This window comes from Cimex lectularius, unplaced genomic scaffold (assembly GCF_000648675.2).
Source record: "Cimex lectularius strain Harlan isolate CLEC.00 unplaced genomic scaffold, Clec_2.1 scaffold19, whole genome shotgun sequence".
Lineage (NCBI taxonomy): Eukaryota > Metazoa > Arthropoda > Insecta > Hemiptera > Cimicidae > Cimex > Cimex lectularius.
The window spans coordinates 1,129,651-1,237,423 of record NW_019392664.1 but is presented as its reverse complement, the minus strand read 5'-3'; the positions used below and the strand labels follow the sequence as shown (position 1 = coordinate 1,237,423).

The window sequence follows — 107,773 nt, the reverse complement described above, 5'->3', positions numbered from 1 at the left end:
TGTCGGGTTCGAATGTAGGGCCGGTGGATTCGAACCCAGGACCTTTACCTTCCAGTGATGAGCGCCGTGCCAACGCGGCCACCGACGCCCCGAAAAAAAACTTCAAATTTATAAAATTTTGAACTAAACAAGTCTTGATTAAGTGAATTAGCAGATCCTAACTAAATAAATAAAAACTTAATAACAACAGTTTTCTTTTTCTTTTTGAATCAATAAAGTATAAAATTATTCGATCACAATGTCCAACTCGTTCTTCAAATTGTAAATAAGTAAATAACTGGATGTAATTAATTTTCGTTGATTTTTAACTCTTAACTTTTAAAATAAACATCGCGTTTGAGAATTAACAGGTCCTGAATAATTTTGCTGATTCTTTTAAATGTACAGACCTTGAAATGATTCCGACAGATTTTAATTTTAGTTATAATTTTAGTTGATTTTTTAATACATTAAACACGATATTTGTTAAATCCAATATTTAGTGGTCTATTGACCAAATTACTTCTTTCAATTAATTAATCTTTTTTATGTAAAGTTGTAGTTGAAAAATGGCAAAAAGGAGGAAAAATTCGAAAGGTTGTAGGTTGAGATAGGGAGTTGGTGTCCGAGTGGATCGAACTATGGAAGTCACGATAGCTCAAGTGGTAGAGCAGAGGCGAATTGAGCCGAAGGTCGTGGGTTCGAATCCCACTCGGGGCACTAGCGTTTTCATTTCGACCAAAACCTTACATAAAAAGGCTGTAGTTGTTGTTAATTTGTTGCTAGAGCTTTATTTCACTGGTTTTGTACTTATGGATACTCCACAGTAAGAAAACCAGTCAAATAAAACAAACAACAAATTAGACTTAAAAAAAAAGAGTTTATGAATCAAATAAGTCTCTAATTAATCGATTATAACGAATGTGTAACTGTTGTCGAAATATTTAGTGTATATTTATTTAAAAATTTCATAGCTAGAGAGGGGAAATCAATAAATAAATTATATTACAGTGCTATAATAAAGTTAAAAAAAGAAAAGAAAGAAAAAACCTTCATAAGATCAGACAGCCAAGTAGCCATAAAAGCACTAGCATATAGGTCACATCGAAAATTATTCACTAACTGTAACTGCACCCAAAATCTCCAAAAAATACCAAATACAACAAACCATCTTGAGCGCCAGGGCACAAAGGAGTTCTGAGTAACAAAAAGGAGGTACAAACTGTCCAGAGGTAGATCTTATAATTAGGATAACAAGATCAAACATAGACTCCTCTATCACAGAATGCGTTCAGAAATAACAAAAAAAGAACTGGACGAACTCCAGAGGTGCCAGACACAGTAAACCTATGATTGAAGAACCCTAACCAAACTGGTAAATACATTGCTACAGTTGTACAGTGTAAATCTCGGGGACTAAATGGGAAATAAACCGGTCATTGATATCTGAGAAAGCACCTGCAAGATATGGGTATATTCAATAACATTTATGAGTTATGCAATGAGGGGGAAGACAGCACCACCCACATCATCTGCCAATATTTAATGGAGACTTAACCTAAGAATCGAAGGAAAAACGAAACTAAGGAACTAGGAAAAGTACAGTAAGCCTGGCTGCTTGGGAATACAAAGCCCCGCTTACTAACATTCCATGATCATCGGCATTGTCATCCTTAATAAATACGAATGTGTAAAAAAATAAGCGACAACTTTAGGTTGGCCGTTTCCGTAAAAAAACTAAGCTACAAATTTAAGTTGATCGTTTCCGGTCATTTTGGTCTGGCTATCCTTCTTGTTTTGGCCTGTCAGAAGAATTGCGGCTCCGCCATTTTTATTTATCGGTTTGTGCTTCCAACTAAACCACGACCGCCTCTGAAGTTGGGAAAATGCCGATTAAATGCCTGAGAAACAAACCCTGTGGCGATAGGCTGGCCAAAATGATCCAAATTTCATGTTCATCACCTTGCAGATAACATCGTGAAATTTCACAAATCCGAATGTGTCAGAACTCAGAAGTTTGATTTACATCGGTCATTTTTACAATATGTTTTTTATGGTTTGAGGCAAAAATTTGTTTGCAGATTTATGGTTTTGTATAATTGAGAAATGTTCTATTGAACTTTGATTGGACGTTTATTGGCTATGAAAATGAAACTTTATTTATTGGGAGATTGTCGATGTTTTTGCATGAAAATTAAATAAATAAAAATAGGTAGAATTTAAAAAATAGTCAATTTAAACAATATTTTATGTAAATTTTGCAAATGTTCGTCAGAAAGTTTAGCTTAGTTTTGAAAATTACTGCTATAATTATAGAGATAGTTTTGATGGAAAATTCTTTATACGTTTTGCGTCCTATAGACAAATAATGATACTTGTAATTGGTTTTGTAACATAGTTGGGAAACGATATTCACTCGATGCTGGTACTCGTATATAACTAGGCTCTCCCGCATGTCAGCAGTCATACCAAAATGAATCCGTGGATGTGTGTCGCGATTTTCTTCGCCGCGAGTACCGCCGCCCGATCGACTAAAGGTCTCACAGGACCACTTCCGGTTTAATAGACAAAGTGGAAAACTAATCTTCAGTTTTCTTTCCTAGATTTGAAACTAGATCCAGAGAGTGAGACGAAGCTTGCCAAACAGCTTGAAGAGATCGAAAAGGAATTGGAGCTAGTCGAAAAGCTGGAGAACGAGATTGACGGTAACTCTTCCAGGGAGGCCAGGGGCCTTCTTAAGAAGCTAAGCTTCATGGCTGGTAAGTACTGATTTTAATAAGAAAACTTTTATGTTTTATTATGAGATTTCCTCTTCAGTACTGCAGTCACTGTAGTTTGATCGTTTTCGATCAATTTGGATTGTTCTTTTTCTCTGGTTTGGTTTATCAAGCACTTGGCATTGCCTAACTTCAGAGGTGCTTTTGGTTTATTTGGAATCAGAAACCAACAACTGAAGATGGCGAGAAATCAAAATGCGTCTGATAGGCCATAACATGGGAGGATAAGCAGACCAAAATGATCGGAAACGACCAACCTAAAGTTGTAGCTTATTTTTAAGGATGATAATGCTGATGATCATGGAAAGTTGGTTAGAGGGGTTTGTACATCAGACTCTCTCTCACTCGCTCTCTCTCTCACTCGCTCACTCTCTCTCTCTTTCTCTCACTCTCACTCGCGCTCTCTCTCTCTCACTCACTCTCTCTCTTTCTCTCAGTCTCTCTCGCTCTCTCTCACTCACTCTCTCTCTCTCAATCTCTATCTCACTCTCTCACTCTTTATCTCACTTTCTCACTCTCTATCTCACTCTCTCTCTCTCTCCCACTCTCTCTCACTCTCTCACTCACCCTCTCTTACTCTCTCTCGCTCTCTCTCTCACTCTCACTCTCTTACTCTCTCTCCCTCTCTCTCTCTCCCTCTCTCTCTCTCTCTCTCCCTATCTCTCTCCCTCTCTCTCGCTCTCTCTCTCTCTCACTCTGTCTCTCACTTTCTCTCTCTCTCTCTCTCTCTTACTCTTAATCTCTCTCACTCTCTCTCACTCACTCTCCCTCCCACTCTCTAGCTCTCTCTCTCTCACTCTGTCTCTCACTCTGTCTCTCACTTTCTCTCTCTCTCTCTCTCACTCTCTCTCTCTCTCTCTCTCACTCTCGCTCTCGCTCTCTCTCTCTCTCTCTCCCTATCTCTCTCCCTCTCTCTCGCTCTCTCTCTCTCTCACTCTGTCTCTCACTTTCTCTCTCTCTCTCTCACTCTCCCTCGCTTCTCTCGCTCTTTCTCTCACTCTCTTCTCTCTCTCTCTCTTACTCTTAATCTCTCTCACTCTCTCTCACTCACTCTCCCTCCCACTCTCTAGCTCTCTCTCTCTCACTCTGTCTCTCACTTTCTCTCGCTCTCACTCTCACTCTCTCTCTCTCTCTCGCTCTCGCTCTCGCTCTCTCTCTCTCTCACTTTCTCTGTCACTCACTCTCTCTTGCTCTCTATCTCCCTCACTCACTCTCGCATTCTCTCTCTCTCTCTCTCTCTCTCTCTCTCATCTCCCTCTTTTTTTCAAATTAATTAAGCACATATATTAAAGAAAATTAAACTTTTTAGTTAATAAAATTGTTAACCATTATTACTTTTTTATGTTATCTCTATATAAGCAAAGCATTTCATCAACTCATTTTGTTTGTTTAAATAAACTAGTTTTCTAAATAATTATTATATAATTAATTCAATGAATTAAATATTTTATGTGATAAAACTTTAACTGTAAACTATTCTAAAAGTATAAAATATTATATTATTTTAACACATTTAACGGTATAAACAAGTAAAATTAAAATAAATGTATGTTTTGAAAAAATATTTTCTGATAACATGATAAAATTATTAGGATAACATGAAAACATAAAACTCAAATAGTGTATTTATTGTTATTATTAATTTATCTTAAATACAATTGAAAATTGGATTACTTTATAATGTTTGTGATGAATCATCAAAAGTAAAAAAAAAAAAAAATAGTAATAATAAAATAAATAAATAATAAAATTTAAATTCTATCAGGGGAATGGGGTTTTTATATAGAAAATATATAATTAATAGTTTTAACTCAGTTTACACCTTTATTTGAATAACTAAGTAAACACACACAGTAAAATCATTGGGCTTAAACTTAGACTGCGCAAGTCCTTTCTATTTATTACACAAGACATCACAATTAGGGCCATCTATATATAAACAATACTATTATATTACAAATAATAAATTGTGTCGAATCTTTATTTAACAAATTCGTAATTGATTTATTACCTTGGTTGAGAATTACTAAATTACAGTGTTGAGTACTACACAAATTGCAACAATACTATTTCAAAAATGTAATTTATAAATTGTAAAATTAATTAATTATAAAATGTACTAATTTCTGCGAGGGATGAAAGTTGGTGGTATCATAGAATCATCTGGCACTCTTGCTGCAAGCAACAGTTTGAGGATATTTGGAAAAGTGATGAACACCGCCCTTAGTGTCTCTTATGGTCCAATTGAGAACTTAGAGGTAGTACCACCTATCCACGATCAATCAGTGGTACGTGTTGTTACTCTAATTAATAATTCGATATCTTTATTTTTACATAATGTGTATGTCTAGGTTGAAGAAAATATAAAAGCAAAACCGATCAGTTTTTACGCCGTTGAATCATCGTCTCCATCCTCATCGCCAACAAGGCAGGGTTTTATTAAAAACCATAACAACCTTGTTAACAGGGTGAACACCAAGTTTCTGAAAAACGGAGCTAGTTTAAGATCAATTTGATATCCCATTTAAATATTTTTCCTGTACATATTTTTTTTCTAAAGGTTAACTTTAAATTTTTATTTATAAAGTATATTTTTGTTAAGCATAACTGTGATTTTGATATCAAAATTATTTAATTAAAAAAAGGTTAATTGTAACAATTATTTGAAGAAGTATCAGATGTAGAATTTTGATCACTGGTAATTAAAACTATTAGGTGATAATTGTTATACGCGTGTAAAGATTTCTATGGGAAACTACTTCCTGTTGGAGACTTTCCCTTCTATTTACATAACTCTACAAATCTGGCCTATTAAGCTACCAGCATTTCATGGATCTAATTAAATTTCACATTACTTTGATCTGTTTTTTCTTTCTTTTTTTATATTAATTAGTTTATAAATAAGTTTTGTTTTATGCCACTTATTTTCTATTAACTTGTTTCTTTATAATTTTTTATAATTATTATATCTTATGTAAATATTTGTCCCACTTGTGTTTTATTGTGTTATAAACTGATGTCACTTCAATAAATTTTTTTTAATAAATATGCATTGCATGGTATGTTTATACCAACCAATTACCTAAACATCTTAACAATTAGTTATAGAGAATTTAACAAACGATAAATTAGAGAAAATCTCATCCTTAAAAAGGCAAAATTCTGAATTGTAAGAAGTTTATTATAAGTATGTAATTATATTTCACTTACTGGATTTGTAGTAGAGCCCTTCTTTTGGTTTTGGCAGTCCATCCCAGATGCCAGGGCAGTCATCTCATGCTACATCTACATTAGAAGGTAGGTTATTTGTACTAAAAGTACAAAGTAACACAACAATACGAACAACATAGGTGCATATGTGGAACATGGAAGTTTCTGAGATATCTGACAATACTGATAAAACGATTTTAGAAGAGCAGCAGGATGCAAGGGCCAACCTAAGGGAGAGATATCTCAGATGCTTAATCGGATTGTCAGGTAACATATTATTTTGATTTAATTCCAAACATCAAAAATCTTAATTCTGTCAATTTTGTAGGTTCAGAATGCACAATGAAGACAGTTGAGGGTTCTGAAGTTCGTGGAGTTTTCCAAGGGATGGATATTAATGGACAGGAGATCTTTGTAAAGAACTTATCGACTCCGTTAGGGGAGCTTAAAAGTGCTCTGGTCAGAACTGTGGACCTGTTGAACATTTCTGTGTCAAACTTTAAAAACGAAATATCAAATTGTACTTAATTTTATGATCTAATTTTTGTTTTATATCTTGTTTCTCTTTTTTGTTTGTCACAATAGTTCTTTATTTGTTGTAGTCATACAAGAGAGTTTTACAGCCAACTAACTACAGGTTTTGTAGATGAATATGTTGGCCCAAGCGCCCTAAGTGACTATATCACAGTTCCTTTAATTGTATTATAAATTATTATATTTTTGTATTATATGTGTAAATGATGAATGTTATTTTTATTGACCTTTGTAATCTAAACTGGAAACAGAAGCTTATTTTTATGATTGCCTTCACTTTTGATTTGTTAACCTGTTTAAATTACAGAAAATAATAATCATTAGAGTTTCTTTCAATTTTTATGTAAGGTCTTGGTTGAGATAAAAAAGTCAGTGTCACGAGCTAGCCTAAGGACGTGGGTTCGAATCCCGCTCAAGACACTGAATTATTTATCTCAACCAAGACCTTACACAAAAAGAATAATTAATTGAAAGAAGTAACTTGGTCAGTTGTCCACTAAAACGTAAAATGAATCATTAGAGTTATTAATTTAATCTTTGGTCAATACTCAATTGAAGAACCAAAAATGGGGACTTAAAATTACAAATGTTGGCAATATTTTCTTCTAGTGGTAATTTATGTTAGATTGTTTGTGTGCCAGAGGAGACCTATAAAGTGCCAAGAAAAGTTGAATGATGCCACTTATAGATTCAGGGGTACCTTTCTGTGCTGTACCAAATTTCTGAAAACGTAGATCTGTCAGACAATGGGTTAAGAATAAGTCCTCGGTACAATAGGATTACAATATAGGACAGAAGCCTGTGAAGTAGTTTTTATAGGACTATTGAAGAAGCTAACGGTGGAACTATTTAAGACTGGAGGCATATGTATGAATGACTTGGAACAGCAGAAACAAGACTGTGTTGATATTGCCAAGAAAATGAAGGAACAGCAGACTACACCCTCTCTTCATGCGAAAATCGAAACAAGCTGACATTCCTCCTCCGGGAGAGAAAAAGCCATGGCCTGAAAGATACACACAGGAGCTCTTAAAAAAGCTTAGGGATCTGATAAAAAGCTAGATAATAATGGTGATTGTAAATAGACCAATATTGGTCGCTGTGTGTAAGGTTGAAAAGAGGCCGATTCTTTTTAACTTTTTACTTAAATCTGTATAATATTTTGAAGATCTTTGTCAAAGAACTTTTACAGCTATGCAGCAAGAAATATGATCTCTAGGTCAAACGACCATACCAGTACCTAAAGCAGAAATGGTAAGCAATTTGAAGGGGAAAGTGCAAAAAAATAGCACTACACTAAAAGAATAAAGGGATTATGAGGGATTTAATAAGGAGAACATTAGTTTTTTGTAGAATTAAAAAAGCTAAGGTGTTGAAGAGACATTTCTAATAATAGAGGTCACATAGTCCTGCCACATACATGATAACAATAAAAACTTATAGGAAAAGAAACAGGACTAATACATCCTAGTAACATTTTTTGTTCATTTACCAAATAAAACTCTCATTGAACAAACAAAAAGTCAAAAACTTTTGAAAACTAGCTAACTTAAAAAAACTCCCATTCGCAATTTAATTTTCAATTTCAATTTAACTTAATTATAACATTAAGTTGTTTATTAACTGATTTAATGAGGTATAAATATTTATTAAATAATTTACTCTTTCCTAACTACTTTGTCCATCTTTTTTAGAAGAAGCGGGAGTTCTTCAAACTAGAACAACTTTGTAGCCTCCGTAACCTCTCATGGGCTGCATAAAGTTGTTGATGTTTTTCATTCCTGAGGGCAGTCATTCACCGGCGATTTTATAACTCCTCACAAACAAGCAATCCATGCGGATGGTGGCAAATTTTCCACATACTGGCCCAATTATTCCCCAGCCTTCAAAACTCGCGGTTCGCCAGGTAATTATTATTTTTGAGACGAATATATTTCTTTTTGTACGGATTAGATTTTATTTTTATTTCCAGCAGATTGGAAATACAATACTTTTCCAATGGGAGAAGCTTTGGATCAAACTATTAAGACAACAAAGTCTTTACAATGCACCAACCTATATGAATATTTGAAGACCCTCCCCAAAGCGACTTTGGACAAGCTGTACACACATTCTATTATATGTTTAGCAGTTTATAGGTAACTTTCAAATATGTAGTATTAATAGTAAGAATTTATTTACGTTTTTAGAGGTCTGTTTACCAAGTTACTTTTTTCAATTATTCTTTTTATGTAAGGTCTTGGTTGAGATAAAAAAAGTCAGTACCACAAGCGGGATTCGAACCCACGACCTTCGGCTAAATACGCCGCTGCTCTACCACTTGAGCTGTCGTGACTTCGATCCACTTGGACACCAACTTCCCATCGCAACTTACAACTATTTGAACAACAAACAAACGTTTGTATTATTAGAAGATTGAAGATAGAAAACCAACAAAAGAACCAACAAATTTGGTGTCCAAGAGGATCGAGGTCATGATAACACAAGTGGTAGAGCAGCGGCATATTTAGCCGAAGGTCGTGGGTTCGAATCCCACTCGTGACACTAACTTTTTTATCTCAACCAAGACCTTACATAAAAAGAATAATTAATTGAAAGAAATATTAATAATGTATAATTTTGCTCACTAAAATTATTTATTACAATTACTATGTGTTTTTACATTGTTACATTTATTGGCTGTTACCTAACTAATTGACAAATTTATGAGACTTCAGCTTGGCTTTCATATGATTTTTTTAAATTATATTAGTTTATTTATAAAAAACTAACTTCTCAGGTCAAAGCAAAGATAAGAATCATTATTTCCTGGCTCACCGCTGACATTTTTAATCCCTGAATAAAACAGGATCAGCCAATTTATAAAATATCTATCGGTTTGAACTCTTCTCAACTTTTTTAAAATTTAATTTTTTTTAAAAAGAAATAAGCCAATAGTATTGAGTTTGTTGCTTATGAGTTCAGTTCTCTGTGGTCATTTCATTTGTTGTCGAGAATCCAATCCAATTACACGACATTTGAAAAATGGCAAAAAAGGAGGGAAAATTCAAAAGTTGGGGATGAGATGGGAAGTTAGTGTCCGAGTGGATCGAGGTCACGATAGCTCAAGTGGTAGAGCAGTGGCGTATCTAGCCGAAGATCGTGGGTTCGAATCCCGCTCGTGCCATTGACTTTTTTATCTCAACTAAAAACTTTAATTAATTGTAATTGTCAGTTAAATTTTCGCTTTTAGCACTTTGAAAAATGTTGCAATGTGTGTCATATAAGACGCAACTTGAGCCATACATGTACGAATTCTTTTGAAATTGTGTATGATCAATTACAATTCAGCAAGTATTTTAATTTAATTACTAAATTTATTAAAAAGTCAGTGCGTTTTTTATTAATTTTTAAAAATGTATTTTTGGTCAACAATAAGAACATAAATTTCAGTTTGTATGACTTGAAGTCACCTTTGTGCCAGTTTGATGAAAATACCATGAAGAGTTTTTTCGAAAAACTCTTTGTGCCCATTTTTCATTTCTTCAAATATGTTAAAACACCTACTATGGAGGAAGATTACCATGGACTAGAATAGGTGGTAATCAGAAGGTGCAAGATCTGGGCTGTATGCTGCATAAGGAAGATCAAATTCCAATTCCTTGATTTTTGACTTGGTAGTCCTGGAGGGGGGCTTGAGTTATTTTGTTGCAGTAGAACTTGTTTCTTATTCCCCAGGGCAGGATACTGTTAGACTAGAGCGAGTAGTTAGGAGGAAACATGAATGGATTTCAACAGTTGTGTGATTTCTTGAACCACCGAAACAAAATTTTGGATTATCTCTGGGCAACTAGCTTTTCTTGTGCCAAGGCAAGGAAGGTTTGCCAAAAGGTTGTGTTTTACAATCAAAAGTTGAGTTCATGCTTTTCTGCCTAAATTATAATCTTTAGTATAGCAAAAATCTCCTACACGACAATCCCACCATGTCTCACAATTAATGAACTAGAATTCAAATTTCTCTGTTTTGGCCTCGAACCATTTTTTCTGGTTCATAAATCACTTATTGCATGTCCACATATTCAAGACTAGAAGAATAGCTGAAGTATCGCGTTCTTTCATTTCTAAATACCTATTGTGGTAGCAGAGAAGGATGAAATAACTTGGCCCTGAAATATTTAGAAATAGAAAGAAACTTGGAACACGTAGGAATAATAATCATTGTTTTCCAGCATGTTTATCTATATTTTGATTGGATTTGATTGCAAATATTTTACTTAAAATAACGGCTTTTCAGGGATTTACCAGATGTTGCTAAACACTATGTTATACGGCTTCTGTTTGTTGAGCAACCTGTACCTCAGGCAGTTATTGCATCTTGGCTTATGCAGAATTATTCCAAGTATGTTTTCTACTTTTACAAAAAAAAATTGAAATGAAAATGAAGTCATAAATAATCATTTTTACAGAGAACATAATAATGTAGCAAATGTATTATCAGATCTTCATGTCTGGCAAGAAGTCTCCATTCCTGGAGGTCTACCTGCTTGGTTCTTGAATCCCGTCTTCAAGAAAAATTTCAAATGTGCTCTTGTTGGAGGGTAAACATTTTAATGTAAAAACGATTGTAAATTGAACGCATTTAAACAAATAATATTATAGAGGTCACAATACTGTAACAAAGGCTAATCTAGAGACTGATTCAAAAGCGAGAGATGTTGATTATTTAGACAAATATGCGATGGAAAGGTGGGAATGTGTTTTGCACTACATGGTAGGCTCTCAGCAGCAGGAAGGCATCTCTGCAGATGCTGTAAGGATACTTCTACATGCTGGGTTAATGAGAAGGTAAAGTCTTATCACACATTTGTTTAAAGAATTTAAAATAAATATTTTTTTGCAGAGATGAAGAGGATGGAAGCCCAGTTATTACGAAAGAGGGTTTTCAGTTTCTTTTGTTAGATACTCCAGCCCAAGTGTGGTATTTCATGCTACAGTATCTAGGCACTGTTGAATCTCGTGGTTTGGACCTTGTACAATGTTTGGCATTTTTGTTCCAATTGAGTTTCAGCATTTTAGGAAAGGTAATTGTTTATATTGTATTTATTTTCCCCTTGTGTTAATTAAACATTTCTAGGATTATAGTACTGATGGTATGAATGAAGGTTTACTGACGTTTCTTCAACATTTAAGGGAATTTGGACTGGTGTATCAGAGAAAGGTAGATGTGTCATATTTGAAAAATTTATTAATTGATTTAAGTTAATAATTTAATGATTATTTGCAGAGAAAGGGCGGTAAATATTACCCAACGAGGTTGGCGTTAAATATAACGTGTAAAAATTCCACGTCTGAGATCTCAACTAAAGAGGGTTATATTATTGTAGAGTCAAATTACAGAGTGTACGCTTATACCAACTCAAATTTGAAAGTCGCTCTTATCGGGCTTTTTACAGAAATGTTGTATAGGTAAGTCTGTACTCGGTATCCCAGCTGATATGACACAGCCTTTTTATTGCCTTAATATCTATTGATAGATTAGAAGTTTCAAATGATTTCCTTCCTTGATTTTTATGCAGTTTCTAAATTTTTAGTCAAATTGTAAACATGGTATTCCAAATGATTAAGGCTTTTTTTTTCATAAATAAGAATCTCTAATCTGAAAATACACATTCCTCTTTTAAATGTTTCTTAATTTGAACTTGTCGATTTTTTGTACTGAAAATTTATGCAATGGTAGATTTTAAAAAAATTGTGTTTAGTAAGTCCTCAATTAATGCCGTGATTAGGGACTTTGAAACAGAGACAATAAATGACACAACTAATTAAGGTTTTTAGTTGAGATAAAAAAGTCAATGGCACGAGCAGGATTCGAACCCATGATCTTCGGCTTGATATGCCGCTGCTCTACCACTTGAGCTATCGTGATCTCGATCCACTCAGACACCAACCTCCCATCTCAACCGCACCTTTTGAATTTTCCCTCCCTTTTGCCATTTTTCAAATGTCGTGTAATCGGATTGGATTTTCGATGACAAATGAAAAAATTTTACTCCCTTCAATCAAGTGGGACAACCTAATTTGGTCTGTTCTTAGTTAATTGAGTCCCTCTCTTTCGATTCTGATCCACCAATGGCCACCTATCGACCAAGCTTTTTTAATAATTTTTTGATGAATAGAATTAGACATGTTTCATTTCATTTTTGAAACTTTAGATACAGTTAAATATTGTCAAAATAATCTATATTTATAAAATTGAATATTTCTTTCTGTGTTAATAGTAAAAATAAAAAAATACTGAACAAATTTCGATGAAACTTTCACACTTTGTTTTTATTAGTGCCAGGCGGGTTTAGATACTATAAAATGGGCACAACAAATAATGGGCGGCAGGATTTACAAAAAAGTTTTATTACAAAAATTAAAAACATTTTTATTATCCCCCTGGCAATGCTGGGTTAAAAAACTAGTACTTAATAAAGGCTAAAGATTCCTACTAAATTGTGATATCTTCATTATGAGATGGCATTAAAGTAGATGGATTTTTATTTTAGCCAGCAAGGCCTTTTTCATAACAAATAATGTTTCTCTGTAAATATGTATAGATTGACTTGTGCATTTACACAATTGGTAGAGGTGCATACATTATCTTAATATGTGTTTTTTAGAAAATTAAATGAACCCTAAAAGTTTGTACACGTTTCATGAAAAATTCGCTGTATTAGAATAAAATAGTATGCATGATTATGCAAAAAATGTGAAAATATCTTTTTTTTGGAGGGTGCAGTGTACTTGTGTTGACTAAATATGGAGTCTTTAATTTAAAATTGTTAGAATCATCAATTAGATCTGTCATGCCTTGAAATTCTAGATTTCCGAATATGTGTGTCGGTACGCTGACACGGGATTCTATCTGCATGGCATTAAGGAGTGGAATAACCGCCGAACAGATTATTGGCTTTCTTAAACTACACGCACACCCCAGGATGTTGGCGAATACCGGTCACATCCTTCCACCGACCATCACTGATCAGATCAACCTGTGGGAAAAGGAAAGGGACAGGTTTCAGTTCACAGAGGGCATCTTGTACAGCCAATTTCTCTCTCATAACGATTTCTCAATTTTGAGGGATTTCGCGCTCGAACACAATTTGATCATTTGGCAAGACGATAAAAAACGGACCATGGTATGTTTTAGTTATTATATTAGCAATTATTATTTTTTAAGTAATTCAAAATGTGCATTTTTTTAGGTCGTGAGTAAACATGGACATGACGAGGTTAAAAAATTCTGGAAAAAACATTCTAAAGGATCTTCCCATTCAATGAATTAGAAAACCAATCAGTCAATTTATTTAAACATAATTATATATAATGTACAAAGAAATAATTTTTATATGTATATTTAAATAATGTAAATACATAGGTTTTCTCTTGTGTATAATTGTTGATAATGTTTTAATTTTATATGTTAATATTAAAAATATTAATGTTAATTTTCTTAATTAAGCCCTCCCCCCGAAAACAATTTGGAATAATTCTTGCTTTACTAATCATTTGGTCTTATGAATGTAAAGTTTCAGTGCGAAAGTTAACAGGTTTTTTCCTAGTTCCACATGTCAAATTTATGTGAATTAGTTACGTCATTGTAGTAACAAGTGACAATACCTTTTACCATAACTCATTGGGAAAATTTGAAACTGGCATTTATAAAGAAACATATTTATATATTTAGTTATAAATAACATATAATTTAGATTTTAACAGTTTCCTTGTGTGATCATCATCAATCTTGGTGGGGTCGATGGACTCGGATCGGCTCTTCTATCACAATGGTGTTGCAAATCTTGTCATAAAATCGTCTGTTGTAGGAGAAATAAAATAACGTCGGCATCAGAAACGTAAGTACTGAATTTTTAATTGCTGCTCTGAGGAAACTAATACCAAGGCCAAGATCCGTCCCTGGCCTCACCACAACCATACCCTGGTCGTTTGGGTTGTTGTTCGTATCAAGAGGTGTGACCGTCTTGCACCGGACGACCCGCAGTCGCATGAATGTCTTTCCAGGCGAGGCACCACCGAGTCTTCCATTTGTGCCGCCTTTAAGCCAAACGGTCTAAAAAATAATTTTAATGTAAATTCTTTACAATATTGCTTATAACTTCATGTTACCTCAAACAAACAAGCAACGACTCTGTGAAGCAGTTCAAATATAACAAGCCGCTCACTCATTTTTAAAAGAGTCTGATGCTCAAAGATAGAATCTTCATACTCATTTAAAATCTTTTCCAATTCTCTAAAATAAATTAAAGTTTAAAATTTTTAGACATTAAAAAATTTTTTTTTTACTAACATGATATCAAAGACGTTAAGTGCAACATAAATTACGGCAAACTTGAGAAAGAAGAGAATAAAAAAATCCGTAACTTCAGCAACTATCCGTTTCCAAAGTGGAGGTATTCTGCATTCTAGACCTAAAGAAAATTTTGTTTATATATATAAAATATATTGCTACTATCAATTAAGTTAATATTTGGGCTAAAATCCTCTATCTTCTTATATATTTATTAAAACAATTGAATTTGAAATTCTTTTCAAGTGCCATAAAATAATTAACCTTGGTCTAACAGAAAAGACTCAAATTTTATAAAGGGATCTCTAATAAAAAGGAATTAATAAAAAATTAACTTTGTAATATGTAGAAATTTATTATAACGCATTGAGATTAAAGCTTATATTTACAAAATGTACACATTGAAAGAAAGGATTTAATTCTGAATTTCTGAAAAAAACATCTACATTAAACGTTTGGCTTTTAATCTCTTTGATTATTTTATTGCCTTTTTAGAGGAGCTTTAACTAATTATATTTGATTGCTTTCAGTCACATTCAACATTTCGCTATAAATTAATTAATTTCAATATCGAGGCTTAAGCTTGTTATTAAATTTCTAACTAGATGTCATTGCCAATCATTGTTTTCCTGGAAGTTCAGTTTTATTTTGAGTAAATAGTTGTAATAAAAATTAGTAATTACTATTATTTGGAGATCGTGAGATGCGGTCTTGTGTGATGTAGATTTAGAAAAACATTTTCTTTATTGTGCCAATGTTTCGATCTTTATTTAGATCATCTTCAGGGCTCAAAGTGTGTGTGTTTTCTGTGTAGATGTGTCACGGTTGTGTCAACACTCACAACACGACACACAACTGTGACACATCTACACAGAAAACACACACACTTTGAGCCCTGAAGATGATGTAAATAAAGATCGAAACATTGGCACAATAAAGAAAATGTTTTTCTAAATCTACATCACACAAGACCGCATCTCACGATCTCCAAATAATCATTAATTAACGATCACCAAACACCACACATTAGTAATACAATTTGCCAAATGAAATATTTTCTGCAATTCATATAGAATACACATATTCTTGAGGTTCTTTGAATATTTGAAATAGAAAAAAAAAACTATTAAAGTACAAATAATAATTTAAATAAATTATTCTTTTAATCTAAAGTCTTGGTTGATAAGAAAAGTATAATTAATTAAAATAATTAATAGGTCAATTATGACTTCTAAATATATATATATATATGGTTTAATAAATATTTATGAAATGGTTTATGACACAGTTGCATGGCCTAAACATAAATTGATAACGACAAAATTTTAAAGAAATTTGAAATAAAAAGGACAAAATTGAACTCATTTTTTGTGAATTCTGTAAATATACATACTTTTCATAAATTTGACGTTTTTTAATTTTTTTAGACGGTGTAGTCCCAGCAAATTATTACATTTGAAATATTAAATTTCTAATAAACTTTTCCACATAAGGTTAAGTATAACGATAGGAAAATTGAAGTTTTCTAATTTAACTTTGTACACTAACTTTAAGCCCATGTACAATTAACAAATATTCAAATGTAGCTTGATTTTCTCTAATCTTCTGGTCTCATTATTATTTATGGTTTTGTCAGTAAGATTTTGGTGTTTTACCAATTACACTGGTTGGAGACGATCAAGCTACTGGACCACCACATCATCGCAAAGTTTCACAACTATTCAACTATTATAGAAGGCAATTAGAACAAAATAACTGTTCCACAAACAGTAACATTAAATGTACATTTTGATACAGTTAACATAATCATTATTAACTTTGTCAAGTCCAATAGCAATTCCCATCACATCTTAAACAATTATTTTATAACTAACAACGTGATAGCATTGTTAACTGGACAGACAAGAAATGTCGTTTAATGCCTTTGATAAAATATCTACAAGTTTGAAATGTGTTGCATGTAGCTTTGACCATCACCCTGATTGTTTAGTATTCTCTAATAGTTCATATTGGCATGATTACCATCGATGACTTCTCTTTGGTTTTGTGCAGCTTCTTGGCCTTGGGCAGCCGGTGTTGGCCGAGGCACAGGACCCGAGGGGTGGCTGCTACGATTAGTACTCAGCGAGATGACAGGCTGGTTGAAAAGTGTCTGCTGGCTCATAAGGTAATAAGGAAAGTGGGCGGTGACACTCTGCCAAAAGTAGGCCTGCTGGAGCCAGGAGCGCAATTCCTTGAAGTAATCCTCCGACGAGGTGTACTTCCTGCGCACTGTCTCCGGGCTCCTACAATGAGAATAGCTCTGGAAGCCCCAGTAAGGGGGTGTTCTTATCCATGGGAAGTTACTGTCCAACTCCCTTCTCTTTCTAATTCCTTTGCCCTCGACCATCTTACTGAAATTTTCCTAATAAACAAAACTTCAACTGAAGCCTTGGACAATGTTATCAAATATCAATGGGTACAACAATTGTTACTCCAGGCACAGTACTGCCAGTATCCAAAAACTTGAAATTTCTCTTTTCCATTTACAATTGGTTTTCATTCCGTTTATTTACCTTCTAAGGGTATTTTTTAAATTTGTTTTACCTAATATTAACTTAGTCAGAACATAGGCTGCAGGTTGAAATTGACATGAAGCTCAAAGTATTAGTTGTGTCGTCACTCATCAAGTTTCATTACCACTAATAAAGTAATTCACTAATACTAAAATATTAATATATAATAAATCTAAGTTTACGAACTTGATAAATATACAAAATTGTGTTATTTAATAACGCTTCATATTTGACACATTCACAACTGAAACAATGTGATCTCAAATGTGTGAATGAAGAGTTGATGATTCGGTTATCATTTTGATCTTTGAGGAAACTCAAAAGTTTGAACCGGTCGACTTTAAGAGTTAAAAAAAGCTTTAGAAAGAACACTGGCTTAAAAGAAAGATGTTTATATTTTTGGTCGTGTAATTTATTTATAAAACAATTGAAACATTTGCTTTGGATATTGGATATCGAATAAAGCTCTTTTTTTCCAGGTCTGGTTAATTTTATACAAGCGAATATCTTTTATTATTGCTATATTAAATTTCAGGGAAAGTGATGGAGGCTTTTAAGCACACATTGCGAAGGCTGGTCAGCTTTAGGACACCACAGATGCGATTGTTCTCAGAGGGCAGACCGAATGAACCGACGATACCTGAATACGAGCATAGGAAGGACGAGTCTGCTGTGATAAGGAAGGCACGCCTATTGTACCAGTCGAGAAAACGTGGGATGCTGGAAAATGATCTTATCCTGAGTACGTTCGCTGACAAATATTTGCAAAAAATGGACGGTGAATTGCTTGAGCAGTATGACAAGCTGATAAATGTGCCACTGAACGATTGGGACATTTACTATTGGGCTACTGGGATTAGGGATGTACCACCCGAGTATGACAACAAAGTCATGGCCCTCCTCAAGGATCATGTGCTCAATACAAAAAAAGAATCACGGATTAGACAGCCTGACCTACCTCATGAAATCTAGTCATAAACGAATAAACTAATTGCTTTGTTAAATAAATGAACTTGTTAGTTTTTGTATAAATTGGCTTTCATTTGTCCTTTCATGTTTTTAAAAATTGTTTTCTGGTTTTTATTGTGAAAATATATGTTTTTTAAGTTAAATCAATGATTTTATTTGTTATTTGGTCACTCCTGGTCATTTTGGCATCTTCTTATCCTTGATAGTTTGGTTTGTTGGATGCATTCCACCATTTTATTGGTTTGCCCAGCATTGAAGTTGGGAAAATACCAAAATGTGTCTGATAGATTAAACCAATGAGGATAAGCTGCCCAAAATGATCAGTAATGATCAAATTACAAGTTTATTACTCTGCGGACCACTGGTGAAATATTTCATTAATAATTTGATTGTTTAATTATTCATCCACCATTGCCAAATATGCTAAAACTTCAAAAGTGACCTATATTCTGAATGTTTTTTTTGTTTTTTTAAATTTTTTTAATAAGGTTAATAATTTAGTCCTGATTTACCTCTTTCTTTAAAACACCCTAGCAGTTGAGGTTATTTAGTTTTATACAGTATATATTTGCAGTGTGATTAGGTGTTGTAGGCAATGGAATAATATCCAAAACCTTGGTGACAACCCGGTTGTGTGAATGTATTTATTTGCATGAGTGGTTGTGTGTCTGGACACAATCTGAGTAGAGTATCAAGTACCCAAGACTTGTCGAACCAATTAAGTTAACTAGTATAGTGAATACGTGAGTTTTACCCTGTGTGAATGAAGGGAGAATGGCAATGGCTTTTCTGGCTAGCCAACAATTTTAACATAGTTGTTGGGGTGGGGCCTCAGCAGTATTGAGAACTTTTTAGTCCTGCCAAACTTTGATAAGGTTATCGTGTTTTTTTTTTTTTGTTTGTTAAATATAAATAATATATATAATAATAATATATATAAAAATAATAAGGACATATATACATGGTAATAATATAAATGGTAAGTATAAATGATAAATATAAAAATACAATTAAAGAGTAAAAACTGAACAACAAAAATGAAAGACATAACCAAATAAGGCAAAGGAAACAAAATAAAGCTGAAAGACAATTGAAACTACAATATTTAGGTACATGTTTAATGAAAATAATGCTCTTTGTAAATACATAATAAGACTAGAGTGCGAGATTTGAACAAGTAAATGAAATAAATTGTAATAAATCTTGTACAGTATGAAATATAAAAGCATTCAACTAAGGTTGTAGGATATGGTTTTTCACAGAATGCACAGTACTATTGAAGAAGTCAATGCTATTGCAGATGTTGTTACTCTTGATTATCATGCTGTGTAGAGGAGAAGAGAGCATGTAGTACAAAAACAATATCAAAGTAATCCCTTCTTAGTGCCAGTTCGAAAAGTTTAAATTCAGAGCGGATTCCAGGGTAGTCAGAGTTTGGAGGAAGATTGAGTTTGTAGGAAAGTTTTTTAAAAATTTGTTTTGTACAGATTGAAGAATTTTTTGATAATTTAGATAGAATGGGTTCCAAACAGGTGTAGCATATTCTAGTATGGGTTGTTCAAAAGCTTTATAAAGTTGGACAAAACATAGAGGATTTTTAAATTCATTGGTGTTCTGGATGATGAAACCAAGCATCTTCATAGATCTATTTTTTATTGAAGAACTATGTTCTTTAAACTTCAGCTTTTGATCAAAAAGAAATAATATTATTAACACTATAACTAAACTAAATAATAGCTTTAGATTTCAATCATGTGTGGAAGGGTCAGGTAATAGAGGTTGGAAGAAAATGCAAAATAGATAAAATATGAAGAGCTGGTAGTGGCCTTAGCAGCTAATTGACAAAAATAAATAAAATGTTTTGAAAAAAAAAAAAAAACTCATTTTCTGGGTTTAATGCACAGTTAACACAAATTCTTGATATTATGGAACGGTTTTTGCATGAAAAACATTTACATTTCTGATTATTGCTACATATATTTTTTGACTTTTTTTCTTTCCGCTCCACTCTTTTCTTCTGCAGATCTTTCTTTATTTGGGCAAAAATTCTGCATATCGGTGTTGTTTCATATCAGAGCTCAAAGACCCCATTGGTTCAATTCTCCTGAAATTTTCTTTCACTCCTCCATCCAAAAAAAAAATTTTTGTTTTTGTCATTTTGTTTTCTAGCTAATATGGAAAAAACGTAAAAGTGTTTGTATCAAATACTGCAAAATTTGTATTCCTGTCCCATCTATAGACTAAAGTTCTTCAGCGTTTGTATAACTTGCTTTTCGGCGCCAATCAAAAATAGAGCACCAAACAAAGCAAGTATTTCTGTTTTCAATGTTTCCAAACTATCACGGACCATTCTATAATTTGTTTTATGTGTCTGTACATACAAAATAGTAGTGTACAATTTTATTAACAATAATGAAAATTGAATTACGCACATCATCTTTTGGACCAAGCAGTTTTCACATATTTCTTTTATTTTTTGGTACCTCATTCCATTTGAAGGTTTAATCTCACCCCCCCCCACCACAAAAAAGTCATTACCGATAGATTCAAGTGTTCTGTTTGACAAGGGATTGCTACTGATTCATATGAGGTTGGTAAAAACGGTCAAAAGGTTTGTAAATCAAATAAACCTCATTCAAAGAATGACACCATCTCAAATCAAAATTGGAATTGTAGCACTTTATGCAACAATGCAACCACCCAAAGGTTAAACAAATGTGAGTGATTGCCATAGTGCTATAACGTTGATGATTTGAACTTAAAGCTTATATGGTGTTGCATACCATAAAAAAGATGCCACCATAAATCTTGACCTCTACGATTCCTTAAAACTATATTAAACGTGTGGTGATTAGTGACTGTTAATCGATAATTATTCAGAAATCATGAGATGGGGTCTGGAGTGATGTAGGTTTCACAAAAACATTTTCTTTATCGTAACAACGTTTCGATCTTTATTGAAATCATCTTCAGGGCCTGGGATTTACAAACATTGTTTACATTTGACAAATACATGTAGGATGTGGAAAAAAGTGAATTTATACAATGCAAAATATTTTTTATATTCAATCAAAGTATTTCTACTCACTCAAAGTGTTTGTCTTCTGTGTAATTTTGCCATTCTTGCATGTCGTGTTGAGAGTGCCACCATCTCAACACGACATGCAAGAATGACACAATTACACAGAAGACAAACACTGAGCCCTGAAGATTTCAATAAAGATGGAAACTTTGGCACGATAAAGAAAATGTTTTTCTGAAACCTACATCACACCAGACTGCATCTCACGATTTCTGAATAATTAATCTATATTAAATGCAATGTACAAGTATAACTGAAATGTCAATAACCCTTTAAGGCTACGAATCTGATCATAGAAATCTTTTAATTTAAAAGATAAAAATAAATTTAAAAGTTTATTGTAAGATCATAAGGATAGGATATGAACATATATAGCTGCATATAAACATAACTTATTTATTTAATATAGTAAACACTAATAGCTGACTAACTCATCTAATTCTTTGTTTTCATCGATTTCCATTGAAGAAATTGAGTTTCTTCTGTAATTGTAAGTTTCAAGGCTAGGGTCCTGCAGTAACATTTCTTTGTATGCCTGACAGATTCTGTCAAGCTCTTGGTGAGTGATTTGGAAGGCCCTAGTTTCTTTTGGAATAGAGGCTCGCTCCAATAGCTCCATTGTCAATTTCTCTCTTTTTGATTGATGAAATAGAGTCCTGTGGAGGAAAAACATTACTAGATTGTTACAAATTTCAAAATATTGTTTATTTTTACCCAAGGCTTTTACAACAGTACTTCTGCCTGAAGCTGAACAATGAACGGCAAACATTTTCAACAAAATGAAACGGTTCGTCTACCAAAGGTGTCTTCAGGGGAATAAAGTGAACCACTCCTACATCTACTTTTGGTTTAGGCACAAATGCTTTTCCTAATATTAAATATAGAGATTATTAATTTACAAATATGACGTAATAAATTTGTATTAATATAACTGGATACTAGTTATGATTACCTGGTATAGTAAATTTGTGATCGACATGACACCAGTTTTGTGCCATCAAAGAAAGCCTACACCTTTGTGAAGATAGGATAGGTGCGACAATTCTTTCTGCGACCTCTTTTTGAAATGTAAGTGTCATTTGAACCCTGCCAAATGCCCAGGCACTACTCCTAAAATAATACTCTATAAGACATTTTAAACTCAAATCCATAATCAAAACTTACCGTTCTGAGATGGCTTTTAGCCATTTAATTATAAGTGGTGTAGCAATGTTAAAAGGTAAGTTTCCAATTAGATGAATATTTGGCGTCTCATCAGACCAACCTTTCGCCTCGTTTTTGGGAAAGAATTCTTGATAATTTAATGAAAGTACATTTTCGTTGATGATATTTATTTCACAAGGCGCACAATCTTTAAGCATCTTCAAAAGCAAAAGTAAAATTAAACAAGTTCGTAATTAAAACAAATTAAAAAATAGTTAAGACCACCTCGAGAAAAGGGCTAAATCTTATGTCTTTTTCGACAAGATACAAACTATTGGGTGAACGCTTTATTATAGATCTGGTGATGTTGCCAGGGCCAGGTCCAACCTGAAATTCAACAAGTTATTATTTACTTTAAAGGTACAAATAGGGTTTGAAGCCCCCTTACATATACACATAATAGAAATAAATTTAGTTTTATAAACGTAAATAAGAATAATGACAATAATAATTATAAAACATAATAAAATATACAAAACCATGACCATCCCTAACGCTATTAAAAATAGCCAACCTCACAAATGTGCCCTCCTTTAATTTTCCCAGCGGCTTTTACAATTTTATCTGTGATTCTTTCGTCCATTATAAAATTTTGAGATAGTTGTCGCATTGCCCTAAGTTTATACAATCTGCAATATGGCATGTAATTAGTTTAAATTAACAAGTGAAAAGAAGGTAGAAACGAACCTTAGTAAGTCTCTAATTGTTGGCAACGGAGGTAATGCTAAGTTGGGGAGAGACATTTTTTTTTTTATAATTTTGTATCAACTTCTTTGATTGCAGGTTTGTCAAAATCGTCTAAGAAAGTTTCTTGTCTAACAGAAAGTATCGAATAGGTGAATATTCCTATTACACAGGCGCCAAGAGAAAATCCAGTTATTAAGTTGTTTCTGTAAACAAAACAAACAAAAAAGAAATTGACAATGATTATATATTATATATATTTATATTATTATTCATACACTGCTCACAAAAATGTGGCACACTTTGAAATTTTGAATTTATACACTTGCCTTTTCAGTAATATTAATTAAGGTTTTTAGTTGAGATGAAAAAAAGTTAATGGCACGAGCGGTATTCGAACCCACGATCTTCGGCTAGATACGCTGCTGCTCTACCACTTGAGCTATCGTGACCTTGAACCACTCGGACAACAACTACCCATCTCAACCCCACCTTATGAGTTTTCCCTCCTTTTTGCCATTTTTCAAATGTCGTGTAATCGGATTGGATTCTCGACGACAAATGAAATGGCCACGGAGAGCTTTAGTGAAGTGTAGTTCATTTTAATCATTAAATTCACTAATTTTGAGGTCCGCTTGACTAATTAATACATTACAATTAATTAAGGTTTTTAGTTGAGATGAAAAAGAGTTAATGGCACGAGAGGGATTCGAACTCACGATCTTCGGCTAGATACACCGCTGCTCTACCACTTGAGCTATCGTCACCTCAATCCACTCGGACATCAACTTCCCATCTCAACCGCACCTTTTGAATATTCCCTCCCGTTTTTAGTTGAGATGAAAAACCTTAATTAATTGTAATATATTAATTGGTCAAGCAGACCACGAAATTAGTGAATTTAGTAATATTAATACTAACATATTTTATGATTTATGTATTTATTAAGAGTAAATAATTAATAATTAAATTGTATTTAAGGACTCGTCATGATATCAAAAACATTCTGTTAATAAAGAAAATTCCATGCTGCAGTATATTGTTCAATAACCTACAGCGCAAGTGACACAGAAAAAATAAATAAATATTATTTAAAAAAATGTATTTATTAAAAGATTTGGTTAGTGTGAAAATAAAAATAAATAAATCCCTTTGGGTACTTAAATTTTTCTAATACGGTGTTACCTCCTCTTGTTGTTATTACAAACTCTAATATTCTCGGCATGGTCATAATAAAACCTTTAACCACACCTATAGGAATTTTATCCCAAATCTCAACTAACGTAAATTTAAGCTCAGCTGAGGATGTAGGAGGTGCATATCTTCGTTTTACCTAATGTCTAAGCTCGTCCCAAAAGTTGGTACAGCATTACACTGGTGGTGACTTGTGGACTGGCATAATCTTGCATAAACAATAACTCCTCACCAATAACACCACAAATTCAAGAAGGTCTTTACATGTCGATATCCGCATTAAGTTACACCTATTAAATCCATGGAATTCGTTTTTCGCCTTCAAAGAAATTCCACTCCACCTCTGAACAACAGGCAATGTTGCATGGCTGAAGAGCTCTACAACTGCTCGATAAAAAATACATCTGTCTGGTGAATAGACAAAAACTGGGACTTGTCTGAAAAGACTTTTAGTAAGGGACCTTTTTTATATATATATTTTTTACAATGGATACCAGTAACTGGAAGGAGGAGTTCCCCCTGAGCACTGCAACTGTATACTACAGCTTATTGTACTATATTCCTGGCTCAATTTTGGTTCACAACACGTGTGCGAGTTTGAGTCCCCGGTGTGCTGGTGTTCTTCCACCAAAAGAACTCATTTTTGAAGGGGATTGGGACCAAATTCAGGGTTGCTGAGATCCGATCCTGCCTCAGACCTTCTATTGATGAGTGTCATGTCAATTTCTTTCAATTGTGGCCACCTCCCCTTAGGCGCCAGAAAAAAGTCCAGAGGCAATGGTGGGAACCGAACCAAAGACTGTGGAATTTACTAGCCAAGTCTGACGCCTTAACCACTCGGCTACCATGGCCCCAGTAAAGGACTTGGTATGTCATTTGTCTAGTCTGTGTTACAAACTCTAAGTTGTCCCGATGATGGTTTCAGGTAAGTGCCAGAATCTCAAGTGCTGGTCTTCTTGGATGCAGACTTATTTCTACAAGTCTTCTTCTCACTGTTTCAACACTGACTGATGTATGGGTTGGCGATCACATAGCCCAAGGTTGAAAGATTTTTCAGACAGCCGAAACCAGACCCCTTTACTCTACCATTCCTACCCTCTTCCCCAGATCCCACTCCCTCCTCTAGGTTGCAAGAGGACATCCAGGCTTACTGTAGCCTTGAGTGCCCAGCTAGCATTCTAAATCAGTAGACAGTTTGGCGAGTCTCTATCAAGATCCTTAACAATTAACTGTCGGGTGTGAGATCAGTTACACTTTGTGGACAGCACTATGCGAGTCCTATATGCAAGAATTACTGAACTACGGTTGCAAGCATTTTCCAAGCCTAATTGCTTGCAATTGAGGTCGCACTCGTAATGGTACGTGGTGAGACTCCTTAAGAGTAGCCCAGGGGGTATGTTTTTACCCTTTGGATGGCGGTTAGTATTCCACTTAAACAAACAACCGGTGCTGGCCCGCCTGTTGGAAGTACCTACGCTAGAGGTGCGCCTCCACCCAGGATTTCGATAAAGCTGCCTTCTCTATCAAACGGGAGCAGCTTCGGCTGTGACGCTGGTCAGGTAGTCTGCTGTCCCAACAAGCCCTGCAGAAGGACCAAGCGGAAGAGCCTTTTTCAAGGCTCTATGTGAAAATCTACGGTATTGCACTCCCCACCACAGACAGAAGCGTGTCGCCTCCCTTCTTGAGAAACGATCCCGTGCTCGCAACGATATGGGCTATGCGCGGTCTTAAAAGATCCTCACATCCTTGTCAGAACGTCTTGCAAGATTGGGAAGAATGTTTCAAAACTAACAGAAACATCTTGCATGATTAACTCTTTGAGACGTTTCATAAGCAGCAATTGGTCAGACTTATGCTTGTCATAAATCGGTCATTGGCTGGACCTGTGATGTCCTAAAGTGTAACTTGATCAGATCTTGGCTTAATGGTTTAGAGAGTTTATGATATAACTAATCAGAATTACATGTATAATAATTCATTGTTATGCAATGGTTGATCTTTTTCTTACACGTAAACACAAAGAACTCCGAACAATCATTCTATATCACAATGATGTGATATTTTCAGCAAAACCTGTGGGCTACATACCTACGGATCCTCTGAAGTTTCGCTACCCTTTCCAAATTTTGCTTTTCGATCAGTTTCATATAATCAGCAATGCTCGGGGTGATGGCTGTCTTGTCTTTCAAATTGTCCAATTTTGGCATGCGATCGGCCATGGTAAGCTTGTAAAAAAAAATGTAATTTTTAATTTTACACATTAGCAAAATAATAATAATAAAAGATAAAAACTTTTATACCTTTAAAAATAGTGTAGACCGAGAAAGCAATTAGACAAGAATGAATGACATACTTATAACAAACACTATTTTAAGTATTATTATTTTTATGTTTTAAAAGGATTAAGTACGATGAGAAATGCCGTACCTTTTTATCTTTCAAATAAACCTGTGAATGAGGTTATGGATAAGTCACGTTGACTCGTTGAGTGAAAATGTAGGATGCGCTCACATTGAATGAAGATCCGCATAAATTCAAACATAAATTCCTGAACACTCCTCATGACTTCAACAAATTATAAATTTAAATTTTCATGATAAATTTTCGGAATGAGGCGGAACCAAACTTTTTTGTTTTAGATAATATTATTAATAAATATACACCGAAGGACAAAATTAACGCACCACCTTTAAATTTGAATGTATTTAGGTTTATTCATATTTTCCATACCAAAAATAGGTTTGGTTATAAAAGCAAGACATTTAAAAAGAAACTATTTATTACCTAATTCTAAAAATACAAAACAAAATTGAGCAAAGAAAAAATTTAAAAACAAATAAAAATAAAAACTTTTTTGACCTTTTTATATCTAATATGATGGCAGGAATGCCATTCACCTCTGGCATGAATCACGTTCGTTAACGCTTTTGCAGTCCTTGGAAAAATTTTCTGGTAAAATCCTGACGAATTCTTTACCATTCATCAAGATTATCAAGAATAACCGTTTCCAACTCTTCTAGGGTGTTGGGACCTGATTTTCATAGTCGTACGAGTCCCTTATTTTGGTCGCAAATGTGTTCGATTGGGCTAAATCTGGACTTCGAGCTGGCGTCACCAAGCACTCAATTACAGCCTAATTAAGGTAGTCATCCAAAATACGTGCTCTATGAAGCCCAAGAAAAGCAATTAGCAAGAACGTATCACCGATGTGGAGGGCAAATGGCACTACATGTTCTTCGATTGTCTTGTTGCTTCTGTGAAGTTAGATATCTTCCTCGCACAACAACCAAATCAGTGCGGGATTCCAAGGAAATGCCATCCCAGTACATCAATGATTCACCGTGGAATGCCACCTTAGGAACCATGGGGTGTACCTTTCTGCTGAATGCCTCCTTAACAAATTAAGCCCATCTGAAGATTCGAGGCCAACTCACCAACTGTAAAGAGAACCATTTCACATGTCCCCGTGCATATTGAAGCCTGGACATTTTTTAGCTGTTTTAAGAAGAGGTCCACGAGCAGGGTGCCGGGCCCTGATGTTATTTTCATTGAGCCTTCTTCTTACAGTCCTGGAGGGAATAAAAACATTTCAGACTTGTTTTATCTCATTTCCCGTAATAGCCTGTTGACGGATGAATCTATCGTCTTTCTCGTCTAAGACCTAGGTCGACCCAGTCCTGGTCTTCTAGTGTGAAGTCCTGTTTCTCTGAAGACCGGGCGACTTCGCGCTGGCTGTGTCCGTCCTCTAATATAGTTATTACCCTGACACTGTCTCATACTCACTCAAATGTCTGGCTGGAGCCATTGGTTCTCTTATTACAAACTCTAATATTCTCGGCATGGTCATAATAAAGCCTTTAACCACGTCTATAGGAATTTTATACCAAATCTCAACTAATGTAACTTTAAGCTCAGCTGAGGATGTATGAGGTGTATTTCTTCGTTTTACCCAATGTCCAAACTCGTCCCAAAAGTTGGTACTGCATTACACTGGTGGTGACTTGTGGACTGGCATAATCTTGCATAAACAATAACTCCTCGCCAATTAAAGGAGTAAATGGCACCACATATTCAAGGTCACATGTCGATATCTGCATTAAGTTACGCCTATTAAATCCATGGAATTCCTTTCTTGCCTTTAAAGAAATTCCACTCCACATCAAACTGAACCACCTCCGAAAGGCTCTCTTCGGGCAATGTTGCATGTCTGAAGCGCTCTACAGCTGCTCGATAAACTCGATGACATCCGTCTCACTCGTTGAAAAAGGTTTAAGAATAAGAATATTATCAAATGAAATCAACGAAAGAAAAATATTAACTGAAAGCAATCTTTAGGAATAGCAGAATGGAAGGGCATAATGCTAATTTTTGTACAAATCAGAACAAAAGTAAATAAAGGAAGTAAATAAAGCATTATTACTATTTGTTTTGAGAGGTGTTAAATTTGTCCATTACTTTATTAAGGCAGTTGAAAGTAAATAATACATTGTAGGCCTATTTTTTTTTGTTTTTGCAAAACGGAAGCTAATGTGACTAAGCAGCGAACCCATGCTTGTTAGGCACGCCCACTGAGCACTATATCAGTACGGGTTGTCATAGTGTGTGGGTTTCTTCAAATAGATTTCCCGGGAAGAACTCGAAAAAACCCAACCCGTTACCGGTGTCCTCGGGGACACTGGGCACTATTGGGGTTAATCACAGATCTACAGTTTCTTAATTCTATTAATGCTTTTGTTGATGTATGGAGGAAAATTTCTCAGAACTTCCTATTTTAAGATAAGATAAAAACTTTTTATAAGTTTAAAAATGAAATATAAGCCTAAGAATTGAGGCTAAATATAAGCCGAAAGCTTGGCTGTGTTTCATTCGGACCACTACTCTGATCCCTCACCCACTATTACTTCAAGTTGTCATAACATTATAAAATGTCTAAATACGATAATTGGTCATTTTTCTTGTCAACTGAAACTGAAAAACTTATGAGTTTTAATTTTTTTGAGCTCGTTGGCACTATATCATAATTTTGTTACTATTGATTTGATGATTTTATGGCCATTCTTTTGATAAGAGATTTAAAATATTAATCTTTGAATCTGTAAACAAACTTGTACAAAAAAATGATATTGCAACCGTTAATGTTTTTCACGTTATCGAACAAAAGTTCAAGTATTGGGGATTTCTATTTATAAAGGTCATTGAGTCTACTCGACTCTTGTTGATCTTTGACCATGATCTTCTTAATCACTGTTTAAATAATAATTATTTATGACGTACAGTGTTCTGCTCGTAAAGTACTTGTAAATTTATAAACTAGCTATTCATATGTATTTTCCTCAAGGAGTATAGGGTTTGTCCTCTTGACAGAACATCAATTTAGAATTTTAAGGTTATTTAAAGTGATCAATTGTCGAAAGGATCAAGTTAAAGACTCATACTTGGTGAAAAACACCCTAGGACGGAGGCAGACAAAAGACGGCTAAGAAAGTCTCTCCTAAACTTATTAGGGATTATCGGTCACAATTAGTTAATTTATTGGCAATATACAGTGTCGTTCAGTATGAATTGTGAATAAGTGTGTAAGTCGGATTCGGGTAAAATTGAATTAGTATGCTGAAATCAAGACCTTTGGTGTCAGGAGCTTGCATAAATAAGTGCTTCATAAGATCAACTCGGAGGGCATATGAAAGATGTGCTGAGTCGCGATAGCTCAAGTGGTTAGAGCAGCGGGCATTTAGCTGAAGGTCGTGGGTTCGAATCCCGCTCATGACACTAACTTTTTCATCTCAATCAAAAACCTCAGATGAAAAGAATAATTAATTTATATTACACAGAGAGAATTGGGCAATATTGTGAGTCAGGACGTCAACGTCCATTTTATAGAGAAAAGAACAAAAAAAAGCTCATCTAGATCACATGAAACAGAAATGATTTGCGATTGTAGTAAGCTTTTCGGGTGGAATTGGACAGCATCTCGAGCAGTGGAAGCAGGTCGCACGCTGATCCATGCAATATCCATGACAGCTCATTTCTTTGGATTTTCAGCTTCAAATTGCGCGATATCGCATCGCAGGAAGTGTAAGCAGGTCGCTGATCCATGAATAGCTCTTTTCTCTGTGTTTTTTAGCTTCAAATCGCTCGATATCGCATCGTATCGCAGGCAGTGTAAATAGGTCATTGATCCATGCAGTTGACAGCCCTTTTCTCTACGTTTTCAGCATCAATTCGCGCGAAATGGCATCGCAGAAAGTGTAAGCAGGTCGCTAATCCATGAATAGCTCTTTTCTCTGTGTTTTTTTAGCTTCAAATCGCTCGATATCGCATCGTATCGCAGGCAGTGTAAATAGGTCATTGATCCATGCAGTTGACAGCCCTTTTCTCTACGTTTTCAGCATCAATTCGCGCGAAATCGCAGGTCACTGACCATGGATAGCTCTTTTCTCTGTTTTTTCAGCTTCAACTCGCGCGATATCGCATTGCATCGAAGAGCAGGACGCACGCTAATCAATCAGTGACTGCTCCTACTTGCGTCTTGAGCTTCGGATGACTTGTCGACGACAAGATTTACAAGACAACTTCATCGAAAAAAAGTAGGCGATCCAAAAAGAAAGAGATGCTGGTCAAAAGTTGAAAAAACAAAATATGTAACAAAATAACAACAAACAACAAAGTTGGGGCTAACAAGACACATTGTGGATTTTCTGTTCTCATTGTAAGGACTGTTCCGTTTTTCCGAAGACCTCAACTGTACAATTTTTGTAATTTGGTCGTTATCTTAGCCTCAGACTATCTTTTACCCCTCATCTAAAATCCAAAGCTTCATTGGCGAAGGTTGCTTTGAATAGAACATGGTGTTACTTTTTGGCCCAGAATCTAATCCCGGTTTACTCAAAGTACGAGGTATTTAATGCAGTTTGCCGTTCTATTATGTGTTATGCAGGCCAGGTGTGGGGGTTCCAGGATTATGAAGTGATAGAAAGAGTGCAACGTTTTTTTATTAGGAAGATCTTCTCACTGCCTAATTCTACTCCAAACTATACGCTTTATTTGGAGACGGCAGTAGATAAAATTTTCCTTTTTATGCTTTCCCTGCATTTTTCATTTGTTTTAAGGGTAGTTAGGGCCCTGTTGCCCGAATCTCCAAAATTACTGCTCTCGAGGTTATAAAATCTAATTGTTCTTGGTTTCGGCAATGGAATACTTTAGCTTCTCAATATGGTTGCGATTTTTCTTTTTGTTTAGAAAACCTCTCGAGTTGGCCCAATTATACCATGAAACTTTTGTGCAGACTACGTGATCAACATCGTGTGAGTTGTGAGCATCGGGCTCAGGTTTCCAACAGGAGGAAGGCCCTAGACCACTCTAAGGAAAACTTTAACCTAAATGTTCAAGCTAGTGGGTCTATAAAACTTCCGACTCTTCGATGGCTTCTTAAACTCAGATGCGAGCAAGTGTTCCTTAATTCTGTGCCATGGAAGGAAGACGTCGGAAATTTCTTGTGCACGCTCTGTAACCTAAGAGTTAGGGAAGATATCTTTCATTTTGTTGCCCAGTGTCCCATACTGTCTGAACTCTAGGCTATAAATCTGAAGGCTATAAATCGCTTTCCAGGTCTCAGCTACTTGATCTGTTAAATATCGTGGATATGGAGAGGTCGAAATGTCTAGCACACTATGCACGTCATGCCTGGCAATATAGGTACGATTATAATACCGAGTCATAATTGTTTAACTTGTATCTAAAATCAGCTAGTTTTTATAATTTAGTTTTTACTTATAGTTTTCTAATATTACCATTATTATATAGTTTATTTTATTTTTTATTTTTCGCTCGCCTGAAAAAAAAAACAGCCAACTTCCGGCAGACGGATAAGCATCCATGCTGTAAAACGCTTTTAATATTGTATATTAGGTAACGCTTCTCTTTAATGTAAATAAAGCATGTAATCTATCTATCTATCATCTATTATCTTGGCCTCGTTGTGTCTTTAAATACCAAATTACCGGTTCATCGCCCGCAGGCCACAGGAAAAAATCTCAAGATGTGCTATTCTTCTTTCGCATTACGAGAGATTACCAACTTTAAATTTTTAAAAATCTATTTGATTTATTTCTATATTATGTATAAAATAAATATTCAAATCTGTCTGACCAGGAGGCAGTGAGGAAAGAAACCAGCCAGTGCTGGAACTCTTTTTTGGGGAGGGTTAAGGAAGGGCAACACGAGGCCATCGTCGTGTTGGACGGCTGGACGATTATAGGGGTTGGGCGCTGAGGAAAGAGTTTGGTGTAGTGGGTTAAGGTGGTTATGGATAGTTTAGCATGGAAACTGAGGAAGCGTGGTCGGATTAGTTACTTCATGAATGGGATTTTAAGATCTTTATTGATCATTTGATTGTTGACATAGCAGGCAGCGTTGAGGATACGGCGGAGAACTTTGGATAGCCCAAATCGGCTGATGAGAGTTTTGTAATCGGTAGTTTATGTGTGCTTAGTGTTGATTTTGTCCCAGTAGGTATCTGAGAAGTCTGTATCTTTTGTTAAATCTTGAATGTGGGTTCCTTGTAAGTGTTATCTAAGTAAAGCTCAAGGTAGCGGACTTGGTTGGATGGTCTGGACTGGTGGGCAGGTCTGAGGTTTGAACTTAACGTTACGTGCTGGCTTTTTGCTCATTCAACCTGATCCTCCAATAAGTGCACACGACGGTAAAGAGGTTCAGATGCTGTTGGGCTTTTTCTGTGGCTAGGTGTGCATAGGTTGTGAGTTGTGTGCTTGGATTGGCTTGATGGGTGTAAAATCGGTGTTGATTCTCACTTTGACTCGTCGATCCAAGAGGCGGGGCTTCAGGATGAGATGGTAGGTGTGAAAGAGGGAAAATTGTACAAATTTGAGTAAAGTCAAATCCCAATAGTCAAGAGAAAAGGATCAACGGATTTTCTGGCATTTCCTTAGTGGTAATATTCCATCGATGCTGGGGGAAAACCAGCCGGAGATTTAATAAGCAGATTGTTTGAGACACCGTTCGAATTCAACGGTTTATAATTCGCCCAACTTGTGTTATAATGGTGGGTGCTTTTTATAGAATCGTCCATTGAAAGATTGAGAAAATGAATAAAGCATAAAGCAATACCCTTAAATGTTTTGAGAGTTTAAAAAAGGTTTGACATACAGTGAAATATTTGTAGTAGTTTAAACTGCATGTACGATACAGGGTCTTAAAATTTCGTCTTTACCAGGTGGGATGATTAAGTTTTGTGACATACAATCAGAGAACTAGCAAAAAAACACCGAAAAGATCAAATAGCTTTTTCTAATCATATGTGGATCCAAGATGTCCTTTAGTCGTGTCTTCAAACCTCGTTAAACTAAGACAGGACGACTTAAGAAAAACACGCAACGGTAGTAGACTTAATGAAGAAGAATAATCTTCCACATATCTACAATTGTAAAGACTCATTAGTTTAGAAAATTGAAATTTCATAAAGGAAACACAAATTCGTTAGTACAACCTCTTGGACTCTTCCCCAGTTTATTATTTAGGAAACACTCAATTCGTGACTTTTCCTCCTTTTGCCTACGGGATCACGAACCGGTGTGTGAGACGTGTTTCGACATTTGTCATCATCCTCTGTGTTGGTACTCTCACCCTGCTTATACCCTGACCCAAACCAGACTGTAGATTTCTGACAGACCAACCCAGCGAGGATGGTCAGACCAAAATGATCGTTACCGATCAAATTACAGTATAGAGTTAACCCGTTGTGCACGGATATTTTAAAAAGTCACACTAAACCCTTTAATCAAATAAATAATAACATTTAAGATTGTAGTAATCAAATAGGTATAAATTTAGACTTAAGGCGAGAAAAATTCATTTGACGTAAAAGTAAATATATGCTTACTACATAACAAGTCATTCTACCTCAAGTTATCCTTGTGATCTCAGACCACATTCTAAATATAAATTCTACTAGAAAAGACTGTAAATTGTAAATTTTACATTTATAATGTATATTTTGCCAAATATTTCGCCAACTAAATTTATGACCAAATATGTTAATAATAAGCCAAACTCAAAAAGCAATATAAAAACAATATCTAATTAATTTGCAGTTGAGGGTAGAAATATTAAAAAATTTAAACGAGTCACTCTCCAAAGAAAACGATCCTAAACCTAGTTTCTGGGTGTAAACCGTACTGCAGCGTAAGACAAACGTTAAAAATTAATTAATTAATCTTTTTATGTAAGGTTTTGGTTGAAATGAAAAAGTTAATGTCACGAGAGGGATTCGAACCCACGACCTTCGGCTTTATTATTACCTGATTATTTGGAGGTCGTGAGATGCGAAAAAAATTTATACAATGCTAGAAAATTATATATTAAAAAAATTTTTTCACATCCTACATGTAATTGTAAAATTTAAACAATGTTTATAAATCCCAGGCCCTGAAGATGATCTCAATAAAGATCGAAACGTTGTCACGAAAAAGAAATTTTTTTTATAAAACCTACGTCACACAAGACCACATCTCACGAACTTCAAATAATCATTAAGTAACGGTCACTAAACCACACACTTATTATTACCTTTATTACCTTATTCGGGTTCGAATCCCGCTTGTGACACTATTTCATTTCAACCAAAACCTTACATAAAAACATTAATTAATTGAAAGAAGTAATTTGTTCAATAGACCACTAAATATAATAGATTTAAATTTAATCAAGAACGTAAATTTTAACGTTTTACGAGATAAAATCAGTTCCATTTTATGGATATCATTAGGAGCACATAATGACATTAGATATCTTGTAATGTATTAAAAGTTGTGGAGAAAGAACTTAAATTTTAGACAACTTTCACTAGATGGCCAAATTTTTTATTTTATGACAAACTCTTTTTGTTCTTTTTGAACTTGATATATGAAGTTTCCTTCTAATCCTAGACTATGATATTATGATGATCAACTGTACTGAAGCTACCAGGCTGCATAGTTAATGATAGGTTGCGAGTTATATCAGGAAAACTAATTTTGTAGAATATCATGACATGGTTAAATTTTAATGTAGAAATTGTATCATTAGATCATCATCTTGAGTCATTTAGTCTCAAGGTGTACGAGACCTACCTTCCTACGGGATATCGTGCCTCGAGATTGTATCCTACACTCCAAATTTTAACGAGTGAAATTTTGCTTTGCGAAATTATTTGGTAATACCCAACACAAAGTTGTAATTAATATGCTCGGTGTGCTAAAAATAGAATAGGGAAAATCCACTGACGATTGCACGAAACCGAAACATCCGAACGAGGAACGAGCCTGGAAAAGAATCAGGAGGAAAATATGCCATTTTCACCAGTAGAAATGAACAGTCCGCCTTTTTCCAGTACTGGGCGGATTTTTAAGCCGTCATTTCGAAAACCTGAAGGTTTTCCATCCGGCTTTCTGGCATCGACTGTCCGGATTCATCGACGACCTAACCCAAGACCTCGAGGTCGCAGCGTTGTACGAATCCCCTCCAGTCGAGACTTCCGATTCTCCGGGAAAAACATCTTGCTCCGGTGCCGGAGTCAGTCGGAAAGAGGGGAAGGCCGAAGAACCAGTCGGCACACTCGGATACAACCACACGCGCACATATACACACTCGAAACACATGATACCATAACGTGAACACAGGCTTAGCCTCCGATTTTTTACAGTTAGTGGTGTTCAACTCAATGATGCATGGGATTAGCAGGTGGAAGGCGTCCATCTTCACCGAATTTCTTCTCTTACTTGCCGCAATAGGTAATTCTGGCAAGATTCTTTCCCATTTCGAAGATTCAACGCGGATAAACTGTTTTTACAAGTTTTTAAAAATAAATCTTGCATAATCAATTATTCGATATAGCCATTGGACTAATTTATTGGACTTATGACAGAAAAAAAATCAGCTTAAAGGATAAAATACAAGTTAAATAAAAGATTAAAATGTTAAATAACTTTTTATTCCAAAGACAAAGGATACAAGGAAATATCCAATCAAGGCCACCAGTTTCAAAGTGGAAGTCCAGTTTTAATACACAAACAATTTTACCCGATATAAACTTCATTTTATTGATACATTATGTATTAAACATTATAATAAAATATTGAATAGAGACTAAGTTAGTAATACAAATTAATCGCATTGTACAATCTAAGTTTTGCACTTTTTTAAAATAAAACCCACCACATCCGGGCAGACGAACGGTATTCCCTAGGCATATGTCTCAGATTTTTGTACTTTTTTCTTAGAACGGAGATACAAAGGCCGATCCTCCCCTTGGTTAATTATATGCGATTAAGGTGTTTACGAGTTTGTTGTTTCTCACGAGGAATTCAGTCGACTATCTTTTTTTTTTTTTTAATTTTATTTTATCGCCCCCTCTGAGCTGACGTGCGCATTTGGAATTGATATGTTACTCAATCATTAGTATAATCTCATATTTGCCTTGTTCTCTTCGTTTGTGTATTTTTTAAAAACGATCATAAGGAAAAAGTATCTATTAAAAGGAATCTTATTTTGTTTAATATACTTATTCAATCAATTAGGTTTTTTATTCAATTCATATGCATGTCACGATATGATCTGTCTATGATCGTGCTAATTATCATGATTGACAATATAAGACATATCTTTCATCATTGAAGAACAAACATTTTTTTTTTTTAATTCGCTCTGAAACGAAACAATCAACATGATAACAATTTAAAAACCACAACATAGTCGTGTTTATATCTATTTAAGCATGGGAAAATTAATTTTTTGGAAAGATCATCATTAATATTGAATATATTTGGATTATAAAGATCCTCTGGATATAAACTTAATTGGGCAAAACTTTTGTGTGCTTTAGAAATATTTCCATGAGACAACTTTTTGTATTATTCATTAGGCATATGTTATGAATACATTTTTTAGAAGTATTTATAACGATAATAAACTGCGCATAAAATTTATTATGCACTAACCAATGACCTAATTAATAATTATTGAATGTCATGATGATATATTGAAAGCATAGCGTATTTTTCACTATATGTTTAAAAAATAATATCTATTAACACAATAAATATATTATTTTATTTTTTCCAATTGAAATAGATAATGGACAGTTTTACCAATATAAAAGTAAATTATTACTTTTTACTTCTCCAAGGAATCCGCCAAAACTATTTAAGAGTTGGCGTTTTCTAATGAATTTCGGAAACGACGGTTGTAAAATTGTTTCCCAAATTTAAAACCAATCAGGTCGGCTGTAATTAAGGCCGATTGAAAATCGTTGTTATTTTTAAACAATACAAATGACAAAACAAGGCCTAATTGGAAAGAAATCGGTAGGATGTACATTATATGTAACAGGACGTAAATTCTATTTTTAATATCCAATTTTGTTTTATTTTTGTTCGGTTTATCTCAGGCATTCTTCTGTTTTATTTAAAAACAAACTCGGAACTAGTTCCAATTTGTTTATAATATTTTCGACGCAAAAGTATTAATTAGAAAAGGTAAATTTTATGTCGAAGTTTCAAGCAATTGGGAGAGGGGCTTATTTATACTAATTATTTATATAAAAAAAAAGAAATATTTAAGAAAAATAAATCCAGAAATCTAGTTTATAAAATAGCCTAATCCTCATTAAAGGAGAATTTCGGATCAAGGACGCGTTGATATTAATTCAAGGAATAAGATCAAAGATCCGTGAAACTCTTCCTTTTTTCCTTAATACGATTAAAAGGGAAAATTTCCATATTGAATGTTTTTTGTATGTGCATTGATTACGTTTCTGATTGACTGATTAGTCAGTATTAATCATCGGGTCAGTCGCAAGGCGATCTTTGATGATAGATTTTTCCCCGACTTATAACCTTAAGAATTTGACCTTAAGGAACGTAAAGAAAATTGGCGGCCGTCCAAAACTATAATCTTCCTGCTAAAGTTCATTGACCAATTTGAATTCCTGTTAGAATTAAATTTAACTTGACGCCTAGCGCTTAGCGAAATTGCATGAAAACGGAGGTCTTAACCAATTCCAGCGTTTATTCTTTCAGTAGTGGCTTTTCGAATAAACAGGCAGTTAAATATTCAACTTGTTCGGAAGTCGAAATTAAATTTTTTAAATCGATTAGGTTTCGTGGTCCTATTGACCAAATAAATTCTTTTCAATTAATTAATCTTCATGTAAGGTATTGGTTGAGATCAGTGGTAGAGCAGCGGCGTATTTAGCCGAAGGTCGTGGGTTCGAATCCCGCTCGTGACACTGACTTTTTTATCTCAACCAATACCTTAATTAAAGATTAATTAATTGAAATTAAATTTTTTAGTTTAGTTTTACTCGATATATACGGCAATTTATGAATAGAAACGGTTTATGAATAGAAATTAGGGAAAAAAGACCATTCTTTCGGTCGTTAATTACATATTACACTCATAAAAGAAAAATAGTCGAAATTACTCGTTGAAATTTTTCTTTTATTTTTATATCGTAACTATTGTCTGCTTTGAAAAAAAAACTGTCTATCTTTAAAAGTCTCCCGTCCGTAGGAAAGAAGCCGTCATAAGACGGCCTTGGAAGTAATGACACTGTTAATTAAATCTTCCTAGTTAACTCTGCAAAATTTCTTATCCACCTTGTATCAGACTGTATTTCGTTAGGTTTAGAATACCTGATGTTTAGCTGTTGCCGTGGATCATAATTGTTATAAAATTACTTATACACTCGTGACCGGTTTGGAAGCAAAAAGAAAGTAATAGCGTCAATCTCAAGAAGTCCCTGAAGTTTTCGAATGTATCACGATTAATAAATAGGTTTTTTTTCCGCTAATAAAAAAAAAATCGGCTTTTCAATTCGTTCTTGTAATTTTTTTTTTAAATGGAAAAAATGGATTACTTATGGTATAAGCATATAATTTTATGGTTAGATTAAGTTAAATCATAACTATCGTGCTCATTTTTATATCTTGTCTTTGCCGTTAATTTGTAAATTTTCTTCGAAAAATGGCTTCCATGATTCTTATTTACATTTTAAAAACACATATACTCTGTGTCAATAAAAATGTTAACGATTATAGTCAATTATAAACTAATTATATATGTACATATAAAATTGTAATGTGCATTTGTGATAAATTTTTTAAACCAGTTCTTCTTACATAGATAAAAATACATAACTACAAAAAAGGGAAGTTGTACAAGCAAAAAGCAACTCTTTAATGAAGGGTTTGCAACAGCAGAAGTAATAGGTCTTATCAACCCCAGTGCTTTTGAGGTTTAAAATTTCTTGTTCTGGATAACTAATAAATATGATTATTCGGAAATCGTGAGATATAGTCTGGTGTGATGTAGATTTTAGAAAAATATTTTCTTTATTGTGCCAATGTTTTGATCTTTATTGAGATCATCTTCAGGGCTCAAAGTGTTTGTTTTCCATGTAGATGTGCCATTATTGTCTGTCGTGTTGAGAGTGACCAGACACGACAGACAATAATGACACATCTACACGGAAAACAAACACTGACCCCTGAAGATGATCTCAATAAAGATAGAAACGTTGGCACGGTAAAGAAAATGTTTTTATAAAACCTACGTCACACCAGACAGCATCTCACGATTTCCCAATAATCATTGACTAACGGTCACTAAACACCACACAAATAATAAAAAAATCAACATTTTTCTTCCAATTGTAATCACTTTAAAATAAATTAAATACAAAAATGTTAAACAATTAAAAAAATTCATCCACCAAAATCCGGCTATCTGACTAAAAACGCAATAAAAAACCCTGATTAAAAGGAAGCGCAGCATAGGTGGGCCGGATCAGCAGAGAAAATCAAGTATCAAGATTTCTGTTGATAGGTGGCCCTCGGAGGATCTGACTTGTAGAAGAAGGGTCAACCTCACCCGATTAAGAATAGGCCATACAAGGTTGACAAACAGACACTTTTGGGCCGGCGTAGGTTATTATCATCCAATTGGATAATTGAGCAAGTATTTGGTTCCTTGTTTCAGTTTTTGGAGGAAACAGGGCTGCTTTATTGTACTTATACTTTAGGGATAAGGATAAGAGAGGCGGCCACAAGGCCTACTGCACCTTGACCTAAATAGATCTATTGTGTTCCTCTGTTAGTTATAACTCACTGGCCAGCTTCAGGCCATTAACCACAGCTTTGCCAGCGGTTCCTTGGTGTAGGACCTTGCCTGTGGTTTTTCTTGTCCTAGTTGCAAGAACCTATACCTACATAGACCTTCGCAGAAACATAAAATGTGTTTTGCGGTCTCCTCCTCTTCCTGGCAGTATCTGCACAGTGTTGCTTCAGTCTGTACTCCTACCCAGTGCATGTGCTTTCTTAAGTGGCAGGGACCTGTCAGGAGTCCAACCAGAATACTGATACTTTACTCACAGATATCTTAATTTGTGTTACCTTGTTCACACTGAGACTGAATTTAGTTACTAGCATGAATGTGCAGTGGAAGAAGGCTGATGGTTGAAAAGAACGTATTTAAGTATGAGTGAGTTTAGATTTAGAAACCGATGTGATGGTGGCTAAAATGACTTCACTGTCATTTGAAGCCCAGCCTTGCCAGCAGGACGGATAAGGCCGAGGACTGACCCCAGACTGCCAAAACCCACGGTGGGTGATTCTCACAGCCTGCCAGAGATTTATTGTACAATTACACAAAAGTGGACTTAATGGCAGGATGTGAGAAGTCATACGTTCAACTCTATTCATATGAATCCATTATATTTCATGGTCCGATTGACCAAATAACTTCTTTCAGTTAATTAATCTTTATGTAAGGTATTGGTTGAGATAAAAAAAGTCAATGTCATGAGCGGGATTCAAACCCACAACCTTCGGCTAAATACACTGCTGCTCTTAAACTTGAGCTATCGTGATTTTGATCCACTCGAACACCAACTTCCCATCTTAACCTACCCTGCACACATGTATATGTTTGTACGTAGGTGTTCAGAGTAGGGCTTATATAACCAAGTACTCAGTGATCAATAAAAAAATAATAATAAACACTATTGAATTAAAATCACTTGATTTAAGAATTTATTCTTTTTTTAGCGCTTTCCAAGCTCTGACTGGCGGCTACCACTTGATGCTGCAGATAAAGCCAGTTAGAGATTTGAAAGTGCTACAAAGAGAATAAATGTATAAGTTGTAAATGTTCTTAACTACAACCCTACACTAATGAAATGATGAAATATAAAAACAGAAAATTTATAATAGTAATTATCTGCTTTAATTGGTTAAAAAAATCTCTGAAAATATTACATCATTATTAAAGGATAAATGAATGACTCAATGAAATTTTGTAGGATAAAATGACAAGTAAAATGGAAAATAAGATTCAGGGTCAAATTTAATGCAGTAACTCGAAGAGTTTTATGATCGATTCAGAACTGAATATGGTGAAAAGATATTTTCACAGTGTTAATTTTTTCTCCAATTTTACTATAAGAAATTAAATTGTGTTAAAATAATTCGCTTGTTGGTGCGGGAATCAAATTTATACTACTTCACTATTTTGTTGGCAACCTGAATGTCCACTAGCATGTAGGAAACGCTATTTTTTAACACAACTGTTTTACAAAGTGGACATGTTTATTATTCATGTTTTAAGACCGTGTTTTACATTTAATGACTTCAATTATATACTCAAAGTAAAAACAACCAGACACTCGTATTGTGTTGTTTATTTCAAACTATATGCATTTTTATTGTTATATTAATTGCAATTTTAGTATAAACCAAATGAAATAAGATGAGAAATACATGAGTTTTAATAAAAATTATTTAATTATGATGGTTTGAAAGAAAATTCATCAAAACCAAAAAATAATGTAGTGATAGATTAAGATATCTTGCTGCTCTTAACAACTCTCATTAAGAGGTAATAAATTGTTAGTTAAATTTTAAACTCAATAATTTTGCATTTATTAAGTGATTTGGGTGTTTTGAATAAGCAGTGTTTCACCATGCAATGTGAATCTAGATTAAAATTATGAGATAACAAAACATAGTTTCCTTTTCTATTTTGTAACTAGTTTAAAAAATATACAAACTTTGTGCAGTATCATTAAAACTATATTGTTATTTTAAGACAGGCAAGACAATTTTTTTTAAATTTTACAAATTATAATCAAAAATGTATTTTTCAGGTGTGGATGGCACCCTTACCTATTTAGGGTGTTTTAGAGAACAAACAAAAGAAAATAGACTATTTAAAGGTGATCATAAAGATTTCAATAATATACTTTCACCTCAAATATGCGCAAATTATTGTGAACAGAGAGGATTTAAATTTATTGGACTGCAGTACAGGTGAATACTAGTTTTTTAAAAACAAAATTCAATTGTAATTTTGATAAATTTATTTGTTTTTATTTTTAGCTATGAGTGTTTTTGTTCGAACACAAGACCAACGTTCCACCTATCTGCATACGAAAATGAATGTAATATGCAGTGTGCTGGGAATGTACATGACATATGTGGCGGAGGTTTGAGGTTGAGCGTATATGAATCTGATAACGCAGTTGCAGGTATAGAATAAATGTTGAATGTGCCAACGTCAAGTAGGGTCTGGGCTGTTGCTTTTGTGTTGTCCTTTTTTTGTCTTGTTGCATTTTACCCACTGTGACTAACAACTGTTTTTTTTTTTTTTTTATATATATGTGTCACGCATTTTATTTTTAACATCACAAAAAATCTTTAACATCTCTTCTATAAAGATGACTTTTTCACATTTTTTTCTCGCTTTATGTTCGTCTGGGAATTTAGCTATGACCGAATTCAGAATTTTTCGATACTTTTCTATGTTAGGTGTTACGACATTAACGGCAGACAACTCCCGCTACGTAGGATGTTTCAAAGAGATTTCAGCGGCAACACGATTGCTACCTAATGAGCAAAAGAATTTTGTGGGTGATCTCACTGTGGAAAAATGTATTTCACACTGCTTATCAAAAGGGTTTGATTACGCTGGTACTCAATACGGGTAATAATTTTTTAAAATTTATAAATCAAGCATATTCCCATACCCTACTTGAAAGTCTTCATATTTATTGTTAAAAGAATTAAGGCAATTTTGTTTTACATTGATATATACTTAAATATTATTATAGATTGTTTCACTGCATTTAGTTTTTAAAATAAATTTTTCAAATATAAGTATTGGCTTTATATTGTTTAAAAAGTACTCCAATTTAAATTTTTGAACATTTTTATGGAGTGAATTCTTCAAAGAGAAAAGGTAAAGTAGAGAGAGTACAGAGAGTTGTATACCAAAATATGAAAATGAATAAAAATTGTAACTTAATTAAATAATAATTCAAAATCAATTCTTCATTCATTGGTTATAATTTTAATAAAGGCATTTTTAATATTTTAATTTAAACTCAATTAGAAAAAAAAAATTAGCACTTGTGTTTTGAACGATCCAAACAGGATTGAATTTTTTCCTCCCCCACACATGTGTATGTCCTAAATTACTTGATTTTATACAGATTTGAGTGTTTCTGCTCCCAAGAGAGACCATCCTTCAAGCGTTCAGCCAATGAAGAAACCTGCAATAAGCCGTGTGACGGTAACAAACACCAAATATGTGGGGGCAACTGGAGACTCAGCGTCTACGAAACGACCGGTATGCTTTTCTGTCAAAAATGAAGACTCACGTCTATTAAAAAAACTTGACATAATTTTTTACTTACCTTCAATTGATATAAAATTTTAGAAGCCTTCAATTTCTATAGACAAAATAGTATGTAAGTTTTTATGTTAATAGTTATATAATTTTCACATAATTACATTTAATCTTGTTTTGCATAATTTTATTTAAACTGTTTCAATTGTCTAAAAATCATTTAATTTTAATTTTACCCAACTGAAAAACTTTTTTTGTAGAGCAGGCGAGAAATCCTGTTTCTTCCAACTACATCGGCTGCTTTTATGACAGTAATCTAAATAGGCTATTAGTTAATGCATACAAAGATTTCGATGGTAAATTGACCCCTGAAGCATGTGTTAGTTTCTGCTACCGTGGTGGCTATCGTTACGCTGGAGTTCAACACAAGTAAATTATTTCTACTAAAGATTGTAATTTCAATGTTTGACGTCTACAATATTTGCAGGTCTAATTGCTATTGCGGTTCTGAAGTGCCATTAAGCAATAAAAGGTCTCAAGAAACCGAATGCGACTTGCCTTGTCCTGGTGATGGAAGCATATATTGCGGAGGAAGTGCCAGGTCTAGTGTTTATTATACTGAAATAACAGGTATGGCTTTACGATATATAATTGTTTCCTGATTTTAATAGTTGGTCTTTTTAGATTATTCCGAAGATGACAGGCTCCTTGGTTGCTACAAAGATAGTGATAAGAACAGGATTCTTTCAGGTGAAAGATTGGTTTTTAATGAGAATAACACACCAAGATTATGCATGAATACTTGTTTAAGCTTGAATTACAAATTCTCTGGAGTTCAATATGGGTAATTTGTTTTTAAATTTAAATGAAATAATTAATTACTTATTATAATTTATTTGATTAATTTTTTTATCTGTAAATCTGTTATGTCTGGTTTCAGAAATGAATGTTACTGTGGAAATAGAAGACCGCCGAGAGATTTGGAAGTTGCAGAAAGGGACTGCCTGACACCTTGTCCAGGTGACAAAAGAAAGAAATGTGGCGGCGGCTGGAGATTGCTTGTTTTTGAAGTTCCTGGTTGGTTTTTAAAAATCGTAAAATTTTGATTGAATTGATCATAATTGTTAAGAACGCTCATTTTAGATGTCAACACTGAATATCCCAGGCCCAATGAAAGGCCAGTTTTAGTTGCACAAACGACTCAAAAACCTACAACTCAAAGGGCAACTCAGAGAACAACTCAAAGGACAACTACAAAGGCCCCAGCAACTCAAAAAACAACTAAAAGAAATACTTACAGGCCTACAACAAGGCAACCGAACAGGGAAACTAGTACAAAACCACCGACAAAATACACTACATATAAGCCGACACTGCTTAACAATAAACCGGATAGCCAATCAAATGCCAATTGTGTTACATCTCTCACGATTGTGAATGGAAAAAGTGTTTGCAAAGGAGATTTGATCTTTAAAGAAAACTTTGATGAGAGCCTTTCTAAAGAAAAATGGGCTCATGAAATTTTGATGCCTTGGCTTCCAGTAAGTAATCACATTTCATATAATTTAATTTGAATTATTAATATGAAGAACCAAGTTTGTATGATGTCTTAAATACGCTTGCAAGGAAAAGTAACAATAGAAATTTTGTTTGTACAGGACTATGAGTTTATTGTTCTTCGAAAAGGTTCAGCTAACAGTTATGTTGAATATGGTAAATTCCATGTTAAACCTACACTTCAAGATGATGAATTTATCAGAAAAGGAAAATTAGAGCTTTATGGGTAATTAAAATATGTAACTATCATTTTCTTATATGAGAATAGTTTGTTTAACATTTCATTCAATGATTAATTGCTAGGTGCACAAGAGTTCCTAGTACTTTAGAATGTGAACGGCAAGCTGCAGCATTCAACATTTTGCCTCCTGTCGAATCTGCTAGGATAACGACAAAATATTCATTTTCATTCAAATACGGAAAGGTCAATGTGAGGGCTAAACTACCCCTAGGAGATTGGATTATCCCAGGTAATTAAAAAGAAAACATCACAATAAAAGTGTGTAAAACTTTATTTTAATTTTATGCTAATTTAAATTTAAATGTTACTACTTAGAAATCTGGTTAGAACCAAAAAGAAAAGTTTATGGTCCTTCTTACACATCAGGGAGGATTCGTATAGCAATGGCTCGAGGCAATAGAAATCTACAATTTGATGGACAAGAAATAGGAAACAGGTGCATAAAATATATATTTTAATTTAAACAAAATCTTATTATATTTCTACACATTTTCAATATGTATTTTTGATATTTGGTGAAAAAATTTTTGTTTGTTCTTCAGTTAAATTTTTAACTCTTAAACCATTAAAAGTCATGACTTAGTTATTTGAACAAAGGGCTGTCTTAGATTTTTCAGCCTTGCAATTTTAAATAGAATCAATACTAAACACCCTGATTTTAGTACATCTTTCAGGTGAGAAGAGTGCTTTGAATTATATGTTTTATTAAATTTCATACAGTTTTTTAATTATCCTGGAAGAACATTTAAATTCAATTATTTAAAACTAACTAGACTTTGTTAGATCAAGTTTTTTATTTCAGCCATCTAGAATCTGGAGTATTAATGGGTATTGGTAATAATATAAGGGGGAGAACGATTACCCGCCAAAAGAGTGATGGGTGGTACAGAAATTTCCACAACTATACTGTTATTTGGAGCCCGGATGAATTAATCTTTCTGGTAGATGGTGAGCAGCAAGAAAGCATTTTGAGGTACGGTTCTACTCTTGCAGAATTGGTTGGCTTCGATGAGAACTCTGCAAAAATTTGGAAATCTGGATCAAGGATTGCACCTTTTGATCAGGAGTTCTACTTAAGCTTTGGGCTGAGTGTGGGTGGAATGAGGGATTTTCCAGACAATAGCATTTCATCTGGAAAAGTTAAACCCTGGAAAAATTCAGATGTAAAGGTAAAGGAATTATCTATATAAGTCAAGTTGAACAAAACATAAATAAATAATATACAAAAAAAATTGTGAATCATCATTTACAAACAGTAAATAAAACACTTGTTATATTATAACAGAACAAAAAAAGTTTTATCAGCTTTTTTATATTTTTTTAGACTTGTAGATACTGCATCATTTTTTTTTTGTCAAAATTAAAGATTATTTTTGACGAAATTGAACATTTAGTTTCAAAATTCAACCACTATCTTCACTAATCTTCACTTTTCTTGACTTACACTTTGTGCACTATACTGCTCTATTAAAAAATAATTCTAGCAGCTAATTACTTGGCTCATTAGCCGTATCAAAAGATATGAACAATTTAGTGTGTAATATTTAAAACAATTTTTAAATTTTTACAAATTTTTAAAGGCAATGGCGAATTTCTGGGAAAGCCGACACGACTGGAAAAGCAGCTGGGAAGAAGAAAAGGCCAAACTTCAAATTGAACATATTAGGGTCTATGCGTTGTAAAAAAAACAGAAAATTTCTTTCAAATCTCCACTAATCACTATGTACATATTGTGTTGCTTGACTATTGTCTATCAGAGAAAAGTTTATGTTCAAACTTTAATTCTAAAATTTAAAAAAACACCAATTAACATCATATATATGTATTAGATGAATTAGATAAGCTTTAAATATTAAATGTGAGTTGTTTATTGTAAGATTAATGATGAATATATAAACTTAATTTTTTTCTTTGCATTTTATTAAATCCATTATCAAGTCTTGTATTTCATTTGCTTTTTTGTAGTGATGTGTTTACTGATTCATTTGAAAAGTCAATGTGGGAAGCATCTATGATTCATATCAGTATTTAAATTATAATTTTGAAAATGACTGCTTTGCTTCTAAGTATTTATTGGTTTGATTTCCCATTTTGGCTTTCAATTTTAGTATTTTAATTTTAATGACAACACCTCTATTTTATGTTTAGTATTTTATAGATTTTCTTTCTTGTAATGAAACTTGGTTTGTGAATTTCAAGAAGACTGTGAGGGATGGTTAGCTAAATTTGTAAAATCATGATGAAAGCCTTTCTTTCTAGGTGCCTCAAAACATTAAGGTAATTCTACTTGTACCAAAAGTCTAAAGTTTAAAATCACAATCCTGAAAAATCGAGGGTGCAGATACTGGTTCACATTGGCGGTAGTGGATAGAGTCCAGCCATATCTGGCCAGGTTTACCTTTTAAATTAAATTTCTTACAGTCAAATTTGAGAAAATTATGATTAAAAATACTTTACTTAAAAAACATAAACCTTTTACTTTATAGTAAAATATAAAAGACTCACATCAAATGAGCCATTATTACTTTTGTATTAAGTCATGAATAAACTAGAACTTGTATGGTTAAGTGGGCCTAGGCCCTAGTGGGTTATAGAATTTGGCAGTGATGTTTAAAAAAATTTGAAATCAGTTATTAAAAATTTAATTATGTCAATTTGTAGATATTTTTAAGATTAGCAGGAACGATTGAATTTGCTTTTTCATCAAGACCAAATTGTGATCTAAATATTAATGAGTAAAAAACTGGTTGAAAAATCTAACATTTAAAACAGAAACTTGGTTAAGTCGATGAGTTAAGCAGGCAATCAAGCAAATATTTTATTTGCAACTGAACCTTCAGAGTGCTGTGTTTTGAAAAAAAAAAGCCCATTTGTAAGTATGCCAGATTAAAATTCAGGGCTGCTCGATAAACTGAAGAGTCGCCATGTCAACACCTTAACCATTGCGGTCACTGATGCTAAGCCAAATAAGCCAACTAGATTAGCTGTAATATATTCTTTAGATTATAAAAAAAAAAGTTGAGTGGTAGTAGTAGTACATATAACATGTTATGGGCTGACAAGTAACTAGTGTTTATTGCCGGCTCCCTGCGCACCACACAGAAAACACTGCATTTGTCTTAAAACAGTTATCAGCTATCCTTCTGAATATATTTTTACACAATGGACTATGTAAGATTAGCATTGGATAATGGAACTGCATTTAAAAGTATAGAATATAAAAAATTTTATTAAATAATAAATTCAATTAAAGTTAGTTAAATATATTAAATATGACTTTGGAGATGCTGCATTATTAAAGTCTCATTATTTGTCAAGCAAAGCCAGGATATTGCACTGCAAACTTAATGCTGAAACATGATGAACCTTTTATCACACTAAATAAAATGTCGGGAGTAAGTTATAAGTGTAGAGTTATATAAGTGTAGAGTGTAGAGAAAGAAAAACATTATAGTTTTTATTATTTTTTGTTATTTCTTTTACAAAAGAAAATTTTGAGTTTCATAACTTTTAATCTAAACAATTATGGTGGTACAAGTAAAGAAGACCTTTTATATTATTGGCAGGGATAGATATTTAACTTGTTATGTATTTAGTGTATCGTGGACAAACCATTGCCAACCATAACAATATGCGATGTTAGTTTAGAGCTATGTCAAGATAGAAGATGATACAGCTTAATTGAGACAGCACCGGTTACAACTGATCATCAGGACACCACCTACAGAGTCGTGTGCTGTGGAGTTCCATTTGAATCAACAGCACCTTGTTTCACAGAAAATGGCCAAGAAAAACCCAATTGAGAGATAAAGGTCATCTATGGATGCAACTCAACCACTGAAACTGAATTTATTCAGAAAATAGTGAACCAGCAAAAGAAGGAGCAACATCGGCAGTCAACAGCATGAAGTTCATCGTTGACGCCACATTTCTAGATACTGAGCAACTAGAAATGTCATTCACAAGGTTCAGCACCAAGATACTCTCAAGAATGAAAAAAATAAAATAAAATTACTACTACTACAAGTATCTATATCGATTTTCTTTCTTGTAATGAAATTTGGTTTGTGAATTTCAAGAAGACTGTGAAGGGTGGTTAGCTAAATTTGTAAAATCATGATGCAAGCCTTTCTTTCTAGGCGCCTCGAAACATTTTGATAATTCTACTTGTACCAAAAGTCTAAAGTTTAAAATCACAATCCTGAAAAATCGAGGGTGCAGATACTGGTTCACATTGTCGGTAGTGGATAGAGTCCAGCCACATCTGGCTGGGTTTACCTTTTAAATTAAATTTCTTACACTCAAATTTGAGTAAATTATGGTTAAAAAGACTTTACTTAAAAAACATAAACATAAAAAAAATGTCATTCACAAGGTTCAGCACCAAGATACTCTCAAGAATGAAAAAACAATAAAATAAAATTACTACTACTACAAGTATCTTCAGCTTACGAATTTAGAAATGCAATAGTACAGCTGATGGACCAATATCGTTGATGATTGTAATGCTGTAGGGTCACTACTTTTAACAGGGGGAGATTTTGTGAGGATCGTTGGCAAAAATAAAACAAATGGCAGGTGACGAGAGGGGGACACACAAAAAGGGAGATGGGTGGAGATTGAGTCCTGTCTGGAACCAGAGTAACAAGTATATTGTAATAATAAAAATATTATTAGACGATCTTGTTTATTTTATATTATTACAAGGTATTTTTATTTATTTTTTAGATGTGAATATTTTTTTAAAAGTTTTTAATTGTATTATAAAATTATATATTATTTTTATCTGTGTTATAATATTATTATCCTATTGTCTCTGCATCAGCCTGACTCCCTGTACCATTCATTCGTCTGCAAGGGTGGCATAGAGCACTTTGGATTGGGGCTGGATTGTGAGATTAGGATTAGGGGTAGGGTAGGAAGAAGGAAGGTGTGTAGTGGAGGGTTCAGGAAGGGGTAGATCCAGCTCCTGTTCCTCCATATCTCTTTTTTCATCTGTTTATTTAACAGGGTAAATAAGCCTAAGAAGGTGGAAAATCGGAGTTGGATATTAGAGGGTATTTGAGACATAGACCCTTCCAACACAAGACAAATGTGGTGACATTCACTTCCTAAGAGTAACTGATACTCCTTGCGGTGGGTTTAACCAGTTTTCATTAAATTACTCTTACTTGCGAAACATCACATTCGCACCCCAGAGTACAGGGGGTAGTTTTGTTATAATAATAAAGTGGGAAGTTTATGGGCCGACAAACAGCTGAGGTCATCTCCTTCTTTTTCTCGTCTTTTGTGTGTATTTTGTTTTATATATAAACTGCAGCTATTTGAGTGTCTCGATCTGGCTACTGACTCTCTGATTAGTTTTGTTGTATGTTTTTATATAGTATAAAATCAAAAATATTTATATCTATTTTAATTATTCTATTACTGTGAATTAAAATAATGAACTTTAATCTGCTATAATGCAATATATCAATACTAATATTTTTTGTTTTATAACTACAATGTATGCACAGTAAACATTTTTTTAAAATGTGAATGACATTGACATGGCCGTTAAATATAGATAAAAACTATATGAGTAAATCAATTTTATCATTGATAACTGAAAAAAAGGATAATATGTAAATAAAATCACAGATATTTACTACCAATTGATTAAAAATACAACAAAGCAACCAGTTGATCTTATATACTTATCTTTAATCAAATAATTATTGTCAATATTCTAATGTATCTGATTAAATTTATCTTATCGGTGTAAAATGTTTATACTTTTGGCTTCCAGCTTGGTCAGTTGTTTCCTGGATCATTTATAATGATTGTTCCGTGTGCATTGATTTTTGTATTTCTAATAGTATTTATTTTATACCTTTGTGAAATACCTTCCCTCCACACGTATAGGCTAATTCAAAAAATTCCTGGACCTAAATCTTTGCCAATTTTTGGCATTGCGATTGAATTATTCAAGTTGAATTATGAAGGTAATTGTAACATTGTTCTATGAAGCAGAGCTGAGAAAGTATTTTTTCCAGATATATTTCCATACTTTAATAAAATCATCCAGGATTATCCTAGAGTGAGAAAAGCTTGGCTTTTGGGAATGCCTATTGTAATCCTCTCTGAACCTGAAGACATTAAGGTATATTATGTGGGCTATAACATTAATGTGTTGATAAAATAACCACTACAGTTTACTTTATTATTAAAGTTTCAACATTGTACCAATTAAAGAGTTTAAATATAAGATATTTACTTGTTGATCAAATATATGAAATGTTGATTAACAATTTTGTTCAGATAATTATGAACAGTACTACCCACATTCAAAAAGGCTTCGGCTATCAGTTCTTTGGGCCCTGGCTTAGTGAAGGATTACTTACCAGTGATGGTAAGTCTATTTAATTATTTTGTGTAAGTTCCCAGTACAGTAGTTTATACATCATGTACATAGGTGATAAATGGAAAGCCAGGAGGAAAATTTTAACCCCGTCTTTTCACTTCAAAATTCTTGATAACACCCTTGGGCCACTCAATGAACAGTCAAGATTACTTTTAAAGAATTTTTTGAAAAAGGATGAACCTTTGGATCTGCATTCTGTAATATCCCTCTGCACACTGGATGTAATTTGCGGTACATAACATCCCTTACTTCAATTTCTTAATTTTTCAAAAATTATTTATTTATCTAATTTTTGTGTGTATATAGAAACAGCCATGGGATGTTCAGTTAATGCACAAAATAACCCTACCAACAATTATATAAACACTATAAAAATGTAAAACGTTTTCTCAGAAATTTGTGTAAATGTTTTATTTTGATTATTCAACTATGATTTACAATTCTTAGATTAACAAATGGAATTGTGTACAGATTACTAAATCTTTATATGAAAGACTGGCAATTTAATATTACATCTATTGGTAGATCTTTCAATAAAAGTCTTAAAGAACACCATGATTTCACTGATAAGGTATCTCAATTTGTACATTTATTTTATAGTTTTGAATTAGAACGTATATTTGTTCGATAGATAATAAATCAAAGAAAATTAGAGTATAAAAATTCCAAGTTGATCGAAGATTTTGATGAAGGAAGTACATCAGGTAAAATGAGTATATCATGTAAATTTTGCAACTACCAAATGTTATTTCATTTAGGTAAAATGCCACGAGCGTTTTTGGACATGTTGATTGAATTGAAATCTCCATATGGATATTTAAGCAGTGATTTAGACATAAAAGAAGAAGTGAATACATTCATGTTTGAAGTACTAAAAAAGAAAATAAACATTTGGGATTGAATTCATTAGCTGTCTAGCATACATTTTTTTGGCATTTTTATAGGGACATGACACAACTTCTTCTGCACTGACATTCGCTGTGTTTAATCTTGGACTTCATAAGGACATTCAAGTAAGAATTGAAAGTTCCCAATGAAAAAATAAATAATATATGTGTATTTTTTACGTTTCAAAGGAAAAGGCATATCAAGAACAGTATGAAATATTTGGTAATAGCGATCGTTTTGCAACAACTAAAGATTTACAGAAAATGACTTATCTTACAAAAGTCATAAAGGAGACGCTTCGACTCTTCCCAAGTGTCCCATACATGTCAAGAAAACTCAACAAAGATGTACAACTTAGTAAGTTAAACAATCTACTAATGTAAGGAAAATAAAAATGGAACGATGGAAGGAATGGATTTAACAAAATAAATGGGGTGTAAATGAGTGTTGTTCCACCGACCTCTGATCGAAATCAAGTTACTTATTTGAATAGAAAATGTGGTCACTACTGGCTGGAGGGAGTAACACAAATGGCTCAGAGATTTTTTTTCTTCCAGAGCTCAATTCCTAGTTTGTGGTGGGAAAGGCTGGGATCCAGCCAATAAAACAGCTTATTTATTTATTATTATTTTTTATGCAACTGCAATACTAATATGTCTCCCAAGAGACAATGCTCTTTTTTCTTCATGCTGAATAAATATACATCTTTTCCGCAACCCACTTTCAGGATCCTTATCTCCTTTTACAGCCAGGCTAGGCTACTTGTATCAGAGGTTGGTTTAAGGAAGAGGGAAACAAACTTTGTAGAAGCATAGAATAACTTGAAGAACTCTAAATAACATTATCTACTATTTCACAAATCCCAATAAACAGATTTTTAAGCCTATTTCATTACTCCAAAATTAAAACACAATTTGAAGGATTTCATGTAGGGAACACACACACACACACACACACACACACACACACACACACACACACACACACACACACACACACACACACACACACACACACACACACGCACGCACGCACGCANACACACACACACACACACACACACACACACACACACACACACACACACACACACACACACACACACACACACACACACACACACACACACACACACACACACAACCACACACACACACACACACACACACACACACACACACACACACAAAGCAAAATAAGCACAATGAATAAAATACTGAATGATTTCTTCTTGAGATTGACAGGGCAAAAGGAAATGACCACACTACAAAATATTTACCTAATAAATTATAAGTATTTAAAAGTTGATCAATAATCATTTCAAAGTTGTACAAATTTTCTCTACATACCCTCCTGTATTTCTAAAATAATATCACTTCTTTTAATGTAAATATAATATAGTAATACTAACTAAAATTAATTTGCAGAGGACGTGTTGCTGCCACCTGGAGCGCATGTATTGATAATGCCGTATTTTCTCCACCGGGATAATAACATTTACCCTAATGCTGAGACATTTGACCCGGAACGGTTTAACACTGATGAAGCTACCAAAAGACACCCATTTGCGTATATTCCTTTTAGCGCTGGCCCGAGAAACTGCATCGGTAAATATAATAGGATTTTCAAAAATTACTTTTTTTATACAATGCTTAATCTTTTCAGGACAAAAATTTGCAATGATGGAACTTAAAGTGGTACTGTCTACGCTTATCAGATTCTGCAAGTTGGATTCTGTCACTAAATTGGAAGAATTAGAACTAACACCTCTCGTTATTCTTAGAAATATAAGCCCAATTTATGTTAAAGTAACATCTCGGTTTGATTAGTTATATATTAAACTAAAGGAAAAACTTTATATTTATTAATGCTTCAAGACATCTAGTGCATAATAATATGTATTTCTTGTTAACTAGAGTAAAGCTAAAATGGATTTCACAATTTCAAAATTGGCATGTATTAATTAATTTGGATGCAACAAAATATATGTAAAACAAAGGACTACCAATTTTTTTATATGTTGTTATTTTATATTAATGACATTTTATCTGACCTCTTTGAAATTTGATCTCATGCATTTTCAGAAACACCATAAAAAGAGATGTAATATACAAGCAAAAGAAATACATTAAGAAATAGTAAATATATTATCTACTAGTGTACCTCTACTAGATGAAAGTTGACTGAGGCATTTTCTCAAAACAATGTATCAAATTTCAATATCTTGATTCTGACCATTTTTAAAAATTCTTCAAAATCACAGGCCTCATATAAAAATTTTGCAAACTAACTTGAAGTTTTGATTTTTCGAAGAATAAGAGTGATAAGAATGTCCATGGAAAATAAGTTAATTTTTCAATGATCAGGTTTTATTAATCCACAACAATAACATTAAATTAATTACCCATTCAGTAAAGCACCTGGGGAAATTAGTGCATATTTTGAGTTCTGATTTCTGTAGTGAACCTTGATCCATAGGTACAATGGGACTCTGTATCAATGGTGTCAATTTTGGTAGATTCTGTAATCTATGTAATAAAATGATACCGAAATTTTCTTATTTTCCCAAATTTCTTGCAACTCCAACTTTGGGCTCTGTAACAGATCTTGGCTCTTGAGACTGAATAAAATATTTTTAATTTTGCCGAATATTGTACTTTATTGTATTTATTGTATTGTATTAATTCACTACTTTCGTGGTCCGCTTGACCAATTAATACATGACAATTAATTAAGGTTTTTAGCTGAGATGAAAAAAAGCTAACGGCACGAGAGGGATTCGAACCCACGACCTTCGGCTAGATACGCCGCTGCTCTACCACCTGAGCTATCGTGACCTTGATCCACTCGGACATCAACTCCCCATCTCAACCCCACCTTATGAGTTTTCCCTCCTTTTGCCATTTTTCAAATGTCGTGTAATCGGTTTGGATTCTCGACGACAATTGAAATGGCGACGGAGAGCTTTAGTGAAGTGTACTTCATTTTTAAATCATTAATTCACTACTTTCGTGGAGTTGATGTCCGAGTGGATCGAGGTCACGATAGCTCAGGTGGTAGAGCAGCGGCGTATCTAGCTGAAGGTCGTGGGTTCGAACCCCTCTCGTGCCGTTAGCTTTTTTCATCTCAACTAAAAACCTTAATTGTCATTGTTATTAATAACTTTCCAAACAGTGTTGAGCCCTAGCTTAGCTTCTTTACGTCTCTCGCAGTGTGCTGGTATGAAAGAGTGGGAGCCAAAAGTATACCAAGATATTTATATCTATTAACTGTTTCAATCCATTAACAGTTTAAATACCAGGACTCCCTTCTTGTTAGTCTGCTGTAATTTATAAAGACGATAGTTTTTCAATTTTGTTAATATTTATTTTAATCTTTCTTTGTTGTCCTTGTACAAATTGAAAATATTCTTTTTTTAAACGCCTTTTTGAAGGTAGAATTTAAATGAAAAAATTTAGGCAACATTTAGACAACGATTTTCAAGAATTTAATTGCTGTAAAAAAATTTATAAGATTTTCGTTAGTTTTCTCTTAATATTTAAATAGTACATACATATATAAATATTTAAATATTTTATGTATAAATATATATATATCTGGTTGTACCATATGAAATAATGAAATGTCAGTAATTGGGGTAATATTATAATTCTGGAATCAATATGGTAAATAACTTTTTAATCAATTGAAATATTTTCCATTAGTTGAAATATACTTCTCCCAATGTGCTGAAAGCTCCTTGGAAAAGTGTGGAGTTGGAGATGTAAGGAATTCTTTGATTGCGGTTTTGAGAGCATCTCCAGTTTGAAAAAATTCATTTCTTAGAAAACGATCCAGGGCAGAAAAAAAAGGTAGAAGTCAGTCGGCAATAGGTCAGGTGAATATGGTGGGTGTGGAAGAACTTCAATTTTTAGCTCTTGAAGTTTTTGCATTGTCAATTTTGAAACGTGAGGATAAGCATTATTATGGAGGAGTATAGGTACCTTTCTATTGAACAAACGTGGATGTTGTTTTTTCGTAGTTTCTTATAAAAAATGTCTAACTTTTGGCAATTCGAGTTTGCTGTGATTGTTTCACCAGGGTTTAAAAAAATAAAATTGATTAAACCTCCCATACCATTGTCAGCTTTGGCAACTCATCTCTATCCAACCATTGAGCTGACCTTGTCTGATTGTCATACGGGACCCACTTTTCGTCACAAGTGTTCAAAAATTGTTCATTGTGATTTCACAGGAAAAGCAAAGTACAAATTTCATAACGTTTATCTTTCTGTGGTGCAGACAATTTGTGTAGTACCCATTTATCTAATTTTTTCATTTTCTTTAAATGCCTTTAAATGGTCATAGCACCTACTCCCAGTTCTTTGGCATATTCCCTAGTGCTTTTTGAGGGACAAGACTCAACCACGGCCACCAGCTGGTGATAATCCAGTTTGGTTTCCGGCCTACCACATTCCTTGTTGTCAAGTTCAAAATTGCCACTCCGAAACCATGAAAACCACCAGTAAACAGTCCTTTCATTCACAGATTCCTCTCCAAAAGCCTTATTGCTTATACCTCAGCAGCGTTTGGCCAAGTTTAAGGTCATACCGAAAAATTATGCACAATTGCCCTGAGGACATTTCTGTTGATAATAATTTATTTCTCAGAGAAGTTTCACAAATGAAACCAAACCAATGACTGAATAAGTAGGAGGAATAAAAGAGCTTTAATTTGGTTTGAACGACTACTATGTTTGTAAACCTTGAATTAATAAAGGAGGAGGATTAAGAAAGAAAGTAAACAAAACTGATATTTCATAAGATACAACCAGATATTTATAAATATTAAGAATAGAAACAGAAATGAACAATTTTACAACTTCTTTTTACAGAAATAAAATTCTTGAAAATGGCACAAGTTGTTGAAATGTTGAAGAAAAAAGTAATTTTTTAATTTAAATTCTACCTTAAAAAGGTTTCGAAAATTTATTTTTAAGTTCCAGGAAGTACAATAATATTGCAACAAATTTATCATTTTTTGTAAATTGTACAGGTTTGTTGTCAGTTATGCCAAATTGTTGGGATATATAAGAAGTTTTATTTTATGACCATTCACCACAATCCCTCAATCTTTTAAAAACTATACTAAATCATTAATAAATACAGCAAGTACGAGGAAACACAGGAGCCCTGTTTCACGCCCATACATATTTCTAACAATATGCCCAGACCGTTGTTACACCATGGTGAAAGGTCCATTAAAAAAAAAAAATTCTTTTCCATAATGATAATTCTACTAGGCTGAAACCTTGAAACCTCTTCTTGAGAGGCTCTATAAAGTTTGTTTATATTTACATTCAAATTTTTTAAACTAAAAACTCAAACTAATCTTAGACCTGTAAATTGTTTTTAAGTTAGTATCGAGTTTTTAAGTATGTTATTATAAGAATACTAATACATGTGTACTATTTCTAGGTGTTTTTGGTTGTGAAGAAGATTCAATATGAATTTGAAACGTCTGGATGTGAAGTGAATTGTTTTGGTTTTCTTATCCACCTCATACCTGACTGATCCCCATTTTACTCTAAATAAATGTTTACATATTTTTTTTTAAAGAATTAGATTGCAAATAAGAGCAATATAATAGTGTTTATAAAAATTATAAGCAACAAACCACCATAAATACGGCGCCATCGCATACGTCTATGAAATACAAGTAAGCTTTGCCGGTTTAGTCTATCTCAGACAATGGATTTTGACCCGTGAACAGTTCCTTCGTTTCGCCGTTATTTTATTTGTATTTTTTATTTTTATTTAATTTTAATAACGCAACAAAAAGAGTAATCAACGCAAAATTAACTTAATAAGGTACTCCTCGTGGAATTGCATGGTCTGCGAGTGGATGAACAGTTAAAGTTCTATACTGAAGAAGGCGTGAAGTTGAAATGGGTATGAGTGAAGCGTAAACCGACGAGAGATCCAGTGAAGAGATCGGTGTCTATCAATTCAACTAAACCTACTACCAAAGACCGAATATGTACAAAAATAACATGCGACATGACAGACATTCTGAAAATGATAAAAGATTGATAAAGATATAATTTATAAGTACAACGGGTTTTGCCAGGGATATGAATCTTCATGTTGTTTTTGCATTTAAATTTTATCGGAAGTACTATTGGAAAAATATGGATTATTTTGACATGGAAGTAATCAGACTCTCTCTCTCTCTCTCTCTCTCTCTCTCTCTCTCTCTCTAACACTCTCTCACGCACACATAGATAATCTTTCTTTACCTCTCTATCATTGTCTGTCGTCTATTTATCCATCTGTCTGATTGTCTGTCTGCCTTGCCTGCCTCGCTCTCTCTCTCTCTCTCTCTCTCTTTCTCTCTCTCTCTCTCTCTCTCTCTCTCTCAATTTGTCTTCATGCGGAAATCAACTTGAAGGCTCAGAAGCCCAAGAGTTTTGAAATATGAATTCACCCGGCTTGATATCAAACAAACAACCTGGATTTAGATTAGCAGTTTAATCTGAAAGCTTTAACTGACCGTAGCAAAGATGGAGAACATGAAGAAGGTGCAGATTTGCAACCAGGCTGAACAAATGGGTATAGTTAAAACTTTCGAGTGGGTCAATGGGCAGTATAACAACACGAGAAAAATAAGGATTAGTACAGATTAAAGAATCGTCGTTGACTTTTTGCTGAATAGTAGAACACACCTGCTTCTGATAGAAGAAATAAGAAATTACATAAAAAATTGAGGAAGGCTGTGACATCAGGGAAATGGGCTCGTTGACCAAATGTCTAAGCCCGCCTCCCAAAAGGATATTTTTGTTATTTACTCAAGGTTTCTTGTGCCCTTTTAATAAGAAATGCTAAATCAACGCAGCGTGGGCAATCCAATTTTGGGCTGACTGACCCATTATTTTCAATTGTCTCCTGTCGCCCTCGGGTGCAGCACCTGACCTGGTTTGCCTTTACAGCCTGGCTTTGCTCAGACTGTAGACCAGCTTTTCTTGGCTTGCGAGATGTCTGTTAGGCTTCCTTGGCTGCAGCACATGGAGACCGAGGAATTACTTTAACACAAAATCTTATATTTGCAACCTCTGAAAATTGACCATAAATAATAATGTAGACAGTGGTAAGGTGTAAATGAGTATTGAAATTAAATATGAAAACGTACATTAATGTAAATAATTAAGAAAGGTAGTCCGAAAATAGTCCCATTTGGCCATCTTTTTGTGTAGGCGTCGGTGAACAATTTTACTACCGATCAGTACGCTTTTTTGCTTCTTCATTCTTGAGATGTTTTTAATAGTTTTTCTCACAAAAGAAGAAGACAGTTGTACACATGCAAGATTTTTTTTGGAAAACCCTTTAGGATTTTCGTTTTCAAATTTCCATTCTTTAGGCAAGGTGCTACGTGGCTTACTAGCTTAAACCTTATTCCAATTGACCCTGCAAGTAGTTATTCATTGAAAAAGGAAATAATTTTTTTTTGCGTTTTTCTTGAAAACTACTTGGTTTACGAGCTTAATTCTTATTCCAATTGACCCAGCAAGTAGTTTTACATTGAAAAAGGCAATACTTTTTTTTTCGTTTTTCTTGAAATCTACTTGGTTTACGAGCTTAATTCTGATACCAATCGACCCAGAAGGTCGTTTTACAACTAAGAAAACGTTTTGTTTTTCGATTTTCCCCAGTTTTTTTTTAAACTACGTGGTTTACGAGCTTAATTCTTATTCCAATTGACCCAGCAAGTCGTTTTACACCGAGAAAGACAATCACATTTTTTCGGCTTTTTGCCTTTTTCTTGAAAACGACGTGGTTTACGAGCTTAATTCTTATTCTAATTGACCCAGCAAGTAGTTTTACATCTAAGAAAACAATTTTTTTTAAATTTTTCCCTGTTTTTTTTTTTTTTCAGTTTATCTTGAAAACTACGTGGTTTACGAGCTTAATTCTTATAACAATCGACCCAGCAAGTCGTTTTACATTGAAAAAGGCATTTTTTTTTTCATTTTTCTTGAAATCTACTTGGTTTACGAGCTTAATTCTTATACCAATCGACCCAGCAGGTCGTTTTGCATCTAAGAATTTTTTTTTCTATTTTCCCTATTTTTCCAGTTTTTCTTGAAAACGACGTGGTTTACGAGCTTAATTCTTATACCAATAGACCCAGCAGGTCGTTTTACATCTAAGAAATTTTTTTTGATTTTCCCTGTTTTTTTTTCTCCAGTTTTTCTTGAAAACTACGTGCTTTATGAGCTTAATTCTTATACCTATCGACCCAGCAAGTCGTTATACATTGAAAAAGGCAATAAAATTTTTTTACTACACAAAAAGATGGCCAAATGGGATTATTTTCGGACTACCTTTCTTAATTATTACATTTAAGAAGACAATATTTTTTTCCCGTTTTTCCCACCGTTTTTCTTGAAAACTACGTGGTTTACGAGCTAAAATTCTTATTCCAATCGACCCAGCAAGTCGTTATACATTGAAAAAGGCAATAAATTTTTTTTCTCGATTTTTTTGGAAAAGAATTCAGCTTTAACAGCTTGTCAAGCACAAATATAAACTGATATCGTTCTTTCTCAGCAGCCTGCATTTGAAGGTTTGACAGACTTGAACATCCTTACACCTAGATAAATTTTAGTAAGTATTTTTGTAAGTCCTCGGATGGGAACCGTATTCCGGGACAGAGGCGTGCTATAAAATGGCAGAACTACTAAACCTAGGTTACGTTAGAACTATGTAGAATGATAGGACTACTGACTGGATTCAAGAAAATCAATTAACACCAAAATAGATAAAATAATTCATTGGACTACTTATTAATTCGTAATGCCTAATTGAAAGAACCTATACATGTCCAAGTTGAATGTCGTTGGAACTCCTGAGGTGACCGGGGTGTTTTTCTTTCTAATCCATGCCTCAGACTAACAAGCCACGAGGAAGTGATCTCATTTAAAAAATCCATCTTAGCCCGAACAATCGGGTTCCTGGAACATAGTAATGGGAAGTTATTTTGGAGGGGTTGCATTGACTCCGTGAGTTAGAACTTTGTAGAACGATAGGATTACTGACTGGACTCTGAAGGTGAACATGTATAGACTCAGACATCTTTTTCTATGTGACAGAAGCAAACCGGTGCAGATAATGCCAGGAAGAAGAAGAAACAGGGACCAAGTCCTCTGTAAGAGCGAAGGAATGCAGTCTGAGATTCCTACTCCTGGGAAAGGAAAAGCCTAAATAATACCCCAGGAGCCTTTAATAAAGCTCTGGTAAAAAGCCTTAAGCTTAACTAAGAGCTGTAGACAATGATGACGATGATCGTGGTGCGTAAAGTCGCAGAAGCCGACTTCTAGTAGCTTAAAAAGTATGCGTATGTCATTTTGAATTTTTACAGTAATTTTCATTGTAGTAAATTATTTTTTCGAGTATGTTTTTTAGTCGTATATCTTTTCGGTTTTGCGTAGAAAAACTTTTCTTGAGTCACGATTTGATGAATAATTAACATGGGATAAAGAAAAGCACAAAAAAGATATTGGTAATTAGACAAAATTAGAAAAATACACACCTCCTTCTGTTTCTACCAGATATAAAGTTATAATAAGAATAATTGATTTGTTGATTGATAATTTTTCCGTTCAAATAATTAAAATCAGCGCGCATCATGATGATAATTCGATGATATGACGGTAAGTTTAAATTTTCATTTTGTATTCGTTATTTAAAATTAATATTTATGGACTATTTAAGTTTAAAATCTATAAACGTAAATAATCAGTATGAAATGTTAGCATCAATTTTCCGTTGTTAATTGTATCGCAAGGCATCGCACAATGAAAAACACGACTCTATAACCAATGAAAAATTTGAATTACCTTCCTGGAAAGAAATACATTTTTGAACGACAAGGTATGTAATTTCAGATATAAAGATGGGCGGCCACACGTAATTTCCAGCGTGTCAGGCCGTATCTGGACCGCACATTTCCAGGGATAGGATTTGGCACGTGGAATCGAATACAATGGACAGCTTTTCTTCCCATTCTGTCTTGCTGAATTACTTTTTTTTTTGTTCAATTAAGAATTTCCTCCTTCAGTTCTAATCGTATATTCGATGCCATAGAGAAAAAGAAGGAAGAAGAAGTCACGGTTCGGATTTGTTCCGTGTATTAATATTTAGAAGAACAAAATGTAAGACTTGTGGAAGAAAGTAAGAAAAAACTGGTTACTTTAGTTTCGTAATGTACTTAATAAATAATAATGTTTAACGGTTGGGCAAGTTATTTTTTATTCAATGAAACAGGAATTTGAGAAAAAAAATGGATACGGAAGGTGAACGTGATAAGTAGAGCAATTGGATATGAGACAATTCAATCATAATTAAAAATAAAATAATTAAACCAAATATTGTAAAATTGGTGCTTAACGATTGTTAAAATTTTTGCCTGTGGCTGTGTTAAACTGTTTTTATTGCTAAGAAATAATTTTCATTGCGATGTTAACCTTATTCATGACTGTTGCATACGTAATTCATAATATTATGTTAACATTTACCGTAACGGCTGTCACTTGCTTTCTTACGGTTTCAATTGAGTAACGAGTGAGCGAGGAAGCCAGCTTCCGTGTGTTCCAATCCTCCGGAAACTTTGGACCGTTAAATTTAATCGTGTTACGACACTACGAGTCAGTCTCTTTGTTCCAACTTACTTTCTTATGATATCTTTTTCGTTATCAAGTCTGATAAATTTGTATTAGTGCTTGACTCGAAGTCTATGAAACAAAGGGGATTTATTATGATTTTGTGCATCGTTTTTGAGCTTTCAAAAGGCGGAGGTAAACGCGAGAAGTGTCCGCGAAAGTTTAGAAACACTCGAGTGAACACGGTGATGATAATTGGACACGAGGCGCCGAAGGTGTTTAACTCCCAGTCATTTGCACATTTTTGTGTTTTCTTTTCATCAAAAAGTCGTTCTCTCTTCGTTTACGTTATAGTTGAACAAGCTCCTGAAGGCTCTTGAACTGTCGTAAGTTGTTGGTAGCTGAGAAGTATTTTGGCTAGCCTTTGAAAGTCTTGAATTGAATTCCATCTAAATTCTTCTCTCTAACCATTTTTTTATTTATGTAATAATATAACAGCCCAAGTACTTCTGAAAAAATGATAAACACTTTTTCACCAGTTTTAAGCACTTTACTTACAGGCTTGAAAGTGGTGATACCAATACGCTTGTTTACAGACATAGAAAAGTAACATATCATCAAATCTTTATTTCTCTCTGTCCTCATTACCCATGGTAAAAAATATTCCAAAAAGACAATATTCAGATGGCGCGCTAGGCTAAGGATAAAAAAAGGGCGAGGCAAAATTTTTTCCATCATGTGAAACTCTTGCCTCAACCTCAAGCACCCAGTTGCGTTGTTCGTTTCAGCATCGTTTTAATCCTGTTGTTCAAGAAGGATGCAATATATTTTTGTTTCTTTTCGATAAAAGTATCCAGGATTGTTCTATTTTTTTTGTATACGGAGCCTTAAGATTCAGGTAACCATCAACGCAGTATTGAATGAATTTTGAGTGACAGAAGTTATCTTTAAATTTTTCTTTAGTTTTTAAGACCGTAGTGTCTGTTAATTTTTGACGTATCGTTTCTATAAGGTTCAATGTCTCAAGAAATTCGTTCAGTACAGGGATGATAGATGTTGATGAAAATGGGTTGTTTAATTTTTGGAACGCATCCCAGCTGGCATTACTTTTTATTTTTAGAACACCAAGTGTCGTCTACAGATATGTTTTTTTTTTTATAACGTATGATATAATGAAATGAATAATGATTATTCGGAGATCGTGAGATGCGGTCTGGTGTGACGTAGGTTTTAGAAAAAAACATTTTCTTTATCGTGCCAACGTTTCGATCTTTATTGAGATCATCTTCAGGGCCTGGGATTAATAAACCTTGTTTAAATTTTACAAATACATGTAGGATGTGAAAATATGAATTTATACAATGCTAGAAATTTTATATAAAAAATAAATACATAAAATGAATTTATACAATGCTAGAAAATTTTAGATTAAAAAAATGAATTTATCCAATGCTAGAAAATTTTGGATTAACAAAAATGAATTTATGCAATGCTAGAAAATTTTAGATTAAAAAAATGAATGTATCCAATGCTAGAAAATTTTAGATTAAAAAAATGAATTTATCCAATGCTAGAAAATTTTAGATTAAAAAAATGAATTTATACAGTGCTAAAAAAATTTAGTTGAAAAACAATAAATTTATCCAATGCTAGAAAATTTTAGATTAAAAAATGAATTTATCCACTGCTAGAAAAGTTTAGATTAAAAAATGAATTTATACAATGCTAGAAAATTTTAGATAAAAAAAATGAATTTATACAATGCTAGAACAGTTTAGATTAAAAAATGAATTTATACAATGCTTATTATGTGCTATTTTTAATCTAAAATTTTCTAGTATTGTATAAATTCATTTTATTTATTTATTTATTAATCTAATTTGATTATAAATGCTAGGCCCTGAAGATGATCTCAATAAAGATCGAAACGTTGGCACGATAAAGAAAATGCTTTTACAAAGACTACGTCACCCCAGACAGCATCTCACGATCTCCGAATAATCATTGACTAACGGTCACTAAACACCACACATTTCTACGCAATGAATAATAAAATTAAAAAGTTTATTCCAATTTATAAATTATTTTATATTATACATAATATTCCTACAAGACTGCTTTCAAACGAATAACCTTACTTATATTTTTTACAATCAAAATAATTCTGTACTTTAAATGACAGTTAATTGTTATAGTTATTACTGATTAGTGATATATATCTCAAATCTGCACACGCATGTACATAGTTGAGCTTATCGCACTCAGCTCGCCGGCAATTCCAGCTTTTGTGTTATTTACAATGTCCTCGATGATTCATCATTATCTCCTAATCACCCACCCCGGGTGATGGCCGTCCGGGGTCAGACCTTTGTCTTATCCGTCCAGCTGAGGTGGCTCCGGGGACTACTAAGAACTAGGTCATTTCAGCCTCCAACTCAATCGGCTCCTAAATCCAAACTCATTAACACTCTTACTCACTCTTAACATTTTTATATACCATTCACTCAGTTAGGGAGGTCGAGTACAATATTAGATTCCTCCAAATTACTACATTAGACACCAAACGTACTAAATTTGACTATTAGATTTCTTAATCACCCTCAGGGTCGACTGAGCTGCTCAATATTCTGCCATGGCCCTCTCACACTACACATTCACACAAGAAAATATATTTACTCTCCACCCACACTAATGGTCAGAAAACGAGATATTTATAAGTACAATATACAATGAAACCAACCCTCTTTCCTCCAAAATTATCATATCAGATGGCATACCTACGCGCTCTCTATACAGAGCCAAGGAATGGCACCCTACAAGTTGGACACANAAAATATTATACTTCTTTATACAATGAACAATTAATCAATTAAAGCCGCACACCCAACTATTTGTAATCTTATATTTGCGTAGACAGTTAATTTAAACGAATACATAAATAAATAACTAATTATATACTTGAACTTGTGATCAGTTGTGAAATGTTAAAGTCAAATATCTCTCTTTTATCTTTCATAAAATTGAGAATTATGCTTTGACTAATAGAGTAGGTTTTTTAGTCACATTTGACATTTAGAATAACCTCCTGAAGTGTTGACTCGTGTTCACGGGAAACTCTGTATAATTATACATTTAATGTTATCTACAATTTTGTCACGTTTTAAATTTTTTTATTATTCTTTCTGTTAAACATTGCATTTAAATTATTCATGCGTATAGTCATCACCCTTCTTATATTTGATATGTCTTGATAAATTACACTTCTTTTGTTTTTTCATGAGTCTGAAAAGTTGTCATTATCATTATTTTTATCATTTTAAAGTTACTATTGTGAAATCTGATATCATTTTTTCTTTGTAAACTTAATTTTATTTATTAGTTAATCTTGGAAGGTATTGGTTGAGGTAAAAAAGTTAGTGTCACCAGCGTGATTCGAACCCACGACCTTCGGCTAAATACGCCGCTACTCTAACACTTAAGCAATCGTGACTGCGATCCACTCGGACACCAACTTCCCATCTCAACCCACCTTTTGAATTTTCCCTCCGTTTTGCCATGATTCTCGGCGACAAATGGTCAATCGGACCGCAAAACCTAAAGAATTTACTTATTAGTTTTGTAACCTTTTGAACTTTTGTTTTTATAAAAACTAGCGCAGATTTTTCTTTTAATACTTTGTATATGACATTTATTTTCTGTTTTAATGGATGTGATCATAGAAAAATTAATATCTTGTTGTACGTTTTAGGTTCTTCTACTAATATTTTTTCACCCTACCATTCTGGTTTCTTATTATTTGTATACTTAAAAATCGAATATAATTGTTTGGCTCTTCTTCTGAGGTAGGTTTGATTAATTGGTGTAGATGTACATTCAGGGGCGTTGGTATACTGCGCACTTGAGCTATTGTATCACCTGTTTAGTATGTATGATTCGCCGTTGAGTCTCAATTTATCAAGGAATTTTTTAGGCACGGTTGTAGTGGTTGTATTTTTTCCACGTTGGCGTTGTAGTAGACGTGTGACACCACAGTATTTTAGGTGTGTGTGTGTATTTTCTTCCTACTCGCAGAATCTGCACAGTGTTGATTGATAGTCTTTCCCAAATCCTCCACCAAGAATCTTGTTATGATTCGGAGCTGTTTGCTGTTTCAACTCAAGCAAGGAAGTTTTTGGATTGTGTGTGTCCAGTGAGTGATTTCCGTTGATTTCTCGCTCTCATTAGGTCTTCTTTTCTAAGCTGATCATAGATTGTATGGATCCATGTGTTGCAGTCCCGTTTCTTGCAAGGACGTCCCTTTACTCCTGCATGCCCTAATCTACATAATTGGTTCTGCAATCCCATTCTCGATCTGATAATTTAGTTAAATGCTTTTGCCTTGCTATCTGACATGTTAGTTTCTTTGCTTTTGCAACCTTTTCTCAAGTTAGCTTGAGCATATCTCTCACCCGCATGGACTTCGGCTTCAATTCAGCCATGGGGATGATGCTCATGGCATCTGAGTACTTAGTTTTTTTGATCAAATATTTCCGCCCTTGTAGCTCTTTACGTTCTATATTCTCGTGCGTTTTTCCCCATTCTTCTTTTTGGTGGTGTTATAATATTTTTACGGTATCCGCATATATCGGGATAGTGTGCAGGATACATATATATGGTATTCATTGTCACAGAAATATTTTTTAAATTTTTTAATTATGTAATATTGTTAAAGCATAAAAATAAAAAATAAAATTAACCACTAGTTTTTGTGGTTCGCTTGACCAATTAATCTATCAATTAATTAAGGTTTTTAGTTGAGATAAAATAGTCAGTGTCACGAGCGGGATTCGAACCCACGACCTTCGACTAGATAAGCCGCTACTTTACCACTTGCTATCGTGACTTCGATCCACTCGGATACTAACTTCCCATCTCAACCCCACCTTTTTGCCATTTTTCAAATGTCGTGTAATCTATTTGATTCTCGGCGACAAATGAAATGGCCACGGTGAGCTTTAGTGAAGGTATACTTCTTTTCAACTTATTAAATTCACTAGTTTTCGTGGTCCCACCGTTTGAATTTTTCCTCCTTTTTGCTATTTTTCAAAGGTGGCGTTGAGATGGGAAGTTAGTGTTCGAGGGGATCGAGGTCACGATAACTCAAGTGGTAGAGCAGCGGCGTATCTTGCCGAAGATCGTGGGTTCGAATCCCGCTCGAGACACTGACTTTTTATCTCAACTAAAAACCTTTATTAATTGATGAATAAAATTAACATTAAATAAAAGATAATATTAGATATTTGTTTTATTATTTTTTTTATACGATGAGATTTGATGATTTTACATATGAGACGACCTCGCTATATATGTGGTAGTTCCTTGACTTTAATATATTGTGGTAGCTAAAGGGATTATCTATATAACCCGACAACGCTCTAAATAAATTTTTTATTTCCGTCTCATACCTAGCACAAATCATGATTAAATGTTCCATTGAACACAGTCCAAGAGCTCGCAAACGTCTGGAGCAGATCTGTTTATTTTATGCATATATTGACCAGATAAGACATGGTTTGATCTGATCCTGGCTATAATTTTATACATCTCTTTATTTACGTTATGTTTACTGAACCAGGATGTCTCAATCTTACGTTGAATGTTTTTGTAAAATAATCCTTTGTTTGAATTTTTGTATCGTAGTTGCCAATCGTTTATTAGAGCCATATTTAATTAATTTTTGATTTCGGAATAATGAATTTGTAACAAGCATTCTTTTTCGTTTTGAGTAGCTTCCTTTGCCAGCGAGTCCACTTTCTCATCATATGCGATGCCAGCGTGGGTCTTAACCCATGCAAACTTGACATCCTTACCGCTCTGCCTGAGAAAACTAATTTTGGTTAGAACTTCAAAAATCATGAGATTGTTCATTTTGTAATTTAAGAAGTGAGCTTAAACTGTCAGTTATTATTAAATCACTACTTTCGTGGTCCGCTTGACCAATTAATACATGACAATTAATTAAGGTTTNACCTTGTTCTCAAACCTGAAAGAGATCCTATTGATAAGATCTATAGTTTCCTCCGCCAGTCGTGAGGTTCACAAATCTTTTTGTAATGCCCTAAGACTAGCTTGGCTGTCAGAAAAGATTTTAATATCTTAAAAAAGAAGTGAGTTTAGACTGTCAGTTATTTTAAATGTTTGACTCATTTTGTAGGTGCTAAAATAACTGAGAGCATTTGTAATTGCATATAATGCGGCTGAGTATATGCTACATTCTTTCGGTAGTTTTATCTGACATTCGTACTTGTTAATGGGATCATACACGGCACAACCAGTCCCTGTAACCATTTTTGATCCATCTGTGAAGACGTAATGGTACCCGGCTATCTTTCATTAACTACATTCTTAAAGTATGTATTTGATACACCCATGTTTACTTTCTGTAAGTCAGGAACTCTAAATATTTCCACTTCTTCGAACAATGCAGTAATTTCGTTTGGTACATCCGAACGTTTTGCAGGGTTATTTTTTTGTATTGTCAAATATATTTTTGCCAGTAAAAGGAAAAATGTATAGCTTGGTCGCTAATGAGCTCGATATTTCTAATCTGTACGCGTTAAGGAAAGGTTCCTTTGTTAGAGATGTTATCTTTATAAATATTTTCAGACGAAATAGGTCAAACTGATAGGTCAATAAGATTTTTGAATACTTTACAAATCAAAAACACATATAGTGTTTTATAGAAAATCAATCAACACCAGTGCATTGGAAAAAATATCCATTGGTCTATGGCTTAATATGTAATGTCTATTTGAAAGAAGCCAATGACCAAGTTGACTGTTGGAACGGCTGAGGTTTTCCGAAGTGTTTTTCTTTCTAATCCATGCCTCAGACTAACAAGCCACGAGGAAGTGATCTTCAAAAAATCCACCTCAGCTAGGACAATCGGGTTCCTGGAACATAGTAATGGGAAGTTATTGTGGAGTGGCCGCATTGTCTCCCACTCTCAAAAGAGTCCGTGGTTGCGGGAAGGGGAACCGCCGACACCGGGGATATGGTTCCAGAGTCCGGAGAAACCTCAGTCACCTTCAGCACTCCTGAGGAGTAAGTGTTCATCGAGTTTGTCTGTATAAAGACGTGTTTCCAGGGGCGTCTGTATATAAATAGTCTCGTTAACCCTGTTGAAGTGAAGTTTTCTTTTGTGGACTTCTTCTATATTGAGCCGGTGCATAGAGGAACCCCAAAAAGCAGTAAGTAATTTTTTTTAAATTCAGCATGCTCATTAAATTATACAGCAAATTAGTCGTAGATTTTTAGATGTAGTTAATTTTTTTCACACTAATCCTTTCCATCTTTAATATGAACCCATTGAATGTATATACAATATTAGCCTAATCCAAAATTTACCTGTTGATCCAAAGGATAATCATAAACAAAGTCGATAAATGCCAATTATTTACGGACTGATGATATGATTTATGATCAGCCTTCAACTTTATATATTTACAAAAGATCGAAATTAGAAAGAATACACTCAGTAACTTCGTCGTGCTTTCCTCTTCATCAGGACTAATTTAAACGATTCATAGATTGTATCTTATGTTATTAATCTGGTGCTGTATGATTTCAATTTTTAATATCATTGTACTTGAAACCGTAAATTACTTAATTGGAAATAGATTTTTATTTGTAAGCCCTTTAAATTTGTAATTATAGTTTCATGAGATCTTTCTTTCTAACAATCATCCCTGATAGAATTTATTATGTATTATTTAAGTAAAAACACTTGTTTTAATACTAAAACAAAATATTTAATTATAATTATGTTAAGGTATAATAAAGAACCTAATTTATAAACGAGAATGAAATCGTTTTCGTCTGAAATGCAGCTGAAATCAGAAAAGCATCTAGAAAACAAAGTGGTTTAAAAAGTACATCGACGAATAGTTCAGCTTAAACTTGTGTTTACGATAAAAAAAAAAAAAACAGAAAACCGGCTTCATCGGCATCCCAAATCGTTCTTTTTTGGGATATGAACGAATCTATTTGAATAATCTTTCTAAGTGGGCAAGTCCCAATTCTTCAAATTCGGCTGCGTGTTTTTGCCCTTTTAAAAATTTAAAAATCTGTAAAGTACACTCTGACAGATTTAGACAGTACGCCACACATTTTAAACAATATCTTTTTGGATTTAAGATTAACAAAATCAATACTAAATCAGAAACTTTTTTCCTCATTCGTTTTCATCAGACCTTATTGCACATGTTCTTTGTTTGGTAAACAGACCAAATATTAAAAAATACGGTTTTCCAACTATTCAGCACAATTAACAACTACGTGACTGTTTTTGATGTAAAAGAAAAAATGTCAATGATTATGAACACTTGCACAAATTTACTTTATGATGTACCTTTTAAACTTTTGTTTTTGTGAAAAACACACACCTTTTTCTTATTGTCACAACAAACAAAAGCTTAATAAACTGAATCGAAAGTTACAGTCGATTCCTTTGTGTCCCAGGTATTTTAAACACCGTTGTTTAGCTTCCGTTCCGACGCGAGCTTTAAAAGGGTCTTCGGAAATTCTTTCGCTCTTAGTCACCCTCGATGGAATTCCTCCTGGATCCGAAAATCGATCGAGCTTGTCACGCAATGGAAATCATTTGTTACTATATGTATACCAGTCGAAAAATCTATCGATTAACCGGCCCAAAATAATGCTGATCGCGGTTTAAAACCTGACCCCGTGGATTTTAAAAATTAAAATACACATCGTGTATTTTTTGCAAAATGTTTACTGTCCGAGAAATAATCTAGTTCCGTCATTATCTCGGGCCGTTGTCCTCCCACGATAAAATAAACGGATGCCATTGATAAAGTATTTATTTTAAAGAGAAAATTAAAACAAACAATGAAGATGTATTATACGTTGTATTTCACTGTCCAAAGTTTTAGGAAAATACTTCAAAGATATGGTTATGAATTACTTAAATAAGAATAAAAAGTAAAACGATGTGTGCTATATCTTAATTGATTAATATTAGCAAGACGTATACCACGGCTGAGCCCAGTTTTCAAAATTAAATTTTACTTTACGTAAGTCATCGGTTGAGATAAAAAAGTCAGTGTCACGAGCGGGATTCGAACTCACGACTTTCGGCTAAATACGCCGCTGCTCTACCACTTGAGTTATCGTGACTTCGATCTACTCGGATACCAACTTCCCATGTCAACCCAATCTTTCGAATTTTCCATCCTTTTTGTCATTTTTCAAGCCAAATTCGAAAGGTTGGGTTGAGATGGGAAGTTGGTGTCCGAGTGGATCGAAGTCACGATAGCACAAGTAGTAAAGCAGCGGCGTATTTAGCCGAAGGTCGTGAGTTCGAATCCCGCTCGTGACACTGACTTTTTTATCTCAACCAATACCTTACTTAAAAAGATTAATTAATTGAAAAGATTTTATTGTGAAGATCGAACAACTGATTTGTATTTGTAATAAAAAAGTAGAATGATTTTTTTTTGCCTTATGATCTTTGCATATTAGCCATGACGAATTCTTATATATGTTGTTCAAATTGGGGGTTATCGGGAAAAAAGGGCCAGAGGCGACGGTGGGAATCGAACCCACGACCGCGGCGTGATGAATGATATTCTTGTCTTATACTTTGACAAAAAATTGCCCCCTTAACAATTTTATCGTACATAGACTTCAAAATTATCATTGCTTTTATTGCTTCCATTGTAGCAAACATTGCCCTATTAACCAAACAGACCTACGAAAAATTATTTACGAGTCCAGTTAAAATTAAATCTGCCCATCGATTATTAATAACATTACAACATAATATAAATAAAATTCATCTTTGCAATTTTCCTTTTAATCCTCCAGAGCCTCTTCAAAAAGAACCACCCTACTACCTAATAACTTGGAAACTGTTATATCCAAATATATCCAAAGGGCCAAATCAAAAACCAAATCAGGTTCGGCTAGGTTGAAACTTCAATAGGTATATTATTATAATGGTACTTCTACACAGAAAGCTAAATTTTTATTATGGGTAATCGAGTGGATCGAAGTCGCGATAGCTCAAGTGGTAGAGCAGCGACGTATTTCGCCGAAGGTCGTGGGTTCGAATCCCGCTCGTGACACTGACTTCTTTTATCTCAACCAATGCCTTACATAAAGATTAATAAATTGAAAGATGTTATTTTGTCAATCGGACCACGAAATCTAATGAATTTAATTAGTTTTTACGTTCGAAACCAATACATATTCTCTTCTTTCGTAGTTCGCAATGTTGGACCACAGGGGGAGATTTTGTTAAAACGCCCATAAATATTTATAAACCGGGCTGACTCGTGATTGCAAAAAAAAAAAATAAAATAAAAAATAAATAAATAAATAAAAAAAATAAAAACTTCTGATAGTAGTTACGTGCCTAATTTTTAACAGCTGTGGACCCAAGAAGTAAGGTAAACGAGTAAAACAGAAAAACAAGGAAATTCCCGCTTAAATGATAAATTTTGTTTAAATCATTCTGTTAGAAAACAGATGGAATGTAAAATAAGGAAATTCGTACTATAAGAAATTACAAAATTTTTATGGGTATCAAGGATTTCTTATAAAAATATGGGTTTTAGTTATTATTTTGCAATAACGAGAACACTGCCCATATTTGAGTTATGCTGATTCGCATTTACATCCATGAATATAGAAGAGAAAGTAACAATATATCTATATCAATTTATGCTATACATATATGGAACTGCGAGAAAGAGTGTTTTTTATCCAATGGTTTTTTTGAACCCTCTGACATTGCAATACTTTTACAAACTTATATTAGAACATGATTTTGTTTGTTAAGGGTTTTGTAAGGACAACCGACTAATTATATTTATTTGTAATTATTTTGACGTTTGATTTGTGATTTTTGATTGTTTTATATTTGGAAAGGAAAAATACCTGAGTATGAAGCAAAATCAACAGATATAAAATCTAGCCGGTGTTCTGAGGAAAAAACGGACACTCAATAAAATGAAACGTCCCATTTCTTACAAGATTAGCTACGGTGAAAATGGATCCTGAATAACAATACATTTTGGGGAAACTTCCTCCATCTGGGGATGCTATGACCTAAAAAAGTTGACACAGAGAATTTTGTGGTATACTTACGGCGTTCGATTGATACCTTCCCTACTAGATCTAAACAACTATCAAGGAAAAATAGAAAAAAATAATTTAGTCAGTGTTTTGTTAGTATTTTAAAAATTACAGGTGAAAAAATAGGTGAAACCACTTCACGTCTTGCCGGTGGCAGCCAATTGTGACCGTCTTTTAGTATTGTAGTCCGGAAATGTCAGATGTTTTATAAAGATGCCTGTTCTGACGCGTGCGAGGTTAAATGTTCATTGTTTTTAACCCTTTTGTTATCCGAGTACGAAGGATCTTTTAAACCCGATCAAGAAACACGACTTGTGCAATTTGTCTGAGGGACCAAACCCATCTCCTTATGCCGACTAATGGAAACCGGAAAAAACCACAAAGTCAATAAATTGTCCTAGAACCATATAACACCTTTTATGTTTTCTCAATTGATTGCTGAACTTTATTGTGAAGCCGTTAGGTTTCGTGGTCCGATTGACCAAATAAATTCTTTTCAATTAATTAATCTTCTTAAGTAAGGTATTGGTTGTTTGTTACGAGCGGGATTTGAACCCATGACCTTCGGCTAAATACACCGCTGCTCTACCACTTGAGCTATCGTGACTTCGATCCACTCGTGCGCCAACTTCCCATCTCGACCACCCTTTTGAATTTTCCCTCCTTTTTGCTATTTTCCAAATGTCGTGTAATCAGGATTCGATTCTCGGCGACAAATGAAACGGCCACGGGGAGCTTTAGTGAAGTATCTTCATTTTGCTTATTAACTTCATTAGGTTTCATGATCCGATTGACCAAATACATTCTTTTCAATTAATTAATCAATCTTTGTAAGTAAGGCATTGGTTGATACAAAAGATTTGAAAAATGGCAAAAAGGACGGAAAATTCAAAATATGGGGTTGAGATGAGTGGATCGAAGTCACGATAGCTCAAGTAGTAGAGCAGCGGCGTATTTAGCCGAAGGTCGTGAGTTCGAATCCCGCTCGTGACACTGACTTTTTTATCTCAACCAATACCTTACTTAAAAAGATCAATTAATTGAAAAAAAATTATTGTGAAGATCGAAAATATATTTACTAGTCCAGTTAAAAATAAATCCGCCCATCGATTATTTATAACATTACAACATAATATAAATAAAATTCATCTTTGCATTTTTGCAGTTTTATTTTTATGTTGAAGTTCGTCCTTGGAGAGTAAAAGACATTTTCTTCCTTTTACACAGTTACCATTTGTATAATATAATTTAGGAATGTAAATAATCATTTTTTAAAGCAGTGAATTATTTTTTTTATTGCTTATTAGTTATGTCTTACAGAGTCTAAGTGTTGATAAAAAATTAGGAAAAACCTCTGATCTAATAATTTTTGCGAAATGAAATGTTGTTGCCAGCCTTTTAGAAAACCTCTTGCACAAAAGTGCATTGTTTGGATATGCTATGCTTGGGTTGTAAGCAGGGCGAGATAAGACTGATCTTTTGCAAAATTTTACCAGACGCGCAAGTATGTTGCCTACTTTCCAGCGATATTTGGTTTTTATAACTCAGTATCCTCTGTAATTACGAGAATGAAACAAGTCAACAGCCATGCCATTTCTTGAACCAAGGATTAAGCAATGTCAACAATGATATAATTTATACAGGGTGTTCGGCTACTCGTGATACAAACTATGCCAGTAGATTCTACATGCAAAAAGGAACCAAAAAGTCCTAATTAACTATGGTCCAAATCTCAACAGTTTCGGAGTTATTTCACTTTTTATGATTTTTGAAGATTTCACGACCTTGCTTCAAATAAACAAAATTAAAAGGTTTTGGACAAATCCGTTGATACAATTGATAACTACGTTAAATTTCTAATAAGATCTGATGAATACTAAACTTGTAGATCTTCGTGAAATGGGCGTTTTAGTAGCGAGAACTTTGAATTTTTTTTTTTTTAAAGTTGGAAAACTTACTATGGTGATTCTATACTACTGTGTCCAAACCTTGAGACCAGCAAAATTCAGAAAACGTACTCTGTTTAATATACTTTTTTAATTACCTTTTTCAAAGATGAAGAAATTGATGAAGGAAAAGAAAAAACCGTGATTGAAGGAATGGTAAGAAGGAAAATTTAAAAAAAAACTTAGGGAAATTTTAAATGAATTTATTACACTTTTTTTTTTTTATTTGGGTTCGAAATCGAAATAGTAGTATAGTGGTCACACCTGAATTAAACATTTTTGACAGGATTTAAGTATAAAAAGGTAAACTCGTTCGGTCTGACTTTTTGGATTGGGTTTTTCATCTTATCTTTCGTTAATTTAGCTTGATAACTAGGTTTTTACAATCGAAGGACTTTTTTTGTAATCATGATTTGTATTAATCTGATTTGGATTTATTTTAAATGAAATCAGGAAAAACAGTCATCCCTTATAGGGAGAAATTCCTCACTTTTGCCAGTAAACATAGTCACTCGGGCATATTTCTTGATCTACTTCTTCGACTCTTAATCTCTGCAAATTAAGATTAAAATTAATCCAATTTCGTTAACGTGAAATCCTACCCATTCCAAAAAAGCCGATTCTTTTGTAAAACAATTTGACTAACAGGACGATAACATTAGCTTTATTCGCAATTGGAAATGGTTTTAGAAATAAAAAACTTTGCCTACCCTAGAAATTGACATACCTCTGGAATTAAAACGTAAATATATTGTTTTTTTTTAATCCTTATTTCTTGATTTGTAATTTGACGAAAACTTATATTATTATTAAATATTCTTAAACTAAAATTTACTTTATATGTTAATGAAGAAGGACAAGGGAAGGAGGGAAGCTGTGAACAAGCATTTTATGTAAAATTTTAACTTATTAGCTTACCACTTTTGAAACGACTTGTGATCTAAATAATATTAATATTATTCGTCTGTTTTTTTAAAATTCACAGGACGTTTGTGGAAGTTTTAAAACTTGATTTTATTACTACATGTTGGCCATTATTGTGAAGACATAGCCGGAGAATTAATTTAATAAATAACATTAACATAATATATGGCTGTCTCTTACCTGAATATACAAAATTTCATTTATAAATCAATAAAAAAAATTGTCCTCTTTAAATACAGTTTAAACAAACTGATCTATGCTAAAAAGTTGAACGATGATCAAATTTGAATTGAATCCAAGAGTCATAAAAAATATATGAATTTTCTCCGTATTTACCTATATTTAATTTAAACTAATTTAACAATTACAAGCGTACTATGTATAAAATTTTACTTTAATTTACAAAAATGAATATAATGATTGTAATTTAATTTGATAATTAATTTTTGATTTAGAGGACATCCTGTTTTATTTCCTGTTTTCTCACATTGAAACGACCAATCAAGACTTTCTCCGGTAACGACGTAATCCACCTTTTGATCGATTGGCAAAGAAAAATTACAGAATTAAAGATTAAGACAATTTGCCCGAGTTGAAGACACCAGAAATAAGTGTAGAAATATGTAGTTGTAAATTAAGTTTGCAGCGTTTTTAAATAAATCGATTTTATCTCTTTTGTGTTTTGAAATGTTTATTTAGTCATTATTGTTTACAAACCCTGAAATAGGATTAGTTGAGGTGTTTTTATTCATCGATTTAGTCGGAGATCTTCTATTTTTACAAGGCGTTTTGATGATTTAAAATGGGAGAAAATTAGTGCATTTTCATCTTTTATTTTTTTATTACCTTAAATAGAAAACTGCAGCTCAGACTGCTAGGAAGTTCGTGTATGCTGAATACGCTTTTGGAGAAAATACTGTCCGAAGTAGTGGAAATTATGATTTGGAAAATGCATAGGGCTCTGGTCGTCCAACCGTTGATGATGACCAAATTTAAGCTTTATCACAAATAACCTAAACTTAACGACACGAAACATCGTCAAGACACTTAGCATACTAGTGTTTCAAGGCATTTGAGAAGAATTTATTGAACCACATCTCCATCGGCAATTCCAGCCTAAAATGCAATATAAACCGTCTTTTAAAAAGATTTAAAACTTGGGATGGAAAGTGAATCGTCACAACAATGTTCAGGCAGGATAATCCTGGGGAAAACGCAGCGACCCACCGGCAACAACTTCAAAAGCCGGATTACAGCCAAGAAAGTTGTGCAACTTGGTGGGTAAGGAAGGAAATGTTTTATGATCTTCTTCCGCCCAACCGTTAATTCTCGTTTGCACTGAAGATTAAAGTCAGATATTTACCAATAAAACGTCTTGCATCGGCTAATCTCAACCCATCCACCAGGATAACACTCGGCCACGCGTGTGCAGACGCGGCAAAAATTGTGCTGTGGCTGGGCAGAGCTACCTCACCCACGGTACTCAACTGCCATTAGGCCTTCAGATTTTCACTTATTCCCGGCTAGAATCTGCAAGATTCTAAATGGAAAGACTTAACTTTACTTGAGGACTGCACAAAATACATCAAGGAGTTTATCGCTCAAAAAACTTAGAGGTTCTTGGAGGACTGGAACTACAAATTTACATGAAAAATGGCAACAGATAGTGGAAGAAAATGGTTCATAGATTTATGAGTAAATTTGTTTACAAGGACCTGAAATTTTCATTCAATTTACTATCAAAATATACAAAAAACTCTGGAACCTAGAATTCTATTGGGTTGTTTCACATGAAATGTCCGATTTTATAGTTTCAGAAATTCAGAGAGTATTTCTGTAGTTTACTTCCAATTGTTTACATATTATAATTAAGCAGTTATTAATCCTCCGCTTTTGTTTATAATGGTGAGCTCCTCAATCCATAACACACTTTTTAGTATACTTCCAAATATGAACATGACATTCGGCAGCTGAGGCTGCAAAAAACATCAGTGAGGCGTTTGAGTAAGTGTACATTCGCCGTTGGTTTGCCAAGTTTTCGGAAGGAATACCTAATTGGAAAACGAGCCCCCTCGGAAGACCTCCAACTTTAATTGACAACGAAGTCCTTAATCTTCAGGTGGAAGAAAACCACTATCGAACAGTCAGAGGACTCGCAGCACAAGTAAATCCAAGTGCAGCTACCGTGTCAAGACATTAAGGAACATAGGAAAAGTCAAAAAGCTTGATCTGTGGGTCGTGAACTCACTGAGCGACAGCAGTTAAAGCGCCTTGAGATATCACTTGCGATGAAAAATGGATTGCATATGACAATCAGCGTCGGCCAGGGAGTGGTTAAACATCGATGAAAGACCAAATTAACACCCCCAAAAAATTGATGGTGACCGTATGGCCGGCCAAGGCTGGAATGATTCATTATTCCTTTCTGCCTAGAGGTGAGACCATTACCTCTACCTCTACATCGTACTGCAAGGAAATTGCCGAAATGAATAAAAAATTAATAAATCGGAAAGAACTCCTCCACGACAACGCCAGGCCTCATGCTTCCAAACATACTGTAAACAAATTGAAAGAGCTTGGCTACGAACTTCTCCAGCAACCACCTTATTCTCCAGACTTGTCTCCAACAGATTTTCACCTATTTGGAAATTTAGACAACTTCGTCAAAGGAAAAAGTTTTGAAAATGATGTTCAAGTCCAAAAAGCGTTTTCAGATTTTGTTCAGTTCGGGCATAAAAAAGTTTATCACTCGTTGGGAATGTGTATAAAATCAAGGTAAATACATCAAATAAAATGATTTTGTTTTTATATAGTAATTGTACTAAAAAACCTTTACCTTGGAAACGTACATTTCATGTGATACAACCTAATAGAAGATGAGATTGATCGGAAGTTTAGGTAACTTCTCAAATGGAAAAGTTGTGGGCCATCAAGTTCGCTGGGTGCGGAAGGAGGTGATGTAAACCGCTACTGATCCCATCCTATCTTTATTTCCCAGATGTTAAGAAGGAAAACTATATTGTTTTTATAACATAAACAAGACTATGGACTATATGCCATGTGATTTCACATTTCATGCAAAGCAGTTTGGCATGTGATACTTCTCGAGAGAATGTCGCGCAAGCATTATTTTCCGAAAAACAGGATTAATAAACTATAACCTGGAAGAATTGATAGACCAGAATGATCGAAGATTTCAGGACAATGCCTCTGGGATCACCCTGAATCTGTCAGAGGATAGTTTTCTTTGTATGATTAATCAAAAGTCCATCTACGTAAAATTGTTTTGAAGAATGATATAATTAAATCCCCAGAAATATGCCAGGGTCTTATCAATTTAAAGTGCAGTGTATCATTGGCCAATTATTGGCCATGTTCTAAAAATATATGAATAATGACTTTGCTAAAAATAAAACATATAAAATAAAATTTTTGAACTAATAACAAAAATATTTAAAAACTAGGCTAATCAGATTTATACCTACCTACGTAGTTTTGACCATGCTCATTTAATTTCAAGAAAAAAATACATGTAGGTTGGCATTGAGTTTCAAAAAGTTCAGTGATTTCTTTGGTTTATTTCAACCGCTAATTGACGGTTATTACTCCATGCATAATGAGTTTCCCAATTTGATAATATCGAGAAAGTTCTGTCTTGATCATGCCTGTCCCATGTTTAGCGGGCCGCGACCTTTTTCAATTCGCTGTTAGTTACGTCACGCGACATATGGCAAGACAGTAAGAAAAAAAAATTACTGAGCACTCAGCATGCAGAGATACTGGATAAAGAGTGCTTGTAAACTTTATTAGCAGACCCCTTTCACTGATAAAGTCCAGGGCTTGACAATTTGAAACATTGATCTTTCCTGGTGTCTTGCTGGTTTATCTTTTTCTATATATTTTTTTTACGTTTTGAAACATGAAAATAAAATCGTGCTGGATAGTGACTTTAGCTACACAGGTACGGTTTTTCCCCAATTCGATTATCACTCACAGTATCTTTACCACTTCAGAAATGCAAGCTTAATTAGATTTTTAATCGTATGATAATTTTAAGAAAGTATTCGCTGTTTCATTTTCACACAGTCACTTTAAAACAATTATGGGCAGTTGGTATGCAAAGAGCATTAAAGGAACTGCCCCAGATGAATCAAGCAAGGTTCGAAGCGTAATGAATCGATTTGAATTGTGTACGCGCACTCATGTGTCTTTGTGTCGATTATAATGCTAGATTTGAAAACATAGGCGATTGTAAATGAAGACAGAGATCATTCAACGGGCGTTCATGGTCGACGGCCGTGCTGCATGGAAATCAGCATAGACATTTCGGAAACAAGGAGGGGGACGCTTCCGGAACTCGTATCTGACGCCACCGCCATCCGGAAACGCCTCGTGCATAGTTACAAACGGGATTTATTCTTTATTTTATGCACTTTAAAAAAAAAGAAGGTTTTTTTATAAGTATTAATCGAGTTGACGGTGGGTTTCACTTTTAGAAAAGGAAAAAATTATGTAACTTAACGGCATTTGTGACCCAAAACTATTCACTGCAGAAATTAAAAGAAAAAAGTTACTTTTATAAATTGAAAATTATGATATTTAAACACTGTCTTTAGGCTAAAACAAATTCTCATGTTTTTATCTATCTATGTATCTACCGATATACCTATGTTTGTAAAATATCTTAAACCCTATAATTGTTAAATCCATTATGTTTTAGTGGTCTAATTGATCAAATTACTTCTTTCAATTAATTATTCTTTTTATGTTATGTACTATATATTTGTATAGTACAAATATATGTTTGTTGTGCGATCAACCAGCTTTCATACGATGTTGATTGGGATTCGGGTTGTTGTCTTCAAACATACAATGTTATTATATCAACGCCCAAGCTTTCGACAAGTTTTATTGTCTTCTTCAGGGGATCTACAGAGACATAGGGACATAATCATTTAGACAGTTATAAATTGTATAAATGGTTATAAAATATCAGTTTTTTGTTACTTACAGATACAAAGTCAAATCGTAAACACATTGCACATTCCACGATATGTATATAAACAAACTATATACATATATAATAAATAAATAAATAAAAACCTCTTCTTAACCGCCTCTTACATATATAGGCATTTTTTAAAACCAGTAACAATTACTTAATAAATAATATTCTTTTTGTACATAAATATCACAGGCGTTTGACTAGAAAATTGTATCACGTTATCAGGTGGGAGGTTCCCCCACACTATCACCTAATGATAACAATCATTTACCACAATTTTTAAAAACAAGATCTTAATTTCTAATACATTGGTAATTCTATATTATCACAGCCTATATGTTATAATATATAAATAAATAGATAAATATGTACGCAAGTATTGTTACGATCTTTTGGGAGAGANATACTTATAATTATTTAAAGAGTTCTGCGATTTATGTACATGAACTCGTTTAAATAAATGACAGATGCTGGATCCGAGATAATCCAAAATTAGTGAGGCGCAACCCCAGGTAACTCGTTTTAACTGTCAGTATTTTTAGTCCGGACGGGATTACATGTCTTTTACCCTGGCCGGGGGTCGTTTCCATCTCCAGTGTTTATTTCCGTCCAGGCTCAAATCCAGCTGGAGTTTGCCATCGCCCTTTTACACAGGGACATCGCTCTCTTGGCTACGTCTAATTAAAACACCCCCGGCATTTGTCTTTCACTCTGTGAGGCTATCGCTTAAAGTACACAAAAAAAAAACCACCGAGTGTTTATTTTCGAAACGTCTTGATGGATTATGAAAGGGGAGAGTGGTTCATAGCAAGTTGGATTTAGATTTTAGATGGCTGATCCTCCTAGATATAGCAGGATGACGCGTTGGTTTGTCCTCTACAATGGGCGGAATTAATTAATTATAGAGAAAAGATAAGACTATAGAATAATATGAAAAGAAAATCTTTGAATCCTGCAACTCATTTTTGCGTTTTGTTAGCAAATAAATAATTATTATATTGTAAAGTATTGCAGCTAAATTACAATCCGGATATTTTCTTGATCCGCCATCTACAATTCGCTGATGTGTCAACTTCTTAGCAATTTTGGCTTCAGAAAGTAAAACAAAAATTGAACATTAAGAAAAAACATTGATAAACTAAAAACGTTATAAATAAAATATAAAAATAAATCAGAATAATATAAATAATACAAAAACCAATTGGCTACGAAACGATTACAAAAATTGGTCTAAAATTCTAACGACGAATCTGATTATATGGAATTTACAGAAAGAATACATAAATAAATTGAAGCATAAAATATAAATAAAATATAATATAAGAAAATGTAAAGAGTATATTAATATTTATTAAAGTTCTTAAGACAAAACTTAGACAAATATTATTTTACAGATGTAAAGCTCACTCAGTAAGCTCACTTTTAAAAAGTCTAGACTTACAGGTCTTTAGTTTTTGTTAACCATTGCTCTAAGATGTAGAGGAGAATCTGTAGCTTTGGGGTTCGGCATGTGATGATAATATGGCGGTATCATCAGCAAATGTTGAACCATAGGGTCAGAATAAGAATAGATATCGGCAGGGTATATTACTTACAACAGTCGGCTTAGGACGTTACCTTGCGAAACTCCTGCATCGATACTTTGCAAAGGAGAGAAAGAGGATCTAAACCGAATTCTAAAGTATAAACCAGGTACTGTTTAAGGATTAAAAATGTGTAATGGGTAGGATGCTCTTCAGTTTGGAGCACATCGTGAAAGGATTTTTTTTTAATAAGACTTTTTTACAAAATAATTTAACGTAAGGAGGAATAGTGTCCACAACACGATGGAGCTCTTCAGTAACAATGAGCTTTTTACTAGATCCTAAAACTTTTTCAAGGACTACCGTTAGTATTTTCCAGGTCCGGGTATCCTAGGAGAAGGACTTTCAACCTACACACGAACGAATAAGCCTTCGCACCAACACCAACATGTTAACAATAATAATAAATTTTACGGAATTAATATAATTTATAAAAAAAAATTAAATATAGAAATATGCAATTTTTGCATGCAAAAATGCAAAATATAACAATATAAAAGCAAAAAGAGGAAAACAAAAGAAAAAATTACTTAACTATTAAACAATATGTAAAGTAATAAAATAGCTTAAAAACCAAAAAATAATGTCAGCTTAAACCAAAAAATATCTTTAAAAAAATTGTTATTTTAAATTTTTAAATTGTCTTGTAAAATAATATAACATATTTTGCAATATTATATAAACATTACAAAACAATTACATAACAATGGGACGATTAAGCTAGTAAACATATTTTGTGCATATTTAGATGAATTATATTCAGTAAAAATTTCAATTAGATATAATATAAATTAAATATGGAAATATATACATATACATACATACACATACGGAAGTGCAAGTTAAATAATTTATATGAAAAACATCTTATTGTTACAGAAATAATGAAAGATAATTTAACGTATATTATACATAATAATTTATGATTTAACATTTCTGCTCGCTTGACTGTAGAATGAAGAAAAAGATGAATTAAAATTTGTAAGATTTGGAAAGTTATTGGCTGAACGCATCGTCAATGGGAATAGTTTTACTATAGTTAGGAAAATGGTAGGGAATATGAAATATGAAAAAAATATGCCTGATCAAGTAGCTCGGTACAGAAAAGTTTATTTGTCTATGTAAAAAAGGACTGTCAATGTAATAGTTAATTATTTTGAAAAGAGTAAGTAATTCAGAGCGAAGTAGGGGAAGTAAATTACTTTTCAAATTGTTTATAGTCATTATTAGTTACTCTTATTTTAAAGGCAAGAATTCTGAGAAATTTATATTGTACAGATTGATGTTTAAAAATTTGTTGTTGTTTTATATTAATAGAATAACCGCGGGACGTTTTATATCGTGCATATTTCGTCAACACTTTTACGATAAAGTATAACATCATAATTACAAATTTAAAATTTGACCGATTAAATTGAAAAGGAATGGACAATAAATTCTATTGTTGAATATTTACATGTTGCGCGCCGGTAATAAAATCCGGGGGCGGGGCAGCCCGATCTTTGGACCTCTGCAAATCATCAAAAACATAAACTCCAATTGTTATGCAAACACTGCCGGTAAAATGATTCTTGCCGGTTCGGATTATTTCCGTCACCTTTGTAATACGGAAAAAAGAATCGCCTGCAAAGAAACTCCTTTTACCCTTAAAGGGCAAGAGAATGGCAGGCGATAAACATGATATACTGCACTCAGCTCGTTGTCGCAATCGAAAAACCGATGGATTGAAAGAATTTAACAATTTTAATTTTTCAATTTTTTCCCTCTCTTAAGAAGACAACCGAGACGAACGACACAATAGTTACAGCGGTCCTTTAATTCGTTCCTTAACGACCATACGTACGACTACGACTTGGTTAACGATTTATGAGACCTTTTCTTCGATTATCATGTTATTTCTCCTAACCGTAAGAAATGTACCGTTTTGGTCCTTTTCTGATGTACACTTTATCATTCTAAAAATTATTAAATATTTTAAGATGAGAACAAAGGGAGATCATTGTAATTTGCCTTTTTAAACGGTATCTTTATACAGGGTGTCCTTTTTAGATGGGCTTGGCCGAATTACCCTTCAACCAATGAAGCTATAACAAAAACTAAAAAATACGTTTTAATATTTTTTATTCTAGTTTCAAATTTTCCTCATTTTTTCAGGCCCGTTCAACTTCAAAATTTCAAATACGAGCCTATACATACTGACATATCATTTTAAAGGATTTTTTTACGCTGAAACAATGGTGTAATCGGATTTTACATTGGTCAAAAAATGACAAAATTATGGCAAAAACATTGAAAAAACGCATTTCGTTTGTTTCGTTGTTAATTCCAACAATTCTCTTCTTCTCTAAAGTAAACATTAATTGTCTTTATTATTTACATTGTACAACTCGCATTATGAGAGCAAATCTTAATTCCTGGTATAATACGATAGTAAATATTAAGGGGCCGCAACGGTTTAGGCGTTGACACGGCGCTCATCGCTGTAAGGTAAAGGTCCCGGGTTCGAATCCGGCACCCTGAGGGTTTATATGACCTCTGCTGTTGCAAACCCTCGTAAAACAAAGTAACTATTCGTTCAGTATTCTATTCAAAATAACCGAAGAGCACATTTTTCCGATCAGTAGCGAGCTGATATGTACGAATAATTTATCGATTGAATAATTTTGAAGGATTCGAACCCGGGACCTTTACCTTACAGTGATGGGCGCCGTGTCAACGCCTAAACCGTTGGCGGCCACCGACGCCCCACTTTTCTCTATTACAAAACCGTATTTTTTATTAAATAATTAAACCAGATGAATCATGATTTCTTTATAAAAATTGGAATTAACTAAGTAGCGCCCAAATTTGTGCTTTATTTGAAGTTCGTTATTTAAAACGAAAAACTATTTGTTCATTCAGAGGAATGGAATTGTTCAAATTTTCTCAAGTTTTCAATTTTATGAAATCACTTTATACAATTTTTAAACTGGTTTAATCGTGGTTTAAAGTAAAATTTAAAACATATTAAGTTCAAACTACACGCCGTATTTGATTTTTTTTCAAATGAAATCCCTAACCATCGACTCACCTCTGTTGCTATATTATATCCTGTCTAAATTTTGAAAGCAGATAAATCAGTGAATCGAAATTGTATGTTAATATTCTGGCATGAAAAATGTTTAAATTGTAATTAATCTGATCTGATTTATTTTGAAAAGATATAACCGCCCCAAGTCCAAATTTTACTTCGCATATCCAAAAATATAGATCCGATATTATAATTTTCTAAATGTCATGGTTTTGGCGTTGTCGGAAACGATGGTGGAGACATGTTTTATATGAAAGGAACGATTTTACCTACGTGCCAGACAGGAATTAAAAAAATGGCGTTAAACCTCCCGGGTCTTCTCTCTTCCGGAGGTCCTCAGACCTGGAATGCGTGTAATTGTTTTGTATAACTTCCTTACCTCAATCATCGCTCCCGCCACCGACCGTGGCTTTGAATCGTTTACATTCACTCGGATGAAGATAACTCCGAATAACAGGGGAAAATCAAGAACGCGAAACAATCCTTGCCCGATAAGTAACAACCTTGATCGCGCACTACTTACATGGAAAAACGATAAAAGACCACTTCGAGGATGACGTTCTTACGTGGCTCACGTATATTTTACTACATTTTTTAATTTAATTTAATCAGTGTATCAATTGCCAGTACTAAAAAACAAAATTGTATGAAATGAATGATTGAATTTGAAAATAAATGTCAAGTAAGACCCTTAGAGTTTCTTTGTGTCTTCAAATTGCAAAATATTTTGCCTAAGCAGATTTTGATCTCGAGTTGTTCACTTTTATCTCTCGTCAAATCTCCCTTCTCAGCAAATACTATATCTTGTTCCTGTAATTAAACAGCTTGATTGAAAAGCCAGATTTTATAAAGATTCTAAATCTCCTGTAAAATAATATTAACAGTATAAGATGTAATATTATTTTCTCAACTTCTCTTATTAAACACTTACTTTTCTCTGTTGTGCGTTAATAAATAAAGAAAATTGATTGTCTGGCATTTTTTTTGTTTTTTAAATAAAGGCTGCGACCATTGGACATTGGTCATTAAGCCTTGAGTCTATAGTAGTCAACGGCGCAGCCCGGCCCCATCAGAGCGAAGCCCGCAAACCCCGGCGCAGTGGCAGCCCCAGGCTTGGCGGCCCCACGGATCTCTCGCAACTGATGCTTTAAATCTTAATATTGTGCGCAGGGCTTTATCGATGAGGGGTCGGTGTCTAGTCACCATCGACACCTCCTCCAAGCTCGCTGGAGTTTCCTTGATCTCAGAGTCCAGGGAGGCACCCCTCAATCCAGCCCAAGACTGACCAGCACCCGAGGCCCCGTACGGGCGTCACCAGAAGTCAGCCGCGCCACATCGCCAACACGGGGAACCAGCCAAGGAAACAAGAGTTGAGGGGATGGTATATTCAATTTTATCTATTAGGTGGATGTCTGTTAAGAAGTTAAAAATGTTGTTTATTGATGTTGAGTTGTTGCTTAATATTGATGGGGATTTGGTGGTGGGTTTTTGATTATAACGGGCAATCTATTAGGATGTGGTGATAGTAGTTTACAGAGTGGACGTAGGTTTAGGGGTTCTTTCAAGGAGGAAACTATGGTTGAATCGGGAGTGGTCAATTCGAAGCCGGATTAGGAGGGTTTCTTCTTTTCGGGAAGGTCTGGAAGAGGATTCCCATTTCTTTACATCTTTCTTTATTGCGAGGAGCTTGTTTCCTGTGCAGGCACCCCATTCTTACTTCCATGCCTCCCAGACGAGCCGCCTAAAATGACAGCAGAGTGCCCTCTGTGAGGAGTACCATCCCAGGCTGCTTCTCTCGCCATTCGGTCCGCCTTCTCATTTTCAGTTATTCCAGTCTGGGCTTTAAACAAATTGAAAAAAGTAATCATAGAAGGCTGATGTCCGTAATTTAATTAAAAGTCTAGAAAAATTTCCTACTTGATGGAGCAAACACTAATTTTAAGCTGAAATACTGAATCATTGCATTGCCAAGATAATAAAAATTAACTTATATAAGCAATAAAACTAAACCTAGAGTTCACATGATTTTTAAATAAATATCAAAACATAAAACAAAGAGAATATTTTGTCCAACATGAACTGAGCATGTATTTTCTTTTCTTTTTTATTTTTAACTCAACTTTTTAATTAAAAACGAGAGGAAAGTCAGATATATTTAAGAAGCCTGCTATTAGCCTAGTTTCTTACCATTTTCTTTTTGAGGGCATTCAATTTTTCGCACAGAGCTTGCAACGCCTCGCAAGAGTTTCCCACGGTTTTCGCCTTACGTCGAAAGGCTTCAATTAAATGAATTTTTTTAAAACCAGAGTCACCTTATTATTTTAATACGAAAAATGAAATATAAAAGGATAATATTTTTAATTAACAACAGTTTCTTTAACAATACGTTAGGCTTAAGTTTTCGTGGTGTCGATTGGTCTGCGAGGGGATTTAGTGATTGGCACTGTTCTACTTTACTGGGTCTGTTTATTGTCGCTGGTTTACATTTCACCGGCTTCTCATTTTCAATGAGGCTGTTTTTATTATTATGGGCTACAATTCCGTTTATCTTTGTGAAATGTATGATCGCTTTTGTTATAAGATGTACGAAACGAGTGTCCTTCGCCTGCAGTATCTTGAACACAACCTATATTATCAGATATCTTTGTCTGATCTTGTAACCCACGTATTTCATTTCTCCGCCGACGAGGAACAAATCGATTAAGGACCTATCCAGAGGAGACAAGTTACGTAAACGTTTCGACAGCGGAATGACACATGGGTCTGAATAGGCCACCTCTGCCGGACCGGGTTTCCTTATCAGGACACAATGTCCTTGCATTGTACGTTTCCCACTGTAAAGATTGTCCTATTTTGAACCCGGCTCCGCGGTACAAAGCCGCCTGGAGACACCGGCCTCGGGACGCTTTGTCTTTTGCGGTTTTCGGGTTCGCTTCATTTTCGAACCTTGTTTAACGATCTGTAATATTCTCACCGATGTTCAGTCTAGTAAGAACATTTTCAGTTTTTTTCCAATCCCAACTGAAATTTTAGAAATCCTTGAACCGGAAACTATAAAAATACTTGTACCATAACATGACAGAAAACTGAACGTGCTGATACCTCGGTTCCATATAAAGAGCGCATAGGTTTTTTTTTCTTCATAATCTGTGCTACCGAGTGTACAAAGTGCTCACTGTAACAGGCTGTTGGCCTTGGCATTCGGATAGCTTGGAAAGCATAGATAGTGCTTATAATCATACAATGTGAACTTAGTGGTGATGTGCGGAGTGTTCATGTATGTATATCATCATCCCAACAGAAACCTAACCATGAAAACGAACCAAGTTCCAGACCTCAAAAAAAAGCCTATCCATCTAATGATAGCACTGTATCTCACTGTAGCCAAGACCGTTCTTTTTTTAGTACATAACCTGAGGGAACTCAAAAGAAATGACAAATTTCCAACTCCTTCCCAAAAAAGTAAAAACATTCAGCCTATCAAAGTAGTGATATCTACATTGTGACCTCACTTCGCTCCTACTTTTATGAGCAACACAGTTCTTTTATTTTTATTGGTTAACACTTAGCCAGTTTTTGAATGAAGATTAAAACATCAGGACCATGTTTGCACACACAGGAGATGTGGGTGAAGGGAAGTTAGAGAACTCTTAAGAAAAGAAAAACTGGCTGACGTTACTGACACCTCATTACTCATTCAGAAACTGGCTAAGTGTTAACCAATAAAAATAAAAGAACTGTGTTGCTCATAAAAGAAGGAGTGATGTGAAATTGACCACAATGTAGATATCACTACTTTGGTAGACTGACTTTTCCCTTTTTTGGAAGGGAGTCTGGAACTTTTATCTTTACTTTTGAGCTCTCTCAGGTTATGAGCTAAAAAAAGAACGGACTTAGCCACAGTGCAGAAAGAATTATATTGATACGCTAATTTTTTTGGAGGGGTCTGAAACTTGGCCCTTTTTTCACGGGATGTCATACTTTTTTGTTCGCTTCAGCATGGTGAACTTCTTAAAACCAACTAAAATCAAATAAAAGAATAAGTTAACGCTGTTCGATCTAAAGGCGAAACTAAACTGAGGCCTTTTCACTAGGCTTAGCCAATGTTATCAAGTTAGAATTAAGGAGAAGGATTTTTAAACATTTGGTTTCTTAATAAGTAGGTACATATTTTCATTTAATCAGCTGATCCAAATTATACACGTGTATTTATATTTTTTCTTAATAAGTAGGTATTTTCAATTAATCAGCTGGCACAGATCATAGAATGTCTAAAATTAATTATTTAGATATTTCGTTTTAGATTGGGGCCGTTGGGGCAACCAAAACCACCCGTTCTAATCAGGCAATTGAACGCGCAAAAATTTGGACGTGGTTTTTTTAACTTTAAAACGGAACTGCCCTCTCCCATCCCTAAAGCGGCACAAGTTCTAAGAAACTAGAAATATTAAATTTTTTCCCTTTACTTACAATATAAGCCCTACCTCTCTACCAAATTTCACGGTTCTACCTATACGGGAAGTGCCTTATAATTTTGATGATGACTAAACCGTCCCCTCCAAAGTGGCACTAATTTTGAGAAAATAGCAATTTTCAGATTCTTACCTTCACTTATAATATAAGACCTCTCTTTGTACCAAATTTCATTTTTCTACCTATACGGGAAGTGCCTTATAATTTTGATGATGACTAAACCCTCCCCTCCAAAGTGGCACTAATTTTGAGAAAATAGCAATTTTCAGATTCTTACCTTCACTTATAATATAAGACCTCTCTTTGTACCAAATTTCATTTTTCTACCTATACGGGAAGTCCTTATAATTTTAATGGTGAGCTAACCCCCCAACCCTATAGTGGCACAAATTTTGAGAAAATTGCATTTTTCAGATTTTTTCCTTTACTTGCTATTATAGTATCTAATTTTAAAAAAAAAACAGACTTTCACTTTTCTAGCTATTCGGGAAGTGCCTTACAATTTTGATGATCAGTGAGTCCAGCCAGTAACAGAAATGCAAATTTTGAAATTCTCCCCTTTCGAAAAGGCTTAATATTAAGTGTTCAAATTTTTACAGTGTCCTAAGCGGCCTAAGTTTAATATATGTCTTCCATACATGCATACAGGTTTTACTACTGGTTTTTCAAATTAAATCCACCATTTTGCAAATTAATTTCATAATTTTTTAAACTAAATTCACCCTTTGGTAAATCAAAATTCACCCTTTCGCAAATTAAATGAGCCCATTTGCAAATCGATTCACTCTTTTGCAAATCAATTTCACTCTTTTGAATATTAAATTCACTTTTTTGTGAGTCAAATTCCCCTTTTGCAAATTGAATTCACTCTTTGGTAAGTTAAATTCACACTATTGCAAATCTAATTTTGCGAACTAATTTTCTATTTTTTTAAGTTTTTTGATTTACGGCTTACTGGTTGTTTACTTTGTCTTTTAACAACTATCTATCCAGTTGATTGCCATTGCAGTCGGATCTATAGACACGTATTCCCCCTACTGGAGAAATGTTTGGGAACTTCATCGAGTTTTCAGGCTCGAAAAGTTCTTTTACTTTGGGCAGTTAATCATCCTATTTTTCTGTTAAATGTTTACATTGAAAGTATTTATTAGAAAGTCCAAAGACCGTACATAATCCGGAAGAAATATAAGTTGAGCTTGAAACCATAAACAGTTTAGAATTGATTGGAACGGAAAGTTCATTCCAGCCTGAGGTGGAGGAAAAGTGTCGAGGATGTATAAACCGTTCCACATTCATATGAATGTTAAATAACTAAAAGATGGTAGAGATCCACAATTATCTATGAGTTGTAATTAAACAAACATTATGATTATCGGTTCTAATCGTCCAGATCTTTTTTTTTATAAGGTCATTGCATTATCCCCGGTTAAAGAGATAAACGTGCTATGTTTATAAAAGTTTTTCATACAAGGCTGTATGAATTGATAACTCACATTTAAGGTTACAATCGGCATTCCATCCCTTTGAAACATTACAATTTCATTTAAGAACTAAGATTGGAACTTTGACAGGTTTGCCCCACCTAAAAGCCATCCATCATAATCTAAAGTTCCAAACATTGATATATATTTGTTACTTGAAAAGAACGTAAACGATAGAATGTGATAATATTGATAAAAAATATTTGTTTAGTTTATCTTTCGCCAAAGAGACTTTCACGGCTCGACTTTTGGACAATCAATTTTTATTTTTTTGATGTGAAACTTTATTAGTAACAATTATCTAGGAATTCATTTTGCGTGCAACCGATCCTGATTTTGCGACACGGCTTCCTCATGTAGTATTAATCAATCTCCCCGGCGGAAAAGGAATGAGAGATTTAATCTGTGAGGGAGCGGCAGCACCTTGAACACACCCGTGATAAGGGAAGGTCATTGATAAGGTCCGGCCCTCGAAATGTACAAAAATATTCAGTTTTTTTTATATCAAATGAATATTTAATACGCTTCGGGTGTCTTGAGTCAACAGGTGAATCACAAGTACAATAGGTTGGAAGTTGGACAGATGGTGTGGCTTCAAGGTCGAGAGAGTTTAACTTTAATCATATGTTTTGATGTTTAATGGTAAACGTAAGGATGAAGTAAAAAAAAGGAAATTCTAGAAGAAAAAAATCTCCTTACACCACCTCTAAAAATTAAATTTATTATTGTCATCACTGTGGGATTGGTTTGAAACAGGCAAGATCAAAGTAATTTATTGATGACCCTTGCTGCCTACTCTCGGTTTTGTCTGCCGTCTGAAATTGCTGACTACGTGTGTTATTCGGCCATTTCTGTCTTTTTTTTTTTTTACACATTTTCCATTTATGTATTGAATAGATATTTTTGAACCTGCTTGAATTGTCGAGATTTCGTGGTGTGTAGTTGGTTGTGTTCCTTGCGTATCTCCTTTATTTTTCTGAAAGTACTATCACCTGGATACACAGGATATTGTATAACTTAACTAATAAACATCTATTTATGCCGCGTTGTGTCTCAAATGGTGATAATTTTATGTGGTTTCCCCATGATATTTTTCCTATGTAGTTCAGTTTATATGGCGTATGGTATATCCTACATATCGGTGCCATCTTCCTAATTTTTTCCTGTTAGGGTTGGTGTTAATCCCAATTTACTATTATTTTGGAAATTGTTTTGTTGTTGTCTTGTTTTATAGGCGATGTTGTTGCGTACATTACAGTACTGAAATTTTGTGGCTTAAATCTACTAAGAGTACATTCTATTGCTAAATTTCCAAACTAAAGCTTTTTGGGAGGTTTTTCCGTGTGATCTGTTCTGTAGGGTGATGAGCCGGCGGTAACTTGGACTGCCCATCTTCGCTGTGTGGGCCTGTCAGATGGGTTTTAGCGCATCTTTAATCTTGTTTTGGCTAGAATTATAAGCAGGGTGAGGGTGTGTGTGTGTGTGAGAGAGAGAGAGAGAGAGAGACTTCCTCACTTCATTTTATTTTCCTGCTGTGTGTGTGTGTTTTTTTCTCCATCTCCTGTCTCTCTCTTTCTCTCTACGTCCTTTTCTTACTCTCTTCATTTTCTTTTTCTTTCTTCTCTGTGTACATCTGCCTGTATCATTTCTTTCACTTTCTCCTTCCTATGCTTTCTATCTTCTTTTTTCTTGATTATCTTTTTTGCTTCTCCCTTCTTTATCTCTCTCTCTCTCGCTATCTTTCTCTATCTGTCTATCTGTCTATCTGTCTGTCTGTAACTCTCTCTCTCTCTCTCTCTCTCTCTCTCTCTCTCTCTCTCTCTCTCTCTCTGTCTGTCTGTATCTCTCTCTCTCTCGCTATCTTTCTCTGTCTGTCTATCTGTCTGTCTGTCTGTCTGTCTGTCTCTCTCTCTCTCTCTCTCTATCTATCTATCTATCTTTCTCTGTCTGTCTAACTGTCTGTCTGTCTCTCTCTCTCTCTCTCTCTCTCTCTCTCTCTCGCTATCTTTCTCTGTCTGTCTATCTGTCTGTCTGTCTCTCTCTCTCTCTCTCTCTCTCTCTCTCTCTCGCTATCTTTCTCTGTCTGTCTATCTGTCTGTCTGTATCTCTCTCTCTCTCGCTATCTTTCTCTGTCTGTCTGTCTGTATCTCTCTNTCTCTCTCTCTCTCTCTCTCTCTCTCTCTCTCTCTCTCTCTCTCTCTCTCTCTTTATCTATCTATCTATCTTTCTCTGTCTGTCTAACTGTCTGTCTGTATCTCTCTCTCTCTCTCTCTCTCTCTCTCTCTCTCTCTCTCTCTCGCTATCTTTCTCTGTCTGTCTATCTGTCTGTCTGTATCTCTCTCTCCCTCTCTCTCTCTCTCTCTCTCTCTCTGTCTTTTTAATCGTAATACATATCTTCATGATAAAAGTGGAATTCGATTTAAAGCCCTTTTAAAGCCCTACTCTAAACTCAAATATAATATATATATAATCATGAAAATTGTATATTTTATACGATTTTAAGAAAAAAATAATATTTGTGGAATGCTGATTTAAAAGATTATCAGTTATCACTATTTATCTGAAAGTTGGAAATTATAGTTGTTACATTAGAATTAGTTTACGCAACATCGAAATCCTTGTAAGGAAAAAGATACAAATTTAAAAGTGAAGGTAAGGATAAAGGAATAAACATCCCGGAAACCCTGTTTGGCACGTTATGCTTTCATAGGGAATAATTGTGAAGAAAACAAAATCAATTGCCTTTGTTTTCGCGTGATGTGATTTCGTCCGAATCCTCTCGATGGCTATTACAGCAAATAGCGGAATTGTCTATTCCGAGGGCGTAGCTTTAAGCACGAGAATCATAGGTGACGTAAGGCACATATCAAGCTGTCCGTACGTCCGGTCGTAGTTTATGCAACACGTTGGGGGAATCGTCATGCTTTCTTTAGCAAACCTATCATTAGGGAGATCTTCACGTTGCCACGGGCGAAATGCAACCGGGAGCGCGTCCTGGCGAGTTTTACAGACGGGGGATGTTTTTGCTGTATCAGCAGGAAGAGATACGATTCAGCTTGTCGACTCCCCTTCCGCTTTGACGTCGGCTGACAATCTGATTCAATGTTTAGCGGGTTGCACTTTGAACGAGCCATTTCACGTTTCAGAACGTCGAACTTTTGATAAACGCCAATGTAGTAAAAGTAATCAACGTTTATTTAAAAATATTGTAATACAAGTGGTAGATCTTGAAAAGTGGATATTGTGAATAAATCTTTCTAAGAGTAATCCAATTTTCTCAAAGCTCTCAACGTATAAAGTACGAGAATTGCACCTCAGGCTTAAACGACTTCTATCGGAGCGTGGGAAAATAAAATTGGCTTAATTTTATTGCTAGCCATGCTTCGCAACAGTTATCTACCGGCCTCAATTGGAAATCCTGATGAAGTATGAATTTTATTGAAGTGAAACTGTGATTTGTCACTTTGTTACACTCAAAATTATTTCGGGTCAGAGCAAAATTATCCCGGCAGCTCGTCGGAAGTGATGGGTGGGAATGAAGGGAGAAAAAAGTTAAAGACCAAAGAAATATCTCTGAGTTGGGAGCCATCCCATTTTATGCCTCCAGCGTTCTCCAGGAGAGGAGTAATGGGGAACTCCTTCAACAATTTCTTTCGGATATTCTTAATTCTTTGTAAGCTTCTTTTATTACGTTTTTTGGCTTGTTCATATTCATTGAGAAGGTTCGGCAACTTTTCAGCTTGTACTCCCTATCCATTTTCCATGGCATATCGTCCTTATCAGAAGTCAGATCGGAGTGTTCTCTCTAGTTCGTGGGAGCCCTCGACCAAAGTTAAAGTACACTGATTGTAGCCTGTTACCTCATGCACTGACGTCTGAATTGCTAATGCAATCTTGCAATATTTGTCCCAGTTTTTATGGTTCTCTTTAACATAAGAAGCCAACATCGTCTTAATCACTCGATTTGGACGTTCCATCGGGTGGGTTAGCCTGGAGGGTGATAATAAGTCGTGTACCAGGTGTACAATGCTGGGGACATTGATTGGAATAGAACTTACGTGCTGTCTGACGCCTCAAAGGGATTTGTGGCTAAGTTCGCTCCCAAATTCGAAAAGTGTCGTCTGAAAGCAAAATGGATCGATAGCGTCTATTTGTTAGAGGACATGGTCGCGAAATGGGCAAGTGGCGCGTCCAAGACATGAAGCTCCATCTTGCCTAAGATCTAGCGAAGACGAAGCAGGGTCATGAACGCATCGATAATTTGATCAGTTACATAGAATAGAGCTCTAGAGAGAGTATTTCTTTTAATTTTTTTAGAAGGGAGAAGGAACTTGATTTCGTACAGTTTGAAACTGCTGTCCCAACTAATCATTGATTTTAATTAATAACTCTGACAATGAGCCCTGGTAAAAGTAAAATTGTATCAGCAGCCATACAGTAGTTCCTAAGAAGAGCGGCTACATTATGTATAAAAAGTAATAAAACAATTTCGTTCCAAAGGACCCACCTGCAATTGGCTATACCTTGCACAATTGCAATCCATGAATCTGATAGCATCGTTAATAAAATTATTCAGGACACATTCAGAGTCACGTGCTTACAAGGAATTACATCATGACTAATTCTACGGGCGAAAAATAGGCCCAATCAATGATAACTCTTCAGAAAGAATTTCGACGATTTATTGGATTAATTGACAACGACGGCCATTAATCGACAATTTGAACAGTACTCAAGACGATCAATAACCACCCTGAATTGACAAAGCTTCCGAGCTCAGTTCATAGACAATAGAATACAAAAGTAAATGGGGTTTTGTCACAGTACTGCTGAGAGAAGTAACATCATAACACCCAATGATGTTACTGGGACAACATGTCAATTTCACCCAAATCAGAAAATACTTTTTAAAAGGATAGTTCCTACTCACAGTAAGTTGTTTTGCAACGATCCGGATTTCGAGCCTTTTAGCTCATCATCAGGTTGAAGGACTTCTACAACCACGTCTCTCGACATGAATTGCCAAAGTGAACCGCTGATACCTCCGCCAACGCGACGTTCCAATTATCAGCTGATTTTTTTAATGACGCTCAATTTGAACGCGCGAATAACACAAATAAATATTAGAATAATAAATACTTAATATTACTATAAATTACTATAAAAATAATAACAATTAAAATAATTAGATTAATTATTTGGATGTTTGATATTATTTATGTACATATTTAAAATGGGAGGTAGATCAAAATCTGTTATATTATTAATGCATTTATCACCATGTTCAATTTTACATTTTTTAATTTCAAATTTCTCAAACCAATCTAGTTCTTTCCCTTTGTTGAAACTATGTAACACTCTCGTATTTAAATTTGAATTGAAATTATGTTTTGTTTCTTTTAGATGGTCCTTAAATTCCGAAAATTTGCTCGATTTAGGCAAGTGTTCTTTTACTCTTGTTTTTATTTCTCTACCGCTTTGTCCTATATATTTAATATCACAATCATTACAATTGAGTTGGTAAACCCCACTTTTTGCCAAGTTGTCTACTTTGTCTTTAGGTTTTGAGAGGATGTTTTTAAGTGAACCCGTACTTCTAAAAGCTAGAAAGCTTTAGAAGTACGGGTTTACTGGTCAAATCAGCTGATAATTGGAACGTCGCGTTGGCGGAGGTATCAGCGGTTCACTTTGGCAATTCATTCGAGAGACGTGGTTGTAGAAGTCCTTCAACCTGATGATGAGCTAAAAGGCTCGAAATCCGATCGTTGCAAACCAACTTACTGTGAGTAGGAGCTATCCTTTTAAAAAGTATTGAACACCACACTCACTCCATCATTTATCATTTCTACAAATCAGAAAATTTCAAACATCGTCAAATTGATTATCACTGCATTATACCATGTACGTGTAGGACTGGAGAAGAGAACCTTCCATGGGGGAAAATTTCAATATGCTTTTTGTTTCAGATTATGTTAAATTGATTCAGTTGGTGGAAGAAAAATTATTATTAAACCTAAACAATTCACCCCAGATTATTTTTATAAAATGAACAGTCACCATTTTTCTATGTATTATACGTCAAATAATATTTAGATCGAGCGTACTATTTAATTATTTAATTAGCGGAGTTTCGACATATTTTCATTACACACGTCTGCACTACACAGACATCTTTATTTCTTGTGTAGAAAATTTCGATACAAAAAAATTTACTTATCCAAAAAAAGTATAATTTCTTGCCAAGAAAATAAGGTGACCACTAGACATAAATTAAATTTGAATAGTCAATTTTAATCCATTTATGTTTAGCGGTCTAATTAACTATTTTAATTATTTCAATTAATTATTCTTTTTATGTAAGGTCTTGGTTGAGATGAAAAAGTTAGTGTCAGGAGCGGGGTTCGATCCTTTCCTCGAAACACTAACTTTTTCATCTCAACCGAAACTTTACATAAAAAGAATAATTAATTCAGTCGTAGATGTGCGATGAAAATACACTCATACCTTAATGTACCAATTTTAAAATAAAGATTTGTGGAAAACGATAAAATTACTTAGTGCTTCTCACAAAGTTAAAATTGGTCCTATGATGCTTAAACTAAAATTAGTATATTAGAGGTTATAATAAGTTCATAAAGCCTTTAGGCAAGACCGTGGTATTTAAAGGTTGAGATCATTAATACTTCAATGGAACCAGAACCTGGAAATAAGTGGCGTTAATGCCATAAACGATTACTTTTAAAGAGGCCATTAAACCAGGGACACTCGTAGAGGTAAAGAGTTAAAAGAGCCATCGTTAGCGCCAACGTGTATTTCTCGGTAGGCGAACCGCAGCCGGTACACAATCCAAGGATGTTTGTACAAGTTTTCTCATTTTTTTTGTGCCAAATATATGTGATTGGGGGAATGCCGGTAGGCCATAGACCTTGATGCGAGGCATTATGACGTGCCCATGAGACCTTGGCGTCCTTCTGCACCAAGAGAGGCCGATCCAGTTCCTTGGTTTCACACTCGAAGAGTTCTGCACGTATTGCCGGTCGGAAATGTCCAAAAAATGTTTTTGAGAAAAAGCGTTTCGCGACAATTACATAAAATGGAACGTTGCGCGCCTCGGCTCGAAACGGTTCTTGTATCTATTCAAGTCAGTGAAATTGTTGAAATATTTTCACAGCCGTCTATTCACAACTATAATGACTTACGTAAATCTTATTTTGAAATGAATTATTACGGTGAACAACCCGAACTAAAAACGCTTTTTCAATTTGGCGAATGTGTTCTTTCTTTAAGGAGGTTTTGAATCTTCAAGCCCTTAATTTTATTTGAAATTTTTTATTCCGAATTATAAAAACATAGGTTGTATCACAATCTAACAAATTGTCAGTACAAACCCTCTCAATCACTTAGTGTTGTTCCAGTTCTACCACTGGCAGCTATTACAAATAATGTCTCCGAATTCACTGAGTATTGGGCGTAATGCCAACTTGAAAACTTATCTTGAATGAACATTTCATTTTAATAAATAATTTATATGGTTATAAATGTACAACCAGTTTACAGTGACTTATTGCCCGTTAAATAAATAAATCAGTAAATAAAATACTTTGTTTATACAATTTTTCTGATATTCTTATGCCACGTTTTGACGTTTAAGTTTGTCTTTTTGCATATACATCAATCGAATACTAACTTAATGTTATAAATTTGAAATTTGTATAAATAAATATCCCATTTTCTAATTAAAAAATCGTTTTTCATAAACAAATGTTTTTGAAAAACCACAATAGTTAAATTATTTAATATTGCAATGTAAAATTGAACAAACTACACTTTTTTTTTGTAATATAGGAACAGTCATGATGAATTAATTATATAATTATCCAGAATAATGTATGCAATTAGAAAAGATTAGCATAGACGAAACTACAACCTATACTTACATTGATTGATGTACATTGTTAAATAATTAATAATTGTAATCATACATTTACTTTTATGATTTTTTCTCCATACTTTCGTATTTGAAGAAAAAACCCACTATAGTAAAACTACTTAATATTGCATTGTAAAATTTTACAAACTAAATTTAAAATTCTTTTTCCTATAATATAAAAGTAAAAACAGTGATGATGAATTATATAATTATTCACAATAAAGTAAGTAATTAGAAAAGATTAGCATGAACATACAACCTGTTCTGTACATTGTGATCATTCAATTCATATTATAATTGAATTTTATGATTTATTCCTGCATACGACTACGTACCATATTTCGCATTCTATTTTTATAAATTTTATCGTTATAGAGAAAGCCTAAAATCCCTCTACCTCCATGGAGACACATTTAGCCAGCCTAAAATAAATAAACCATTTTCCAATGTAAAATCATTTTTCATAAACAAATGTGAACAAACTAAACGTATTTTTTTTTGTAACATAAGAGTAAAAACAGTCATGATGAATTATATAATTATTCACAATAAAGTTGTAATTAGAAAAGGTTAACATAGCCGAAACTACAACCTATACTGTACATTGTGATTATTCTATCATAAATTGAATTTTATGATTTATTCCTGCATACTTTATTATTTCGTATTTTACTTTTATAAATTTTATCGTTTTAGAGAAAGAATTATATAATAATATAATTATTCAGAATAATGTATGCTGATAGAAAATGTTCATTTTAAGAAAAGTGTACATTGTAATCATACATTTAATTTTATGATTTGTTTCTCTATACTTTCGTGTTTGAAGAAAAAAGCACAAAAGTAATACTAATTACTTTTTTTTTTACATGGTTCGTAACAGCAGAGGTCATATAAACCCTCAGGGTGCCGGTGGTTTTGAAAAAAAAGCCTATTTGTAAGTATGTTGGGTTCGAATGCAAAGCCGCTGGATTCGAACCCGGGACCTTTACCTTACAGTGATGAGCGCCGTGTCAACGCCTAAACCGTTGCGGTCACCAACGCCCCACTAATTAATATTGCAATGTAAAATTTTACCAACTAAATGTAAAATTGTTTTTTCTGCAATATAAGAGTAACAGCACTCAATGAATTATATAATTATTCACAATAATGTATGTAATTAGGAAAAAATATCATAGAGAAAACTACAACCTATAGTGTACTACCTATGATAAATTGAATTTTCCAATTTGTTCTTTCACACGTTCGTGTTTGATTTCTCACATTGCTGTCCAATATTTTACTCTTTCTTTAATAAAATATGCAATATTAAAAAAATGTTACATACCTCTCAACTTCGTACTGTATTTCGTATTTTTCTTTTATAAACTTTATCGTTTTAGAGACAGCCTAAAATCCCTCAACCTCCATGGAGACACAATTAGGTTACTCCGACGTGGGTTCCCGGACATGATGTTATAGAAGAAAATGAAAAACCGATCGCCTCGTTAAAGAGGGGGACTAAAGGGGCTTTAAGGGACTTTCCTTTATGAGGAAGAGAGCATTTTTGCATAATCCCTTAAGTTATTTTTCTGAAAGAAAAGTCTAAAAAAAATTGGAAAATATCTCGGCCGGGAGCACACAAATGTTTCTTAAGCAGGAGTATAAAACTCTTGACAGTATTTTCAGTCTTATGATGTTGGCCGGCATTAAGCTCTAATATGATGATAAAAATAAAAACTTGCAACGTTTAGTCTAGATTAGGAACTTCTTTAGGCAACCCTGGCGTGAGTGACACGGCAGAGTCTAACAAAAGAAACTCTCCTTGCGAAAAATGAGTGTGGTTTAGAGGTTGTGGGTGTTTTATAAGCATCGTCAACACAAAAGGACGACGAGAGAGCAACATCTACAACCTCGGTTGCATTAGCTAAGGATGTGCTTAACCGTGCTTACATGGATTAACACATTCAGGAACTTCGATTTCCTCCGAGGACTTCACAAGACATTATTCCTCTCGATCTAAACACAAACAATACCCATTAACACCGCCTGCTGAGCGCAAATTGCGTGAAATGCATGTAACACACTTGTAATCTATCGATTGATTTTTTTAAATTTTAATTTTCAACTAAAAAAATATAAATTTTAATAATAATTTTTATCTTGAACTGATAGACACTTGTTACAACCAACAACCAACACCCACTTTGACTATTTTTATTGTTAGGTTTATTTTGGGGTCTGCGAGGTTATGAACCGGTAGTTCGGTTGTTTCCAACCATTTTGAGCTGCCTACACCCTGTTTCGGTCTGCCATACGCATTTCGGCTTCTGTACTTGGTTTGAGCTTCCAAAAGTTCACACCAGTACTGCGTTTTTTTGTAAGGTTGCTCCTTGTAGTCTGCGGGTTGAAGAACCTGTAATTTGGTCGTTAACGATAATTTTGGTCTATCTATCCTCATTGTTTTGGTCTGTTAGAAGCATTTCAGCTTCTCGCTTATCTTCTGTAGTTGGTTTGTGCTTCCAAAAGTTCACTCCAGTACTGCATTTTTTTGTAAGGTTGCTCCTTGTAGTCTGCGGGTTGAAGAACCTGTAATTTGGTCGTTACCCATAATTTTGGTCTATCTATCCTCATTGTTTTGGTCTGTTAGAAGCATTTCAGCTTCTCGCCCATCTTCTGTGGTTGGTTTATGCCTAATAAAACTGTTTATCAGTTTGGTAATGTACAATTGAGAGTTGTATTCTTGTCTTTTTTTTTATTGCCAGTGGTGTTGCTTGTTTATCAGTCCTATTTTTTTTTTGGGGGGGGGGGGGTTAAGTCAGTTCCAAAGTTGTAGATTTTGTGAGAATGCCTCTTTTGTCTGTGGAGTAAAGAACCTGTAATTTCGTCGTTGCCGATTATTTTATTACATATATCCTAATAAAGGTAATTAGTGATAGGTCCTGTGTATTATTTTCTACTCGTAACTTGTCCGTTTTTCGTTGTTAATCCCAGTTTTTATTGGTTTAGTATGGTTTTTTTTTTACTTGTCTTGTTTTATAGACGATGTTGTTGTTTGCACTCCAGTGCTGGACTTTTGGTTTTGCGTGGATGGTTTAGACTCTGTGGTCTGCCTGTCCTTGCTAGTTGGTCTGTCAGACGCGTTTAGGCATTTCGCCAAGTTCAGCCTCGCTTTGGTCATAGCTATAAGAAGAGCATAGCACCAGCACACACACAGTGATATTCCATTTTGTGATTAATGTCTATTATCGCCGGCATATCATCTCCTTATCTGAATATGTTTGAAACGTCCATTTTTATGGAGAAGAGGCTTTCTCCCGAATTGTCGTAAAAAATGTTAATTTGGCTAAAGTTTGTATTGACAATAGTCAATACCTAGTCTCTTTCAGTATGCTTATATTTGAAAGTTTATTATTTTGATTTCAGTGTGATTAAAATTATCTGTTGTCATGTTAAAAAGCGCCCACCTAACGATGAAGATCGGTGGAGCTGGAACTTCTGACAGACCAAAACAGCAATGATAGGTAAATCAAAATGACCAAACTACGACTTTTTAAGTATGGGGGTTCACAATAACAAAGGTCATATCAACCCCCTGGGGTGCGGGTGGTTTTGAAAAAAAAAGCCTATTTTAACTATGTCCAGCGGTCTGAATTCGATCCTGGGATTTTTGAACAATTATTATTACATACTTTACAATTGAAATTAGTAATGATGTTAAGAGATATTCTTAAATTATAATGTCTTATCAGCAGGAATGATACTATATCAATAAAATTAATCTAATTTGATTTGTTACATTGAAAACATTGTTGTGACATTTAATTCAGTAGAAAACCGCAGAACCATTTTTGGTTAATAAAATAAAATAATCGAATAGAATTGTGGTTTTTGTTTCGTAACAGACCTACGATTATTATGTCGTAAAGTCTTCATCCATGGCAAAAACTATTTTTATCGTATCTTAAACATAATAGTATAAATAAAAATGTAGTCGTACGTTTTGCCTATTATCAGTCAAAAAACATTCATTGAAGTCTTACGGCATAAACCAGTCTGATAATGGACAAAAGTGGGACTAGGCGGATCCAGAGATAAAAAAGGGGGTCATCGGCTCAAAGATTAGCAAGCGAAAGTTCATAATTTTAATGTGTACAGTGAGAACAGAATAGCTCGGGATTTCGGAGAGAAATAACCTTACATATTTAAAGATCGCATATTTATGTTTGCAGTTTTGTGCACAAGAATCTCTTTGTATATATTTAGTAAAATACAAGGTTAGTCGTTTCCGGTTATCTCTGTTTTGACTAGTCAGACGCGTTTTGGATATTCGAACATAACGATGGTTCCCTAAATAGCTATCATCAAAAAATAAATACCTCAAACTCATCGATAGATAGTTTATTGTGCAGGGTCAATGGTATGATTATATTAATGATAGCGTGGGCATTTGTTGTCTTCTAAACAAACTTGATGTAATTAGTTGTTAGATTTGCTGATGCCTGTTTTAGACCTGCATGTTGTGCAGAAAGCTTGTATGATTTAGTTATTATTGATTTATTTGTACTCTGGTATCAAAACAGCAAGGAGTTAGTTATCAGCACTTCCTTCCACTATTTTAGTAATAAGTGGTTTACAATTCCTCCAAGATTCATGCGCTTTAGTCAACTCGATGAAGCTTATGAGGACTCTGGAGGAATTTTCTCCGAATAACAATAATTAATTAACATTTGTAAAAATAGATATTATTTTGTGAGATCTGGGCGTCTGCGGCATGATGACTTGTGGTCAGGTCGTTCCGATCATTTTGCTCAGTCTATTCCAGCTGTTTTGATCGATCAGTTATATTTCGGCTTTTGACCATTTTCGATAGTTTGGGCATTATTTTGAAACAAACAATTGAGTTAAATTCACTTTAAACGTTAACAATATCTTATCCGCCCCGGAGGACCAAATGAACTTAAGCTTATTATCCTGTCTATTAACCTTGGCCAAAATGATCTGAAATTTACTAGCTTAAGAAGAAATCTCGCAAATATTGTCTTTGATTATGAATGCCTTTTTTTGATCTTGTTGTTGTTTATTTTTTATGTAATATGTGCGTGATAAATGGCAATTTTTTTTCCAGGTGTGCATTCCTAAGCGTTGTTTCTTCCGTATCCGTAAGTAACTATTGTACAACCGTCATCCAGTTAAACGCCTACTTCTAAGAATTCCCTTGTGATTTTCTAAAACGGTAGACGTTTATTTCCCTCGCCACTTTTCCTCCATCGGTTATAATCCACCGTAGCAAATCTCAAGGAGCATTTTTGTAATCACTCCTGCCCTAGAAATACTGACATAGAAGTTAAATTGATGCAATTCAGTTTGCTTTTCCCAAGCTTGGTACCGTTATCCCCTCATCCATCTTGTGAACCCTGGATAACTCGAATTCGTTTAACATTTGCTGTAGTTTTAGGACTTTAGTAAGATTGTGTATAAAAGACATGTTACATGAAAGTTATGTTTAGTTTAGGAAACCAAACCAACAATTTAGATTAATTTCTATTCATAGTATTACGCCATAAAACTAGCAACCTCCCTACGGTAGAAAGGCGAGCAAGTTGGGAATTTTCAGTAAACAAGAATTAAATTGGTTTACCCACCCAGAATCGATGCCTAAGAATTCCCATTGTTGAATCCTCTCAAGGATCATCTCAGGTCGTCCACATTTTCTCGTTAAGTGGGAAGAGAAAAGACGAAAAAATTCTTCGTGTCGTTCACAGGCCTAAATCGATGCCCAATTAAAAGCCTCTGGAATAGCGGGTGTTTTGAAGAATAGAAAGACATTCCGGGTCAAACGGTCATGAGAGCGTTTAGGCCATGAAATTATACCCGATTCTGAAAAAAAAACCCCTCTAATTCTACACCATTTTTCTTCTGTGGGAAAACGGGGCAAATGGAGCAAAACCCTTTCTTAGGGAATAAAATAAGGTTTTTCCAACAAAAAATGTTTCTTGGTTTAAAACAATAAAACAATTAAAATTTTAAAATGAGATACTTTGTATTTTATTTAATTGACTTTATCGTATTTATGTTTTCTCTTAAACAAAAGCTATTGAGAGGCGTTTATTACATCATCGTCATCTTTATACAGGGTGAATTGCTACTCGTGCTACAAACTTCTCCAGTAGATTCTTCACCCTAAAATGAACAAAAAAGTTCATATTGTCCATGGTCCGATTCTCAACCATTTCAGAGTAATTTCGCTTTTTATCGATTTTGAAAGATATCACGTCCTGGCGTCGGAAAATCGTGATATCTTTTAATCTAAACATTTCTCT

General features: G+C 34.1%; 9 protein-coding genes across 14 annotated transcripts in view; 7 read left to right on the top strand and 2 right to left on the bottom strand.

Moving 5' to 3' along the window:
• The first annotated feature begins 2,452 nt into the window (after window positions 1–2,452).
• LOC106662055 lies at window positions 2,453–5,307 on the top strand. Its single transcript, XM_014385859.1, has 4 exons — window positions 2,453–2,516; window positions 2,583–2,738; window positions 4,890–5,044; window positions 5,108–5,307. The coding sequence occupies exons 1-4, from the start codon at window positions 2,453–2,455 to the stop codon at window positions 5,270–5,272; spliced, it is 540 nt and encodes a 179-aa protein (XP_014241345.1). The 3' UTR covers window positions 5,273–5,307.
• Window positions 5,308–6,052: 745 nt separating this feature from the next.
• On the top strand, window positions 6,053–6,711 carry LOC106662104 (gem-associated protein 7-like). The gene is made up of 3 exons (XM_014385911.2): window positions 6,053–6,233; window positions 6,295–6,486; window positions 6,569–6,711. Exons 1-3 carry the CDS (start codon window positions 6,113–6,115, stop codon window positions 6,595–6,597), a joined length of 342 nt encoding a protein of 113 aa, XP_014241397.1. The 5' UTR covers window positions 6,053–6,112; the 3' UTR covers window positions 6,598–6,711.
• A 1,525-nt stretch (window positions 6,712–8,236) lies between these two features.
• Window positions 8,237–13,898, top strand: LOC106662293 (general transcription factor IIH subunit 4). 2 transcript variants are annotated; one of them, XM_014386288.2, is made up of 10 exons: window positions 8,237–8,406; window positions 8,476–8,638; window positions 10,774–10,878; window positions 10,946–11,077; window positions 11,139–11,324; window positions 11,380–11,560; window positions 11,614–11,697; window positions 11,764–11,945; window positions 13,348–13,663; window positions 13,730–13,898. In XM_014386288.2, the coding sequence occupies exons 2-10, from the start codon at window positions 8,499–8,501 to the stop codon at window positions 13,808–13,810; spliced, it is 1,407 nt and encodes a 468-aa protein (XP_014241774.1). In that variant the 5' UTR covers window positions 8,237–8,406; window positions 8,476–8,498; the 3' UTR covers window positions 13,811–13,898. The 2 variants fall into 2 exon arrangements, with proteins under 2 accessions (XP_014241774.1, XP_014241773.1); XM_014386287.2 differs by having other exon boundaries at window positions 8,473–8,638.
• A 74-nt stretch (window positions 13,899–13,972) lies between these two features.
• Window positions 13,973–17,505, bottom strand: LOC106662294 (protein FAM8A1). Of its 2 annotated transcripts, XM_014386289.2 has the most exons (5): window positions 17,416–17,505; window positions 16,852–17,233; window positions 14,830–14,950; window positions 14,649–14,772; window positions 13,973–14,592 (listed from the first exon to the last, which is right to left on the bottom strand). In XM_014386289.2, exons 2-5 carry the CDS (start codon window positions 17,216–17,218, stop codon window positions 14,263–14,265), a joined length of 942 nt encoding a protein of 313 aa, XP_014241775.1. In that variant the 5' UTR covers window positions 17,219–17,233; window positions 17,416–17,505; the 3' UTR covers window positions 13,973–14,262. The 2 variants fall into 2 exon arrangements, with proteins under 2 accessions (XP_014241775.1, XP_024080771.1); XM_024225003.1 differs by lacking the exon at window positions 17,416–17,505 and having other exon boundaries at window positions 13,974–14,592; window positions 16,852–17,394.
• LOC106662295 (succinate dehydrogenase assembly factor 2-A, mitochondrial-like) lies at window positions 17,492–18,416 on the top strand. Its single transcript, XM_014386290.1, has 2 exons — window positions 17,492–17,863; window positions 17,920–18,416. The coding sequence occupies exon 2, from the start codon at window positions 17,928–17,930 to the stop codon at window positions 18,354–18,356; it is 429 nt and encodes a 142-aa protein (XP_014241776.1). The 5' UTR covers window positions 17,492–17,863; window positions 17,920–17,927; the 3' UTR covers window positions 18,357–18,416.
• A 3,395-nt stretch (window positions 18,417–21,811) lies between these two features.
• On the bottom strand, window positions 21,812–26,977 carry LOC106662355 (mitochondrial dimethyladenosine transferase 1). Its single transcript, XM_014386408.2, has 9 exons — window positions 26,817–26,977; window positions 26,605–26,741; window positions 23,326–23,528; window positions 23,153–23,267; window positions 22,864–22,965; window positions 22,600–22,796; window positions 22,388–22,545; window positions 22,150–22,303; window positions 21,812–22,091 (listed from the first exon to the last, which is right to left on the bottom strand). Exons 3-9 carry the CDS (start codon window positions 23,379–23,381, stop codon window positions 21,851–21,853), a joined length of 1,023 nt encoding a protein of 340 aa, XP_014241894.1. The 5' UTR covers window positions 23,382–23,528; window positions 26,605–26,741; window positions 26,817–26,977; the 3' UTR covers window positions 21,812–21,850.
• Window positions 26,978–36,069: 9,092 nt separating this feature from the next.
• LOC106662269 lies at window positions 36,070–47,679 on the top strand. Of its 3 annotated transcripts, XM_014386237.2 has the most exons (15): window positions 36,070–36,302; window positions 42,713–42,875; window positions 42,945–43,093; window positions 43,374–43,548; window positions 44,057–44,193; window positions 44,454–44,622; window positions 44,681–44,823; window positions 44,878–45,037; window positions 45,134–45,270; window positions 45,337–45,734; window positions 45,852–45,976; window positions 46,054–46,220; window positions 46,307–46,427; window positions 46,794–47,160; window positions 47,572–47,679. In XM_014386237.2, exons 1-15 carry the CDS (start codon window positions 36,233–36,235, stop codon window positions 47,671–47,673), a joined length of 2,583 nt encoding a protein of 860 aa, XP_014241723.1. In that variant the 5' UTR covers window positions 36,070–36,232; the 3' UTR covers window positions 47,674–47,679. The 3 variants fall into 3 exon arrangements, with proteins under 3 accessions (XP_014241723.1, XP_014241725.1, XP_014241726.1); XM_014386239.2 differs by lacking the exon at window positions 43,374–43,548 and having other exon boundaries at window positions 44,459–44,622; XM_014386240.1 differs by lacking the exons at window positions 36,070–36,302; window positions 42,713–42,875 and having other exon boundaries at window positions 44,459–44,622.
• A 4,093-nt stretch (window positions 47,680–51,772) lies between these two features.
• On the top strand, window positions 51,773–55,283 carry LOC106662345 (cytochrome P450 4C1-like). Its single transcript, XM_014386381.2, has 12 exons — window positions 51,773–51,975; window positions 52,027–52,133; window positions 52,292–52,382; window positions 52,446–52,625; window positions 52,701–52,770; window positions 52,842–52,965; window positions 53,026–53,098; window positions 53,153–53,262; window positions 53,339–53,407; window positions 53,471–53,639; window positions 54,710–54,889; window positions 54,948–55,283. Exons 1-12 carry the CDS (start codon window positions 51,810–51,812, stop codon window positions 55,109–55,111), a joined length of 1,503 nt encoding a protein of 500 aa, XP_014241867.1. The 5' UTR covers window positions 51,773–51,809; the 3' UTR covers window positions 55,112–55,283.
• A 15,684-nt stretch (window positions 55,284–70,967) lies between these two features.
• LOC106662288 (SH2 domain-containing protein 4A-like) overlaps window positions 70,968–107,773 on the top strand; it is a 91,346-nt gene continuing 54,540 nt past the window's right edge. Inside the window, exons 1-2 of one of the 2 annotated variants that reach the window (XM_014386279.2) lie at window positions 70,968–71,146; window positions 106,579–106,612. The gene's annotated coding sequence lies outside the window, so the exon portion shown is untranslated. The remainder of the gene's footprint in view (window positions 71,147–106,578; window positions 106,613–107,773) is intronic. The other variant, XM_014386280.2, reaches the window with a different exon arrangement.

What these genes read in the sequence shown, in the direction of transcription:
- LOC106662055 (XM_014385859.1), top strand. Translation starts at nt 2,453, where the DNA reads ATGAATCCGTGGATGTGTGTCGCGATTTTCTTCGCCGCGAGTACCGCC. An exon ending in GAAGCTAAGCTTCATGGCTG is followed by an intron (nt 2,739 to 4,889) that starts GTAAGTACTGAT and finishes AATTTCTGCGAG; the next exon opens with GGATGAAAGTTGGTGGTATC. An exon ending in CTATCCACGATCAATCAGTG is followed by an intron (nt 5,045 to 5,107) that starts GTACGTGTTGTT and finishes GTGTATGTCTAG; the next exon opens with GTTGAAGAAAATATAAAAGC.
- LOC106662104 (XM_014385911.2), top strand. Translation starts at nt 6,113, where the DNA reads ATGTGGAACATGGAAGTTTCTGAGATATCTGACAATACTGATAAAACG. An exon ending in ATGCTTAATCGGATTGTCAG is followed by an intron (nt 6,234 to 6,294) that starts GTAACATATTAT and finishes TCAATTTTGTAG; the next exon opens with GTTCAGAATGCACAATGAAG. An exon ending in TAAAAACGAAATATCAAATT is followed by an intron (nt 6,487 to 6,568) that starts GTACTTAATTTT and finishes TATTTGTTGTAG; the next exon opens with TCATACAAGAGAGTTTTACA.
- LOC106662293 (XM_014386288.2), top strand. Translation starts at nt 8,499, where the DNA reads ATGGGAGAAGCTTTGGATCAAACTATTAAGACAACAAAGTCTTTACAA. An exon ending in CATGCTGGGTTAATGAGAAG is followed by an intron (nt 11,325 to 11,379) that starts GTAAAGTCTTAT and finishes ATTTTTTTGCAG; the next exon opens with AGATGAAGAGGATGGAAGCC. An exon ending in TTTACAGAAATGTTGTATAG is followed by an intron (nt 11,946 to 13,347) that starts GTAAGTCTGTAC and finishes TTGAAATTCTAG; the next exon opens with ATTTCCGAATATGTGTGTCG.
- LOC106662294 (XM_014386289.2), bottom strand. Translation starts at nt 17,218, where the DNA reads ATGGTCGAGGGCAAAGGAATTAGAAAGAGAAGGGAGTTGGACAGTAAC. An exon ending in CCAAAGAGAAGTCATCGATG is followed by an intron (nt 14,951 to 16,851) that starts GTAATCATGCCA and finishes AATTTTCTTTAG; the next exon opens with GTCTAGAATGCAGAATACCT. An exon ending in CTTAACGTCTTTGATATCAT is followed by an intron (nt 14,773 to 14,829) that starts GTTAGTAAAAAA and finishes AATTTATTTTAG; the next exon opens with AGAATTGGAAAAGATTTTAA.
- LOC106662295 (XM_014386290.1), top strand. Translation starts at nt 17,928, where the DNA reads ATGGAGGCTTTTAAGCACACATTGCGAAGGCTGGTCAGCTTTAGGACA.
- LOC106662355 (XM_014386408.2), bottom strand. Translation starts at nt 23,381, where the DNA reads ATGTCTCTCCCCAACTTAGCATTACCTCCGTTGCCAACAATTAGAGAC. An exon ending in TCACAAATTTACTATACCAG is followed by an intron (nt 22,304 to 22,387) that starts GTAATCATAACT and finishes ATTTAATATTAG; the next exon opens with GAAAAGCATTTGTGCCTAAA. An exon ending in TACTGTTGTAAAAGCCTTGG is followed by an intron (nt 22,092 to 22,149) that starts GTAAAAATAAAC and finishes TTTCCTCCACAG; the next exon opens with GACTCTATTTCATCAATCAA.
- LOC106662269 (XM_014386237.2), top strand. Translation starts at nt 36,233, where the DNA reads ATGATGCATGGGATTAGCAGGTGGAAGGCGTCCATCTTCACCGAATTT. An exon ending in TTTATTGGACTGCAGTACAG is followed by an intron (nt 42,876 to 42,944) that starts GTGAATACTAGT and finishes TTTTATTTTTAG; the next exon opens with CTATGAGTGTTTTTGTTCGA. An exon ending in GGACAAGAAATAGGAAACAG is followed by an intron (nt 46,428 to 46,793) that starts GTGCATAAAATA and finishes TTTTTATTTCAG; the next exon opens with CCATCTAGAATCTGGAGTAT.
- LOC106662345 (XM_014386381.2), top strand. Translation starts at nt 51,810, where the DNA reads ATGATTGTTCCGTGTGCATTGATTTTTGTATTTCTAATAGTATTTATT. An exon ending in CTGAACCTGAAGACATTAAG is followed by an intron (nt 52,134 to 52,291) that starts GTATATTATGTG and finishes AATTTTGTTCAG; the next exon opens with ATAATTATGAACAGTACTAC. An exon ending in CACACTGGATGTAATTTGCG is followed by an intron (nt 52,626 to 52,700) that starts GTACATAACATC and finishes GTGTGTATATAG; the next exon opens with AAACAGCCATGGGATGTTCA.